The 104836-nt window shown below is 39.9% G+C and overlaps 3 protein-coding genes and 2 long non-coding RNA genes across 18 annotated transcripts; 3 read left to right on the forward strand and 2 right to left on the reverse strand.

Moving 5' to 3' along the window:
* Positions 1-1228: 1228 nt before the first annotated feature.
* Positions 1229-6508, reverse strand: macc1 (MET transcriptional regulator MACC1). Of its 2 annotated transcripts, XM_051407156.1 has the most exons (5): positions 6351-6508; positions 5114-5236; positions 2974-5027; positions 2673-2861; positions 1229-2573 (listed from the first exon to the last, which is right to left on the reverse strand). In XM_051407156.1, exons 2-5 carry the CDS (start codon positions 5226-5228, stop codon positions 2370-2372), a joined length of 2562 nt encoding a protein of 853 aa, XP_051263116.1. In that variant the 5' UTR covers positions 5229-5236; positions 6351-6508; the 3' UTR covers positions 1229-2369. The 2 variants fall into 2 exon arrangements, with proteins under 2 accessions (XP_051263116.1, XP_051263115.1); XM_051407155.1 differs by lacking the exon at positions 6351-6508 and having other exon boundaries at positions 5114-5246.
* A 4352-nt stretch (positions 6509-10860) lies between these two features.
* LOC127366963 (uncharacterized) lies at positions 10861-13148 on the forward strand. Its single transcript, XR_007885413.1, has 3 exons — positions 10861-11304; positions 12264-12357; positions 12458-13148. It is a non-coding gene; the product is annotated as an uncharacterized LOC127366963 (long non-coding RNA).
* Positions 13149-14180: 1032 nt separating this feature from the next.
* Positions 14181-19855, reverse strand: sp8b (sp8 transcription factor b). 3 transcript variants are annotated; one of them, XM_051406438.1, is made up of 2 exons: positions 19459-19855; positions 14181-16634 (listed from the first exon to the last, which is right to left on the reverse strand). In XM_051406438.1, exon 2 carries the CDS (start codon positions 16599-16601, stop codon positions 15297-15299), a length of 1305 nt encoding a protein of 434 aa, XP_051262398.1. In that variant the 5' UTR covers positions 16602-16634; positions 19459-19855; the 3' UTR covers positions 14181-15296. The 3 variants fall into 3 exon arrangements, with proteins under 3 accessions (XP_051262398.1, XP_051262396.1, XP_051262397.1); XM_051406436.1 differs by lacking the exon at positions 19459-19855 and adding an exon at positions 17120-17289; XM_051406437.1 differs by lacking the exon at positions 19459-19855 and adding an exon at positions 16843-17097.
* A 42-nt stretch (positions 19856-19897) lies between these two features.
* Positions 19898-49016, forward strand: LOC127366962 (uncharacterized). The gene is made up of 3 exons (XR_007885412.1): positions 19898-20451; positions 20822-21054; positions 47488-49016. It is a non-coding gene; the product is annotated as an uncharacterized LOC127366962 (long non-coding RNA).
* Positions 49017-63619: 14603 nt separating this feature from the next.
* On the forward strand, positions 63620-103842 carry LOC127367723 (dynein axonemal heavy chain 11). Of its 11 annotated transcripts, XM_051407792.1 has the most exons (83): positions 63620-63637; positions 63727-63976; positions 64174-64317; positions 64436-64629; positions 64715-64904; positions 65009-65108; positions 65257-65468; positions 65674-65895; positions 65991-66158; positions 66292-66408; positions 66498-66635; positions 66720-66835; positions 66997-67192; positions 67651-67755; positions 67853-68248; positions 68891-69223; positions 69838-70092; positions 70180-70349; positions 70443-70665; positions 70794-70910; positions 71020-71106; positions 71200-71358; positions 71572-71655; positions 71784-71942; positions 72039-72161; positions 73197-73319; positions 73892-74116; positions 74194-74285; positions 74372-74498; positions 75262-75414; positions 75503-75736; positions 76310-76441; positions 76703-76863; positions 76984-77140; positions 77249-77394; positions 77475-77591; positions 77677-77815; positions 78022-78114; positions 78200-78394; positions 78477-78554; positions 78636-78768; positions 78903-79030; positions 79339-79487; positions 79686-79836; positions 79932-80063; positions 80696-80869; positions 81474-81678; positions 81986-82151; positions 82253-82355; positions 83014-83253; positions 83339-83500; positions 83606-83799; positions 84137-84299; positions 84766-84889; positions 85020-85162; positions 86312-86473; positions 88380-88613; positions 88796-88942; positions 89059-89172; positions 89262-89405; positions 90069-90251; positions 90367-90468; positions 90565-90699; positions 92042-92215; positions 92372-92607; positions 92738-92860; positions 96513-96717; positions 96851-97015; positions 97232-97372; positions 97623-97793; positions 98220-98342; positions 98489-98682; positions 98760-98908; positions 98988-99115; positions 99457-99684; positions 99771-99962; positions 100977-101105; positions 101843-102085; positions 102183-102365; positions 102446-102561; positions 102814-102926; positions 103020-103160; positions 103281-103842. In XM_051407792.1, the coding sequence occupies exons 2-83, from the start codon at positions 63761-63763 to the stop codon at positions 103526-103528; spliced, it is 13386 nt and encodes a 4461-aa protein (XP_051263752.1). In that variant the 5' UTR covers positions 63620-63637; positions 63727-63760; the 3' UTR covers positions 103529-103842. The 11 variants fall into 11 exon arrangements, with proteins under 11 accessions (XP_051263752.1, XP_051263753.1, XP_051263754.1 ...); XM_051407793.1 differs by lacking the exons at positions 63620-63637; positions 63727-63976; positions 64174-64317; ... (1 more) ...; positions 64715-64904; positions 65009-65108 and having other exon boundaries at positions 65392-65468; positions 65696-65895; XM_051407794.1 differs by lacking the exons at positions 63620-63637; positions 63727-63976; positions 64174-64317; ... (23 more) ...; positions 73892-74116; positions 74194-74285 and having other exon boundaries at positions 74431-74498; positions 75350-75414.
* Positions 103843-104836: the final 994 nt, after the last annotated feature.

The raw sequence follows: 104836 nt of genomic DNA on the forward strand, positions 1-104836 counted from the left end.
TGAAATATTTTCCGTCTTACAAACTGTAAAGCCTCAGTCCATCAGCAATATTCACAATAATTAACTGCTATCTGCACTCGCACACTGCTGCTATAAAAAGCTCCCAAAAACAAAAGTGGTCACATTTCATTAGTCACAAATTTGAACGCCTCACTGCATCTGAAAAATGGGGACCTAAAAAAACAGTGTCCATCTTTAATTTGGATGCCTCACTCATGTTCAACTCTCACTCTCACAACCTTTGTCCTCTCTGTGTTCCCTAATAAAGGATGCAGTGAGAGCAGTGCAGGCAAGTGTTTTACATATTGGTCTTTACATCCAATAAAAAGTTTTATTCTTTGCTATAACTACTGTAGAATTATTTTGTTTTTTAGCAGAAAATGTCCAATTAGTCTTAGAGATTTTGCCATGTTTTTCCAAGTTTAACAGAAAATTATGAGGCACAGTTCGCTGATTTTTCTTTACTTGCTGCCAGAGAAGTGACATAATTCTGGCTGACCAGGAGGTAAAGGAGGTATTAAAGGGTAATACCAGGAAGAAGGATGTGGACTCTCTGTCTGATGCATGTTTATACAACATTTGTTATCAGAGTGAGAAAATCTCAAGAGTGTAATGTGCAAATAATTTCTTGTTTGGCGTCACACTGAACATCAAATTTAATGTTTCATATCGCTGATTTTGCTCTTGATGTTTCTGCAAAACCCCTTCATGCACAATTATCCTACGCTGTTTATCATTAACCTTTACAGGAAAAAAACCTCTTAAGTACAACTTTATACAATCGCTCTCAGCTTGGAGATTGAATCAGTTCACTCTGTTACCTGATACCATTTTCCTTATTTGATTTACTTTTCCTGAGGTGCATTCAATGAGCCAAAGTAAAGTCAGTTCAGCAGTCCGTGCTCTCTGTTTGATAGAGCACCAGCACACAATGCCCTCAGCTGAAACTAGCTTAAACAAACAGTGTAGGGAAATGCAAACAGTCGGAGAAAATGAGAGGAAAACTCTTCAGGGGAAAGTATTTGTATAGTATCGTGTAATTTAACCCTACTTAACTGGAAAAATGGCAGTAAGTAAAGTATTTGATTTAAATAACAAGTATAGTAGATTTTGTAATAGTCCCGCATGCAGTTTTACCAAGAGACTGCTTTCATGTCTGTTACATTAGCTATTATTATATTAGCTGTTAGCTTTTTCACCTGCACATTTATTAGTAAACAGATCATAGTTTTATGCAGTTTACATTTATTCGTATCTCATGCAACACATCTCAATTCAATATCAAAGTCATCATTTGTCTAACATTTCAGTGAGGGGAGGCACTGTGTACTGTATATGGCACCACTCTAAGCAATGAGTTTTCCATTTGGCAATAAAAACATGATCATACAAACGTCAATATGTAACAGTTACATTGCATGCCTCATCTAATACATTACATTATAGTATAAAAATAGCAAATGCACTAATATTTAAGACAACAATAGTTTATGACACTTTTATATTAGCATCTTCATGGTTTGTTTACTGGCATCAGGGAACTTTCACTTTGGTAAGAACATTCTCGTTTTCAGCACACAAACTTCAACATAGATTCATTTACTGCCAGCAGTGCAACCCTTGAGGTTGTTAGATCGCAACAGTGTTCACATTTATCGGTTTTCTGACTGTTCACTAACTAGTTACAGCATATTTCAGAAAACTAAAACCTAAAAGTCCTACTGATTCACAGGATCCATAAAGGTGATGTGGATCCTAATAAAAAAAAAAATGTAATACAGTCAGTGATTTAAGTTATGTAGTATAAGAAATCTAAATAGCTACATAATATTATTTATGTAGCTATTAACATAAGGTAATGTAGATTTTCAGAAAATGAGTATCTGAGTGGCGACATATTGGCTTACTATTAAAAGGCAAAGGTATCAATATACCAGTTGAGATTACTGATGCCCAGGATGGCGAAACAGCTAAACTACTGACCTCATAAACATTTGACAGAAAATGATCAACCAAAATGGCTTCATCACATTTGCACAAACATATATAGAGAAAAGTGACAAACTTCACTTCATTTTCTTCTAAAGTGACCTTCACAGCTCAAACAACATGTTTTACACTCACCAAGTGAGATCTAATAGCAAATAGTGCAAGTACCTGATTGAGTTTCAATAAAGTTGTTTCTAATGCTTTGTGTAAAAATGAGTATGAAATCAAAACAAACCTATACGGCAGCAGAAAAAGCCAAGTAACAGCAAAAACAACATCAAAACCCTACTGTTGTGTAACAAAACCTGTCTCTCTCTCTGTTTTGCCCAAGTGCATGGAGGTCGCTGTGATCACTAGACTAGAGTGCATTTGCATATGGTTTAGGAATTTGGGTACACGGAAGCTCGAAAGATATCGAGACAGTTCACTGTGATGAGGGCACCAGTAAGCTGCCTCCATTGTCTGGTGGCAGGGTTTTTCATTTTGTCCATGGCCAAGTGCAGATCCTGAATCATGTCCCTGTAGCTGTCCTCATAATGCAGACTCCAGGAGTACAGGTAGTCGTAGGCAGGCTTCCACATTGACTGAAATAGAACAGGAAATACAGAATTTGTAAAATAAAATACATACATATCTTCTATATATCCATTACTTTATGTGTCAATGTGTACAGTCAAACTGACCTGGGGGACGACTTCTCCGCTCTTCCCTCGGTGCGGCGCCTCATAGCCTGCTATCTGAGCACTGGAGAGTTTTCCCATCTTCTCAGCGAGCTCCCGCCAACGAACTCCCAGCTCCACAGCAGTGGACAGAATGACTGTGTTCTGAATCAGCTGGGCCACAATCTTCACACAGTCCATCTTCAACAGACCCTAAGGGTGATACACACAGAGAACAACTCTCACAAAACCATGGAAAACACAGGAAATCAGATAATACAATCTGTGAAACTGCTATAGCATGAGTGGTGGGTTATGTACTTACCACCATGAGCTCATGCAGAAACTTTTTTCTAGTCTTATCAGCATGGCAGTCTTCCTTCAGCTTTTCCAGTACACAGGCCACTTTATCGGCCTCAGTTTCGGCGTGCCTCCGTGTAATGGTGTCCAGCGACAAGTTAATGTACCCTAAAGCATTAGCAAAACCCTTCCAGCTGGTTATGTGCTCAGTGACCAGAGTCTGGATGGCAGAGTACATGTAAGTAAGCTTCTTGAAGGGCAGTGTCATGTTGTCCAAGAGGACCTCTGTGCTGATTTTAATTCCAGTGAAGTCGATCACTTGGTCTCTGGTTATGAGCTTGACGTTTTTGCAGTGAACCAAACCAGTTCTTCCTCGCAGGAATCCAATATACCACTCTTTTACTTTGGAGTTACCCACTGACCTAACAGTCTCTCTGGATAGGAGAGCTACAGTGTCCCCCTTGAAATACTCCAGAAGGTACTCTACACGCGGCTGGCGGAGAACTGACTTTAGGGCTACACCATACCACTGCAGGTTTACAGGTCTGTCTGTGAATTTGGGGAAATCTGGAACACTTTCCTCAGGAATAGGTGACGTTCTTGCCATTTCAATCCGCTTTTCTGTCTGCCTTGGCACTCGCTTTTCTGATCTGATGGGTGCTGTAGGAGGGGAAGGCACCTGGAAATGTTCAACCACACTTGCATCATTTGCTTCCTTCACTTGAAGATCTAATTTAAAAGGAGTCATTTCTGTATTACTGGAACAAGACAATGCAACTGGCAGATGCAAAACTGTCCCTATTTTGAGCTGACATTGTCTCACTTCTTTCACTTTGTCCTCAGGTTTGATTTTAAACACTGAGTCTTTCATGCTAATTCCAACATGCAGGTTGTTCACTTTGTCTGGTTTAAACCCATGCTTTCCCCAAAGCTGAAGCACAAGTGGAGGCAGGTTTTTGTTTCCTCTGCAGATAACTGAAAATGGAAGCTTTGGTGGGACATCCTCGTGACAGCACACAACCACTACAACCTTGAATGATGGATGGATGTACCTGGGACCATAAACTGCTACTGTAATTTGGCGGTCAAGGTAATCCCACACTGATGTAGCAGGGGACTGGATTGCAGAGGCCTCTGCGACTGCAATAACGTAAAAATGTGTCTTCAGGTCCTGGATCTTCATCTGCATCATGTTCTTGTGAATGTAACAGTCGTTCACTCTGAGATACGGTCCCTCTCTTTTGTTGGACACCAGCCCGACCACAGTAGTCATGACCTGACTTATCGGGTCACTCTTCACCTTCCCGGACAGTTTAATATCCAGGGAGATACTCTCCCTTGTGTTGATATTGCTGAGGACCACCTCTACAAGCGGACTCATGGTTGTCATATAGTTGTTATTGAGTCCGGGAGGAGGGTCTAGCATTGCTTTCAGTGTAACTTCCTGGACTACTCCAGGAGGAACATGGCCTTCTGGGATATGGATGGTAATTTGTGATTCTGGTAACTGTATTGAGCCTCCAGCGTGGCCGATCTTGCAGATGACCTGAAAGTCAGTGGCCTGGGTCTGAGCCCACCCTGGACTCTGGCTCATCAGATTTAAGTCCAGGCATGAGCGGGTCAGCTGCCTGTGGCTCAGCCAGGCCATCTTATAAGCTTCTCTGTCATTCTTTAGCCACTCAAAGTCTGGGTTTAGTACTGGCCCAGGCGGCCTGAAACTGTTCTCCCGTTTTGGCACTTTTCTCTCCAGATCATCCAGAATGTCAGAAGCACTTCTCCATCTCCCAGATCTGTTGCTGACTTTGTGTTTGTTTTCCAAAAAGTTCCCCACGTTGCCTTCATCTGAAGATGTGCTACTGGCGTCATCGTTGTTTCTGTCCAAATGCTTTTCATTGTCTTGTTTCACGTCTGATGTGTTGGAAATGTGTTTGTCTGTGCTGCTGTGTACAATGTCATCTAAGAAAGGATTTGATTCAGACAGTTTGTTCCAAAAGGGATTATTTGACTGAGATGAAAGTGCGACTTCTGGCTGTAAAAGTGGCCACTCGGAGTTCTGTGTTTTCCGTGTCACATACCCACCTGTGAAGATATTAGAGTTTGGTTAGGATGTCAACATTATCTGCAGGTTTTCAGAGACTGATTATGCTTCAAAGTGAGAATTTTACCATTCAGGTTGTCACTGGTTGAAACACTGTCGTCCAGATCAATCAGTGTCCCCTCAGATTTACTCCGCATGAGACTCCCAACCCGACGGAAGGACTTTGCTCTTCCAGCTGCCATATTTTCATCTGTAAACATAAAAACTTTATTGTTTTAATTTCTCTTTCTTTTCCCCTTTTACCTGCAGCATTTAATGGTCTGATGTGATGTAACAAAATCAATACCGAATATACTGAAAAACATCATATTTCATACTTAACTTAACTGTTAACATAACTCATCAAGAGTTGTAACAATTATTCAGTTCAATTAGTGGTTCGACAGAAAATAAATGGCATCTATGTTAATAATTCAAGTCAAATGGTCTGATTTGGGCTTCTGTTTGGACAAAACAAGCGATTAAAACTTGATATTTTTGGCCTTATTCATTATGTTCTTTCTACATATTACACATAGAGGCAATTGTTAGTTGCAAACATATATTTTGTGATGCTATGACACATGACAACAAACAATACCTACACAATAAAATACATGTGAGCAAAGTTATTGTTCTGTGTCTATGTTTCCTTCACCACAGTGAGCCCCAGGCTTCTTGTCTGTTACAGGAAACTGTTCCAAAACATGGAATAAAAGCCTGAACTCGTCGGTCTGTCACTTGTTTGCGTAAAAGGACACTACCCATTCATGACTTGTCACAGTGAGTCAGTCATTAATAATGTGGTTTCTTACACCAGTGCACAAAAACAGGTTGGTCTTGTCAAGCCTATGAGACAGTAGTCGGCTCACTCAGCGCTTCTCGCTCAGATCAAAGTACAATACCACTGTACTACTGACAGTAAAAATGGATATTCTGATGAAATACTGAATGACAGGCTTATGTACTGCGCACTGTACTGTGATTCCTGTCATACAGTAAACCTACTTAATATTTCTTTTAAATACATAATCAGCTGAAAACATTTCTCAAACAAATCTTACATTCATTATTAATCCCCAAAAAAAGAGCAAAACACACTCACACAGATTCAGACATGAAATCCCAGAGCTTCACCCTCACCAACCACAACTGCAACACTGACTGACAGACTGGAGTGTAGCGTCCGAACAGGTGTGTGTATACTCAGTAGTTACACATTAATAAAGCAGAGCCTATTTGGGCTACTTCCTATTGTGAAAAGACGTGAAAAAAAAAAGAACCTCAAATAGCCTACAAGAAAAGAAAAGAAAGTTTGATCTCACCGTCGGCATGAGATGGTTGTAGTTTTGCTTGAGCGCGTTGACAGGAAAAGAGGCCAATCCACTATCATTTACACTGCTTTTCTAGGGCGGATCTACGGAGCTCCCCTCCTCGCGTTACAGCTCTTCGCCTTGTTTGCGCTCAGGCACGTAGCATTTTGGGATTGGAAGTTTTTAAAATGATACAGGAACCCCGGCGGAGGAGTGGCCTCTCGTGGATAATAACTACAGCGCCCACAATGCACCTCTCTGTGTAAACAAGGCGACCTGACTTACAACACCTGAAACTGAGCGATACCTGTAGTTTAGTTTCGACGGGGAGTTTAGTGATAAGCAGGCATGCATCACCTCGCAGGTCGAAGGTTACTAATTCCAAGAGGAGATACACAAGAATCAAGGTTAATGCACCCAGAGAGCATCAATATTAATTATTATTTAAATATATTTATACAGCCTCTGCAGGCCACACAGCTTTGAGGGAATTTAACAACAAAAGCAGGTGCTTATATGATAGTTGTAGTGTATTAATAAGCCATATATAACAAAAGTGTCACAATTGTGTTTCTTATTCTCTATTTCAGTGAGAGAGGTTGTTGGCTTTTATTGATTTTACTGTGTGTCATTATCAGGATTTGAGTGACTGTAGATCAAAGTCAAAATGAACCAAACAGAGCTTAATCTCATCAAGCCATGTTATCTCACTGAACACACGTTTACTGTGATGAGTGCCTGAATTAGATCACAGTTCATCATTATAGGAATAATCAACAGTTTACAGCTTCTCATAAGTGGAACAGTTGCCTGCTGAAGGTGTATAAAACTTCAAATAGCCCCTTTTGGTAGAAGCTTGTTGTTTGTGTTGCAGCTGATGAATATCCATGCCAAAGTTGAAGTGTTCTGTCAGAACTGTTCTTTGGATGCAGGCCCTGGCATCCCAAGGGAAGTTAGTTCTCAAGGAATGCAACTAAGTACTCTTGAGCAGGATTATGAATTTTCATGTAGCAAATATGGTCAGCGCCTGGACTTCAGCATAACTAATTAACATCCCTGAAAGTGTTGTAAAATATGTAAATGAGCATTGCATGTTCAAATGTGACATGTTCTTTTAGGTACATATCCCACTGTTTTGCAGAATTCTTTCTGATATTGGTATCAACTATTTCATTATGGAAGAAAAACAGACCCGATATGCATCTCCCACATTCCACTACAACACAGTAGCAAATATTTTACTATCAGCTCTGAGTCAGACTGTTTTGTATTAAGTATCTGAAACAGAAGATATACGTGTGAGCAAGTTCTGCTCCCCTGTGGCTGTGTTGAGAACATCGATCAGATAAGGCTGGTCACATGCTCTATCTTTTATTTATTTTCTTCAACAATTCCCATGAAAAGACCAAAACCAAGTATTGCCTGTGTATCCAAAGCCTGATATAGCTTATACCTCTGTGCGGCACTGCTATTAAAAACACAGCAATGTTGCTATTTACTCCTGTCTGAATAGTGCTTGCTCTAACCCACAGTGCCCAGCTGTTTTTAGGAAATTGCTGAGTAAAGTAGAGAAGTCAAGACAGGCTAACACATTCTTAGTGTTTTCATGGGAACAATAAAAATACAGAAATGACCCCAGACTCCATTTTTAAAATAGACATTTTTCATCAAAGACATTTTGACATGTCACAATAGAAAAAGCAAGTAAATAAATAAAAGTAAATAATAAAAATGAATGAATTCCATTTAGCTTGCTTTGGTTTCAGGGTTGTGCATGATAACTCACTGACACACAGTCATGGCTTCCCATCATGAGCCATTGTCCTTGTTATTAGTAACACCTGTGCTTCTCCTACTCTGACAGGTCAAAATGTCTGCAGTGAAAAGAGCCCTCACCAGAGGTAAGATGTGTATTATAAGGTGCAGTTGTCCATGATAATGTTCATATTTTTTTGATTCATTGGTAGGCCTATGCTTGAAAGTAAGATAAACTTTTAAACTTGAATTGTGTTGAGTTTTTTAAATACTTTAATCTCTTCACAACAACACTTTTCATGTTGATACTGTTAATGAATCAAACTGAAATTGTTTACAATTTGAGGAACAAATTATTGTATAATATGGATACAAGACCTTTAATGCCACTTCCATACTGCTAATATAGTATGTACACTGCAGGTAATGATTTTTAGCAGAAAGTACATTTATGTATGGGTTCAGGTCACATTTAACTTCACTGATGACATACAGTCGAGTGACAATTTAAAGGACAAACCAGCATAAGTGTCTTAGTAAGGTGCCAGAACAGTTTCAATGTGCCTGGGCATTGATTCTACAAGTCTCTGGAACTCTACTTGAGGGATAAACACTTTTCTTCCAAAAGATATTCCCTCATTTGGAGTTTTGATAATGGTGGTGGAGGGCGCTGTCTAACACTTTTAATTTGGTTGAGATTTTTTGCTTCCGAGGGCCATATCACGTGATTCACATCATTTTCATACTCATCAAACCATTCAGTGACGACTCATGACAGCAAAGTGTCCCCCCACAGCATAACAGAGGCACTGGATCCCCTCACTGTAGGGGTCAAGCATTCAGGCCTGTACCGTCCTCTTGGTGTGCGACACACACTCGCCCACTTGTCGAGAATATGGTTGGATAAGGATGACTCATCTGACCATATAATTTTTTTCCACATCCTGTAGACCAGACCCTATGGTTTCTGCACCACTTAACTCTCAAATGTGCATTCATCTTTGTAATGAGGGGTTTATGCACTGCCACCCGACTATAATATCCCTCTGAAAAAAATCTGAATTAACTGGGCCTGCTCAGCATTTTTATACATGCCACAGAGTATGGTTGGAAGTTAATTGCTTAATTGTACCATCCAGCGGACCTGTGTGGAATCATCTGCATTCATTATGTTTCCACTCATTTATGGAGGTTTCCCTTTAATTTGTCACCTGTCTTTTTCCTGCAGCAAATTAGATTTGAAGATCATTTTGTGTGTTTGCTCAGAAAAAGAATAACTCTTCTGTTCTATTTCAAAGTTGACGTACAGCTAAAATTATGTTCTGTGTAATTCACAACTGTGGATTACATAACTGTCATTTCAAATTCAGGAAAAGATTTCACCAATCTCAGTTTTTGCATAGAAACTGATTTATAGCTTTGAATGTCTCAGATTTGGGCAACTTTTACATTTAACTGGAGTTGAACTGAGAAAGAAATTCCAACCTGCTATGCAAACCCCTTTTTACCCCCTGGATAATGAAATGCATTGTCATCAAGTTAAGAAGACTCAAATCTAGAAACGGTATCTGAAACTTACGTGTGTGCCACTTGGTGGAGCCATTTCTCTACCGTTCATTTGGTCAGACTTCAGCGTTTTCTTTCAATGTATTCTAAAACCAGAGATCAGGTTTCTGTTTAGAGTTTCACCAATCCAGCAAGTAACGAATTGTCTAGTTACAACAAAGCAAAGCAGTGATTCAGACAATTTTAAGGCTTCTCTTATTATTCAGCTGTAACATTAGGCTACAGTGTAACCCTGACATAGTGATTAGGGCTGCAATTGAGGATTATTTTCATTCAATCAATAACTGGATCTAAAAAACATTATAAAATGTTGATCACATTTGAGTTTGATAATTAAAATATCTTTTGTTCAGTCTGACTAACCAAATATATTTCATTTACTGCAATGTAAGACAAGGGAATGCATCAAATCCTCACATTTGAAAAGCTGGAACCATCAAACGTTTGGCAAATCGGCTTCATGAATCGATTATTAAAATAGCTGCTCATGAATTTTCTGTCCATCGGCTGATTGACTGTGATATTTGATGTCACATATCTTCAATATATTGCAATGTAGGGGTCCCTATTATTGTCATTGTAATAGGGAAGCTTTGATAAACCTGTTTGTGGAGGGGAGCTCTTTTTTTTAATAGCGAAGAAAACAGAATAAATAGCCGATGTGTGTATCACCTTCACCAAGATACTGGCTCAGGCCTCACCTGCTGCCAGAACCTTCATCAGTCTTTGGAGCAGTCTGTCACTGGGATGGGTTTCATAGAGAACCATGGCTGTATTTAAGTATTATTCTTAAGTATTATTCTGGTTCATGTGAGTTTCAGCAGCCTCAAGGATTTTGAATGGAAAAAAGTACATTATATATATGTTTTTATCTCTCTTTCATTGAAGATGTTCCCTCAGGAAGTTTGTTTTCAGGTAGAAAAGTTTGATCCTATTGTGAACTCACACTTATTTATTTTATAGACACTGTTGATGAGAATGTTGGGGTCTGAAAAAACCAGCAGAGCTTCTCTCAGTGAGGTTCAGTCCACTCACTAGGTATTCCACTCAGTGATCTGACAGGTGAAACACCACCTGGGACATGACTGAATCTAAATTGCTGAAAGGATTGTATAAGGGTCAGTGTTGCAGCAATTACTGTTAATTATTTTGACTAACCTTGTAACCTCGTCAAATTGCCTTTCCCAGGAGATTGGTTGGTTTGATGACAATGACAGTACAGTTGGTGGTTTTAACCACAAAATTGGCCACGGTTGCATCATCGGTGAGAGGTGTTACCACAACACTATGATTTGCTGGTAGAGCTAGAAAATCCAATATATCTCATCAAATCAATTGCAGCTGGCATTGCCATGAAGCCTCAGTCAAGACTGTGATTCAGTTTGAGTTTTATTAAGGAGAATACAACTTCAAAATCACTGATACATACAAATTCCTATTATATATCTATTATATTATTTCTCTTTCGTGTTCATGACTGGATCAAAGCTGGGTTTTGCTGCCAGTAAACTGTGCTCTGACTGTTACTGTGGCCTTCATCCACAGTTGGCAGCTCACCTTCCTCATCCTGGCATGTGTGCCCTTCCTCTCTGAGGCCAACTTGTTTCAAATGAGGGCAGTGGCAGGACATTCCTTTGAGGACCAGGTGATGCTGCAACAGTCTGGGAGGTTGTTAATGACATTACAACGCTGAGACATGCACTCTAAGACATTAGGCCAAAAATGACTCTGTTCATATTTAATTTTAGTCATCTGCTGAGGTAGTTGAAAACATCAAGACTGCTGGGTTTCTTTTGACAGAAATGTATCTTTGATCATTTTCTCAAATGTTCAAGGCCAGTTTAGGTGTAAAACATCAGCTAAATATATATCACTTCACACATTTTAATAGCAGTTTATGGCAATATTGTTTAGTCCTAAGTCCAGGTTAATGTCTGTTTTTGCTGATATGCATTTTCCATTTTTTAAAAACTGCCTACTACTTTACCAATAATAGCTACAGTCTTCTTTTATGCATTACGCATGGAATTTGAAAATGTTTTCCCTGGAGACTAAATCTTAAATAAACCAGTATGAAATAAACAAACAACGTAATATGTCAAACCTCATGCAAAAGACAAAACTTGATTATAACCAAGTATTCATGTTTAGTCCACAGTCCTTGTTTTGTGGGAGTATATTTGCTCCCTTGAGTGGTGAAATTGACAAAGACAAAATAGTACAGTACACATGGAGCCTAACAGCTAGCCTTTTGCTTAAACTCTGGCTGTAATTACCTTCTTTTTAGTGAATTTTAAAACATAAGTAATTCAAGGGATTTTTTTAAGTGTAACTGTGCTGCATGCCTTAAAAGCCTCTGCAACCCAGTCCCAAGTTTTTAGTTTTTTCTTGAACTTGGCTTGGTTTCACTTTTAACATTGACTATTGTCCCTGTTATTTCTGCTTCACTGAACCATTGCAGGAAAACAGGAGAGCAGGCAGGAAGTGCACTAGCTGCGCTTGTACATATTAGTTTGTGTAAAAAGATAAAAGTGAAAAAGGAAGAGAGAAAAGAAAGAAAACAGGCAACTAAATGTTCACTAAGTCCTTATGGACCTTTTTCAGGAATTTCGGAGAGTGTGTTGGTTTTGAACAGAAAGAATATCCGTCACTCTGATAAGATGTCCTAATGTACTGCAACAAAAAAAGTGACACATCTGTAAGTAATTTAACTTTGATTTCTGATTTGCTTAATATTTCAAACATTTTGAGAGTGTTATCAGTGAGTACATTTAGTTCTAATGTGCTTTCATCTCCAGATTGTGTGTCAACAATGAAAGACAAATATCTGAGCCAGACTCGCATCACCATTGTGATTCAAGGAAGGTGAGAAGGGTAAACCTAGGTACTGTGATCATCTTATGTTGTCCTCATCAAAGCATGTCTCATAGTGTGCAAAAATATGTCATAGATGGTCCCAAGTTTTCATCTCTGCAGGTGGATTTGTTGAAGGTTTAGCCTGAGAGTAATTTAACTTTGATTAACAAACAGTTAAAAGTGTAAAATTTGTTTAAAGCAGCAAGATTCAAAGTGAGCTTGCTTAAAACAAAACTCTGAATAAGCTTTCTCAGTTTCCTGAAACAACACCAGAATCCCAAGCCACAAATTTCTCTGGAGAAGTAGATCAAAGTTGGACTTTAAATTGCTGTTGGTTGGTTGAAGCGCTAGATGGCGCAACAAAGCTGTGCATAAAAAGCAGTCTTAAGTCTGAAGTTTGAAAGGTGCTGGCTTTAGTTTACCTCTCACGGGAAACCCAAAAGACAGTAAAAGCAACAATACTTAATAAAAATAATATAATGTAATAATAACAAGGGCTGACATTTTATTTTATTTGTAATTTTGGTTTAGTTTAGAGGATGATCTGAACGTCAGTGCGCACACTATCGAGGGATTTTATGTGCGTAAATTGAATGCGTAAAAAACACAGAAACAAGAAAAAAAGATTAAATAGGAAAAACTGGATTATCTCTGTTATCAGCTGTGACTGACAGAAAATACAAAACACAAGTTGCCTGCGCAAATGGAAAAATTACCCAATTGTGTGACCTCAGACAGGTATTTAAGTCCAAACATACATTATTACAGAAGATAAAATAAATAGCAAATGAAGATAAATAAATTGTGAATAAATAAATGAAATCACTGATCATTTTGAATTTGAGTGAATATGCAGAGGATTCAGTCTAACTTGGGATCAAGTCAAATTAAACCTGAAGGGGAACAAGACACAGGATGACCTTTTCTTAAATTGTTTTACACTATTTAAATATTTAGAGACCCTTGGAAATAATGTAAGCATTTACGTGTAAACAAACATACTGCGCATTTATTAACAACACAATTTGGAATCAATAAATGGTTTGCTTGTTTTGTAAGAAAGTCCGCTGATCAAGAAAGAAAAACCTCCTGAATTAACATTTTCGGAATTTGGGAAAAATATAAATAAAAACCCAAAGGAGAAATGACAGCATGTGTCTTTGTAAATACAGTAAATAACGTGATATTTATCAGACACTAATAAAGACGTGGGTTAACGTGATGAGGTGTGTGTTGACTCCGAGAAGTTTTCAGGTTTAGGTTTTTTTTTTCGCTCAACAGAAAAACCGACACAAACCGGGAATAATAGCATTTAGCCTGAATTTAAATTCCTACACAGTTTTTTTAACTTCATTTTTCAGCAGATGCTCCATTTAATTGTTTAATTTTATTATTGAAATTTAAATTAATTTCTGGGTGAGGCCTTGCTCTTGCTGCAGGCCATTTTCCCACCCTGCTTTGAAAAAACGTTCAGCGGCACGAAGATCATGAAACGCGTCCATACCTGTATTATTTCACATTCACGATTTAAAAATAAACACCTACAATATTGTAATATAAAATAATAAATTAGAGGCCCATCTCATAATTTCAGACTTTCTGTTCTGCCGTTCAAAAACAGATTTTATCGACTCAACAATCAAACAAACTGAGTCGATCAACTGCTTCTGAATTCATACTGACTTTATTGAGTGGCTTACATAAAAAGCCATTCTCGGAGGGAGAAAGAAAAATATCATTGTAAAATTAAAATCACTTTACAACATGCTTACTTAAATTAAATGAGTGGGTAAACAGTAAATGATTTCCAAACCTTACAAATAAATTCAAAGTGCGCCTAATGATAGACCCCTAAATACAAGAAAACTCGTGGTTAAATATAACTCCCCACAATACATTTCATATCATGTCAAAGAAAAATCAAAGTACATTTCCGTATATTTTCAAATATTTACTAGAGTCCATATACAACTAGAAATACCTATACAAAATCGTCTCCTGGACAAATACATTACTCACCTTTACATTGGGCTGTAATTATTCTAACCTACATTTCTCATTATATACAACACATTTTGCAGCGAAGTGAAAGTGTAAGTAACCTCATCTGGCCTACTTACAAACTTGGCGCACATACTGTAGGCTGTGGAGCGAATAGCAACATGAGATATAAACCTACAACTGCTCCTCCATTATCAAACGGTTGATGGGATAAAACAGATATAATGAAACCATCCCATCCCACGTCTTCGTATACTCTACAGGTTCCTACCGAGCAGTCCATCCACAGGGACAAAAAAAAGGAACAATATCTCCATAATAAAGTGCCACAGTTTGGTTTTAAACAATATGTATGACAACAGTGGCGCAACTTTTCAGGCCTACATTTTTTCACAGCAGTGTTTTCATCTCAGACCCTGCGTGGGGGAAATAAAACATCAAGGGGAAAATTCAGGACGAGGCTGCAGAGAAAAGTTTCAGTTGTGCCCTGCTCCCAGTGTGCCCACAATAACTTGATTACACTGTCACACCGCGGATGTATTAATGAGAAGTTTCTGATGGTACAGCTATGAAATGATGCAATTAGTAGTCTTAAACACTTGGGAAAAGTCAAAGAAACGTATAGGCCTATTTTCTCATCAAATGACGACATTCATGATGAAGCATTTCGCATACACCAAAGTATGTCCACTTTCATGTCCAGCTCGGACAATTCCATCACAACACTTTGTTGTTATACAGTTTGTTTGTTTTTGTTTTTTACTTCACTGAGGGGGAGTTTTAGAGGCCGTTCATGCCTACTCCCTGGGTCGACTCAGGTTGGTGCAACAGGTCTGGGGAATGGCACGGAGGGCTTCCCGGCGCGCTGTGCTCGCTGTCGGTATCACTCCCCCTCTTCCCTCCGCTGCCCCCGGAGCCAGAGCCGGCGGATCCTCCGGCGCTGTGAGTTTTTACATGTTTACTCAGGTGATCGCTACGCATAAATCTCTTGTTGCACACCGGACAAGCGAATCTTTTCTCCCCGGTGTGTGTGCGTAAATGTCGCTGGAGCTCGTCGGAGCGCGTGAACCTCTTCCCGCAAAAGAGCCAATTGCACACAAACGGCCTCTCGCCGGTGTGCCACCTCAAATGCGCCTTTAGGTGCGACGTTTTCCCGTAAACCTTCCCACAGCCGGGGATGTGACAGCTGTGGAGACCTTTTCTCCGGAGGCTGGCGCCCGCCGGTCCCAGTCTCTCCGCCTCCTGACAGTTTGGACAGTCGCAGGTGGCTCTGCCCGAGTACCGCCGGGCAGATGACCTCGGAGACCCAGCTAAAGACGCAGGTGGACCCCCGGAGAGCATAGTCCCCCCTGCCCCGGCTAACGGAGAGGGGCTTGTGTCCGGATAAGAGGATAACACCGGCTTGAAACCGTCCATCAGGTGCTGGCCGGTTGTCAACAGGTGTGGAGAGGGACTTGTACTGAAAGCAGAGTGACTTAAACTCGAGTAATCAGAATTATATCCGCCCAGAGGAGAGTGCAAGGAGGTCTGGAGTCCACCGGAATGTAAGGACGTTTGTAGTGCTGCTCCATTAGGGTTTTGAACATCAATCCATCCCGCTCCCACATCCCACCACGCAGAGGCTCCGGTGGTTCCAACCTCTCCTGTGGGAATACCGGGATGAGACGATTTGAACCAGGACTCGTAGGGATGCGCAACGCTCATCCTCGGATAGATGCCCTGCAAACTGTCCACTGAGGTGTGCACCTTGGAGATGAAAACCGGCTGGTGGCTGGACTCTTGGGAGCTGCTCGAAACCGACGCTTGGAAAACAGAATAATCGTTTCCAAAGTGCGGACTAGATGAGGTACCAGACGTGAGGGAAAAAGCACTGGATCCGGAGGAGTTGTTGGTGCCGAAAGAGTCCGAGATGCCGGATCCATTACGGGACACCCCGAAGCCGGACAGGCCGGTTCCGAGGCTGCAGCTGCTCGCAGCGGCTCTTTTCCACGGGTGGAAGCCTTTCCCAAATGACGAGGAATTATCCGAAATTGCGGACGGTGAAGGGCTCGGGCTCCCTATTTTGTTACATGTTGCAGCTAACATGGCTAAAGGAGTCGATCCTAACCTCGGCTCCTCCTGGAAGGGACAAGAAAAGATGTAAGTTACTCAGTCTAACAAGTTTAACAGGTTCATTACAGACAGTCTGATGCAGGATTTCAACTCTTACGAGAAGGATAAGTTAGTCAATTTGTTGTAACAACTTTGAGCAGATGTAGGCCTATAACAAGCTATTAGTTAAGTTTGAAATAACATTATACAGTAGATTATTATCATCGCCTCCTACCTGGACGAACAGAAAGTAGACAACTGAAACGCGACACACTGCGCTTACAAATGCATGCCAGACAGGAGACCAAGGAAAACATGCGTGTTTTTTGAGCACCAGAAACAAACTTATATCCCGACTAGAGAGCCTCGAGCTTTCTCATACGACCCGCTTGCTGAAAATATAACCGACGCACTGCCTTTGCTGCTACTTTGCGGCTGCTGTAAGTTTAATCCCCCTCCGCCGGACAATGACAAGAACTAATTAAACCAGTAAGAAAGTCCTTTCGACTCACCCCTAGAAGTGAAGTTGCCATCACACAAAAACACTGCCCTCCTCAGAGGATCTTTTTATATTTATGAATCAGAGCACTGTTTTTTTAGAGGTGTGCAATACAATGATGTGTTCCGCCCATTCTTCCACAATTGTAGGCTCCTCTCCGGCTTTGAAGTGCCGCTGTGACACGGGCGACCAATCAGCGGCTCCGTCCCGCCGCACTGCCACACACTACCGTGAGGTCATCAATAGAGCGCCTCAGACAGCTCTCCACCCTCCTCCACCCCACCCACCCCACCGCCCCCTCCATAATAAAAGACAGCGGAAGGAAGGTAAAGTTAAATGAGAGTGAATTAGGAAGGAGGAATTAGGGGGCCACTTATTGAAATTTTTACAGAACACCACGTTCCATAAATTTGAAGAAAGCGGGATGATGGCCCTGTGCTCGGCGATGTGGCTGGTGGTGGATTTAAAAAGAAAAGAAAAAAGAGAAATAGAAAAGGAGAGGTTGATGAATTATGAGCACGGCACCAGTGGAAATAAATACAAAAAAACAAAAAACAGCCTGCGTAATAGCCCACTGTAGGCTACATAAAATTAAACTCACATTTTCAAGTAACTTTAATGCTACCAATTACTGAGCTTGAATAACTTCTTATTGAAAAGTTTGCTGTAAACTCTATTCTCCAAATATAAACGTGAGTGAAAGTTTAAGTGGGTCAACTCCACTTCATGTTGCATGTAGGCCTGCGTGTGTGTTTGCAGATTTCAGTGCAGGACTCAGGCGTTTTTTAGTCCATAAAGCCTCCTCGTGTTTTCTTGAATCTTCCTCATATTAAAAAAACTTATTCTGGCTGGCTCTGGCAGAAATTACCCCGCGGGATTTTTGCATGTTTTAACTTCTTAAGAGTTAATATACACAAACTATTACACAAGATACAAAGGCAGCTTTGTTCTGGTCGTGGACCTATATTACACCGTCTCAAACTTTCACATTACTGTAATTGTGTTCAATTATCTAAACTGGTTTTTGATTAAAACTGCTAGATGGTGCATTCCGGTGGAGGATTATTCATTTTATTATGCTCTTAAAAACAACAGATGATGAAGAATATGATGAGGGGTCGACGTAGTTGACTTTGGAACATTTTCAGCCTTTAAAATTACGAAATTCAAAAAAAAAAGAAGAAAAAAAAGTCAAATTACTGGCAATTTAGAGCATGTTGGTGCCGGAGGTTAAGTGAGATTATTTATTAAAGTAAGTAATTTCACTGTGTGTCAGGCTGAAAATATAATGATAAGATGGTTATACTGAATAGGTTCATCACTTTGCCCACTGACATTTTGTTAAATCTATAGAGGAAGCTCCTGTTACATAATAAGAACTTGTAGGCAAAAGCGGTGTGTTGAACCCTGGGACTCTCTGTGGGCGCTATTAGCATGCAGTGTGCACTAGAAGCATAAATTTCATTTGAATTTCAAATTTAATAACGCAGGAGGTTTTTAATCATCCGCAGTTTTATTTGTTTGATATTAACATGCTTATTGACCGGGTCTGTTGACCAGCTTGGTCATTACAGGACAGGGAAAAGTTAATTAAAACGACCAGGGATTATTCATCACATCATCTGCCTAACCCATGTCGCTTCCTTTATTACACAGCGTGATAGATGGACTATCTGATTAATTCTTGTGTTTCTAGGATTGGACAACAGCTTTTTGGATTAATTTACACTGCTTTACCTTCACGTGTAAAAAATGAAGGAGCGGAGGTCTAAAACAGCCAAAATTATTCATAATGTTGCACAGTTAAAAATAAAAACCCCACCGAAAACAGACACAACAACATTGTACATGCACTTATCTTAATTATCATTCTTACAGCACATGTTATATTTATTGCCAATATCCACCGATATTTATAATTAATTCAAAAAATGCAATGACATTTATTAAATGGGTAATTCAATCACTATTTTAAGTGATTCTTTAAATGTGTGTGCGCTTGTTCTCAAACTAACGCACGAAGTGTCGACATTTAATTATTTTAGGGGAAATGAGAAATCACGATAAACCACATATATTTATATGAAGGCAAGGACAGATTTTTAGATAAGCGGAAGAAAAAAAGACAACAACAACACAAACACACACATTCACTTTGGCTTATTGACGTTGGAGATAAGAAAGAACTTGTATCGATCTGTTTTCTGCTCATTCATTCACTTTATTTCCGTCAAACTAACCAATCATACAAACTGTCGAAAAAAACATAGCAAAGCTGTGGACATTATGCAGCCGCGTTTAAAAGGCGAATAAAAATGTGACAAAGTAATGAGGAGAATAAAACCTACATACCGTGTTTCTCCGCTCCGCACTGCATTGATTGACCCTCGACGTTTGCTCTCAGCAGAGTAAAAAACACAACATCTCCTGCTGCCGATGTGACTGTGGACCATGGCAGATAAATGTTACACTGGCAATTCAATTAGGAATAACTTGGAAAATTTCCGCTGACCCCCTGATTCCCTCTGTTTGCACTCAAACACCTTTATAAAGATACCCACAAATATGTGCACAGATAATTCAAGTTTATATTTCAGCATGAGACTATTAAACCTGTGTGATCAAACTGCTTTTCCCCCTTTTGCCTTCTTCCTAAAGAGGGGATGGTCATTCAAAATATTGTGCGCAATAGGGATTTTTACGCATATGGAGAGCAAGGTATGGTCTACATGAGGTATGAGCTACAGGGGGGCATGTTGGCCTCTGGTGACAAATTACCAAGTGATCATACCAGCAAGACTGATGTCAGAGGTCAGTGTGATAACTCCTCGACAGGAAACGTCTCGCTGCTGAAGCCACAGAGGTGCACGAGATATTTAATCTACTTCAAAATCTGATCGTGTAATTTATTCTACCTCTCAAAAAAAAAAAAAAAAAAAAAAAAGGGCTTTTGTTGCCTGTTGCGTTCAGCATCTAGAGGGTCGGTCCTAGTTCATATGGTGTGCACAGGTTGTTCTTAACGCACGGCTGTAACTGTAAGCCGCATTGAACAGATGTCCCCATTGAAGGCTTTCTTCTCCTACACACATGGGCTATATTACCATCATGAAATCAAACTCAAAACCTGTCCCTTTCGCCACCATAATGACCGAGTTATTCTGGGCCGCTGAGCACGAACAAAGTGTGTTCAATATTGCGTGCTCCAGAATCACTCCGCTTAGAGAGCTGGGGAGAAAGGAGTCAAGGCAGAAATGCAGAAATATACTTTAATGTGGAGATTTACAAAACGGCGTTATAATCTCGAAGAACTGTCCTATCAAAGATTTTTCTGGAGGAAAACCGAAGGTAATCGCTTGTGGTTTTAACCAGCAATTAGGAGACCGCTTATGCTCAGGGTGCTTTATATTCAGAATTACTCACTCATTTTTTCAGCAAATATTTTTTAAAATACAAATATATGGGGTACATTATTTAAACTCATGGTATCAACTTATAACAATTACGAAACAGACAGTCCTTTATTAAATGTATTACACTGAGATAGATAGATAGATAGATAGATAGATAGATAGATAGATAGATAGATAGATAGATGTGACTCTTCCTGTTGCTGCATCAAAATAATGTCACTGTCCTAACAGACACTGTGGAGCTGTATGCCGAGCAGAGAGTAAGAGAGCAGGGTCTGTTGGTTGTTGTTTTCTCTGTTCACCAGGAGGTTGGAAAGAGCAGATGTCCGTCTGCACTGTGAGCTGCCAAGTGGGTCCGGAGCGGGGCAGCCACAGACACAAGGGCCCAAATGGTGTGACAAAAGATGTGCAGGAAGCCCCTCTTCGCCTGGGTGAGCCACAGAGAGGGTCTCTCCCCTCTCTGCCAGCCTGCAGGGACACTCACAACACGAGCCAGAGTGGTGGCAGCAAAGCCATGTGTTACCGGCTGGGATGCATGGTACACTGACACTCACATCCACACAAACATAAATACACATGCATATGCAGGAATGTGCAAATGTGAGCCAATCCCATCCTCCACTGTCACCGGTGGATGCTCACACCTGCACATGGCCCCCTCAGTGTAAAACATACACACATTAATGCATTTTTTTCCCCCTAAAACCTTCATACAGATAGCCAGTCAGCTATTTTCAGGGTCACTTTTATCTTTCAAATGAGCTGCTGACAATGATGCAAAAGGTGGTGACATGAATATTGATGATGTAAATAGAGCAGAAAAAGCTGTTTATATACACAAACAACCATATTTATCTATCTATCTTGTATTTTATCTAACTTGGAGATGGTGTGCCATTTTTATTTCGCCCATGAGGTCATGAAAAGTGGGTGAAGGGGCCCTGAAAGTGTTCCAAGCACAGGTGTGCAGCATGGCCTCTACTGAAGGGGTGCACTGAACCATAAACAATGATATAAATGTCTGGCAAATAAAATGGCTAGTTAACAATCTTTTGACTGCTCTAACCTCTGAGCCTTTGTCGGGTATCGATCAGCCAGCTGTTCCTGGCTTTGTCTGGCAGGATGGGAGCCTCTGGTTCCTCCTGGGATGAATGGAGAGCGCCGCCAAAAAAACTCTCTCTATGCTTTTCAAGTTGTGTGTCTGTCCGTGGCAAAAATCAAAACAAGACGCTGTTCATCACCTCCCACAGGTCAACATTTATATATTTATTACATTCACATAAAATAAAATCATAAAATGAGCTTGTCAGGCTCCTCAGGCTGTTTAAAAGCTCTAATTTAAAGTTGCTTATTATATTTAACAAGACAAGCCCCGGCACTGGCTTCTTTGTTCACAGTTGCCATGTTGTTGGTTTACATGGAAACCATGTGAATGGTAATTTGGATGGGCATAATTTGTCTCCCTATATTAAGATAATTGTATGTTAAATAACGAACATCCTCAGAATTGCAGTAGGTGTCATGTGATGGGTCTTGTCACGCAAATATGTCAAGACAGGGTGCTAATGATCCGTCTCAGCACCTGTCAGTCAAAGAACAGCAGCGGTGACATTCACTGGTCAGGACTTTATAGTGCAGGTTATATAGGGGCCTGCAGTGCTGCTACCTTAGTCTATCTCGATTGTTTGCTCACCAAAAGTCTTATTGTCAGAATAAAATTAGTTGAATAATTAATTTAGGCATTTGTTGGGTAGCATTGTTGGATGTTACGATGTGTATTTCCCAGGCCACTTTGTTTGCCTGGCTGAGGTGATAGATTACAGCGTTTCAAATAGAGGCTGTTTATGATAAACAGAGCTAACAGTGTATTTTGCCGCCATTTGGCTTGACTGCTACATCTGTGGGCCATGAGGTCTTCTTATTGACTTTCACTGAGCCCAACATCGCACTTTGTCAGTGTGAGCGGCAGTCTAAGAGACAGGCGGGCGAGGCAGTCATACAAAGTGAAGTACTTAGGATTAGCCCTGGCTCTTCAAGTTTCAGTAATTATCCTCCTGGAGGCATTCTTGCTGTGTTGGATAATAATGGAAGTCCGGGTGTACGCCTGTCACCTCTCAAGTGTGGGTGGAGGAAGCCAACGAGAGGCACAGGACAGAGAAATGTTTGCTTTTCTGTTATGTCATCGGAGGAGCACAACAGTAAGGCAAACTTGTGTTGTTCCCCGAGCGGAGATGAGGCTGCGCAACAACACTGATTTTCTTCTGCTTAACATGTGACGCACAACTTGGAATCTTTTCAGCTGTGGATGTGATAATGAAACGTGTTCGCCAAAGGTGATAATGTGTTCTGAGATCAAGTAATTACCAAGTGTCAGGCATGTGTTTTTGATAAACAAATCTGTTAAAACACACAGTTGCATTATTTGTTGAGAGTGAATATTATCTGATTGGTGTTGATTACATTTGCAAGCTGCACAAATATGTGATCCTTTTTCTTTCTCTCTTCCCTCTCACATCAGATATTCACACAGGAAGAACTATGTTGTTTTTTTCCCCCATTTCTGATGTGTTGCTTCAGTGTATCTATCACATTATCTTTAACGTTTTATTCAAGTGCATGTTGGAATGACAGAAAGGCCCTTATATCCAGCAGAAAAAACACAATGCTTTAATTAAGAGTCAGTCCGATTTCCCAGAGGGGAGATTGTCTTCTTCCATTAACTTAGTTTATCATATAATAAAGAGGTTGCCTTGTCCTTCCCTACCCAGACAATTGGTTTTAATCAGCCAGCAGGTCTTTCATGGCTGATAATTTATGCTAAATTGACAAGGGTGGAGGATATCACAGAAAATCATTATGACAGGGCTCAGGTCACTGCCTGTCACCATCTTGTTTTATCCTGTCCACGGAGCTCACGGACAACAACAAAATTCGTAAATAAATCTGATGGAAATATTAGCTCTGGAGACTGCTTACTTCATGTCTTCTGAGTGATTATTTAGTGCATCCTGTGAAAGTTTTGGGCACATTCATAGCTGCAGAAGCCATTGAGGTTATAGGAAATTTTAAAGTGAAGGGCTATGTTCATTATCTACAGACTAAACAACACACAGAAAGCAAGTTACAACTAAAAAAAGATATAAATACTAAACTTTTGCAATGTGGATGACTAAAAATCAGACATACCGAAAAAGAATCAACAGGTTATCCTTCTGATAAAAATGCATTAATATCATGTAAAAGTGGGTTGCTGCAAAGACAAATTAACGTCTGTGTCAAAAGAAAACCACAACAAACAGCAACAGATTATTCCGGTGATTGCGCAGCGGAGTCCAAACATGTCTGTTTTGACTTTGGTTTTTAAGTGCGGACTGTGCAAGTGTGAAAGTACAAATTGTGATTTGAAGTAAAAGGGGTGGTGGTGGAGGGGGAGTGAGTAGAGAGGGAGACGCAGGATGAGCACGAGGAGGAAGCCGGGACACACTTCTCGCCTTGCAATTTAATCACTGTATACCCAGGGAAGTATTGACAGTTGTCCTGTGGAAGCTATTAAAGTTGCTGTCCAAGGTTAAATGAAATTGCAGTTTATCAAGGCAGCATTGAGAAAATAAGGGAATCTGTTCATGGCTGTTGATTAATGTGGAGCGTGATCAACACAAGGGGTTCATTAAGCCATACATCACCAGGGTAATTTAACATGTCATCGCGCCTGCTGTCGCTCTCCTTCACACGTTTTGTGCGTTGTGTATGTTCGGTGTATATGTGTGAGTGTTTGTGTGTTCAAATCAAGGGCTCTGACCTCACATTTTGAGATGTGATTGTGCCTGTATGCCTTTGTGTTTGCACGATCGAAAACTTCAAAATCCCTCCTGTTAGCACTGTAAACTACACAGCATATCTCTCCAGAGACTGGCATCAAATGAATCACTTATGTGGTATGATGGCATAATATAAACATAATATAGTTCATGTGCCAGTATTCAGTCAGCCCAGAGACAAACTCCTCCAGAATCAGGATAGCTTCTTCCAAAAATGTTGTGATTTTAACTCAAGTCAAACAGTGTTTCTTATCCTGATCATCATCTCTTCTTATCCTTTTCTCACAATACTGTTCATCTCATCACATCACTGATTTGATCACTTGTAGTTGCACAGCAGCTGACGAGCATACATAGAGGTATGCTAATCAGGCTTGGGACCTAGAGCTGTTTTTTTTTTTTTTTTTTTTGCCTGGTGGATTTGTTTACTGGTGGATAATTGATGGTGCTTGAGGGACAGGCGTGAGTCGGACATGAATCACGGGCGACAGGGCTCATGATAAGGAGCTGAAAGTCGCCTGTAATTAAGCCGGGCACTAGAGACCAATTGTTTGTAGAATGATTTGGTCGGGGCTAATTGACACTAATTGTTTAATCAGATTTTCTTCCCCTCCATACTGCAAGCAAGAGTGCTCTACCAGCAACCTCATCCAACAATGCAGTGAAAGAAGCCCAAGCTTGTTATGGGATCCTTGAGGGGGGCTTGGTGATGGTTGGAAGTCTAGACATCTGTTTATGATATCTGCTCAAATGCTGTCGTGGTTAGTCATGTGACTATATGAAATGGACACATACATTTAACCTCAGTCTTGATATGGTATATGACACTTTTTATCTATCACTTAGGAATTTGACTTTAGAAGCAAGTAATTTTACTGGTATTGATATTAACTATTTTAGCAAATGAGAAAGCATGTGATTGACAGCTCTCTGATTTCTCTGTTTTCTGTTATGAATGGTGACATCACCAAAAAGTATTTTTGGATGAGGAGGAGTTTTACTGTTCTGTAACAGCAGCGGTGTTGCAGCAGATTTATGACATTTGGAGAAGACTCATAAATTAGCGCAGCAGTACCCATGATCCTCCCACACTCACTACAGGAACTGTCCTGTTTAGTGTACGATTGCACAACAGCTGGTTTTGCACTCTGTTGCAACTCCGACTAAATTACAATGCAGATCATTGCACTGGGAGGCCATTTTGGAAGAACTGCAGATATATATTTTTTTAATACCTGTAATACTTTATGAGTCTGGGTCAGCATCAAAGCCACAAAAAAAATATGGCTAATTTACCAAAACTCTTACAGTAAGATGACTTGTGATAGCTCCTACAGGAGTTTTTTTTTTTTTTTACTGAAAAACAAGGGATAATTGGAGTAATAATATACTCTGACACAAATGCTCTAAGATAAAACATGTTTTGAAGTTAGCTAACACCACTATTTTTTATAAAATCTAATAGCACTCACTCATTTTACATGATGCTGTGCCCCAAATGTGGTAGATTTGATGTTATATAATACAATCAAGCAGAGTAACATACAAATCATGTATGTATCATTTATGTATGCAACACACTAAAATGGTGAAATAAGAAATAAGCAGTGGGTCTGAATGCACACACAATAAAGTATATGTAAACAAATAATTACAGAATAATTGTCAGAACACATTATGTCAGTGTCTCATCATCAGCACTCATCTGAGCTAAGACATATAAGCTGAGGCCTCAGCACGTGTGGGGAGCTGTTTTAGTAAGATTAAATGATGAGACGGAGCAGATAATTAGAGACAAGTCTTCCTTCTCCATCTGATTAAATGCAGCAAGTCTGACTAATGAGCTAGTGATGGGTGGAGCTGAACACATGAACATGAGATCTAACATCATTACATTTAACGGCAATTAAACCTGTAGCTTTTTTAATTAACACAAACTATGATGGGAAATTAATGGTTATTACTCAGGGGCCAGCAGAGGGGAACATTGGATATTCCCTCACCTAATGTAAACCACACTGAGCAAGTGCAAAAAAACCCTGTACTGTCCTGTGAGGTTAACATACAGCTGGTCATGTCAAGCTAAAAGTGCCAATTTAACCAAATTACCAAATAACATATTTTATTCGTAAGCCCCAATACAGTTCATGAAATGACGAAGAAAACCCACATAGATTATTTCATCACATATGGAGGATGTGTACAAGATGCAGGGATGGATTATTAAAGGTTCAGTTCACCTAATTTACCAAAAACAACATATAATATAATCTACGCATTATGCTGTGCAAAATCAACATTGTTATTGGAAAGGCAAGACATTTCCAAGAAGCAATGGGAACCTCAAATATAATTCAGTTCACCTCCATTGTATCAGGGTGGAGGCAGAAATCTCAGAACCTTGGCAAATAAATAATGGGTTTATAATTCTACTTATGTTTGATTTATTTTGTGACTAGATACAACCAGAGCTATTATTCCACAAAAATGTATTTAACAGCTTTAGTTACTATGGAGAGTATATGAAGCAGTTATAGTTGGCTCCAACTACAAGACTGAAGTACTGCTCATATATTAATACAGCAACAGTGATCCAATAATATCTTAATATACACTGACAGGGGCCATTCCATTCATCATGTGTACTTTTACTTTAGTATATTTTTAGCTCAATTTAAATATATATATGTATATAGTGTGGTGTATGAATATATCTTCCCCCACTGAATTTGCATGGACTGAACCTTTAATAATCCATCCCTGCATCTTATCAGACCCTCCAAGAAGTTGTGATGTTGCGATTGTAACAGTTCCGCACGTCCTTGAAGTTTTGTCCAATCACTGCAACTTTTCTGCAAATTTGTACAATTGTAGTTTTCTGCGGGTTTCACCAATCCTAAAAATTGCAACATGCATTGAAACTTTCGCCGTGAAATCAGGAATTTTAGGCCACAAACAATTCCAAAAAAAAGCCAGTGAAATCCTGGAGGGATAGATCTTGTGTTCTTTTCTCGTATGTGTGAGCTCTGGCACTTGAACTGATGAACTGAACTGATGCTTAAAAACTGATGAACCTGAAATTAGCATTGCATTAAATCTCTGGTAGTTTAGATTAAGGCCCATATGGATCCTGATCATTCAGTGGTCCAGACTCACATCTAAGTGTTGTTTTCATCCAATGAAATGCAACCCAAGTTAGAAGCATCCTAGCTGATGGACTTAGAGACTGTTTTAATAGTATTGTTTTTAGTATTGCACATTATTCACATTCCAATTTGCATTTATCTTGTCTGTGTCGCTTTTCAATAAAGTTTTCTGATTTATCGTGGAAGGCTGCCTTTACTTTGTGCTAATAATTGGATGCTATTGAAAGGATGAGTTTCATTGATTTTGTGGATGACTGGGAGCATTACTGGCCCAGACCATAGATTGTCAGCAAGGTCTGTGTTGAGCTGGGATCGATGCCGGTGAATCTTCCCCTCTGGTTTTTATTTACTTCTGTCTCCATTGATTGAAACATGCAATAGTTCAGGGGCTATTATCACACTGACGCTAAGTTTCTCTGTCTCCCCACTGAAGTAGCTCCCTGTGTTCCTCTGCAATATCTCACTTCAGCAAGTGCTCCCATCTTTCCCTTTCTAACTAATGAGTTAAGAGTATTGCTATGACCTGTAAACATCAATCATGGAGAAAGAGGGAGACAGTGACTAACTGCACCAGCAGGAGAGGCACGAAATGAAATGAAAGTGTACAATAAAAGAAACATCCAGCTTGATGTTTGTTGGAGAATAAATAATACCCAAAATGAATTTAGATAATCATCAAATGATTGCTAGTTTGTCGATTCATGGTAAATCATCTCATATAAGTAGAAAAACTTGAATTAATGGAGGGTGACTAATAATACCCTGAGACTTAGCTGTAAATAGGAGACAAAGAAACTGAAACTTTTTGTGTTCACTCATTGTGAATTCAGCTGTGTGCTCTTAATCCAATTTATTGCTCTTCGAGTCTGAAAAAAAAGCAATGAATCTCTATTCAACTGGTAAAATTAAACTTCCCTCAAATGGATAACTTGTACAATCTGCCTTGTAGTGGCTGCCTGGCTAGATTGTTTCCACAATACAACATAGAGATGCTCCCGTGTAAGTGGCCCGTCCTGCGTTTACATATCTTATTTCCTGACAAGACAGCAGAAAGGTCAGCGTCCTATCCAACTGGGACTCTGATGATTGAATGTAATCAGTATGTACTTGTTATTCTGAGTGCCAGGCCTTTCTTTTATTTGCTGGCCCAGAAGTTAATTTCCCTGGTGACCTTTGTGTAATAAAACAGTATTATCTGTTTCTGGAGCCACAACAAGGAAGCAAATTAGCTTCCTCAGCAGTGTTTTGTCACCGAGGAGATCAGTTATAAGTTTATTTACTTTAATTAGATTAAGGGTGCAGTAAAGGCATGTGTCTGTGTAGGCATCGTCCCTTGTCCCCTTGCATTATCTGATTGTCCCAGCCAGTGAATTGGACAATGGTTATGCATTTTAATGATTGTTCATTCCATTCAGTCAATGGAAACACTTGCATATATTACATAGGTGTTTTTTTTTCTTTTTTTGCTGCACACAAGATCAATCTTTACACTTATCTTAAGAAGTATCTTAAGTTAACCTGAGCATATTTCCATTGCTTAGCTTGTGAGCGTTTAAAAGGACACAATCAAGCTGTTGATTTCTCACACTTCTGCACGAACATATGTCACCTGATACTTCGGAATTCTCTAATCCTTTCCCTACTTTTAGTGGGAGTTTCCTTTTAAACTGGATCCCTTTTTCTTAAGTGCACTCAAACAAGCTCCAATGAACACCTTACATTTCCTCTGAAATATATCATGTACAATTTGTACCAGTACAGCTTCTGCCACTACTGTTTATAACAATAGGAAAAAAATAACAGAAATAACATTAGCATTAGTTTTTTAAAACATATTTCTCTTTCCTCCATTCACAAAAGTGATAAATAATTATGTTAAAAGTATTTAAATGTTGATGATTTTTTTTTCTTGACAATAGAACAACACTTACGCTTCACAGATATATTTGCTGTTTTAAATATCTCCTATAGCTGTTGCAGTTTAGACTAAAGGTGAATGTGAGAGGAGAGGCTGTGAGCTGTGGAGGCCAAAGTGAATGCAATGCTTTACTGACCCGAGGAATCTCTTTTATTATGGGCTCTTTGTGCCTCTCCCTCCGCTGCTCTGTCAGGCCATTCAGACCCAGTGGCAGCCACCTACATTATATCCTGGATAGGCAGGACATTCATGCCTTTTTAACCCATTGTCCTTCCCCCTGGGGTGAGGGCCCAGAGCGGGATGTGAGAACCCCAGGCTGGGTATTGTGTCCCTCTGCGCTCTTCACACACCCGGCGGGGGACTTCCTTTCTGGTGTCACCGAAACCTGTGTGGTGTAATCCGCAGCTCCCTGCTGAGCAGGATGGGAAGGTTATTAAAAGTGCCTCTAATGTCTCGTTAATAAATCGCTTCCATTTTCCGCTTCATTTCTAAGTAATCGTGTTGGGAGTGTGGATGGGAAGGAATGTGTACCCGCTCCTGTGTTTTCAGTATCAAAGTAGCATAAAAATTAGCATGTCTTTTTATTGTCAGCTACACATATCACAGACGCACGAGTACAGATCCATTAGAGATGTGACCCCCACATTAAAGATCAAGTATCTGGACCGCTGTGTGACAGGGTCAACCTACAAGGTGTTGATGCTGCTGTGATTGCCGGAGGAGAGATTTTTAAACACACTGAGTCCAGCCTGGAGGTTTCGGGTTAATGGTGTCTTATACTGTGACCTGGTGGATGCTGCGTTTAGGTCTCCTCTGGGGGTAGCTCTATAAAGCAGCAGAGGTCACTGCAGTTAGAGTGCTGCTGTGTTAAGAGGTTAGAGAGCAGAGGTCCCCACAGCGTGGTATCGCAAGCACTCTCCATGATGCGTTAAGGATGCTGATGCCTCTGATTGCCACAGTGGGACCTGGAGGTGAGGTTAGGGATGGCTCAGGACTGCTGGGGTAATCCCATTAACTGTGACTCCTGTAGCCCTCTCTCACAGTGTGTGTGTGTGTGTGTGTGTGTGTGTGTGTGTGTGTGTGTGTGTGTGTGTGTGTGTGTGTGTGTGTGTGTGTTTCAGAGAGAGAGAGCGACGGAGAGCAGTGTCTGTCTGTGAATGTGCAGGGGGGTGACCCAAAAGACATTACCCTGCCCTCGAGGTCAGAGGACAGACGAAATTAAAATACATGGTGAATCATTCATCAAATATGAGCGCGTCTCCTGTTCACAGCGACCATTTCAGTGTGAGTAATTACCTGTCACAACTTGCAAACCATCAAGCTAAGTAAGTTTGTTACCGATGACCACATTCACTCTTACTTTTAATCTGTATTTTTCTTCTCTTTCTGATCTTTCAACCTTTATTTCAATGCAAATAAGCACATAATTGTTCATGACAACCTCTCAGGTGTCATGTATTGTACAGTGTATTTCTTTTACAAAGTATCTGTAGTTTGCTTGTAGCTTGTTTGACAGTTGGAAGTAAGAATGACTCAGTCTATATGCAGGAGACTGAAAGATCATCTCAGGAGAATCAGGTCTGTCAGTTTCATGTGGTGTTGCACATCTCAGTCATTAGTTAAGGCACCAATAATCTTACACTTATCTTTGGTTAATTAGTATCAATTACCAGGTGTCTTTCATTTTGGTGTACAAAATTAGCTTAAGTTCTGCCTCAACTAGCACAAAATATGTATTGACGTGCTTTACGGCTGCCAAGATGTCACCATTGAGCTAATTTTAACAGCATTGTTAAAGGCTAAAAGATGGTGGCTATTATGTGCTATACCCTGCTGGGCTATCTACATTGCTCACAGGCAGTCAGTCAGTGCAGGACTACGTCTGTGGAAATATAAGTGAGGCAGTTATGGCAAACAAAAAGCTATCAGTGATTCTGAATAGAGAAAAAAATACTGAGGGGGTCAAACGTCAATGGCAGGGAGTAGGAGAGTGTTTGGTGTTGTCAATAATGGATTCTCTGTTCGAGGGTGGGATATTCACAGCGAAAAAGCTTTTGGGGGGCGGGATGTGGTGGGCCAAAGTCATTCATGCAAGAACACTATATCATGTACATACTGATAAAGCAGAGCAAACACATGATTAAGATGGAGGATATAGCATCTTTCTTCCTTCTGTGAAATTAGGTGATGGAGAAGGAAAATATGAGCTTCTGTCTGTTTCTTTATAAAAATCAACTATCCACCATCAAGTACAAAAAAACCCCCTTCAATTTCAAGGGTTACTGAACAGCTAGACACAATCAGCCCTTTTCATTGTAAATGTAACTGGCTGTTGCACCTGAATCACTTTTTCTGTTTTGTTTTTTATAGTTTTCTTTAGGCAGTAAATGTAGGGTTAGGGTAAGGGTTACCAATGAAAATATATCCAGCCAAAAATGTACAATAGTCTTTTTGTTAGGAATGTTTTGATTAAATTGTTTATTATGGCATGATAAAAAAGTAATATTTTTTCGCATATGAGGATCTCTTCTTTATGTGAACCAAAAATAAATGTATTTATATACATTTGACACATAGGATCACCCATGTTTAAAGGGGCACATTTAATTATTTGACTGTAACTAATGCAGTTAAGATGGATATTCACAGTTATTGGTATTTGCAACAATATGGTGAGTGTGTGTATTGATCAGACTGGAGTCTTGTCGCGTCTGTCAATACCAGTAGATGAATCTAATTATGGTTCCTCTCTGTCTACTCAGTTAACTGTCAGCATGGGAGCCCTTAGCCTGTATGTCCAGTATGTGCTCACACACACACACACACACACACACACACACACACACACACACACACACACACACACACACACACACACACAGCTATCACAACATTAGGGCAGTTGGCTTAGGGTCCCACCTCCTTCCTAACATCCCACCATAAAGCCTTAACAGTGGTGCTAAAGTAAAATAAGCTATGATGGGTTATGGTACGACTCAGTCATACTTGGATACAAAGTATGAAGGATGTTTGGAGCCTATAGATTAAACACATCCGCTACACAGAGGCATAGAGGTGGGGTTTGTGTAACGCATATATGCAAATTAAAGAATGAAAGCACTTATTATTGACTGATAAAATGTGGCTCTTACAGAGAAAAGTTGGAGAGTATAGAGATACTGAGAAGAAAAAAAAAAGTGGATTGGAGGCTTTTGTTGTTTTATTTAGGCTAGAAGTTAGCAGGGCACAGCACTCTGAGAATGTTCAGCCCTTATTGGTAGTTCCTTTTTGTTTTTCTATTTTTTAACTTATTACATTTTTTAAAATTATTTTAATTTCTAAAAACACCTGACCTCTAAATCAGAGCATCATATCAGTGACATGTCAGTCTAATTTAACAGAGCAACAGTTTGAGTATTTGATAACACAGTGTATATATATTTCTGTGTACTATGTGAATGTTATGCAAAAGAGAAATGGTTATCATAAAGACTCTTTTTAAACAAAGGGAGGAAATCAACACTTTGGTCTTTTGTGTGGAGATATAATATAGAGTACCCAAATACAGAGTAACTTTGCACCTGCATGTAATAGCAACCTCAGATATTTCCTTTCTCACACGTAAAAAACCCCCCAAAACAAGCTTTACTCATCTTCCACAAACACACAAGGTTGTGTCTTTGTTTGTTCAGTCTGTCACTTCACTCAGCCGCGTGTGGCCGTTCAGGGACTCCCCTATCTTCACAGGTTTTTCGAGGGAAAGTCATTTGAGTTCGAAATCTTCTGTGGCAAGTGCAACACTTCATCAAGGGTGAAGACTCCCTGGCTATCAAAGATGTATCAGTTGGCCTGATAAAGCCCTTGCCCTGGTCCCCGCACAGCAACATCCCATCATAAATAAAAGCAGCAGAAAAGAGGCCTTTGTCACTGTTTATCTGGACTGCTTTTCTTCCTCGCCCTTGATTTCCTCTTCAGAAAATTGATGCACCCTTAGATTGAAGCGGAGGGCTTGACAGGTAATGGTTAGTGTGATAACTGCTCAGATTTCATCAGCCAGGGCTTTTTTTTTCTTTGTGTGCAATTGTTGGAACTTTCAGCTAGATTACCTGTCATCCAGTGCATCAGATAAAAATGCAGAGTTGAGGAGATATAGCCAATACTGGAGCAGATAGGAAGAAAAGGATCTGGATGGAGAATGTTGGATGTGAATGGAACAGTGAGGACACAAATTTACATTTATCTGATAGTGAGGCAAATAGAACATATTATTATCATCACAATCACAGACAGTTTCCTTTTGGCACAGAGATTTGTGATTTATATTATGTGGTTTAAATGGTGTACATGGTACACACGCATATAATTTAGCAGTTTGCAGGAAAAAAAATAAAACATGTTGCTGTCTGAAGTGGCCTTTATGGTTTGTCTCTATTCCTAAATTTCCACTGCCACTAAAATACAAAATATTATGAATCTATAAGATTTAAAATACTCCTGCAGTCTGGAATTTTAACAATGACTTAATTTATAAGATGTTATATCAAATTATTATTTTTTTAATGAATGTATAAAAGTATTTATTTTATCCACACAAACATTTTCTAATACATTTAGAATGGCAGTTGCTTTTTTGTGAGGAAGAGACAACCTATTCAAGTCTCAAAAAAGTCCAATCTGCATTTGGTCTTTTGCTCCATCGATGTTATGGTAACCAATAGAGCTGAAATCTTTGGCAGATGTGTGGCAGCAATTTTTTCTCAGCTATTATAGCATTATAAACACTCGGTTAGAGTTACATAAAACATGCATATTTTTGACTGGGAAATTTTCTGACGAGAGAAACAGCTGTGCTGGCCTTACAATGCATTAAGTATTTCATCCCTTTTAGATGGTTAAATTGTGCATGAAATGTTGCTGGCGCAGGGTTCTCCCGAGCTGGACTGATTAGGCAACATCTGTTACATTGGGAGAAATCCGTGTCGTTTCTAATTAGCTGTCAGGCTGCGGCTACGTTCTGCCTGATGGTGCCGAGGATCTGCCACAGGTTCCTCTCCTCGTACTGTCACCTGCTTGTGTGCCCCCCCCCCCCCCCACCCCTCCCCTACTCTGGTTCCCTTTTCCCTCCTCCTCTCCCCCTTACTCTCCCTCACTCACACACACACACTCATCAGCTGTAATTAGAGAGCAGGGTCCATACAAAGGAGCGAGCTGGGAGCCAGGCTCGAGCCCATCTGTGCAACCCCATCATCAGCAAGCTCACAACTCCTCCAACGCTGGGGGCCGCTCCCGAGCCGGGGCCCCCGCATGCTGATCAACTGAGCACAGAAACTTTCTTCCTCTGCCTCCCTCCTCCCTGCCTTTATCTTTCTTTTCTACTTTGCTCTCTTTCACTCTGTGTTGAAAGAAAATCTATCCCAACCGGGCTAATTCATCTTGCTTTAATAAGGCTCCGACTCTGGTAAATATTAAATACACCACTGTGAGGAACAGACAACACTGTGACCAGCTATTGACAAAATGCAGCATTAGTGGGATGGAATGAGCTGAAATCTATATGGACAAATTAACAAACACAGGAGCCTCAAAGAGACACTCACAACGGATGCCGCTTTCATTCAAACACACATCATGCTTTGTTGTTTTAAAACCAGATATCTTTAAAATTTTAAGCATCAATGTTCTTAAATCTTTGTTTATTTATTAGCAGAATGTTCAAAAAAATATATAAGATTTACCGTCATCATCTCATTCACCTTCTAAACTGTAGCAGTTTCATTTCATTCATTACTGTGTACACAATATGCCATTGCTATAGGTCATCTCCAGCACTAGTCATCACAACATCTGTCAGGTAATTCATTTCAGCAGCTAATCAATAATTCTTGTTTGCGAATCAATAAAAAGAAAAACACACACAGCAAGAGCCAATAGTTTTTTTCTCCATGTTTTATACATCAAATTATTTGAATCTTTTGTATGTTTTCTTTATTTAACCTGGTAAAGTCTTCTTAAAATGAAATGATCTTTTTCAAGAAAGACTAGAAGCAAGAGGGAAGCATTAAAACATTGTTACAATAATAAACGGAAACAACATAGAAAGGCTAAGATGACTGCCACATGCTACAAAATAATCAAAATATTTAGTCAAGATGAATAAACAGAGTGAGTTTTAAAAAGCTGATCTGAAATAAAATCTTCACAATATATTTAGAAGCCAACTTATTCCCCAAGACTGCTTTAAAACTGACAAATTCACCATCAGTCTTTGAAAGAAGTCCCATGGTGAAACTGCAAAACATGCCTTGTTTCTCTTGCACAGAAGAGGAGTTGCGTGAAAACCTCAATTTAATCTACTTTAAATCAATATTAATACTTTGTTTCATGTCAAATGAGAATAGTCTTTTTTATTGCAGATATCGGGATTGGTATAGCAGAAAAGGAAATGCAATTGCTGTACTTACTACCTTGACAAACATATGTACATCTGTGTATCTTATTATTAAATATATAAATACGACTTTTTTTTATTTTTATTATTTTTCATTGTGTATCAGAACAGTTCACTTCTAGTCAAATGCACAAAAGAGAGGAATCACTATAGCCCATAAACGCTTTCATCTTTTTGTCATCAACTTGCTAAAACACAGTAAAACTTCCTCTTTCCATTCCTTAACCTCTCAGTCTGGCTCTTACCCTGTCATGACATAGTCAGACAACATACACATCTGTCCCCCTTGGCAATCTTTGACAAGTTTAACTGAAGAGCCTGTGAGACGAGGGGAGGAGCAGCTGGCCAAAGCCAGAAGTTCTGCTTGAGTGGTGCCTTAAGGCAGCAGATGAGACACAAATATAATGTTGAGTAGTTATCATAGGCACTTAACCACAACTGAGAGATGTCCTGGAGTATTAGTAACTCATGTTCTTGCAGGTGTCAGAAACATCAGATGTGCTCTTAAACAAGGCACTTCACTGCTCAACTTCCCGTCAACGTTGAGACAATTTGTTGATTGACTAATCCAATCTGGATCATGTTCTGTCTGTTAGCTACATTGTATTGTGGGTAGGTGTAGATTAAATACAGGAAAAATGTGGCACAGATTGGTTTTAATTTAGTGGGTCATACATCTTTATATAGGCAGAATAAAGCTAAGTTTAAAATATGTAAACATTTCTGAATATGATTTATTTTGAAAAGGTCTGAGTGAGTAATTCATGTTTCCTGAAATGTGTTTTTTAGATGTATCATATATTTTTCTCAGGGTGGAATTTAAAATGTTCTTCATGCTGTGAGTATAAACCTTACACTGATAGAATTTTTTTTATTTTTGGTAACTTATTGATGTAGGAAAGCGTAGCATCTTTTTTGTAGCATTTTCCCCTCCTGGGTCCAGCACTGTTGTGAGAATATTATTCATATTTAGCAAAAACTGTGTCAGATGCACTGCATCTTTTCTCCCTTTACTTCCTTTCAGTTTCACATCATTTTATGTGAAAAATTAGTCAACCCACATATATTGTAGGGGTGTAAGAAAATATTGAGTGTCAGGATATTGTGTTTTGTGATATTGTATTGACTTTTAAAAACACTTTTCAGGTTTCTCATCAATAGTTTACATGTAAAAAGTCATTGGCAGTGGTTCATTTTGTGTTGTGTTTAAACTCCCAACTGCTAGATAGCAGTGTTGTAAACGTAAACTGAGGGCTATGATGTTGGATGTTACAGGAACTGGGATAAATACAAATGCAGAACCCACTGGTTGCATAAAAAAGTTAACTTTTTTTCAACTCAGATGTATGCATTTGGTGGTGTGTTCTTTATGACAGTTTTCCTAAAATTAGATATATCGCCTTGCTTACGGTGTCACAATACATCGCAATATATTGAATTGCAACCTCTCTATCATGATATGCATCGTATGGTCAGATTCTAGCTAATACACAGCCCTAATAAATTGAAATGGACAAATATCTAAACCTGGACCTGACCCGGAGATACATAATAGTCGTCTACTGAGTAGAGGAAAAATGATGAAGAAAAAGTTACAGGATAAAAAAAATTGTCTTTGAAGTAGACGCAAGGCTGTCACAATTCTGCTGCGAGCAAATCAAGGCAGAGAGGAAAAAACAGTCTGTGACCAAGAATGACAGGCCTGAGAGAATGTCACAGCAATTGTGGGGCCATCATTGGCAAGAGATGATGGGTGATTGCTTTGCGTTCCATGGCAAGTCCATCCTGGAGGACATTGCGCACCCTTGCTCATCTGTGGCCCAACCTTTGGCGCTGACATTTAAAGTGTTGATTTTGGAGCACTTATGCTAATTGTTGTAATTTTCCTGATGAAGCGCCATTCTGATACCTTGATGTGGCCAAGATAGTTTTACATTTTCTATGTGGTCCTCTTTGCCATTTGCACCGTGTAGTGTCAGCTCAGAGTGCTACTGAAAGCAGACAAAATTGCAAGCAAATTGCATCAGATTGCCAACATTGTGAAAAGGTAAATTGCTTGCAAATCTATTTAAACCACTGGCCTATTTTCATCAGCTATGGTACTTGGTATTCATGATTGCTTAATTGACGACCTTTTCTATTGTGTAGTGCTTTATGGTGCGATGGAAAACAATCTTTACCAAACCAATTACCCTTTTTTTTCCTCCACACTACTACATTAGAGCTGTGATTGCAACAGCTAGTCCTTTGTAAATGAACTTTCTGGTTTCAGAGAATAAAGTGTCATTTGTTTGATATGATGTTGTTGAGGGTTTTTTTTTTTTTTGTAAAAAGCACTGCTAAAAAGATGGACTGTTTTAGTTATACCCTGTCCATGTGTGACAGTAATACGTCTATAATAACCTTGTCCGTGTGAGAGACTTGTTAAATACAGAAATATTTTGTCACACTATCAATCACGAGCATTTACCTACAGCTTAGGCTTTATAAAGCTTTGGATGTGGCCATTTAGATTTAGACATTTGTGGCAGTTTTACGCATTATAGCAGTTGGCTGTGGAGTTAATAATGACATTTGACATTAAACAGAATTTCACCTTAGGTTCCTGATGCTGAGATTTCACTTACACACTTAAGACACACTTTTGTACTCTTTCTTATTCGCAACATAATTATTTCTACCCATGCAGTGTCTGATGGTATACAAAACAGTTCAGTAGAAGTCAGTGGAACTCTCCGAACTTTGATAATCTCCTGAATAGTGAGACATTAATTTTTATTCTGCTTCAATCAACGCATCTTTCATCTGTTCAGTTGTCAGCTACAAAATTCCATTTTCATTCATTACTGTCTCAAAAGCATGATGATGAGAAAGTGCTTCCCTCCCCAGACAGACTTAGTATTCCTGTATTGAATGTACTGAAGTACTGTCAGTCTGCTCACTTCTCTTCTGCCAGACAGGCCAATAGAATTAACCCTGGATTAACCCTCCAGGCCCGAGTGCAAGGTAATGGCCTTGGCTAATGGCTGTGTGTGCCCAATGCCAGGTACCATTGACTCTCGCTGGCACAGTTTGCTCCATCTGAGGGGCAGTATGACAGCATGGCCATCTCTGTACAGCTGGCGTCCGAGTGCGACTGCCAGGCAGGGATAATACTCAGCCATGCCATCCCTCCAGGATCATAAGGAGCACTGCTCTCTGGCCCTGTCTCAATCTTGACAAACATGGCAAAGGATCCTTTAGGAGAACACGAATATTATTTTTTTCCTATTCAGCTGACCAACAGACATCTTCACACATTATGTACTGTAAACCCAAACAGTTTGCCATTTATATTTCAGATTGATTCTACACTAACAGGACTTTGAGATATTAAAGTCAATCATCTAAAACAGGAAACTGGCACTTTTGAGGCTATGACAGGCTTTATTTGAGTCCAGTCATATTCCGTTTTGGCAGCTCCCTGCGTGTAGTCGCTCTCATATATAAACAGCTCTCATCCTCACTTCTTTTGTGCTCATGTCTTTGCCTGAGGTGAGGGAGTGTAATGCAGGCAGCGGGGGTAGTGGCGGGGGGGTTCAAATCAGTCTGAACAAGGAAGCGGTCTCCTCCTCTCTTGTAGATTAGCTTATTTTAACTGCGGTCAGGCTTTTACACAGACAGAGGATAGGTTTAGTGTGTGTATATGTGGGTGTGAGTGGGGGGGTTGTGTGGGATATAACCCCTCCTGCCATTTTAGCAGACCAGTGCTCACTGAATGTGGAGGTTGGGGAGGGGGCTGTAAATTTTCTCTGAGTCAGGGCAAAGCTGATTGATCTCTGAGTGTAAAATCGATAAGAAGACACTGTCATTTTTGTAAAGGATGAGTTGGGAAGAGAAAATAAATTAAGACTCCCAGATCTGGCTGGATGTGCACATACTGAAGCTTTGGTCTCATTAATTCAGTGCAGTCAGGTATTTTGGTAATGTTGTGTCCACAGCTTCAATCTCACAGGTGCCTAGCCGTGGCGGGCTGTGCTGGCAGCAGCAGGCCCTTTATTATACTATGTATATTTCATCCCAACCATGCAGAGAAATCAGACACTTGCCCTTGCACCCCCTCCATGTCTTGATTCCTGATTAATCTATTTTGTTATTTTCAGAAGTACATCATGCCAGAAGTTGATTAAATCAGGAATTGAAAGCCATTGTCTTTCTTGCATGCCCCTTATCAGAACTAATGTACCGGCTGTGGTCATTTGTCTTGAGTTGTTATAAGAAATAAAGACTGGTGCACTTTTCTTTTCTGCAAGATATTGCAGGAAGATTAATTTACTACTTCTCATCTCTTAGCTCCTCAGTTTACTGTCTGCAATGTCTCCTGTGATATTTTTCATGCTTAGATATGCTGTTTTCACTTATTCATTCCTGTTTCACCTTGATCCTCTCATCAATTATATTACACTTCTTTGGAGCACTGAGAGAATATAGTCCTCATGGCCTTATTAGATTGATGGTTACAGAAACCATTGCATAATATCAACTTTCAGTGGACCATTTTTCACCATGTGCCCACCTATGTTTCATTTGATCAGTGCTCATGATTCGCTCCATGCTCATATCTCCAGCTAGTGTCTTTGTTTATACCCTTGTACTTTGTGTCATGTAGGACATCGTCTGAGGCGGTGTATGCATGAGCAGTGTGTGCGTATGTGTGTGTGTGCACCTACCCAGAGGCTTTTATCAGCTGGTCTCTAATGTGTCAGTTGTTGCTGAGGATCCACTCATCACGCCGCTGTCTCTGCTGTTCAGTGGGGCCATTAAGGACACATCAAGCTATCAGGAGGCAGCTCTTGGGGACTGGCAGGCATAAAATACACCCTTTGGCCTCACTCTGAATAATCTTCAGGTCAGAGGGGCTTTGCGTAAGGCTGGGGGGCTGTAGAACAAGCGCTGTGGGACAGAAACCTGACAGATTGAAGGCTTAAACAGCCACACATCATATGTGTGGGTCAACTTTTTCGGTTTACGGACCTCAGGGATTTTTAAAGGCGTGACCTTGTGGACAGACCACATGTAGCGTTTGCTCTGAGTTTCATATTATCTCTTTACCACACTTGAGAGGAGCAAGACTAACTAGACCAGATTTATCTGGTTGTATAAAACAAAGCAAATCACAAATACCCAAGAGGTTCAGAGACATCTGTGTTTTGCAAACCAAAAGAGTAATTCTTTAAACCATGGAGGTGAAAGGAGATAATTTGTATGTGAAATACTCATTTGATTCACATTCACTAAGCAGGTTATCAAATTAAATCAGGGCTCTGTTAAGCCTGCCACTTGGGCTTTTGGGCCAGGCTTCATGTGTAAAATTGGCCAACAAGAGATTTGGGGGGGCGCTTTGCACGCCCCTGTCACGTCATCTCTTGGCTCCCCTCAGGAGGCCGATCCCAGGGTCAGTGCTTGTGGAGAGATGCCTCTATGGACTGCCACAGGGCGACAGGGCCACAACACCACCTCCAGCTGGGCAACTTATTACAGCCCCGGTCTTTCTCACCCCCTCCTCACCTGCCTCAGCCATTCACAACATCATCAAGCCATCACATATTCATGAAGCTGTGTGCTGGTGAAGTGTGTTTGTGAGGGATGGGTGGTGGTTGTGGTGGTGGTGGGGGGGTTACCAGTGCGGTGACACTGTGCGGTGGTTGTGGCAATGGTGCAGTGGTTGGGAGAGTGCATTCGGAGACTGTAGGGGGGTGAGTCTGCAGGTGGCTGTCACATCCGTAATTGCCTCATACTTCCCTCTGCAGCGTAAAATTGTTTTCATTATGTGTCATGCACACAGTGCCAGGCAAGGGCCCCTTGAGAGCATTCCCAAGAGCCAGAGGGAGGAGGCACTCCACTTAAACAGCCGCTTAGCTTCAAATAAGAAAGGAGAAAAGGAGCAGAGAGAGGAGGTGGAGGAGGAGGAGGACAGGAGAGAGGGAAGGGGTGTGGAAAAAACAGAGGAAGCTCATCATTAACTGTGTTCGAACAACAGCAGACAAGTGTGAGCTCATGCACAAAAACCAGGCAGAGCTTATCCTAAACATCTCAGTTACCAGGGGGGAGTTGTGTGGCTTCAACCACACTGTGAGCTCCTGGAGGGCTTCCGTGGTCAGAGGGGGGAGAAACACAAGGAGCGGGAAAAGAAAAGGAGAAAAAGTTTCCACCTGACTGGAGTTCCCATGGTTTGCCATGCAGGAGGGTAAGCAGGTTTCAGCAATAAACTCAGGCATTGTCAGGCAATAATGCTCAGTCAGGTCCCTCCATTGGGATTCAAGGGTGTCTTTTTCTCTGCTCCCTGCGCTGCACTAATCACAGGCCTACTTTGTTTAATTGCAGCAAAAGAGAGAAAATGTGTTCAAGAAGTCATCCTAATCCCTCCCCTTTACCCCCTGCTCCCTCACAACAGCCCCAGCTTTGCCTCTCCGTACCCTGTCCTTCTCTTCTGCTCCCCACCCCCTTTTCCTTTTTTAATGAATTGTGGAACTTTACAGAGACAACAAACAGCAGAACCGTGATAAATAAAGGATCGACCAGAGGGGGAGTGTGATAGGTAGGGGCCTGAGGTGTTGGCTGGTTATCTGTGAAAAAAACACTTCCGCTGGATTTAAGCGCTTGCAACAAGTGCCATTACACTAGTTTTTTGGATGCTGCTGATGCACAGGAGGTGGGGGGTAGGAGGATCAGATAGAAAACAAATCCTGCATGCAGCTAGCTGCTGGTAGCCCGCTGGGCATGCAGCCTCAGAATAATCATCGCTGCAAAAGCATGTCAAAGCTTCCTCAGTGGACACAAATTCGCTCCTTCTATTTTTCAATCGTAGATTTAGAAACTTAAGGTGCTGTGCATTGTACTTGATGACTCTGGGGTCACAGGCACCAGGGGGGCAAGGGAGGGGATTTATCAATCAGGACTCCTCGTCTTTCTAAAGCTGAATAAAAAGCGACCCATGAAGAGACAAACCAGTCCCCTTTTAACCAAAGGCTTTTCTTATTCATTAGATCCGGATTCTGGCTTCTCCCTTTACCTCCTTCTCTAGAGAACGAGGCATCTCAAGCATAGAAAACCACTCAGTGGAAGGAGAAAATTCAAAAAGTTCCCTAAACTCAAGTTTAGGATATGCCTTCTACCTCTTGATTGACTGACTGAGTGAAAATAATAATAATAATTATTGTTGTTAGATATTTTTAATCAGTTAACATCACTAAAAGTTTAAACTTTAAACACAAATTACACAAATGCTGATATGCGAGAATCGAACAAAAATATTGCCACTCTAGGTTTTCAAGGATTCATAGAAACATTTTTTTATTTATCTTTTTAGAAAATAGCCTGTCATCATTTGCTGTTCATTATTGCTTTGCTGTCAATCACTTTCCTTTTGTATTTGATTTTGACTGACACAAGGAATATTCAAATGTCATCAGTTTTGTTTAGCAAATAGAGAAAAGGTGTAAAGTAACAACATGAATATAGAAAATACATTGTGAAAACTTTTCCACCAACAACTGCAAGCACCACACAATATCATCCTTCATCATAACTGGCTAATGGTAATTTTCATCAGCGAAAAATAAAAAAATATGTTTTGAGCAATTAAATACACTTTGTAAGCTGTTTTAAACAGCACAAATGCAGTGAGTATTTAGTCATCTCCTGATGGTTTGTTGTGATTTCAAAAGTCCCATACCAGCGTTTATTCATGTTTTAGGGAAATCCAATCCCAAAGTTGTCCCAAACTGATGCAAATGAAAGCACACATCGTCCCCATAATTATCCAAAGATGTGATTTTGTAAAACATTTCAAAGTGTTATTTTCTGTTTCCTACAACCATTAAACACTTTTAGACTTCATAGTAAGACAAAAAAACATCAATAAACAGCACACGGATAAAAAATATATTTTTTAATGTCAACAAATCTAAGAATACAATAAGTGATCTTTGTAAAGTAATGTTAAAGAAACCCCTTTGGTCTAAGTGGACGAGGGTTTAGATGAGAAAATCCACCCTAAGTAAACGACTTCCCATGTGACCTGGGGCAAGTCACTTAACCTCTGTCTTCATGCCCACCACCCAAGTTTAAACAAGAGGATTGCTCAGTTCCATCCCCATACACTCCTCAAGTCCCTTTAGACCAAATCATTTTGCTCAGGGTGAAAAGCCCTCAACACAGAGCCTCAGAGTAAACAAATATACCATTTTTTATTACAATGTCCAACATTTGACGATACTTACAAGTCACGTTGAAAGCTAGCATAAGTGACCCTGCGGAACTTGTTGTGCATTATGATTCCCCTTTATAATCCGACTTAAGCACTTTAATAATTATGCAAACAAATGTCCTGTCTTGGTTTAATCTTTTGAACCAAGATTTTTGAAGTGATCGCTCACAAAATGAGAACCTAGTGCTGTGGTCCTGTTATACTATTCTTATCTATTATCTTAGTTTTGTGATTATTTCCCTGGTTTGTCCCCTAACTTTTGTGAATCTACTAGAGACTGTTGCAAGCCAATGAGCGCCACCGATGCCTGTGAATGTAGCATTATGGTCCAATCTCTTTCTCACTCCCTGAAAGACTGTTTAAATGGTTTGGTTTATTATTGGCCAAGGAAGGCTAAAGGCTTCTGTCAGCATTTGGGAGAGGGAATCACTGCCTCTTAACTGGACAGCTGTTCCGGCCTTACCCCACTTTTCATATGGATATGTATGTTAATGACAGGCAATGGACTGGAGATGAAGAGGCCTGAGCGCTAGGCCCTCTCTTCAGCGCACTTCTAAAGCTTCCACAAAAGGAGCAGTAAAAGAGGCTGCAATGGTGAAGCTCCCACTTTTGTGCCCTGAATTAGTTCTGCAAGCAATGAAAGTGATCTTTTCTGGACGACAGGGGAAGTCTGCCGATGGCTGGACCAGCTCATTAGCACAAAAGTCTGTTGGGACATATAATTGACTGATGCAGATCCCCCGCCTGTCACAACACAGGGAAGGCTGTGGGACAGAGTACAGAAAAATACCTTTCCTCTTCAAAACTCACCTAACAGTTTACATTAGAGCTGCCCTCCCCCTGTCTTTAGGTGCTGCTGTGTTTACTTCCTGCATGCAAATGTTGCATCCCAAGCCTGCTGACGGCTATGGAGCTCCGCTTCCTGTCGCTGTCAACACTGTTGATATCACATCTATTGACTTTACTCAGTGGGAAGAGAAAAATAGATACCACAGCCTGTGTGCTCCACCTTAAGTCCTCTACATTAAGGAATCCTAGAAAATGTATTGCAAAATTTCAATATTTCATTATCATTTAATTCAACCCAGATTACAATGCTATCGAACAGAGAACATAATTGTGAAGATTTTATTTGCAAGGATAGAGCCAGTTTTGCAACAAATGGTGTGAATTGTTTGATTTTATAATTATGTTTTGTGTAGATATTTACTAGTTGTTTTTTTTATTTAATTTAAATTTAAGGATGAAATAACTAACATGTTCAGCTACTGGAATATCAAACTCGCTTTCCTGATATGTAGCAGGGATCTCTCTCTCTTTTTGTTTCATTTATAGACTGGAGACTGGAGTAACAAACATGCTCAGCACACCAGAAGCCCCTAATGGCTGCATCATGGTTAAATTGACTGGAAAATGCTGTTTTAATTTCCATGTTAATTGAAATGGACTAATTGTTAATATATTCTGAGAGCAAAGTACCAAAATGGAATAATTTCCCCAAAATGTAATCCATTTAGAAATGGCTTTGGAGCTGATCGTGGTTTCAGAATGTTTGTCTGTCCATGCATTAAAAATGAATACCAAATAACTAAATAATTCAAGACGCAAGTTATTTTAACTTTTTTCACAGCAGACATTAAAAGATATTTTTCTAGATAAATTCAGAGACTTGGACAGTGTAAAGGAGTCCACTTGAAAACAATTGCCATTGTTTTTCCATTTTTAAGCAAAAGAATTTTGTCAAGCAGCTAAATAGGGTATTCTTCATGGTCTCCCTTCTTCACAGGCAACTATAGAAATTAGCCCTACGTTTCTCGGCTCTCACACATGGATACACACGCTTGCATGGACACAAGAAAAATTTCTTTTCTTCTGTCAGCATTCCTGGCCAACAATGGCTAGATTAGTGGACGTGAGGGCCCCCTCGGGGGCACGTATTGTGGCACAGAATACCCTCGGCAGGAACAGCTGGTAGGGGTTAATGGCTACTGAACCTCTCAGCCGGAGCTCTTTCTCTATTGTGTGTTCCGCTCATGGGAAGGAAGGGGGCCACTGACAGCTTCTGGGGTGTGAGGAACCCTCAGAACAGCACCCGGGTCACCCCAAATGGGGAGCAGGGCAGAGGGTGGGGGAAGGAGTAATGGGGAGGGGGACCTTGATGCTGAGGGTGGTAGGATGGTGGCAATAGGGAAGTCTCTGTGGACCAGGAACCAAAAGCTGCACATCAACACAGCCAACAGTAGAATTAGCATCAGTGTATATTCAGCAGATAACAATAAGGGCTGAACACTGGGAGGGGCAAACTGTACACAAGAAGGGGGGGTAAAGATGACAGTGGGGAGGTGGTGGTGGGGGAGTATCATCAACTCATCATGTGATTTGATGTTTACAGGGGGAAAAAAGCACAACCAGTATTGTCAGTTTAATTACCATCATGTTCCCTCCAGAATCTGTAATGCATGCTCCAAAGAAAAAATATTTTTTAGAAAACTATCACTATTACTGATTAAAAGTATTTTCTCTCTTAATAGGTAGTTGTGTTTTTTTTTTTTTTAAAGTAATCATCCTAAAACAGTCTAGCGTAATGAGCCTGACAATTTGTATGTAAATGTATACTGGAAAGAAAAAAACACCTTCAGAAAGCATTGTCAAAGCTCCCTCTCACACAAATGATGTCTGGTCCAGAGTCTCGTTGCATCTTAATGATCCCATTGCCTCATTTCGGTGATAGTGCTGATGTGATCTAGGGCTGGGGTCTCTCTCTGCCGGGGCTTCTGTCCTCTGTAATGGCCCCACACATTAGTATTCAAAGCTGAGGATACACAGGAGTAAGCAGTCCTCAGATGCTGCCTCTTGGCTGTCTGTGTGTTTCAGCCATGAGAGCAGCTCTCCGCTCCACTCCTCCTGATGTGTGCGTGTGTGGCCTGTGTCGCCTTGTCTCGTCAGCATCACAGGGCTCGAGCCTTGCCACCCAGAGGAGCCCCTCTGTCAGGGCCAGAGGGACTGCACTACCGATTTTAATCCCTCAGTCACTCACCCCCCGCTGGGCAGCGTGGAGAAGCCGTCTCCCTGATCCATCCAAGCCTCTCAGACCAGTGGCCACACTCATTAGACGGCTGATTATGATAGTGTGCTGGTGTAATGTTTAATCGAGTCTGACACCTGATTCGCCATGTTACAAATCCTGTCATGCAAATTGAGCCATTTGTGTTGTTTGATATGGAGAGATGGGCTATGAAATGAAAGATTAGCCCTGAAATGAGACACGGGGGACATGTGCCCTCTGCTCCTGCCGCTGTGATTACAAAGATGAGAACAAGCATCTTTTTCCGTGCTGGTGTATCAGATTGGGCCAGGACACCTTAAATTAACATGGTGTTTTTCTCCCCGCAGGAATCAGAAAGGCAGCCTATCACTGAGAAAATGTCTCATCTCCCCCTGCAAACAAGAGCAGGATAATGGGCCTCTGGGAGCATGTTCTTAGAAATCACAGCAGTCTGTGACAACTGATGTAAATAATTTAAATGTCCTCAGCCTCTCAGGTTTGGAGTCTTTTCATGATAGAAGCTATATAGCATTTTATGTGGCTCCAGTTAAATCTGTGTAGGCCTATACATGAAATAGTTCTACAGCAAAGCAAATGTAATTTCAATATTTTCGTCGTGGGAAAAGAATCATTGGCATGCTGTGGGAAAGTATTTCAATTTCATTGTAAAGACAAAACAAATTGCTGATGTGAGTGTTGTATTGAATTGAAATTGTAGGGGGCTGGTTGACATACAGATGGGGTAAATTAAATGGGGGAGTGCGCAACTTGCCATTTCTCACTGCCTTGTAATGACACCTGTTTTAAGAATGACCGCTCCTCATCTGTAGCAAAAAGTGACAGTCCGAACAAGTGCTCTCGAATGTCTTATGTGGCCTCACTTATCAGCCCCCGTACTGTAAACATTTCATTTCCTCACCCTGTCAGAAATGTCTTTGTTGCTGGTTGTTGCTCGGGCTTTAATCTGAAAGACAAAGTCAGCCAGATAGCTCCCCCGCTTTCTATTTGTCTTTTGCTTCCTCCTCTCTCATCTCTTGTGACAACCTTGTCTTTAGAGCTACTTAAGTTCGTGTTCCAGTATTTCTTGCCCTTTATTGAGAGTGTAAAGGTCCTTTAAAATGTGTTCTTTTAAGTGGCTCACTGTTTGTCTCTTTGTCAATCTGAGGTTACAGTGCTGATGTTTATCTCCCAGTCAACAATGGATTACATTACCACAAACATTGTCACATACCTTCAGTCAGACAGGGATTTTTTTTTTCATATTTTCTCCTGTGAGGATAGCTGTGCAAATTAAACACTGCTATGATTTCACCGTCTCTGGGCAGACGGCCAGAGCTCGGTCGTGAGTTATTGCAGCAGCAGAAGCCTTTTATGTGAGTCAATTCTCGTCTCTGTGGAAATCTACCTGTTTTTACAAGTCATCTCCTCTGAGAAACACCTGTACTGAGCAACAGGCTCATTGTTTTCCTCTCAGCTACATCGTAAAGATTGAGAGACGAGAGAGACAACACCAGGCAGGTTTGCTGAATCACTCATCCTTCCTGGCGCCACTCGGCTGACTGAAGAGTTCCTGTCAGAAACACTCCATCATGACTGATGTTGGACTAGAGATCTTGTAACCTGTTAGTACCATTATATTGGGCTGTTTTTGCCTCACAGGAAACATACGCTCATCTTTGGGAACCATTACAATATAAAGTCACTTTGATTGATGATTGCTAAATTACCATTTCTTTCATTAATCAATGGGTTATGTGGCAAAATACAAATGATTTATCTATCAATTGAACACTTTGGTAAATGGGAATTTAACAGATTGATAGGAGCGGGTAGATCTGTGCACACACTTTGAATAAATATATTAAAATTGCATATATATATATAGCATGTCTGGTCATTTCTGTTTGAAAACATTTTTTTTTTCAGGTCAGAATTTTTTTTTTGAAAGATATTGTGAATGACAACAATTTCTCTCCAGCAAGCAGTGAAAAACACAGTGTGACTTATTTTCAGCCTAAGTTACAGTCAAGCTCCTCTTATCTGTAGTTTTTTGAGTATAAAAGAGTGACTTGCTCTTTTCTGTGAAATATAAATGTTACTGTTTTCCCAAACTGCCCAGAATATTGTAAAGTTATTGATTAGTTGTCATGTTTGGCGGCTCTTATTGATGGCACAAGAATGTGAAAGTAGCTAGCAACCTGGATGTAAAGATCAGGATTTATTGCACAGAATCTCTTGAACAATTTTATCAAAAGCCCATTCCACTGTGACATTTTTTTTCTCCCATAAATCAGCGAGGGGAAATCTATCAGTGGACAGTAGTGAGAGATAGATGAGCAGAGGGATGAGAGGGTCAGCAGAGATTTTTCACTGGTCCTCCCGTCACAGCCGCAGCCTCACTTTTTCACCTTTATGAATTGGTCTTTTACTGACTGGCCGGGCTTTTAATTTGTTCCACACACTCGGGAAAAAAAACCTCTGAACATTTAGACTTTGCACATAAGATAATGTATTGATTGTTAAAGCACTGGTGCATTGGGTTTCTGGCTCATATCTAGATAGCACAAACTTTAGATAAATGGTTCTTGGGAGATGGATCAACCCCTATATTATTAATATCCTAGATATATTCCACTTTGGCAGCAAAAATATGAAGCATCAAGGGTCTTAATACATGTAATTTGTAAAATCCCCTCTGTGTAAATTCAAATAGGTTACATTAAGAAAAGAGCAAACAGACAGAGTTTGTATAGCTGTTAACATTTTACAGTAATGACAAGGTAGCAAGGTATGGCATTATTAGTCAGATATGCATCCTTGTCCTCAGGCACATGCAAGAAAGATTGCATTTCTCAATATGATGAAAAAGTACTTAGGGAGAGGCACTATCTGAGAAAATAAAGGCAATGCACGCACAAAACACTTATTTCAGATAAGGAAAACAAACCAAGCTCATTTTGTTTTAATTGTATCAGTATGAGTCTATACAAAGATATGTACCAGAATGTATTATGTAGCCTATTACTGGAATTCTCGTTTTGAATAGGAGCTTTTGGGGAATAAAAGCATGCCTATTTCTTTCATTACAATTAGTCAAACTTGGTATTATATTGTCTATGTGAAAAAAATATTGTGTTGACCCTTAAAGTTTTGGTAGTTTGCTTTTTTTCTCCCTTTTATTTGATGGATTTATTCCTTTGTCATTACTTTCAGTGCTGTGTGTTGGTGTACCTATAGTCAATCCACCCAATCTGACTTGATTGAAGGCCCACATTTGCTATGCGGCCATGTAAAGTAGAAGCCTTGAAATATCACACTGACCTTGGTGTTCCTTTCTGATTCATTTTTCCCTGACACCCTATCCTCAGATGGGATTTCTCAACAGTTAGACATCTGACAGATATACTTGCACTGTAACTCTTCCCGTAAAATATAATTCAGCAATGAGATACTGTAAAGTTGTGGTGTAGTATCACAATGTAATTTTGTCTTTGTTGGTGTAAAATACTGTAAAATGAATTTTGTGTATAGTAAATATAGGATTTTTAATGCAATGTTGATAGAATGACCCTAGTAAAAAAAAAGAATTCAGTGATTTTTACGCAGTGATACCTACTGGTGTTTTTTTACATGTCATGTGAAAAGAGAAAATAATTCCACTATGTGGACTTTGCAGACATTTGCTGGTATGAATGATCATGCAAATCCCTTTTAGTACAAACATGTTAAAAGATGACCAAGTTAGCTCAGAATTACCACTGCCAACAACTTTACCATCTGAATGTTCAAGTATAATTTACACAAAGTTTACACTATTTATATATAAATCTGCATTTTCTCATGCAGATTTTGAATTTTCTTATGTGTGAAAATCTAACCTTCGCTGTGTTTTGGAGAATTTCTTTCTGTGTAGGAACATAACATCACAAAACTCCTCCTCACGGCAGCCCTGTAAAATGGTTTTTGTGGTGAAGTGGCTCCATGGTGTTGTCAGGTGACATTGTTGGCATACTTGTTTCCTGTGCCCTCAGGGACAGAAGCAGTGAACACAAGGGATGAGTGAGCCGCCTAGTGTCGTCTACCTGTCTGATTTACTGTCCTGCTGCGTTTGAAGTAGGACAGGCGGAATTCACTTCACTCTGGTTCTCTGTGATCAGTCCTCCCAGATTACAGCCTAGGTGAGGCCCCTCGCCATCAACCACAGGATATAGGAAGTACATGTCTGTCATAGCCCCTGGACATTACCCATGAACTAGCTTTCCTAATGTCAGCATGTGTAACATCGCTGACATATATGTTTCTATGCACAAGAGACTTCTGCTTGTACATGATGACTTATACGGGGCATTGAATGACTTTTAAAGATTACAGTGTGGTCATTGCACAATCCACAAATGTTTAAAATATGCATGTAGCCTGAGAATAGCCTGGAGCTGTGGCACTGTGATGTTTTAACCTGTTGTGGACCCAGACAGCACAGCGTGAGTCTGGCGTCAACAATGTTTTTTGTCAGACCTGTTTAGCACATGGAAACACAAGCCAAAACTTGTGATGTGTTTGGCTGTAGTCCTTTTTGACAACAAGCTTTTTTGACAACAGCAACAGTTACTGATGCTGGCACCAAAATCCCCTTTGTTTAAACATTCGGCGTCAACTATTGCTGACAGAATGGAAGCAGTTTGAACCTAAACAGACCAGTTTATGATTTCAAAACACTACTTTATGGAAGTTCAATCATTATAGGACCTGCAGACTACATATAACTGTGAGCATCATGGCGTGCTAAATATTTATGTATTTCCAATTCCCCAGTCTTCCCACCTAATCAGCCACCAGTGTATATGGGCTTCAGGACAGAGTGATGTTGGCATAGTGTGGCTGATTAGAGTCAATCAGCAGGGGGTGAAACCAACATTTCCTTCAATACAACCACACAGAGGTCTGGAATTTCCCCTCTCGGCACATCAGCTAATGGCGCGGCCAAATTTTCGTAGACCAAATGACAGCTTGATTGTGAGCAGCATGTTCATGTGGAATTGGGATGCTGATTTGGTGCTGTTAGAGGGGATCCAGAGACGCAGAAGACAGAATTTAATCAGCACCTCTAAAAGTTAAACAGAACCCTGGCATCAAAGAAATTGATTGGGGGAGATATTGTAAGGGAGCTGATATATCCCAAGAACAAAATCAGCCGCCTTAAATCTGACATTTTGTTGCCCAGCACAATCAGACTGTTGAATCAACATTTTGTATGATCATTACATATATTTGACACACTGGTAGAAGTTGATATTCCGATTTGATTATGCCAAGTGCAGGCAGAGAATTCACTCTCATTTAATAGATCAGCAAGCTTGCAGAACCAATGAAAGCACTGTAACTTAAAGCACACTTTAAAGCAAAATGTTGTTGTTGTTATTATTATGTTGTGTGTATCACATGTTGCTAAAAATATAAAATTCTTAAAAAATCCTTTCTCCCACTGTCTAAATATCTAGAATATAACATTGAATACATAATATTAATACAAATAATAACTGTAATTTACTTATCTGACATTGACTTGTTTATGACGCCACATTTCTTTCTTTCTTATACTTTCTTACTTGCTCTTGCTAACACACATACACACACACACACACACACACACACACACACACACACCACGCACACACACACACACTGTGGACATTATTTGCAGAGCGTCAGATTGTGCAAAATGTATTTTTATTAGAGGACAAATTAGGCTGTCATATGAAGAGTGAAAACCAGTGATTTCCTTCCTCTGTAGCCGTTGCTGTTGGTGTGTGTTGTCTTGTCATGACCAAGTCTTCGTCTATGCCATGAATAGTTTAAAACATTTTTAGAACCCACATACTGATGTATTGAGACATATTTGCATGTCACTTACAGTTGATTTTTCTTATCAGTTTTATAGGAAAAACACTTCAGGTTCAGTCAGTTAATTTGCTTTTTCTCAAACCAAAGCTTTTGTATTTTTCTTTTAATTTAGCCACAGTATTTTAGCCAAAATAATTCAATTCTCAATAGCACAATGAAAACAAAAATATTGTCTCTCTGATTGAGATGAGGTCAACGGTCAAATTCACAATAATAAATGAGATTTCAGATGCAAAAACAGTCTTTCATTTGACAGTAAAGTGGATGACTGCTGTGAAATAAACATCACTACAGTGACTTGCATTACCATGTGTCAGATAAGAGACTTTCAAGTGTCTTTAAAGAACTAAATAACTGCTATTGATATTTTAGCATTTCAATGGCCACCTTAACTCTCAGAACTGTCATTGTTTTTATTTAAGGCTCAGGCCTTTGCTGCTGGTATCAGTTGAGTTTCCCATTGAAGAGGAAATCAGAAGAAACCAACATTTAAATGAGGGATAAGAAGCCTCTGTGTGTCAAGAGCTAAAAGGAGCTGTTTTTGTCTTGCATCTCTGTATTGCCATTTCAATGAATTACTTCAAGGGAAAACAAAGTAATAGTGACAGCACTCATTGTACAGCTAATGAATATTGTTTTCTCATGAAAAGAACTCACCTCTATTTATTTCTGTATAATTGATTTTTGTCCCTTGTTGATTGACAGGTGAAATGAAATGTGCACATGGAGTGTTTTTATTTTTTTCATTCAGGGAAATTCAAGACAAAGACTGACATTTGTACTTCGGGCAAAAATGGTTTCTTTATCTTCCCTTGAATTACCTTTCAAAACAAATGTGTTTTTTGTTTTTTTAATATAATAACAAAGGTTCACACTCTTTCAGAGACACAAAAAGTTAATTCACATGAGGTCACTGTCAGTCAGTTTTGTTTTGGTTATGAAGAATCATTCTGCTAATAGAAAATAGACATTTCCTATTCACTTTATGAAAATGTTTGTAGTTGTCTGTTTGATTTCCTATTGGTGACTGATGAATATTTTCACAACAGAACTGATCAAATAAATCTGCCTTATCAGACAATTTCATATTTTTTTTAAATCTGTATTAAGTAATGCATCCCAAGTATTGCAATCTTTTTAATAGACAGATCAAAGGGTGTCTCTTTAACTTTATTCTTTGAGATGATGAGATGATATTCTTAGCAGATCAGTGTGGTCAGCTTCATCAATATCAACTCTTCCAAGTGTGTATGAACTTACAGTGGATTGACAAATCTTTGTGTGGGGTTCTTGAGGCAGCAGTGAGTCCCAAATTGAATTACATGCACATTTCTCAGCCACAAAGGGGAGCCATCACTAATTAAAACCATGTGATTGATGACGCCGACGCTTCATGCCAAAGGAGGATAAATCACTCTCACAGTCACTTTGCTGCATTGGTTCCTGTCTCCACACCATAAGCTACTGTAAGTTCAACACTTCCTAAGCTGAGGGGAAAAACTGGAAAAACACAGCGCTGTTGCTGGTGGTTTGTTTTTAATGTTTTGTTGCGCATTATGTTCTTAAGACTCTAGTATCTTCGTCACATATGTGAAATAATCTTAGGAAACAATGTCACTTTTGAAGGCCAACATCGGTGTAGGAATCTCTGTCTAATGTATATGAATTTGTCCTTCTATGAACATACAGTACATGCTCTTCATTATCTTAAGCTGAGTGAAAGTTTGACCTATTAAAAGGGAAGCTGTCAACCTATCCATCCAGGGACAACACTTTGTGAGTAATCGCCGTCTAATGGCTTTCATACTGAGTCAGTGTATTATGTACGTAAACCTGCATGCACTTGCTTACACACACATTACTGATTCTTCTGACCTGCACGGTCAACTTGTAGTCCTATCATAGTTTTGCAGTTTTGCTTCTTTGTCCCACATAGAAGCAAGCTTTGCACAAGTTTAACTGAAGAAATGGAGATCAGAGACACTGTAAAAGATCAACCACACGTGTCTTTAACAGTAATTTAATGGATTTCAACATGTTCAAGATTTAAATACACTATCAGATATGTTGCATTTTAAAAATATGATGGGGAATCTGTGTAAAAGTAAAACATTTCCTTTTTAAATATATGCCAGTTATCAAGATCATTATGTTTTTGGCTCATCAAGGCCATTTTATAAAATGTGACACCACAAACAGGGCAGTCAGTTGGTCAGCACATACAGTATTATTCTGTTTGTGTACTTCATCTTATAATTTCACATATTTCCACCTAAAACAAAAAGTCATTGTTGGCTAATAAGCCCACCTGTTAAAATTTTAGTAAAACAATAATACTTGTACTCACAGAGCGTTGCCATTCTTTTTCCACGGTGGCTTACATAATATTATTAAAATTTTCAGCTCAGGTCTGACAGAAAATGTAAATCAGCCCAAGTCAGTACATTACAGTACAAGTAATTTTGAAAGAACCAAATGGTAAAAATAAATTTCTCTTCCTTTATAACTCCCTCTAAATATGATCACCCGTATGTTGACACTGTTCCAGAACAAGTCCATGCTGACTTCCTCTATAGGTGGACTATTACCGTGGTTTAAAACTGCTGTCTTTGGCCAGGAACAATTTTGCACTCTTAAGCTGCATACAAGTCAGATCCTGTCAGTGGGTTAGTTTTGTTCAAAGGACCAATTAGTGGGTCCTACCTTAGCCTGCAGCTAAAAGGCCTAATGGTGGGGGCATCCACCTGAGAGGTGCAGAGCTCTCCCCACTGGGCTTTAATTTGAGAGAGGGGTGGGTGGCAGCTTCTGAGGCTTTTACCATTACACAGGACTTCATTGTGGCTGCTGACCGTTTGATCTTAAAATAATTTACTTAATGATCTCACCACGGGAGCAATTGGTGCTGCTCGATTAGTCTGCAAGGTCTAATGGACATGGGAAAGAAAGAGGAGCATGAGGAGGAGGACGGGAAGGAGGGAGAGGGAGAAGGGGGATGGCACAGTAAGGACTAAATGAATCTGCTATGTAACCTTGGGGAGGTACATTTTTTAGCATAAATTCAGAGGTGAAATTCTGACAGTGCTACAGAAATTCAGAGGCTGTAACAGTTTGAGGCGTTGCAGCAGTTTAACAAGCTAAAATAACTAGGAAACATGTCACCCTTTATTTACAGCAATATTTTAGCATATAAAAGGCAAAAAAAAAAAGACCTTGTGACATACAAAGTCACAGTTTCAATGTATGTTAACTTACATTAATCTACATGGACCTTTGCATTGATCTATCCAGCTATGGCAAATGAGATGATTTAATATTGTGGGTAACTAAACTATTTAACCACAAAATCTGTGCATTTATGAACAGGATTTACATTTTCATTTTAATATCTATTCTATTCAGAGCAACCTTGACTGCAATGTGATTTGGATTTTTTTTTTTTTTTATTGAAAAGGTGAAATTTACCCTTAGATTGCAGAAACAATTGAATTATTACATTAACACTGATTTCTGTTTAATTCTAATAAAGAGCCAAAACCTAATAACATTTAAATTAAATAATTGTATATATAAATCCAGTTTGTAACACCAATTGGTATATAGATCATACAATATTCAGTCTCTTAATAACTTAATTAAAGTATTATCCAAAATACTGTATGAAAACTAACATGAGTGAAAGACAGCGCAAACCACAACAGCTTGAGGGATTCACAGTAAAAAGGAGTTGAAAAGGTCGCTCCACTTCCAGTAAACACTCGGCTACACAACTGAAAGGCCTTCCTGACCTCTGCGCCTAGATAACAAGTCAAAGAAAGGGGGGGATGGGATCTAATGCAACCATTAGAAGACAAGATAGTTGCAGTCAGGTAAGTTGGTGCAGTTTACAGCAATCCCTCTGGCTAAGTATGAAAAGCGGAAAAGGGAGGGTGGGTGATTAACACAGATCACTATTATTAAATCAAGCTGGAAGGTTGTTAGTGCACATGAAGTTGTCTGTGACATGTCATGACAAAATCTGGCTCATTGGCAGGAAGAACCCAAGTAAATCTCTGAATGGAATTTTTTTTGATGGGAAGATACAGCGTAATTAGTGTCATCACATTTAATGATGAACTACATCTGTTTCTCTTGTCAGCGATATAACCTTAGTCAGAAAAATGCTCGATTGTAGTTATAGTTAAATGATAGCTGCCAGAGCCTATGGAGATTGGCACTGATTGTAAGTTTATTTTCATAACACGCGCCAAAAGCCTAAAAGACACATATGAATGAAACGTAGCATATCTGGACTACTGCCGTGCAAATTGTCATACATGCAATCACACAATCATTAGTCTGGCAGCAAAGTCGGGGGGGAGCAAACTGCTTTCTCTTTATTTCTCAAACCTTATGGAATAGTGTCTAAGACTAGACCCTTTATTTCAATTAACTTTGCATGATAAAAAGGAGGATCTACCAAAGCTTTAATTAAAATATCAAGGAGATGCCCAATCATGTGGCGGCTACAGAGAGGGAAAACACTTGAGCTCTGAATGTTTGCACTCTTGATTTTATGCTTTATGAGACTTTTACTGTGACATGAGCAAAGGTCGACCTCTTCACTCTAAAGTGGGAATTAACTACACAGTCAACAATGCAGTAATTAACAGCCAGTATAACTGGTGCCAGTGCTTCTGCTGGTTTGTTTTATGTTTCAGATCTCAACATATTACTCCTTTTTCTGTTTTTTAAATTATCATTATTTTAAGAATAGTCAATTTGAAGAGACAAAATTTAAAAAAAATTTAAATCCAGTTTCCTTCAAACTGTGCAGTGAAATAAACCAGGTAACGGTGCTTATGGTTTAATGATCCAGTGAGATACTGTACATCTGCTGGAAAAAAACACACATGGATGTTTGTATAATCAGACTGTAAGGCCTCAGATGAATTTTAAACATTTATTGACCCATCCCCCCACTGAATGGCAGTAATCCTTGTGCTGGGCCCTGCTAGAGACCACGAGGTGTGCATATTAAAAGTTTTTACTGAGGCTCCACAACACCTGTGATCCTCTCAACATTGAGCCTTGCACCACGAGAACATAAATCATGGCTTGTGAGGGGAATATCTCATGGAGAGCCAGCATTCCACAGCTCGTGCTGGGATTAGGAAATCAAAAGGGCACACGCTCTGCAAATGCTACACAAGGCCCCAAGGAAGCCTGCATGTTGAGAAACAGCCAAGGAGGCTCACTCAGCTCTGTCATTTATAATGGTGCCGGACTGACAGAAGCCCCTGGGACATTACCGCTACGAACCCCAAACCACTGACTGTATGTGCCATCCAAACAAGTACAAATTATGGTCTAAACGAAGCGGAAGAGATACTGCAAATTGCAGGAAGCGTTTTCCTGTGTCTTCATTATCTTGTTAGCTTTTTAGATAAATGTATTTTCAGCAGCATCTGGCTCTGATGATCAGCCTAAGAAGAGTTATTTTCCCCACAAGGACAAGCAGAATTTGCCATTTTACTTAACATGATTTTAGACGATCTGGATGTTTTTGCTTGTCATAAGAAGAGCTATAATCTCATCTCAGCAGGTGTATGTGTGATTAACATTGCACAGAGGACATCCATGATGTGATCTTCTGTATAGGCCATTATGCTGTTTCCAGGAAGGGCCACTGTACTGTGAGAAATCCACGTATTTGATATGCAAAAACGCTCTCTATGTATCCGTGCCCTGTGTTAGTCAAAACATTGATGAGATCATTTGCATTTATGGAGTGAATGATTACACAAGTACACTATATGAGGAATAAAGGGCCCAGCTCAGGTTAAGGCTGATTGACAGCAGCATTGTCTGGTGAGGCTTCACTTCATTTTGAGGAGCCCACGGTGACCCCAGGCATTATGGCCATGGGGGCAGTGCCAGTCTCTCAGGATGCTGATTAAGTGGGATAAACCAGCCCCTCAGACACAAGTGGCCTGGCTGTCCTCAGGGGAGTCCTACCTAACAGGACCAGTTTCCTCCACAACACACCCCACCCCACCCAGCCTTGTAGCTACACACACATATGCACATGCACACACAGACACTAGCACAGGCATAAAACGTGTAAGATGACTTTATGTGCCATTTAATGCTATGGTGTTTAATTTAATGTTAGCAGAACGAAATCAAAAGTGCAAATCACATTTTTTTGAGTGTGATGCTCACACCAGAGGCCTATATTTGGAATTATCTGGCTATTAAGGATTGTGTATTCTCACTTTCTTTCATTCATTTAAGCCACTTAAAGCAGTAGGCTTAAACTTAAGCCTACTGCATGGCATATGCTCTAATACGTACGTATGTGAACTAACTAAACAATGGGGATCGTACAACAATTGTAAGGTAATGGGTGCCCTTAAAGCTTTTTGTTTCCAAGCAGAGGAGCACTTAAAACAAGCCTTTCAAGATAAGCGGCCGGCTGTTGCTACTGCGGCTTCCCCGGTCCCCCAGGACAACATATCCATCACCAGATGCCCCCGGGTGTGGGCTAACAAATTTGTTCATTCTGGGGCTTACATAACTCCCCCAGAGCTTTAGCACTATTTGGTCGGATTTTGAGTGATCGGCCAACAGAGATCCCACTGTCAGTTGGAGCGCACAGCACTCCTGTTTTTTAACATTTCATTACAGGGGCGTTAATTCACCGTAGGGCAAATCTTCCCATATGTATGCTATTATGGGCCAACGACACAATGAAACTAGGTTATCTTGGCTGTATTTCCGGAGACAGGTGGAGCGATGACTTATGACAGAAGGACTGACGAGATATTATTATTTAGTCAATGTGATCACTTATTATATGAACGGTGGCTCACCAAACAACAGACGCACGCAGCGCGCTCCCCAACCGACGTCCCTGCGTTTTAAATAAGACCTGCAATTTTTTTTTTCTGGACTTGTCAACCAGCTGCCATTTGTTTTCTATTAGGCCTATAATAAAAATAAGTAAAGGTTGGCTTAGGCGAAATAAGCTCTTTTTTTTATCTATCTATCTATCTATCTATCTAAAATAAACAGGTTTAGTAAACTGTCTGAAACTGTCTTATTTCCCCGCTGGATCTCCAAGTCCCCTGGACCTACATGAAGATCTGTCAAAAGAGAAAAGCCAGTGCCCTCTACAGGACGCCACTGATGGTGATGGCGCGCACGGGAGACGCGTAACAACTTTCCAAGTGCAAATACAATTAATGGAACATCTTCTCAGAGCTTCACTATATAGTTTCTATGATCTTTAACAAACAACAAAAAAGAATACAAATCAGAGAAGCAAATAACAATTTCCCTTTCCATATCAAATGAGAGAACATCTAAGGGTCTCTGAGACGAATCTGTGGTTTTGTGATGTAAAAATAAACCTGGACTTTATCATCTAAAGATATTCTTTTAAGAGATTGTACTGATTTATATTGAGATTATTAACCAAACTCAACCTAGTCCTGTAGAGGGCGGCCTTGTGGTATGGACCCTCTGACAGCCCGGGTTCAGATTGCTATATGCACACAGCAGGTGGCTGTTGGTAACAAGTATTATATATAATTTTTGCTGAAACACAGGGTTTAATCACGTCTATGTCTCCAGGCCCTAGACTAACAAAAAATAACATTTGCTAAAAAAGAAAAGAAAAGGGGGAGCGTTGCTCTCTGGATAAGTTAAGGTTGAAAAAACAGCTTGATAAATATTGTTATGGCAATGATCATTGAAAATTGAATTGGATTTAGTAAATGGGTGCACTGATTGGATTATTTTAAACCACAAACATCCTGTCTCTTGACTGGTACTTATTTAAAAAAAGATCACAGAGGTCAGAATATAAAAACTTTTTGTATAGATTTAATTTTCATCAGGATCCATTTGGTTTCTTCAACGTTATTGTTATACTTTTTAATGATAAAAATACATGATATGATTGCTGTTTTTATGTGTAATATAAAAAATTTAAGGCAGCAGTACGGAAGTAACTGTTCTGTCACCATATTGCAATCAATTAAATACTATATGTATCTACTGACTTTCAAATTGATCCTCAAAACAACTTAGTAAAATGAGTTAAAATGCTTGTCAGGTTATGTTGTTGCTTAGATGCAACAAACATGTAATTGTGGAGTGAACCCGAATTGTTTGCCTGCTGATACAGTTCAATACAAGCAATCATTTCACAAAAAACATATCTTATCTCTTGTTTAATTAGAAACAACGCATTTGATTATAGGGTACTTTGGGGAGGATCACCCAACCTGTCATGCACTGATATTTATAAACCCTTTGTTATTTCAGTATACAAAGACAGCTTGGTTCAGAATTAGAAACTGTACATTATCAAAAAAAACAAAAAACCCCCCCCCAAAAAAACAGAACAGATTTCAGGGAAAAAAAACACATTTGCTTGCTCACCACTGCTTGTTGAATTGACTGGGCTGTCATGATGGAGTGCTGTTTCGTGATTCAGTTTGGGAATCAATACGGCATCATCAACAAAACTGTGTTGACACTGCCAGTCATTGATGAGCTGCTTCATATTACAAATGTACCTAGTGTAATTTTGAAGGCCACAAGACAAAGTGAAACATGTACAATAAGAGTGCAGACCGGTACACATACACAATTTCAACTCGTTCTAAACTATCTAAGCTGCTGTATTATTAATTAACAGATTAGCCAGGCAAACAGATTATGCATTACAACACTGATTTGAATACCAATGACAATGACTACAGGTAATAAATTAACTTAAATATTTCCAGTCCGATTGCAGCACTCTCTTTGTTGTGGCAGACTGCACAACAAGCAGTGGATGGAGGCTAACTCAGCAGTGTAACAAGTCTTGGCAGGAAAATGGTCGAGATGGCAGGTACGGTGCCAGGTTTGAACAGCATTGTTTCCAAAGAAATAGTTTTTGGTTTCTTGGGAAGGCACGATTGGTGCAGTCTGTCTGCACTTTTGTGATGTTACAGCTCCTGGATCAGAGGCAGCCGGCTGAAAGTGATACTGGAAAAAGATATTTCTCTGTTTGTTTCTTTATTGAGACGGAGGACAAACTATGATAAAGGGATAGAAAGATGCATGCATAGTTACAAGTGTACATGAAGCGGATTGTGAGACGTTGACCTTTCCCTCGCTCTCCATATATTGTTTAGTTGTAATGATCTCAACCCCTTTGAGGCTGTAAGGGTTTTCTGGTCTTTAGCAAATTGAATGACTCATGTTCTCAACCATGTTAACATCTGTGCTGATTTCCAGAGTAAAATGAGCGTGTGGATTACCTCAGGAGCCATCTTCATCTTAACTGCTTGAATGCATTGCCTCCAACTTGTTATTAGCACCATAGCAACAGGCAGGCAATCTCTTCCCCGTAGGTGGTCTTGTCATTGTTAGTGATGAGGTCCAAAACGGTAGTGCCACCTGCAAACCTGAGGAGTTTGTCTCACTCTCCTCTCCTTTTTCCTGAGGTTTCATAACGTGAAAGAAGTGGGGAAAAAAATCACTCTACAGTAAGGAGTGCATTTTCCAGAAATTGTATAAACTCTTACAATACGTTTAGCAACACCCTGCACAGTTTTGTTAATAGCTATACTATAGAAAAATACTTCACTTTAAGCACAAATATATCAGGGTGACATTCAGCTGCTTAAATCTTCAAGCTACACCAAGGAATAATTTTGTTATTCATTTAAGGCAGTCAGACCCCTAGGCTGCTTTGAAATGAGGTGTAGTAAAGTGCCTTGTAAATGGCTGTTGCTGGGTACAGTGCTCTGCTGCTAAGACAACAGTCAAACTAGTCACACACACATAAATCATATACATTTTACTACAGTCTGTGGAGCTCCAATACATAGGCTCTTTCATGCCCAGTCCTGTCACAAAAGGGGCATATGTGTCATAAAAGGGGCCAATGAAATGACCAGGTCGTGGTTTGCACATGTCCATTAGTAGAACCCTCAACAGACATGTAGTTTCATATCTCTCAAACTTAAGTGTGAGCATTTTTTTCCCCAGACTATGAGGTCAATTATTATTTGAAATAGTGCACATACTTTATCTAAGTCATATTTGTAAAACTTAAATACACAAGCGAGTAAAAAAAAAAAAGCCCTTTATCATAGCCCAAAACATTTATCAGAACACATTCCAATGATAAGCCTACCTAGAGCTAACTCATTAACATTCAGCACAAAAGGACAGCTGGCTTACAAACTGTGGAAAGGCACAACTACACTCCATATGGGTTGTGGGATGCATATTAGAGCATCCACTGCAACCGTACATTTACTGTATTGTTGATTTTTACTCTAAGCAAAAGGCCTACAACCCACATGCTTGAAATTGTATTAATTTAAAAATAATGGTAAAATCAGTAAAATTGCAGTAGCAATTTATATATATAGGAATAGGCTGTCACAGGCTAAGTTGTACTTAAAATCTTACTTTCATTGAGAAAAGAGCTACTTCACGTTTTATATGTATCTGGCAGTGATTGAGGAGAGTGGCTGTTGCTAAGCAACGGAATGCTGAACCGCCCCCAGGACTGTACAGCTCAAGCCAGTATTCGTTCTTTGCAAAGAGGTAGTAATTTAAAACTCCTCTAACACGAAGTTAATAGTTAATTTACGGGAAGGGTTTCCGGAATACTGTCACAAATCTGTTTTTTTCAGCTTCCGGGAAGGGCTAAAGCATGTAAGAGCCATTATGTCCGACGACGAAAGTGTGCCTTCTTTTCTAGAGGACGTCAGAGTAAAGTTTGTCGAGGGAAAAGTTTGTGGGCTCCTGCGACTGCACCGCCAAACATGGGAGAAGAGTGCTGTCAACGAAGAGTTTCAAACACTCCTGAAAGACTTCTTGGAAAAGGAGTCTGTCATATTTTTCTCTTCATCACAAAAAGGTTGTCTGGTTGCTTCTAATAAGGTACAGTTGAATCCCCAAATAAGCTAACTTAGGTAGTAACCCTACATTGGTAGGTAAGTTACAAAAGCTAGCTTAGCTTGTGTACACTTGATTAACGTTAGTAAGCTAGCCAAGCTTAGGCTACTTAGAAAATGTTGAGAGGGGGTTGTAGCCGATTCCGTGTCATAGTAAAATCTTGTCTTTTATTTCAAATCCAGGTCGCACCTGTTGCTCTAAACAAGCAGATCTATATTCTTAAGAAGACAGTTGTTCCTATCAATGCTGAAAACTACAGGGAACTTCTGCTTTTTGGCCTCATGTCTCCCTCACCACTACTGCAGTTGTCAAGCACAGTTGAGCAGGTGATTGTTATACCCTCTATCATACACTTTTCTCATGTGCTGTCAGTTATTTTTGTTATGCAGATTTATAGTTTGCCTTTATGAGTCCTGGGTGATTCATTCTGTGTCTCTTTGCAAGGTATATGTTCCAGTGCTGTCAAACAACAAAAACCATCAGATGTGGCCAAATCTGATGTCTGAAGACATCGTTCGACATGTTGAGAGCATGTACAATAAGACATCAGTTGTACAGGGACAGGTTTTAGGGAAAACAGTCCTCCCTATCCCAGCTGTGACAGATTGGATGGAAAATTCTTACAGCACATTCAAAATGTAAGATGACACATTTTGCTTGTTCCAGAGACTGGGAGCTTTGTGTACTATACTGTAACTAACAAGCGTGCATTTTCACACTCAGGCACAATAACTATGACAGGGCATTAGCCCATGCCATAGAGACCCAGGTCATCAACTGGACCAATCTTATCCAGAAAATTTTAAAGGAGGATTCATCAGACCTACTTACGACAGGCTGTAATCCAGGGCCCAATACGGAGCTGAGGTTTTGGGATTCCAGGAGGAGCAATATACAGAACATTTATCATCAGGCATGACCCCTTTTCCTCCTGATCTTCACATAAATGATTATTTAATTTATTTTCATATCCTGACCTTCCACTCTCTGTTAAACTGTTTGGTATTTCTCTCATAGCTTCAGAGTCCCATTGTTCAGAAGATGGCCAATATGCTGGAGATGATGGATAGCAGCTATCATCCAACAATCAAGACTCTAATTGGAAATGTTTTTGATGGTAAGATTATCGAAAAACAAGACATACTGTAATTTGCACCTTGTCAAATGTCTGAGGCACAGCATAATGTCATTACCAAAACATATTATCTCAGATTATTATCTTGTTGTTTTAGTTCAAAACAGATTTCTTTTTTCTCAATCAAAAGCGCTTCAAGAGGCCGAGGACATTGACCTCCATCTACAGCCTCTACGTGTACAACTGTCTCAACTGGAAAAGGAGAGATTTCCTCACTTGGAAGCGCTCATCCCGCCACTTTTTCACACTCTCTTCCTTATCTGGACCAACTGCCGATCTTATCAAAGACCAGCACGCATTGTGGTGTTACTGCAGGAACTCTGCAATCTGTTCATTGAACAGGTGAACATTCTCATTTGAAACATGTGTATTGATGGCTGACATAGAGTGCCATGTGCCTGTGAAATTTTTGCAAATATAATTAAGACCCAGTGTGTATATGGAGTTTTGTCAGTTACGCTTTGCTAATGTTGGTCAATCAGAATTCAGTTTTTGGCTGTCTGTGTGAAATAAATTTACAGATTAAATAAAATGTTTCACCCTTTAGGCTTCTACATACCTCTCTGCAGATCTGCTTCTCAGAGAGGATCCAGAGGAAAGTCTACAAATGGTGAAGAGGGTGATAAAAATCTTTAGATGTTTCAGAGACAGTTACCAGACCCAGAGGGAGAGGTTGGCCAACCATGTGAAACATGCACCCTGGGATTTCCCATCTGCCATGATTTTTGCACGTTTCAACCAGTTCCTTAATCGTATGCTACAGCTGGAGGTGAGATCAGATTTCTGTTTTTGTATTCAGGTGTCACAGTGAGGTTGTATTTTTTATGTGGTTTTGTTTCTTATTATAATATGTTATCATCGCAGGGCTTGTTTGAAATTATGCTGGACTTTCAGAGGTTGGAAAAACTGGAATTTGGTGGACTTAATGGCAAACTCTACAGTGAGAATGCTGCTCAGATGTACAAAGAGTTCAGTAACCTCTGCCAAACATTGAAGCACAGTGAAAACAGCCCACTTGACTTAAGCTCCCAGGTGAAATAATTTTTATCAGTATTTATATTGCTAATTAAGATTTATGTGAACAGCTACTGCATAGATTCATAATGCACAGTTTTACAATGGTGTCTATAATTTAATACTGCTGAATTTTTAACTTTGTCATAAGGATTTTGAAAGGGAGTACAAGGATTTCAAAGTGAGGATTGGGGACTTTGAATGCCGCCTTGCCAGCCTTTTATGCTTGGCCTTTAAGGATTGCTCAGGACTGGAATCAGCATTTAAAGTAAGCCAGACCGGATAATAGGATGATGACATTATTGATAAAGGGAATAGTGAGTGACAGAGCTAATGTCTTGGTTTTGTGTCCTTTAGCTTCTAACTATTGCTGGGCCCTTCCTGGAGAGGAAACAAATCAGACAGATATTCAGTCCCAACTTCCTTCTACTGCAGCAACATTTCAGAGAAGAGCTGGAGAAATGTAAATGTCTGTTTAAATCTCAGCTCAATCAGGTACAGGAAGCAAAATGGCAATATGTGTTCAAAGTGCAATAGGTATTGTCAATACAACAACCTTTTTCCATTCTATCTTTACAGATGGAGAGTGGTCTGACTAAGAACATGGCTCATACATCTGGAGCTTTGAAATGGGCAAAAATGCTCAGAGAACGCATTCAAACACCATGGGAAAAAATGAGATTATTGTTTGACATGTGAGTAAAAACACCACAATTTCCAGTTAGTGAATGAAGTCTGATGTAGAGATAGATGAATACGTCAGTATAGTACATAGAACAACCAAGCGATGGCTGTTGTCTGCTATTTTTATGCCAGGCTTAAAAATGACAGTTGTCTCACAATTATATCTTTCCAGGCCCGCAGGAGGTGTAGAGATGGTGAAGGAGAACTACATGTACATGGAGATGTTGAGTGTCCTGGACCAATACGAGGAGGACATTTACTCTGACTGGTGTAATGGTTTGGAACAGTCTTGCCTGATCAACCTGAACCAGCCAATTCTCTCCAGAAATACCTCATCTGGCCTGATCTCGGTCAACTTCAATCCAGAGGTAATTGATGTAATGTCCTGCAAACTAGAAACCACGCATTGTGCAAACAACCTCCATGGTGTAGTAATGTCAGTCTCTTCAAAACGTTGTTAAATTGCTTCCCTCACACTGCTGACATGCCCTTGAGGTCCCTCAAAATTGGGATGTCTGTATTTATCTTTTATCTTTTGGGTTACTGCAAAACCCAGATGCAGGTCACCACTTAATTGGGGGCGGGGGGTTTCTTGGCTTAAATTGCATCTCTCTTTTAATTTTCCAAAAATATCTGTTCATTTTAACATACTGGAAAGACTTCGTAACACAAATGCAAAAACGTAACCATACTGGCAGAGGGAATATTTTTGTTTTTACATTACAGTTAATTTTCCATAGGTTTCTATTAGTTGAGACCAAACATTTTACCACCACCCACTGTCTTTATGTATATGAGTTAAACACTATTTTCTTTCATTCCTCAGCTGACTGAAGTCTTGAAAGATGTAAAATATATTCAAACTCTCAGTCAGACCAAGATCCCTGCAGCTGCAATGACTGTTTTTGAAAAGCGTTTCATGTTCACAAAGGTAAGAAACAAACAATTACTTACTCACTTACACTCATACACACCTGCAAGGAATATCTTGCTTATTATAATCTCTTCTCCCCACTTGCATTCTCCAGTATGTGAGCAGTCTTCAGCTATTAGTACAATGGTACAACAAGCTAAAGCAGACAGTGCTTGAGGTGGAACTTCCTCTCATCAGAGCTGAACTGGAATCCATAGACCTGCAGTTGACAAGAGCAGAGTGTGACCTGACATGGCAGGATCCGGACTGTTGGAGCTTCATCAGCACCACTAAAGACCTGGTCTACGACCTTGTATGTCGAGTCAGTAGAGCCAAGGAAAACTGTGAGGTGATCCAATTAATGATGAAGGGATGGAGCAAACAAAGCATGTTTTGCAGAAAGGACAACAAGAAAGGCTCCCTCATACAGCTGGAAGACAGGGAAGACCGTGTCAACAAGAAGTATAGCTCCATGAAGAAGGATGGAGACTCTATTCACAAGCTGGTTCAAGTGCGTATGGCTGGATTTATGATAATATTCACCCTTACTCCTCAGATATTTTTCATGGATACTTTTTACTGTAAGAAAACCACCAATATGAAATTATTGGCATGGTTCAAAAACCTTTTAGCATGTTGTAGAGATTCATCTTCATCAGATTACAGCACATTTAAAGGACAGTTCTGTTCACAGGCAGTTAAAAACCTTTTTTTTATTGATTTATGTTTTTATTAAGTTGTGCTTGCGGTTGACTTTGGATTTGGTATCCTTATGATAAGATTATGTAGATATGATAAGATAAATCTAACCTGTATCTGTCCTGTACCGTGTAACATAGCTGAATTTAAAGCCGATAAATATACACTTTTTGTATATAGTCAGTTTTGTTAGTTTCTGGCCCTTAGGTTCTACTCAGTCACATTACTTCTGACATCAAAAACTATTTTACTTGGTGCATTTTAACTTGGCCTAATTCTTGGGAAGCCATGTAGATAAATATACTCTAAAATATTAATTTATATTAATAAAACTAATTTATTAAATGAAATATGCACGAATCCTGCACTATCTCAAGAAATCAGTGAAACAAGTACTAGTAGACCATTGACAGTTTTTGAGTTCAACATCTCTTACATCCTGCAATTTCATCAGGAGAATATGGTCCTCTTCCACGCTGACCCTACATCAGAAGCATGGCAGTCCTATCTGGAGTATGTGGATGAGATGGTGGTGGAGGGGCTCTTCAGCTACATCAGCCACTCCCTTCAGTTCTTTGCAGACAACATGGAGTCATGGCCAAACCAGACACCTCTGTTTGAGGCTCAATTGATGCTGAGTAGCTCAGGAATGGTCTTCCTCCCCTCGCTGGAGCAAGATGCCGGAGATGGCCTCTATGAGCTGATAGAAGGACTGGTCGGAGACATATTCAAGACTTCAGTGAATATCAACAGAGTGGCTGCTCATCTTAGCATGGAGACCTACCAGGTACTCTGCTATTGATTTTGATGTTAAAATCAACTTTTTTTTTATTACTATACTGCAGTTTCAGTAGATAGGGATGTTTTTACATGTGTGTTTCTCTGGCCCCACTGTTGCAGACATGATGTCTGTCTTTCACACTCATATTTATGTTAAATCTATGCCATTATTACAGGTGTTTATACTTTATATTTATATCATATATGAGACTATATATATCTACTATATAAGAGTAGACTGGGTTGCAGGGTGGGAAATTAACTTTTTAAAATGTGAACATTTACCAGCCACTGACAGATAAAATGTTTAACTTCATCACTCACTCAGTAACTCAGTCACAGACTTTCCTGACAAAAATTGTCATAAAGGTTATCAATAATTATCGATATTGACTGAAACGAAACATGTTATTGTGATAAAATACGTTTTTTAGATTTATCACCCAGTCCTACCTCAAGGGATGGTATCAGGTACATTTTCAGTTTAAAATCATAAAGAAGCATTCTGTTATGACCAACAAAAAATGAAAAAGTGTACTGTCCTACTGTGCTAATCTTTCTAAACTTATTATAGTGTATTCTTCTACACATGATGAATTCTTTTGTTTATGTCTCTTACAGGATGTAATGGATGATATGGCAGATTTGTTGGACCTGAGACAGGAAATAATGGAGCGAGTGGAGAACGTCCTTAAGAAAGCAATGAAGTACCAGAGAAAGTTTGACTGCTACACCCACATCTGGCAAGATGACAGGGCTGAGTTTCTCAGCCAGTTTCTCCAATATGGACGTGTACTTACAGCTGAAGAGATGGAGGATTATGGAGCAGACACACTCCCAGAGAAACCGCCTACAATCAGTAACTTTAAAGAACAGGTAAAAAACTTTTTAAAATCATGAATCACATTTTTCCCATACATGGCAGGTTACTTGTAATGTCTGTTGTGGTCTTACTTTTAACAGATAGATTATTATGAGGATCTGTATGCTGAAATCTCCATGCTTGAAGACTTTGGAGTGTTCAGTGGATGGTTTCGGGTGGATATCAAGTTCTTTAAAGTGAGCCTCCTTAACACTTTAAAGAAGTGGAGTTGGCTTTTTAAAGAACACCTCTTGACATATGTCATTAACAGGTAAAGCTAATTTCTGCATGGCTATTGAATGCAGACCAAACTGTAACATAGTTGCACTTTGGTAGTTCTGACTTTGCTTGCTTTCCTACTCAGTCTTGATGAGCTGCAGAAGTTTGTCCGAGCCACTGTTGAAGGTCTAGACCAGCCTGTGACTAAAGGAAACCACCATGGCTTGGTGGAAGTGATGAGTCACCTGTTGGCGGTCAGAGACAGACAAGCAGCCACAGACAAGATGTTTGAACCTCTTAGAGACACAATAATCGTCCTGGAACAATATGGAGTGACCATACCAGACCAGGTCTATTCTCAGTTGGAGGTAAGGATAGGATTGAGTTAATGTTGCTATTTTCTTGCCACTTTCATGTACAAACTAAAACAATATCAGAACAAATTATAATTTATTCACATTCAGCCTTTGAGACATCAAAATAATTCTCTCTACAGGAACTTCCTGAGAAATGGAGTGGGGCAAAAAAACTGGCCTTAAAAGTGAGGCATGAGGTGGCACCCATGCAGAATGCAGAAGTTATGGTTTTACGAAGACGATGCATGGCATTTGAGGTGACAAGTCACTTTTAGCTCTTACTTCCAGAGAAATTATATATGCATTGAAGCTATTTTATTGTTTACCCCAGTGTGATGACCATTAAAGTTGTACTCCTCATTCCAGGAGAAGCAAAGCAAATTCAGAGAGATGTTCAGAGCAACGGCACCCTTAAGTTACAATGCTTTGCATCCCTACATCAGTCTGGAAAAAGTAGGAGTTTATCCATTGCATGATTATGGGATTAAAATAAAATTGTATTATACTGTACACTTTGGATAACAATTGCCATGTGCTGTTTTCTAGTCTGAAAAAGAAATCCGAGACATGGAGAAAGAGGTAGCAGAGCTACAAGAGTCCACAAATCTGTTTGATGTTACTATTCCTGACTACAGAGGCATCAAGATCTGCAGACGAGAGATCAAGGTCCTCAAAGAGCTGTGGGACATAGTTGCATTTGTGCAGGTAAGTAGCTTAATGTATTGTGTATGTTTAAACGTCAATGGAAATACAACTTGAGTCCTCATCACGCCACTACAATACCCCAATAACTCAATAACTTGACCAGCACTGTCGTCTTGGAGGCCATTGATTCTTTGAATACCTCTTAGCCTCTAAGTGTCCCCATTAAGCACCCTCAGCTCGTTGACCCCTCTGTATTCGTCTTTATCTATACAGAGCAGTGTGGAAAACTGGACAATGACCAAATGGAGGCAGATAATCGTGGACCAGATGGATGCAGAATTGAGGAGGTTTGCCAAGGTGAGGTCACCAACAGTGCTACATCACACCAGCGTATCTCTCCTGCTGTCTTGCTGTCATGCACCATTGCTGTTTGTAACAGATGCCCCTAATAACTAATTATGTTTACCTACCTTCTGTTTGTGTAGGACATACGAAAGCTTGACAAAGAGGCTCGCGTGTGGGATGTGTATTCTGGGTTAGACCTTTATGTAAAGAACCTGTTGACGTCACTGCGGGCCGTGAGTCAGCTACAGAACCTGGCAATACGAGAGCGCCACTGGGTGCAGCTAATTAGAACAACACAGGTGCGTAAATGCACACAGCGGAGGTGTCACTATGTTTTTTTCTTTCATGGTAGAAATCTAAGACTTTGCATCATGACAATAATTCTTTCAAAATAGATGGACTTCATTGTGACTGACAGTACCACCTTGGGAGACCTCTTGGGGCTGCAGCTCCATTCGCTGGAAGACGAAGTTCGGAACATAGTGGATAAGGCAGTGAAAGAAATGGCCATAGAGAAGGTTCTTTTTCAATTATTTATAGATTGTGGTCAAACACATCAATATCAAAAGTATTTTAGTCATAATGACCAATTGTATATTGTAACATAATGTACCGCACAGCGTTTCTGGTAAGGTGTTATCAGTTTACTATTGATGATGAAGTATGAATAGAGGAAGAGTTATTCTAACTATGCAGCTTCCTTTCTTAGCCATTTGGCTATTGCAGGACTCCTGATAGTACTATGCATTATGAATAGAGGTCTAGATAAACTCTTGTTGAGGACTAGATCTAGAAGTGTCACAGTGGTAGCATACAAAAAGAGTAATGACATCAAACTAGGAGCCAGCCTCATGAACATGGCCCATTACAATGTTGTCCTGTGAAAACCACGGATCTCCAAAACATTAGCTTTTCATGAGTTGATTCAGTTCACCATCATCAGGTCAATTATTATCTTTGTGATCATTTCTCAGATAATCCAGTGGGTTTTAAATGATTTATTTAGCATAAAATTAATACATTTTTTCTTAATCCTTAAAGAAACAACTAAGGGACCAGTGTGTAGAATTTAGTGGCATCTAAAGGTGTAGTTGCAGATTACAATTCCCCCACCTCACCCTCCTGTTCCAATCGAAACAACAGTGGACACGAAACTCGCAAAAAACGTGGAAGGCCCTGTTTAGAGCCAGTGTTCAGTTTGTCCGGTCTGGGCTACTGTAGAAACATGGTGGTTCAACCTGGCAGACTCCGCTGAAAAGGACCCAGTCCCTCTGTAGCGTTACCATAGCCTCATTCTAAGGTACTGAGAAAACAACAGTTTTTAAGGTGAGTATACACTAAGAAAGACATACCTTTTAAATATTCCATTTCTGCCAATAGATCCTCCTAAATGTTACACACTGTACCTTTAATCTAAAATGACTAAAATCCCCTAATTTGGAGATAAATGGTTTTCATTAGACAGCTATAGTTACAAATATAGTTTTAAATATAGTAAGACAAATTGTACTCAATCATATTACCATTATGTTGTTCATTATTTTTAATTTCAGGTTGTGACACAAATAGGTCAAACATGGGCATCAATGGAGCTTTCATATGAAGAGCACTACCAAACCTCTGTGCCACTGCTTAAATGTGGCGAGGAACTCATTGAAACTCTCGAGGATCATCAGGTGAATATCTAAGTTACTGATTTTGATACAAAGACTTTATGTGTGACCTTATAGGGTAGAAAATGCATAATGGCTGTAAAGCACAAGAACAAGTTCTCAAAATCAGTTGTCTGTGAGAAGCACTGATAGTTAAGTGCTGAATAGAGATGAGAGTGCAGAAAGGGGCCGCCCCGTCTGACTGTCTAACAGCACAACTGAGAGTAGAGAGGTCTCTATTGAGTCCTTAGATTTATAGCTGCTCTAGGACACAGGCCATTGTTGCACCGTGGCGGTCTTTGTACATGTACACCAGATGTATTGGGGGTTATAGCCAGCAATTAGAAGTCTTGCCACTTTAATGCCTCCATCTTTGTGTAAACTGTTTCCCTCCCCCACTTTTTTATGGCATTGCATGCTGATGAGGTTGAATATGCATTGAAATTAAACTGACGTGTTATGAGGTGAAGGTTATCAAGATATGACTTCCTCTTGTCACAAATTGGGTGGCAGTTTGGTGTATTTAGCAAATCAAATTAAATTAACAAAATCCTTTTGATAGACTATACTCATGTCCCCATTTCCTCATCCTCAAGGTTCAGCTCCAGGGCATCTTTCAGAGCAAGCACGTAGATCACTTCCTGTTCCAGGTAGTGGAACTACAGAAACAGCTGACTGTGGCTGACTCTGTGCTGATGGTCTGGATGGAAGTCCAAAGGACATGGGCCTACCTAGAAAGCATCTTCAAAGGCTGCGATGACATCTGCCAACAGTTGCCTGCAGATGCACACAGATTCCAAGCTATAGATGCTGAATTTCAGGTCTGCACTAATATGCCAGTCATGTAGTTATGGAAACTGCATTTTTCTCATCTTTGTTAACATTTTGGTTCTTTCAGGAGTTAATGTTGGACAGTGCTAAGACTAAAAATGTCATCGAGGCCACCAACAAACCTCATCTGTTTGAGAAGTTAGAGGATCTACAAAAAAGGTTCATGTTTATTTCATTCCACTTTTATTATACTGTTCACAGCAGATGTTTTTTGCTCATTATTCTCATACTGTCTCTTTTAACAGGCTGGCATTGTGTGAAAAAGCTCTTGCTGAATACCTAGAGACAAAGAGACTTGCCTTTCCACGATTCTACTTTATTTCATCTGCAGACTTGTTGGACATTCTCTCTAAAGGGAGTCGTCCCAGAGAGGTACATTTATGTATAATTTCCTTTCAGTTTTTGTTTTAAAGTTCAGGTGAAACAGAAATCAGAGAGCTATTTGCCTCCCCTCATCTACGTATTTCCTGTTAGAACAGGCAGCTAGGGAGGGGCTTGTCACAATAGGCAATACCACTGTGTGTTACGTAATAAAGTTCAGTCTTTGCGGTTCTCCTTTCCTAAGTCGTTATGAATTCTCCATCTTTCCTTGACCTCATGACATTTTTCCCTCGAGGTCAAGGAAAGGTTTTTAGGAAAGGACATAGGACCTTCTTTTGACAATTCGACCAGACCCTGGGACTGAATGCAGCATCCAATGCCGACATATCTGTCTCAGAGGTTGTGTTCATTGGATTAGTGGTGTTGAGGCAGAGCCGCTAGAGGACGTCAGATGGAAAGAAATATTTTCTCCATTAAATATCCAGTTTCACCCAAATCACTGATAAAGTTGTTTTTTTGTACAATAATCAATGAGACCCGGTCCCCCACTTCTGCTCTGGTAGCTAGCCATGCTGTTGCTAGCTAGCTAACTCTGTATTGCCAATAGTTGAATATTGATTGACTGCCATGATATTGTTGATTGAAATTAGTTAGTTCATGCTTACGTAAACATGCATCATATTGGGTTTTCCAGGAAGAAAAAAAACATTGAAATTGTTTGGCCTACATTTTTTACCTGGACTTTAATATTTGTCCACTGTTACTATTTCACTACTGTATCTGTCATTGAAAAATGTAATGATGTCTTTTGCAGGTAACTATCCACCTCTCAAAATTATTTGACAACATGTCAGATCTTGAGTTTGCCAAAAATGAACAGTTGGATAATCCTAAACTTGCAGTGGGCATGTACAGCAAAGAGAGGGAATATGTCCCATTCCAGACTGAATGTTGTTGTTATGGGCCGGTAAGATCACATTCACTATCAAAGAATCTGAATTAGCTATCACGTCTTATAATATAACTTAACTAATGATAAGACTCCTTTACATTAGGTGGAGGCATGGCTTACTTGTCTGGAGGGGTCTATGAAGGAATGTGTCAGGGGTCACCTGTTTGAGGCTGTGTCTGTGTACGAGGACAGGCCCAGAGAGCAGTGGATTCTCGACTTCCCTGCCCAAGTGGCTCTCACTGCGTCTCAGATCTGGTGGAACAATGATATGGAGCTTGTTTTTAAAAGACTCGAGGAAGGATTTGAGTCTGCACTAAAAGACTACAACAAGAAACAGGTAAATTTTATGAAGAGTTAACACTTAATAGATTTCAATTAAATGCGGCTGACTAAGTTGCAATATTTTGTATATATTAGCTTAATGGGGACCTTTGGCAATAGACAGTGTTTCAGACACCTCATCTTGAGGTTTGTAGAGCCTTGTTGTGGGCTATGCTCACAGTTGTAATATCACTCTTGTCAGTTTCATCAGCACTATTTAAGGTTAGCATGTCCTTGGTTGCTGTTTGAATAATCTCTCTCTCCCTTGACTGTACTGCACTGATTGGATCTGCTGTCATACAGGACCAGTGACAAATGCAACACATCTAGTAATGTTTTTGTCAAAACAAGTACACAAGACTACTTTTGATTGTCTTATAGGTCCTTGATTTGTGTTTGGTGGTGTTTCTATCAAATCTTCCACATGGTCAGCATTCATATACCCACTGTGTGTGTCGTTTTCCATGGGTTGAAGATTTAATGATTTTGAGTGCTTATCAATAAAAGTGAGACAAGACATTTGAACCAAACAATAAGAAGTTATATCAGATTTTTGCTAATTCAGTCTCATGTATAATCTCTCCTCCAGATTTCTCAGCTCAACTTGTTGATCGGCTTGCTGCTGGGAGAGCTCAGCTCAGGTGACAGACAGAAGATCATGACTATATGCACTATTGATGTCCATGCTAGAGACATTGTTGCCAGCCTCATTACCCAAAAGGTACTGACAATTGAATCGTGAGCATTTCATTTTAGTCAGATTGAGCTTATTTCGGCAGTAAAAATAATTCTACTCATCATATACGTGTGTAAGAGAACATATTACTAAAACAGATAATAGACTATAGGCTTAGACTAAAACAAGACAATATTATATATAACTAGTTATCATCATCATATTAGCTGCTGGTCATTTGCACCATATTCCTTGTGACACTTGCTCTCTTTGATGTAGTTTAATACCAACCACCTGTGTTCACAGGTCACCAACTCACAGGCTTTCCAGTGGCTTTCCCAGCTCCGACATTGCTGGTATGAGCAGCAGCATCACTGCTTCATTAACATCTGTGATGCTCAGTTCCTTTACTCATATGAGTATCTTGGAAATACACCGCGTCTAGTCATCACTCCACTCACAGACCGGTAACCCTTCTGCTTATCAGTTTTCAGTCTATGCATGTAATGTTTCAGTACATTCAGCATGGCTAAACAGCACATTTGTGTTTTATTGTGTGCTGTGCAAATCCAAATGGGTATGTTTAGGTGCTACATCACCTTAACTCAGTCACTCCACCTGACAATGAGTGGAGCCCCAGCAGGCCCTGCTGGAACAGGGAAGACTGAGACCACTAAGGATCTTGGCAGAGCCATGGGAGTCATGGTGTACATTTTCAACTGTTCTGAACAGATGGACTACAAGGTGTGAAATTCAGCAGACAATTGATCATTTTTCCCTTTGGTCGGTTTATGTCTTGATTAGACTTTTCAGTTAACATGCATGTTTAAATTATTTTTTGGCTATGTTCAGTCAATTGGAAATATCTACAAGGGTCTGGCCCAGACTGGAGCATGGGGCTGCTTTGATGAGTTCAATCGTATCGCTGTGGATGTTCTGTCAGTTGTAGCAGTGCAGGTCAAAACAATACAAGACGCCATTCGCTCGAAAAAGAAAAGGTAAGCAACTGAAGCTGAATATATAAACTCTGTCTATGCTGTAAGAGTGTAATGAATTAACTCTCTATGCAACCTCACAGATTCTTTTTCTTGGATAAAGACATTGTCCTAAAGCCATCTGTGGGGATTTTTATCACAATGAACCCAGGCTATGCAGGCAGGACAGAGCTACCCGAGAACCTCAAGGCTCTTTTCAGGTGGGAGTGATACTGTCACTATGTTTATACTGTGCCTTTACTCAGCATGAAATTCATTGTCTGCATTGTCTATATCCTGCTGTAGACCCTGTGCCATGGTGGTGCCCGACACTGAGCTTATTTGTGAGATAATGTTGGTGGCAGAGGGCTTCCGTGGTGCTAAGCTTTTAGCCAGGAAGTTTATCACTCTGTACACTCTCAGCAAAGAACTACTCTCCAAGCAGGTAGGAGAAAAGCACCTTATAGCACTATATATTTCATAATGTTGGATTATAACAGAGAGTGTCAATAATAAATCTTTTCAGCTATACCACAGTAGCACAGCGATGCATAAAACCATTCAATAAATCTTACTACTTTATATGATACAATTTATGGTAAGCATACACACAGGAATACACATCTTTATTATCACTTGTTTGTCTATTAGGACCACTATGATTGGGGTTTGCGTGCTGTCAAGTCTGTTCTGGTTGTGGCGGGAGCACTGAGAAGAAGAGACAAGAGTAGACCGGAGGATCAGGTGACTTATATGTGTGTGTCATCTCATAGCCACTAGAGGAAGACGCATGGTCTTATGTAAAATATACGTGTACTGTGCTTCCAAGGTGCTGATGCGTGCACTGAGGGATTTCAACATGCCTAAAATTGTGACTGAGGATGTGTCTATCTTCTTGGGCCTGCTCGGAGACCTGTTCCCAGGCCTGGAGGTGGAGAGAGAGAGACACTGTGAATTTGAGAAGGCAATCCGAAAGACCACAGTGGAGCTCCGACTCCAGCCCGAGGAGACATTCATCCTTAAGGTTTGACATGATATGATGTTTATGTGATCAGTGCTTAAAAAAAAGAATGAAGGAATCTTTCTCTAAACATTTATTTTGTCAGGTGGTGCAGTTGGAGGAACTCATGGCAGTGCGTCATTCTGTCTTTGTTCTTGGAAATGCAGGGACAGGGAAAAGCCAGGTTTGATTTTGCTTTAATAATTGTGAAACTAATTTAATTTTGTAACGTACATCAAATGTCAGGTATTTATCTTTTCCATAGATATTGAGAGTTCTCCACAAAACCTATGTAAACTTGAAGAGGAAGCCTGTGTGGAATGACCTCAATCCAAAGGCAGTGGACAGAGATGAATTGTTCGGCTTTATCCATCCCTCAACACGAGAGTGGAAAGATGGTAAACGGAGCTGGTTTTGAATGAGAGTAACAACATTTAGAACACACAGACCAGTGCTAATTTATACCAGGTGTAATCAGTGCTTGTACATTATAATCTCAGTTATTGTTTGTGTTCTTCAATCTCTGTGTAAGGTTTGTTTTCATCACTGATGCGAGAGCAAGCAAACATCTCCCACATAGGACCTAAGTGGATTGTGTTGGATGGAGACATTGATCCGATGTGGATTGAATCACTCAACACAGTGATGGATGACAACAAGGTACCTCCCTCCTGTTTGCTCATACACTATTGTACAACACATAGCAACCAAGGTGGTATGGATAGAAAAAGATGTTTCTTTCCCCCTCCTTCAGCAATCACTTCCTGGAGTGTGAGTATTTGGAGGTCTTTTTCCACAACGATGAATCATGTCACAGTGATCTTGTCCCCATATTCTAAAGCAAGTCTGTCAAACCTGATGAGATATGAAGGTGTTTTCCTTATCGTTTTGGTAGTGTCTTGTCCGTCATATTGACCATTCAGACGTTATGATATTTGGAAACCATAATGCTTCATAACATCTTTCAGGTCTTGACTCTGGCCAGTAATGAACGTGTGCCACTTGCTTCTTCCATGAGACTGGTGTTTGAAATCAGTCACCTAAGAACGGCCACTCCTGCGACTGTGTCCCGAGCAGGAATTCTCTATGTTAACCATCAGGACCTAGGCTGGAACCCGTGAGTCACACAGTTTGTATTCAAATAATATCAAACCATTTTTTAACCAAAACGCAATGCTGTTTTTGTATATCTTCTGTATCATTTGTTGTGCTTACACCTTAGTGACTGTCTAAATTTGTGTAAATGCATTGCACTTTAAAAACAAGGGACACTGACTGCACTGCAATATAGATGATATCTTGGATTGTTGTTCAGGTACGTTGCCAGCTGGATTGACCAACGAGAACGCCAGACAGAAAGAGCCCACCTCACCATACTGTTTGAAAAATATGTTCCTCGTTGTCTAGAACAGATGAGAAACACCTTCAAAACCATCACTCCTATCCCAGAAAACTCCATGGTCCAGGTACACAACGCACAAGCACGTACAGTGAATTTATTTCTTCTTATGTATATAAAGTCACTAAATCATGATAAAATAATTGTTTTCTTCTTGTTCAGACACTCTGCACTTTGCTTGACTGCCTTCTAACACCAGAAAATATTCCATCTGATTCTCCACGTGAGCTCTATGAGACCTACTTCACCTTTGCCTGCATATGGGCTTTTGGTGGGGCCCTGTATCAAGACCAGGTATAACGTTGGTTTTAATCAAGTTGAAGAAACTGAGGTGATCAGATGATAGTGTAACAATTCTTAATTAATTTTCTTTTAAACTTAGATAGCCCTTTTAAGCACACAAGTGTGCAAACTGGATTAAGGCGTCCAAATGCCTCAATAAATGTAATTTTAAGTGAGGTGATATATAGCAACTCTAAGGACAATTTGGGTGCATGAGTTTTGACATGACGTACTCAACAGAAATGTTTATGTCCTCATAAAGCTAATGTAGCTTAGGCTTTATTTTTTGGGGTGCTCAGTTGGTCTGCAGGAGAAATTAGGTATTTTCCATAGAAAATGGTATAACTGGCCATTAGTGTTGCAACTGTTGGAAAATTTTATTGGATACTTTGTCAATACTTCTGGTAATAGTCCACTTAGTTATCACTCCTCTCACTCCTGGCTTTGTCTTTGTTCTTCTGTCATAAAGGTATAAATATAGTCTGAGGTGTGACATAGGGCCTATTGTTGTGAGACATGTCAAGCGTGTCAAGTGACCAAGAATAAGATACGCTTAACTGTCAATCATTTGGTCTAATGGTGGGGTTGTCTGTTGAAATGATATGAATTAATGCATGATATTATATCTTCCATGATTTTCCCAGCTCTATGATTACCGGGTAGAGTTCAGTCAGTGGTGGACCAAAGAAATGAAGACCGTGAAGCTCCCAGCACAGGGGACTGTGTTTGACTACTACCTTGACCCTCAAACCAGACGGTTCCTGCCCTGGAGTGATACTGTTCCTCCATTTGAGATGGAAACTTGTACACCATTGCAAGTAAGAACATATAAGCTATTATAAATATGGAAGAGTAGGACCCTTCATGTAACTCCAGAGACTTTTCAAAGCAGTTTGACAAATAATCACATACATACATACATAATCACAAGAAGAAACCTTCTTAAAGAAAAATAACCAAAAATGAACAATAGTCATATTAAAAATGTAAGTATGCCTCAGTGAACATAATAAGAGAGGGTAAAGTCACATCATGAGGTTATGGCAGGGGTGCTACAATGGATGATAGGCTTTCCACTGTGTCTGATTACCATCTACTACACCCCATACCAGACTGTGTGGGGGTGAAGGCATGAGCAACAAGGCTTGAGCTATCACCCACGCTCTATTGTCTTTCTTTATGCTCCTGCGTACAGCTGTGAATGCTCCAAAGGCTCTTGCTGAGCCGTAATTAGTAGGGTTTTGTTCTGAGCAAATGATGCTATTATGACAGAATAGTTGTGGTGTACTGGGGAAATACAAGAAATTATAAATCACGTACAATTCACTGAACACATGTCTGTCAATAAATCACACTCAAAGAAAGCCATAATAACTATGTATGTTTCTGTTCTCTATATTCCTGCTGTTTCTATGATTGCAGGCTGTTCTGGTACACACAGCAGAGACTGTGCGTCTTCGGTACTTCATGGACTTGTTGCTGGAGAGGAGACAGCCAGTGATGCTTGTGGGGAATGCTGGAGTGGGAAAGACTGCACTTGTCAGGAACAAGTTAGACTGTCTGCCAGAGAGTTACATGACTACAAAAGTACCCTTCAACTACTACACTACCTCCCTCATGCTGCAGGGTGAGTGGGTTTTTTTTTATTGTTCTGTGGACAGACTAGCACATCAAGTAAACTGTAGCACCATCTGCTGGTAATATTTAGATTCAAAAAGGGTGGAGGGGGGAGAAAACTTTACCCTTAAGCATTATTTGAATCATTAACTGAGTCATATGACATCTTCCCATTTCCAAAATTGATTTGATTAGGGTAAGATTATTCTAGCTCTTTTAAAAAAGTAATTGTTTGTGTTGTATGTGTTAGATAACTGTAGCTTGGTTGAGGTTTTTTGTTGTTAATTTGTTAAGAAAAATCACTCTTTTTCTGGTAGTGATTCTGGAGCGACAGTTAGAGAAAAGAGCAGGTAGAAGCTACTCCCCTGTAGGCAACAGAAGGATGGTGTACTTTATAGACGATATGAACATGCCAGCTGTCGACAGTTATGGAACAGTGCAACCACACACACTGATACGCCAGCATCTGGATTATGGGCACTGGTGAGAAGACCCCACACACCAGTTTTTCAGTTCACATTTTGCCAGACTAATATGTGTTCTTTTTATCAAGCAAGCATTCTTTTCTTTCTTGCTCTCTGTAGGTATGACAGACAGAAACTGACCCTAAAAGAAATACACAATACCCAGTATGTTGCCTGTATGAATCCAACTGCTGGGAGCTTCAGTATCAACCCCAGACTGCAGGTCTGTTTCCCAATTAAATTGCCCTTAATCCTATTTTCTGATGTTGGATTAAAAGAAGAATATTGTTACTGAATATTTAATTTTTTCATTGCAAATTGCATTTACATTTCTATAAACTTTCAAGGTTTTAAGTATGGTATAGTTTCAAGTATAGATTAAATTATGTGTGAATTAGTGCACAGATGCTCCCTTTGACTTAGGGACTGTTTATCCATCCAGTCAATGTGTTCTTACAGTGAATATTCATCATCATCTGCAGAAATTCATTTCACTGACTTGTTTGCAGAGAAAAGGATTAGCGTGGAAAAGAAGAATTTTCAGCAATTACAGTGCCACAAGGAAAACTGATCTTAAATCTCCTGTGTGGTTTGGAGCATGAATAAAACATGTAACAGATCTCAACACAATATTTTATACTCAAGTGACAGCATGGTGAGGATGTATTTTAATGATGTAGCAACTATACAAAAACAAGCCTGTGACATGTTGTTTAAATACATATTTCCAGATAAATTTAAAATTTAATTCAAAATGCCTGGCAAGAATGTATTTGAAGTTTTTGGCATTACATTGAAGTCATCACTAGCATATTTGAATAATTAAGATTCTACACTGCTATATATTTTCTGAAATTTGTTTGTCCCTTTTTTTTCTACAGAGACATTTCTCAGTGTTCACAGTGAGCTTTCCTTCATCTGAGGCTCAGCTATCAATCTTCAGTCAGATCCTGTGTGGCCACCTGAAGCAGCAGCTCTTCAGTGCGATGGTTCAGAGGAGTGCTGCAGCTGTGGTCCAAGCTGCCATAACTCTTCATCACAAGATGGTTCACAGCTTTCTGCCCACAGCCATCAAATTTCACTACACATTTAACCTACGAGACTTGTTCAATGTCTTTCAGGTAGTGCTGAAAGCAAGGAAAAATTATGCACATTGGACTTTGGAATGTAAAGTTAAATATTTATATTATTATCTGTGTTATTCAGGGGATCCTTTTGGCTGGGCCTGAGAGTGTGAAAGAGAGCACTGACCTGGCACTGCTGTGGCTCCATGAGTCCTGCAGAGTGTACTCAGACAGACTGGTAGATGTCAAGGACCTGCAGTTCTTCCGGAAGCTCCAGATGGAGACTGTGCATGAATGCTTTGAGGTGAAATACACATTCTGATAAACAGTATGAATTGCTGTTCTTCACCTTCAGATAACAACATTGACAGAAATATTTAAATGATTTATTATTCTTGTCCTCTTCCAGGGACTGGAGGACATTAAGGTGACAAATCAGCCCCTCCTCTATTGCCACTTTGCCCAAGTGGGCGATGAAGCTGCCTATACTCCTGTTACAGACTGGTCTACGCTCAGGTCCATTCTCACAGATGCCCTGGAGAGCTACAATGAGCTCAATGCAGCAATGAATCTGGTGCTCTTTGAAGATGCCATCCAACATGTGTAAGTATAACTAGTTCCCTTCACATATTACAAAAATAATTATAAGGATCAGTAATAAGTAAGTAAGTTAATAAAATATTTTCCTTTGATAATGTTCCTGAAGTGTGAGACTAAACATACATCAACTAAAGAAAGAGCTTATAAACATAACATAAAAGTAGTAAGAAAATGATAAAAGCAATTCTATCAAATATAAAGATGGCTGTTAAATGCAGGCAGGGAAGTTAATATGATGTGGAGACTACATATTAAGACTTGTAAGACAGTCTGTATAGATTTATATAATTTGGTAGGATAGAGATGTTTCATGGAATAACAAAGATTGTGTTGTTACCAGCTGTCGAATTAGTCGTATTCTGGAGTCTCCGAGGGGTCATGGCTTACTGGTTGGGGTCGGGGGCAGTGGGAAGCAGAGCCTGACTCGTCTGGCTGCCTACATATCCTCTGTGGAAATCTTCCAAATCACTCTGAGTAAGGGTTATAGCAGCCAGGACCTCAAGGTAAATGCTAATGTTGTTAATTGATTATAGCCAAACAGGAAATCAAGCACAGTATAACCTCATAAAATATGCTCTTGTGAAATTGTATAACCTTTAAGTGACTTGCTTGTAGTTATAATCGTTCAGTCTTCTCAATTAACTGAAATCAAGGTTTCTTTAAAAAAAATCTCCTGATCAATTTTACTTCTAGCTGCATGCAGGATATTGATGTAATTCAGTTGTGTTCCCCACTGACGCGGGAAATTCTTGTCAGATACTATTTAAACCCAGTGGGACATCAATATCACATTGATGAAGCAAGTTTGTCGATTTAATCATTTAATAGCCTCTTAAGAAATCAAGGCATTATCATGGGACTTGTGCTGCCCCATTGATTATTGTTAGACAATTTGAAATTCTTTAATGGACTCCATATCAGTCCATTATACAATATGTGTTCATTCACAGCATGCATTCTTTTATCTAGATGGATCTGGCAGACTTGTTCCTCAAGACTGGAGTGAAGAACCAGCGTGTGGCTCTGCTTATGACTGATGCACAGATACCTGATGAGCGGTTTCTGGTCCTTATTAATGACTTACTGGCATCAGGTCAGATCCAAAATCTATAATAATCATACTGTGTTTCAGCTGTATCTGCCTGAGAGAACATAACTGTTATCATATCATAGCTGATCCCTAGCATGTCAGTCTGTTATAATGGCTGTGCTTCTTCCTCCAGGAGAAATTCCTGAGCTCTTCAGCGAGGAGGAGATTGAAGGTGTTGTGTCAGGTGTGAGAGATGATGTCCGAGCCCTCGGACTGCTGGACAACAGAGAGAACTGCTGGAGATTCTTTACTGACCGAGTTCGACTACAGCTCACGGTCTAGTCGCGTTTTCTTTTCTGAAGACATCATTATTCACCAGTGCTTGTAGCCTTACCAGTCTGAAGAATGAAAAGGAAAATTACTGCTTTTAATTAATACTGATATATAATTGCTCTTTCCCTTGAGCAGATTTTATCTTAATATTTTGTTAAATTATCTGTCTACACTATTCTGTGATGATATCTAGGTGAGCTGCATTATGTCAAGACCTTATAGTTTTTTCTTAAGGTATTGTCACTTTTAGGATAGACCCTTTATAACTACAAAATGCTTCAGTTTTGGAGACTAAAAGCAATAGTTCTGTTCAGTTTGACCGTTAAAATAATGAGTCTGGCAAAAGTCGGCTTTGAAGGATTTCTGAGACCAAGGTTGGTAGAATTTTTGTAAAATGCAGTTAATTTTCACATGACAGCAGCAACATGTTACTCATATCACTGTAATGATGGACTTTGTAATTATAGACTAGAATATGAAAATTATATATTTTTCTTTTAGCAACATCCAGCTGTCCTTACTAGTTATGGCATTTCGGCTGAAGCCTCAGCTCTTCTCTTGGCTGCTTGGTTTTTGACTAACCTACCAGCAATGATAATTTAGATTCTACTTATTGAAGTGGAGGACACATAAAATGACCAACACAAATTGAAAACACAAATCGGATCAATCTTGTACTAGATGTTTTTTGATAACACTTGAACGTGCCTTCACAGCCGACATTCATGAAATCAATAAAAAAATCGTACACGTACTCTAGCACGTTTGAGCTTCAAAAAGCACAGCTGCTGTGTAGTGTTGTTAAATATGTTTGACAAGCTGAATTAACAGCCAGACAAACTGGGGGGGTTAAATTCTTGTCTCAGTATACATGTATGCCATCCAGCTAGTCTTTGCGCCAGGGCCTCTGGTAGCGTCACCGTCTGCTCCAACCAACTGGGAATGTGGCTGCCTGTCCACATGCCAAGTTGATGAAAGTGGGGGCACAGAAGGCTGCCAGTTATCGTTTCCCTTTTGGATGCATCTCTGATATCTATGACCTGTGCTGATTTTCCTATGTGCACTTGACTGCATAGCTTGTCATGCTCGTTTGTACAAAGCTGTTTGTGTATGTGTGCTTGGCTGACTGTCTCCCTGCTTCCTTCTTCGTAGGTGGTACTGTGTTTGTCTCCCATGGGCAATGTCCTTCGTGTTAGGGCGTGTCGATTCCCTGCTCTTGTCCAATGCACCACCATTGACTGGTTCCATCCTTGGACCTCAGAAGCTCTGCAGTCGGTCAGCCACAGGTTCATCCAAGAGATCAAAGGCATTGAGGTCAGGCTTTTGGACACATGTATCTCACCATTGCTCTCATCCTAATGTCAAATTCCACCATATGTGTGAACTATAAAATATATCGGCAAATAACAGCTGTCAGAGATACATCTGTGTGTGGGATATACAGTACAGTATCTTCTGTAGGTTTGCCATGTACCCCCTTATTCCAGACTGAGTTAGACTTTAATGAACACCTTCTAATTACTACAGACCAGCTGGATTAACGTCTCCATAGATCCCTCATCATTAGTTCTCTGCTGAGTTACTGACAAATTGCTGAACACATGCCTGGAGACTCACAGTGAGTGCAGGCATATCATTGTTTTCCATCATAGCAGTGGAACGATCACAACCCAGAATCATTTATGTTAATGAGAGAAGAGTGATTAAGCACATAACGACCCTCTAAGGAGGCACAGCTGTCACAACCAGGAAGTGTCATCACATATGTGAACATGTGCCAGACTATTACTTTCAACTGTTTGTGTGCGTACATCTGTCCATGTGCCGATGTTCATGTGCAAAAAATTGTGTCCTAATAGTAGCTGTAGTACTTAATAAGAAGCTGTGGTATTATGAGAGTATTAGTCCTTAAGTTAAGCAGAGGCAACTTCAGCACTAATATTATTAGAGGTAGGAGTTGAGTAATGGTTGTAGCAGCAGCTATAGTAGACCAGTATTTCAGCATAGGGGTAGTAGTAAAAGCTGCAACGATTAATTGATGAATCAATTAGTTGATCGAGAGAGAAATTAACTGGTAACTGTTTTAATAATCAAATACTTGTTTTGGTCATATTTAAAGCAAAAAAAACAGCTGGCTTCAGCCTATAGATGTGAGAATTTGATTCTTCTTGTTTGTCATACATGATTGTAAACTGAATATATTTGGGCTTTTGTACCGTTCACCTAAAAATATATGAGGACACTACCTTCGCCTGTGGGAAATAACAGGCATTTTTTATAATCTTTGGACATTTTACAATTAATAAAGAAAATAATTGGCAGATGAATTAATAATTTAAATAATCATTAGTTGCAGTCCTAGTAGCAGTAAAGTTATGTTAATAGAAAGGTATTCAGAGTAGGGCGTGTGGACTAAATAATACAATTGTTGTGGATGCAGAACGACTTTGTGTTAGTTTAACTTAATGTGCATTAATAATAGTATTTTAAAAAGTTTAAACAAAACAATATGTGGGACATTAATGCATATTTAAAGTAATTAATGATTGTTTATGTTTTTAAAGAGGCAGGGAAACAAGAAATGAAATGATCATTTATTTAAAGTTAGAAACGCACAACCCACTAATAGTTGTTACACAATCAATGAGAACTTCTTTCGCATCTCAACTGAACATAGCATGCTTTGTCAAAAAGCATTATGTCAGATCTTAATTAATAATGATTTTTTTCCTACTGGCTCCATGATCATTAACAATGGCTTTTTGTGAGTTATGGTTAGGTTTGATCCCTGTATTCTCTGCTCATTTGTTTTTGCTTTAATTGATCGCTAACTGTGTGATTAATAGAAGGCCTGTGTCATTGAGCACCATATGATGAATACTTAGTTGGAATGTTGTACAACAGCCGTTATGGACAGTGTTTAGAAAGTTGGAGGACATCAGAGATAATGTAAACAGTGTGCATGTTTTACAAGCGGCACGTCAGTGGTCTAAACACATTATTTTCACAGAGGTTTCAAAGCCTAATCATTCCTGCTAGCTGCACCTAAATTTCAGATTGAGTAAGTCAGGGCCAGCCAAGTGAGATGGCAAAACTTGTAGATGAATTCAAAATTTATGAAGATAATATTTCAGACCCCATCAGGTTGGGGATGTTAAACTCTACTCAATCCAGCTCGCCCTGTTCTCCCCTCTCCCCCCTTGTCTGCTTATTTTTACAGCCTGCCGTCCAGGAATCCATCAGTCTTTTCATGGCCTACGTTCACACCAGTGTCAACCAGGCAAGTGAAAAATACCAGCAGAATGAGAAGAGGTACAATTACACCACCCCCAAGAGCTTTCTCCAGCAAATCACTCTGTACAGGAACCTTCTGGAGAAGAGTCGGGCTGAGCTCCAGCACAAGATGAACCGGCTTGACAGCGGCCTTCAAAAGCTCCAAACCACTGCCACTCAGGTAAATGTCTTTATTACATACTGTAGGGGGCTAATGTTAGGGATTGAGGTACAAGGTTGAGGTAGGAAAATGAGGAATAGTATTAGTGTTGGATTTAAATTGTGTGGTTTAAACAGTTTTCCCTGACATTAAGTATATTACACATAGTAGTAGTACGTGTAATCATTTTTTCTCTGTTTTAGGTCGAGGATCTAAAAGCTAAATTGGCATCCCAAGAAGCTGAGCTGACCTTTAAAAAACAGAATATTGAGGCTCTAATTACAAAGATTGGTCTGCAGACGGAGAGGGTTAGCAGCAAGAGAGAGGCTGCGGATGTTGAGGCACAAAAGGTGAGATAACCACAATCACATATTGGTTTTCATGCCACGTGAACTTATACCACACCATCACATGATTCACTACATACAATTTTTGTGATTTAGTTCATTATGGTTGCTTTGTGCAGGTTGCTGTCATCCAGGCAGAAGTCTCACTCAAACAGAAAGACTGTGAAAATGACCTAGCCAAGGCAGAGCCGTCACTGACAGCTGCCACAGCAGCACTGCACACGCTCAACAAGGTGCTTCATTTGATCAGCCTTGATGAAAGTCCATCAAATCTTCTCGTCGTTCTAAAGATTATATTTAATTTTTTTAATTGTTTTTTTAGGTGAATCTTACTGAGCTGAAGGCCTTTCCAAACCCTCCAGCTGCAGTGATCAATGTAGCAGCAGCTGTGATGGTTCTGCTTGCTCAACGCGGTCGAGTGCCTAAGGATCGGAGCTGGAAGGCGGCGCGGGCCTTCATGGGCAAGGTTAAGCTGTCATCATGTCAATCACATCTGCCTGATTAATGCCAATCTAATTTGTGTTTGGGCCTTGACCCTGGCCCTGCCCAGCATCTCTCCAATGCTCACATTACAGCTGGATGGCTCTATGAATATGCTCACTCAGCAGAGGAGCAAGTGTGTCAGGCCACTCTCAACCTCTAGCCGTTATTAATGCTAGTGTGGCCATAAAAGCATGTATGTGGTTTTTAAAAAGCCAGTAGAATTAAGCAAATGGGGATCAGTTCTTTCTGTCCCAAAAGCATATTTTTAGCATTAAAATGTAGTTATTTTTTCTAAATGAATTTGCATCTGATACTTGCCTCTTATATACATGATTTGAATAATGAAATCATGATGAAAAAATAAAGGACAACATAAGACAAAAAAAAAACAGCAGTTCCATTAAAAAATGTCACATAACAACAAAGATAGATTTAATTGAGAAACAAAATATAGTCATTGTTGTGTGAGACTGTTCCTTTTAAGCATTGCATAAAGTTGTATCAAGTTGTATGTTGTGTATTTGTCTCATTTTCAGGTTTTATTAATAGAAATTCTTTGTAACAACACCTAATTTCTGACTTATATCAGCCCAAAAGGCCTGTGCAACCATTAATATATCCCCTGTTTTATGGTTATGTCTGTCAGGTGGATGATTTCCTCCAGGCCTTGGTATCATATGACAAGGAGCACATCCCTGAGTCCTGTTTGACTGTGGTGAAACAAGAGTATCTGAGAAACCCAGAGTTCCACCCTGACCTAGTTCGGACCAAATCTACAGCAGCTGCTGGTCTCTGTGCCTGGATTATTAACATTGTCAGATACTATGAGGTCAGGCAATGCCTTCAGATAGTTTGAAATTATAATAAATGTCAATAAATGTTCTGCAAGAAGGCTTGTTTGTTAATGTGGAGGTTTTTTCATTAAGTTTACTTACTTTTTTCAGATTTATTGTGAGGTCATTCCGAAGAGGCATGCATTATCACAAGCTAATGCAGAACTCGAAACAGCAACAGCCAAACTGTTAGCAGTTCAGAAGAAATTGGTGGTGAGTGCAATGTTATTATGCTACTTAATTAAGTAGTCTGAAAGACTTTCTTCATGTTTTCTAATTCCAATGGCTTCCTTTGGTTTGTTTCTTCAGGATCTTGATGCCAGCCTCCAGAGCCTAACAGCTCAGTATGAAATGGCTATAGCTGAGAAAATCAGTTGTCAGGAGGAGGTGACACTCACCAACCAGACCATAGAGCTGGCCAACCGACTAGTCAAGGGCTTAGAGGTAAACAAGGAGAGATAGAGGAGTTTGGCGGTGTCACTGGGGCCAACCTGGCATAAAGTAAACTGTCAATTTGCCGGAGGCATGCATGGAGAGGCGCTGATAATCGAATTGCATCAGTAATCTGGACTAGAAGTTGTTATGTCCTGGCAAGATAGTCTGACAGTTGTGTGAGTAGATCAGGCAGAGGGAGATTTTACAGCCTGGCCCAGCAGCATACTGGGGACTTGTGAGACAGGTAGAGAGGGCTGGACCACAGAAAACGCATGGCTGAACTGGGCAACTGGCTGCCTGAATGGTTTCCAAATGGAGTAAAGAAGAGAGATGACAAGAGCGCTACACTAACACTGCTCTCACTCAGAGTTGTGTGGGTGAGGATTGTGTGGGTACAGAAATTGTGTGTATTTAGTGTATATACTGTATAAACAGTGTGTGTGTGTGTGTGTGTGTGTGTGAGTGTATGCACACATTTCTATAGTTATTAATTCTCAAGAATATTTTAACAAATTAAAAAGTATTAAGGGGAAGTTGTGGAATATTAATATATGGAATATATAAATATATAAATATTGAATGTTGCATATTTGTATAATTTGTTGAATATTATATTCAACTCTTTTGCGTCCCTGTGCATGTTTTTTTTCGGGCTACGTTATCTATTATCTTTATGGATGCTAATATGAAATAAAAAATGGCCATATTAGTGGCCATTTTGTAAGTTCGACTTTCTTATTCCAGAAAATAAATGTGGTTTGCATGGAACAGCTTGGCTTTTAAGCATATCAAGATAAATGTTTTGTCTTTATGGCATTGACCTGGAAGCAATAGTGTTCAGACTAATAAATCAGCCCGTCTATATTTAATCATTAACTTACCTCAAAGCCTCAACAGCTGTTGGAAATTAACAATGTCTCACCCCAGACTGAGTGATATTACAGGCAATCCATAATACATTAGAGTAAAATTATAGTGATTTTTAACTGTCTGAGAATTTATTATGTGACATATTCTAGATCCACAGCCCCTTGTAAGAAAATGCCATGCATGATTTATTGTTGTACTGCTGTCACAGTCATAGTATTGAAGGTTTAAATTAATGCTAAATTGATGCTGAGTGAATCTACAGCCAAACTTCAAAAGCTATTTTAAGGGAATTGCAGTTGTATGCTTTACTGCTTACATCTTCTTAGTTTGTACAGTAAATGGAGTGGGAAGCTGCCCTATATGTGCATTCCCCTGCAAATGTAGAGCAAAACTGTCTTCAGGTGCACTAGACAAATTTTCCTTGTGTGTCTCCTGCATATTTTTAAAATTAAATTGAAGCCTGGTCTTTTCTGTCTTTCAGTCAGAGAAAGAGCGCTGGTCTCATGCAATTGTTCAATATCAAAAGCAACAGAAAACCCTGTGCGGTGACGTCCTCATCACTTCAGCATTCGTCTCCTACATGGGTTACTTTACCCGGCCATATCGAGTGGAGCTCCTTAACAACGCATGGATCCCTTTCCTTCAGTCTCAGGAGGTAAGGCCAATTTTGCAAAAGACCTTGTGCTATTTAGACTGCAGTTGTTTAGAGAGTAAACAACAAACATCCACAGTGGAGTCTGTGAACTGGAGCTCATCGTACTGCTACCAGCGCTCCAACTAGAGTGACATCATTCCTCTGTTTCTGTTCCAGGTCTCTGTACCCCTGACAGACGGCCTGGATCCAATCCTCATGCTTACAGATGATGCCACTGTGGCTGCCTGGCATAACCAGTGCCTGCCAAATGATAGGATGTCCACTGAGAACGCTGCCATCCTGACCACCAGTGAGCGTTGGCCACTCATCATTGACCCACAGCAGCAGGGCATCAAGTGGATCCGAAACCGGCTAGGTTCAGAGCTGAGGGTGGTGCAGCTGGGACAAGAAGGGTGAGGGGGCTATCTATCGTCTGTTTGCAAACACAGTGTCATGTTTTAATATGTCCGAGATTGCTTATATACCATAAAAATATGTTTTTAAAGTTATTTTTATTCAGTTGCTTTTTTTATTTTTGAGCAGGTATCTAGATGTTATTGAACAAGCCCTTGCCAGTGGTGAAACACTTCTGATAGAAAATCTGCCAGAAAAGGTAGACCCAGTCCTGGAGCCTCTACTAGGCAGAAACACTATCAAAAGAGGAAGGTTGGTACTGAAACTGTAACATTACATTTACATTGTTGTACTTGTACTTATCAAGGATTAAAAAAATCTGATTTGAAGCATTTTAGCAGCCGATAATGTAATAAGTAGCATTAATGTAATAACTGCTAATAATGTAATATTTTTCAAATCTTAATGTAATAAAAGTCTGTAATACAACAACGATAATTCAATTTTTTTAGGATGTTTTTTAGGTAATAATGTAATAACCAGTCAATAATGTAATAGCTTATTACATAATGCGCGGAAAGTTATTATGTTATTGTTTCACACATTTTATTACATTATTGATCAATTATTACATTATTAACTTTTATTACATTAAGAACAGGAAAACTATTACGTTATCGGCAGTTATTACATTCAGGGTAGCTATTGCATTGTTTGCTTCTACAAGCATCAAACCAGCTCACCAATAGTTAAATCTTTGTATTGTAGAAGCTGTTTAGCATGAGGCTGTTGCACACCAAAAACATTTTAAATCAATGTATGGTTTTTGTATCCCTGTTGATACACAAGTCAATATGCCCGCAACTCGTTCCAATGCGTCTGTGTTGTGAGACAATAGGAGCAGATTTGCCAGATGGTTGACTCTCACTGAGCATTGAAACACCAGTAAGACATGACTGAATGCATTATTATTGCCCACTCTTTAGATTATAAATGAATTTGCGGCGCGTGTTCAGAATCCCTGAGGCCAACATATTGATTGGCCCCTCAAGACGTGTGATAGATGTATATTTGTGTGTTCATATTCTTTAGGTGTGATGAATATTGAACAGCTGAGCCTAAGTGTAAAAGCTGAATTGAGGGCAGTCATGGTTATGTATAAGGACCCTTGTCACCCACAAAAAGATGGCATGTAACACACTAAATTCAGTGATTCTCCATCATTTTGGTAAACTCAGTTTAGCTTCACTAATTTCCTAACACTGTGTTTCTGGCATTTGTCTGGATTTATTTGTACAAAACATCACCGGATCAGCTTTATGCTCACTAAGATTACTCAGAATTACCTTAAACCATAAGATGATGTTAATTTTCAATTAGATAGGGCTTATGTGGGTATAGTGGGCTACTTGACTGACAATACTTTCTTATCTATTATTAAGTTATACATGCTTTTCAAAGTGGCACTTGTTTGAAACACCCTGTATTTGGTAAATCTGTCTGACTTTCAAACATGACTACTGCGGCCCACTGCAATCCACTTCACAAATATAACAGTGCCACCAAAATAGCTGCTCTGTAATTACCTTTGTTGAGTTACCAATTACCCTCAACAGGCAAAATCCAGCAAATTTCCTAAACGTGACAACCAACAGCAGAATAAATAGAAAATACCACATATTGACATCCTGCTTTGACTTCCCCCCTCAAAAATGTTTACATCTTTCTTGCTATGATCTATGTATGACCATGAATATTGAGTGTCTTGACGCATGTTCATTGAACTTCCTCTGAAGTCCTGTCTGTCCAGACGTAACAATTCATCAAAGTAAATCTGATTATAAGTTTATCCCTTGTAGATGACCCACACACTTGTTTCTGTCGATGATTAATATAACCTGCTGGGGCAGCCATGATGGATCTGGTAGGGATCCACAGCTGAAGTTCATTAATAATTGGAATGTTGTAGAGTGTGAAGTAATGAATACTAATTATTCCTTTCATGGCTGACGGAAGACTACAAGCCAATCCATCAGCAAGGACTTTAATTTGGTGGAGTAATGGTTCTATCAATAGTACATTAATTCTGGCTTGTGAAGATATAGAGTTGAACCAGACCCAGGCCATGAGGAACCTGTGCCGTAAAATAGGGGCCTTGCCTGACATCCAAGGGGTAATTAGAGAAAAATGAAAAGCCACCAGGTTCGTCAAGCCAGTACTAATTTAATTGAAATGCAGGAACAGATAAATATTGGCTGCTGTGGTTATAATATTTCATATTTTTTTAAGATTATTTGTCTACGGTCTGAGTGACATTTGGAGCCAGAGTGAAGTTCTTTCCTCTGTTGAAGTCGCAATGCAATGAAAGTGAGAGGTTGATGGGCTCAGATGCGTAAGGACAAAAATAGATTTCAGGATACAGAGGGTTTGCACTGCCACAGTTCAAATGTTCTGTTGGATCATTATCATCATCATCATTATGATTTTTATTGTCCAAAGTGGTACTTTTAATCATAGAGTCATCATCATCTAATGCTCATTAATGTTTCAGTTTCTCACTTTGAAAGTTAATATTAACTCAACTAACTCTTGATGGGAAGACAAACTACAGCAGGTTTAACTCTGCTGTCATTTTTGCCAGTAGATTCTTTGTTCTTGCCAAGCAAAATAAGATAATTACAATTGTGTTTTTATCAAAGTGGTAATTTGTAAACAATGAATATAAACAGAAAAGTTTGCTCTTGATCTTAAAAATTGTAGTCTGACAAAACAATCAAAGTGCAAATTCCTCCGACTACGCTTTTCTGAAGATGGATCTGTAAACATGCAAGCTCAGTAGAAGTAGATATTAAGATTTCTTCCACTGGGGCACCCTGGTAGCTCACCTGGTAGAGCATGCACACCATGTATTGTGGTTCAATGCCAGCCCAGGCCTTTTGCTGCATGTCATTCCCCCCCCCCCTCTCTCTCTCTCTCTCTCTCTCTCTCAAATTCAAATTCAAATTCAATTCAAAATGGGCTTTATTGGCATGAAAGTTTAAAAAAAAAACAATATTGCCAAAGCAAAGTATTCAAATACAATACAATAAATCAAAGATATATACATTATTATTATATGAACATTATATCAGTTATATACAGTGTGTGTGTGTCTGTGTGTGTGTGTGTGTGTGTGTGTGTGTGTGTGTGTGTGTGTGTGTGTGTGTGTGTGTGTGCCTCGATCACTCACTGTCCCTCAGGTTGTGGCATGTTAATACATACTGGGCAGCAAGGTGTGCCCGCTCTCCTTCTCCGAGGAGTATTTTTAAATTGGAGAGGTCGTTCAGCTCTTTGAAATCTGGTATCAAAGAGCTGAACTTGTTCAAATACATTTTTCTTGTATTATTTATTTTGTACATTGTAGGAGAAAGTGCATCTCTGGCTCAACCTCACCTGTCGAACAGTGACCACATTTTCTGTTTTCTTTTGGTTGCCATGATTTTTTGTGTCTTCCTGTTTCGATTGCCAATTTGTGGTCACTGAGCCTGTACTTGGTTAGGATCCGTCTCTGCTTTCTATCTCTGACAGTAGAGAGATATTCTGCTAATTCATAATCTCTTTTAAGGGCAAGATAACATTCCAATCTACTTTGGCTTTTAGTTGTTTCTTCCCAATGGTCCAGATAGCTTTCTTTACATTGTGCTATAATCAATAGTGACAGCTAAAGGGTGACAGGAAAGGAGGGAAACATAGGTCACGTAGATATATAATAAAGTTTCACTCATTAATTGTCTAGAGCGTTATACCAAGTGTGTTTTAAAGTACGCTTCCTATACTGTGACAGCTTAATAAGAAAATTGGATAATGTGCCTATTGTTCCTTGATCATCAGTCTGCATCTGTCCTTAAGGAACATACCAACACAGCAGTTAAGTTGTTGTTGGGCTTCACCTAATTTCTTTAAACTGCACTCTCCTGTTATCCAGGTACATTCAAATTAGGGGCAAGGATTGTGAATACAACAGTAACTTTCAACTCATTATCCACACCAAGTTGGCCAATCCCCATTTCCCTCCTGAGCTCCAGGCCCAGACCACCCTCATCAACTTCACAGTGACTCCTGTGGGCCTGGAGGAGCAGCTGCTAGGACAAGTAGTGTCCCGGGAAAGGCCCGACCTGGAGTCCCTGAAGGTAAATCCTTATGCATTTGATGAAAGACTGTTAAACCTACAGTAAAGCATTTTTATTAGGGGTTTTACATCTAAGACATCAGTTCATAATACCAAATAGAAAAGGTTAAATTGTTCTGTGCATATTTCCCAAGATGGAGCTGACAACACAGCAGAATCACTTTAAGATTGAGCTCAAGAGGTTGGAGGACGACCTGTTGAATCGCCTCTCTGCAGCCCATGGTAATTTTCTGGGTGATATTTCTCTGGTGGAGCAACTCGAAAGCACCAAGACCACAGCTTGTCACATTCAGTGTAAGGTGAGGTTATTACACCAACAGGGTCCTCTCAGTTGTCCCACTGTAGTCACGTGCATGTGGTTTTTTTTTTGAATGTGTTTTTGAATGTCACACAGCAAGCGCCTCATTTTATTGCATTAGCTGCAAATGATGTGTAGTTAGGAATATGTCTAATGAGAGGGTTGTGGAGCATGACTGAGAGCCTAATAGCTCATTTTGTGCAATTGGAACACACAGGTGGTGGAGGCCAGAGAAAACGAGACAAAGATCAACGAGGCTCGAGAAGTATACCGCCCAGCAGCTGAGAGAGCGTCACTCCTCTTCTTCATCATCAATGACCTTAGCAAGATTAACCTCATGTACCAGTTTTCTCTCAAGGTGAAACCTTTACCCCCTGAAGTGCTCTCAGGGGACACACATTGCTTTTAGTGTTTCAAACACTTTGACCAGTATTCTGTTGGAATCCAGTGCTGTTAATTTATTTTTTTCTCTTGGTGGTTAAAATATTGGGCACAGCCCTGCCTGTACACAACAGCTTAAGTGTGTGCTTCTCTGTCTTGCTCAATCCATTGCCGAACCTTATCCTTATCCTTATCAGAGCACTGTCCTCCTTTTGGTTGTGTTCCAGACCTTTAACTCAGTGTTTAACAAAGCAATGGAGCGTGCAGAATGGGACGAGGATGTGAGGACCCGAGTGCGCACCCTCACAGAGGCCATCACCTATTCTGTATTCCTGTACACCAGCCAGGGCCTGTTTGAGAGAGACAAGTTAACCTTCTTGTCACACACTGCCTTCCAGGTGAGGGACTCTGGGCCGCCTCAAAGGTGGGGCGTCCTGTCATCCTCATCAATCAAAGTACTTTTCTGCCCCCACATTAACTTCAATTAAAAGCAGTCAGCAGGACCATACGCTGCTATTGATTACCTCTCACACCTTCCCCCGTGGCTGCTGTTCAGACAGTTGGTTCTGACAAGGGGGTTGGTTCTGATGGCATAATGCAATTATCTGTCATTGCGCCAACTGTTTTCATCTTAGAAATTGTGCTGCTCTGAAGGCTGTCCTTCATATGGCTATTTCATATTCAGAGGCACTGATTCAGCCTATATGAGTTTACTCAATCCATTTACTGGAGTTTTCTTGCAGTTTTCAATTATTGTTGAAATGATTGAAAAGAGATCAATGAAACATAGATCATTACTAACTGCTCTTGGTTCTTCCCCTCAGATTCTGCTCAAGCAGGGGCTGATTGATGCTCAGGAATTTGACTTCCTACTGCGTTTCCCTGTGGAGGCTAGCAAAGTTAGTCCTGTGTCATTCCTTTCTGCACAAGCCTGGGGAGCCATTAAGGTACAGTCGGGACTGTAAACATGTGTGATATAACATGTTAAAGGGTCACATTTCCATTGTTGTTATCCTGCCGGTCATCACTATAAGTACATACCATTCCCACTGTTTAGAGAGAAAGTCTTACAATATGTGTTATTTGGATACAGACAGTTTCTACAATGGAGGACTTCAATGGACTTGACAGAGACGTGGAGAGTTCACCGAAGCGCTGGAGGAAGATTGTTGAGTCCAGTTGTCCTGAAAAGGAAAGACTTCCACAGGACTGGAAGAATAAAAGTTCCCTCCAGAAGCTCATTATCCTGAGAGCACTTCGCCCTGATAGGATGACCTATACACTAAGGTAAATAAATGACCAATGTTTAGTCATATTTGTAAGTACTGTATATGACTACGTTTTTTGACAATTTTTTCTGGCAGAAATTTTGTTGAAGAAAGCATGGGGACAAAATATGTGGAGGCTGCCAGGCTGGAATTTGTCAAGTTGTATGAGGATAGTTGCCCATCAACCCCTGTGTTCTTCATCCTTTCACCTGGAGTGGATCCACTCAAAGATGTAGAGAAACTAGGTACTACATGTATTTTTGTTATTTACACAGCATGTATCGCTGGATAGGGATAAATATTCGAAATATTTTGTCTGTGCAGGATTGAAGCTGGGATTTTCCATTGACCAGGGCACTTTGCACAACGTTTCACTGGGCCAGGGGCAGGAGGAAGTTGCTGAGAGGGTTGTAAAGAATGCCTCTAAGTTGGGACACTGGGTCATTCTGCAGGTAGGAAGCATTTAGATTCAGTAATTAGGCTGCTGTAGCGACTTCAGGCTGCTCTTCCAGCCAGCCTGTAATGCACCTAATGATATTATCTCACCCCATCCGCAAGAGAAACAAACTCAATTTGGTTCAATAAAAACCATAATTGGCTAGATCAGCTCCATAAATGCCTCCTTTAAAGGGAGAAGCCTGCAGCCAAGTGAGTCACTGAAGGTTTTCTTACTAATTCAGAACGTAGTAAGACATTTTCACAAATAAAACTAATAGAAAAAATCATTTATTTTTTCAGCCCATAACATTAGGCCTAATCTTTTTGTAATCTTTTTGTAATGTTATTCCTTCAGAATGTGCACCTGGTGGCTCGCTGGCTGCCCTCTCTAGATGCTCTTCTGGAAACAGCAGCGGTGGACAGTCACCCAAACTACAGGGTGTTCATCACTGGGGAACCAGCACCGAGCCCTGAGCAGCATGTTATCCCCAGAGGCATACTGGAAAATGCCATCAAAATCACAAATGAGCCCCACACTGGCATGAATGCCAGTTTGCATGCAGCTCTCAACAACTTCAGTCAAGTGTGTTGAAAAAAAGTAATTTCTAAAATAGCATGATTTAGCATACACTGTAATCTGTATTTATTACTCTTGCTCTGCCTTTTCAGGACACTCTGGATATGTGTTCCAGAGAACAGGAGTTCAACTCCATGTTCTTCTCCCTCTGCTTCTTTCATGCCTGTGTTATGGAGCGCCGTAAATTTGGTCCCCAAGGGTGGAACCATTACTATCCCTTCAGCACCGGAGACCTCACCATCTCAGCCAGTGTCTTGTACAACTACTTAGAGGCCAACACCAAAGTATTTTTACCACTATTTTTGTATTTATATTTTGTTCATATTTTTGTTGATATTGGTAAAACTTTTAATTTGTTTTTTTATTCCTACTTTCTTAAGCTGCGTACATTTATAATGATAATGGTGTTTGCAGAGGAATTATTGTCAGACAGGGATGTTGAATTACAGTACAGTGTATCAAATTACTTATTGAAATCTTTTGTTCCACTGTTATTTGTAAAAAATGTTCATTCTTGTCTTTTTTCCCCCACATTTCTTCTTTAATAAGTATGAACACGCAACCTATAATTTAGCTTTATTTCATGAAGACAAAAAATCCATTCTTGGGGTGCTGCACCCCTCACAACTCCTAATGCATTTCTCTTAGAACTCCTATTACTCTGGTCACAACCAATTATGTCTCCTAGGTATTCTGCCCTCCAAAAACGAATGTCCTTCATTATGTTAACCAAACAGTAACCTGTATGTGCGTATACAGAGAATTCATTAGGAGGGCAATGAAGCGTAATCCTAAATGTAATTACAGGCAGCCAGTGTGACAGTTCACAACGCTACATAAGTGATCACTGCAATTAGAGCTGATGAAGGAAGCAATTTGCAAAACAATACAGGTACAAATGATTGTGAACCTCCAGCTTTTGTAATTTGTTATGAATCACAGGTTCTTTTCTTCCTCCTTCACCCTTACGGATCATAATCTCCCGCTGAGGAAAAGACTCTTCTGTCATACATTAGATCAGTGTGTGTAAAGAAACATAATTTTGTTACATTTCCCTACCTTTATCATTATCATAAGAGCTCATTTGGGAAGAGACCATATAGTTACTGCTTCAAGTTCCAAAGGAGGAATGGAATAATAGAGAAAGAATAATCCCTTTTTTAATGTGCTGTGAAGTATTTGTGAGATGATTCTGAAATATTCTTGATATCCTTGAAATAATTTTGATAACTTTTGTCTTTCAAAATATGATCCTATTATTTCAATACTAGATTTGTTCTTATATGTGCATTGTTTAGTCCATGCAGGTGCCCTGGGAGGACTTGTGTTATCTTTTTGGGGAGATCATGTATGGAGGACACATCACTGATGACTGGGATAGAAGACTGTGTAAAACCTATCTGCAAGAGTTCATGCATCTAAAAATGGTAAATCAGTGGAATACATTCCCTTGATTCTTTTTTATGTTTCAGTTAAACTAGGAGTTAATTTTAACTGGTTTAATTGTATAATTTTAAAGATTTCAAAGGTCACAACTACAGGTTGGATATCTCAAGTTGGATATTTACTCAAAGTCTGGTTACATCCTATGTTACTGTGCCAAATCCAAAAGAAAATCTTCAAAGCAGTTTTGAATGTCTTGGTGTTATTGTTAAGGTAAAGGGTGCCCTCTTGGGATGTAAACCTAAACTGCACATAAAGTCCTTGCCGTTGTTGATATTTCCACCCTCACTTTGGTAGTTACCTCTTTGTGCATTGTGCCAAATTTGGCAGCCAGCTGCTGCTTGACACTCCGCTACAAGCATTATTAGGTGATTATTTGGTACTTCGCTCTTTTGCTTGTGTTTAGCTGATAGATGTTTCAACTTGACTCCCCAGAGGAGGGATTAGGCCTCTGCCAGTTCACCTTTACTAACAAACTAACAACCACTGTTTCTCCAGCGATGCAATTTGGACAATCCGACATCAACCAGTGCGTTTTGCTGTAGGTGCAGCAGCAGGCTTGTGATGCTGTCCATCATATTGAATTCTAAAACACACAGGCTTTTTGTTTATGAGGGCGGTTTAGTTTGACTGTTCATTGTCACCTTTTTGCTGTATATTAAATAGTGTGCTGTACTGTGTGTGTTTTCATCTCTTGATTCACAAAATTTCAATTTCTTAGTTTGAAGGCGAGCTGTTTCTGTGTCCTGGGTTCCTGGCCCCACCATTCCTGGACTACAGTGGTTACCACAGTTATATCGACGAACATCTCCCATCCGAGAACCCCACTCTGTATGGTCTACATCCAAATGCTGAGCTCGAGTGTCTCACTGTTACCTCAGACAACCTCTTAAGGACTCTGCTGGAACTGCAGCCACAGGACTCCTCCAGAGGAGAGGGGGCAGCTCCGAGCATGGAGGAGAAGGTGTGAAGGCAGAAAGAACCATCTTTGGGGAATCGCAGCTGATAATACAATCATCTACCTACATGAATATCCTAACCACGTATATTCTATTTGTCAGGTCAAGTCTGTCATTGAAGATATCCTCGACAAGCTTCCCGAGGAGTATAACATGGCGGAGATAATGTCAAAGACAACAAAGAGAAGCCCCTACATTTTAGTCTGTTTCCAGGAGTGTGAGCGCATGAATCTTCTGCTAGCAGAAATAAGGAAGTCTCTTAATGAGCTGGATCTTGGCCTGAAGGTACAGTCTACTGTGACGTATACTGAATAAAAAACACAATCAACATCCTGTCGCATTAATGAGGATTTGTTTGTCCACAGGGAGAACTCACAATCTCCTCCAGAATGGAGACTCTGCAGTCAGCCCTGTTCACTGACTCTGTTCCAGATTCCTGGGCCAGACTGGCTTATCCCACCACTAATACACTGGCACAATGGTAACTGCTCCTTCCTAATAATACTGTATTTTCTTTATTCAACATGGCCCTTATTATCTTCTTTTTATACTGCCCTTTATTAGTTCCCCTGTGACACACTTAGTGTTTGACTGTAGTAGAACTTCTATAAATATATTTTGAAAAAATGTCTTCAAACATAAAGCCAATATATGGGCGACCGTTGCAGACACATTGTACAGGTTTCCAATCAATGATATACCATGTTTTTATTTATTTATTTTTTTGTTACAGGTTTAATGATCTAATGTGTAGCTGTCGAGAGCTGGACAGCTGGACTCAAGACTTGGTTCTTCCTGCCGTTGTTTGGCTCTCGGGGCTCTTCAACCCACAGTCTTTCCTCACTGGTGAGGTCACAAACTCAACAAGACAGATGATTTAGATGACGTGCACCTGAAGCACCAGAAATATTAACACACATGACTTTGTTTTTTCTCCAGCTGTGCTGCAGAGTATTGCTCGTAAGAATCAGTGGCCCCTGGACAAGATGACTCTGATTGTGGACGTAACAAAGAAGACAAAAGACGACTTCGGACACCCACCACGGGAGGGGGCCTATATTCACGGCCTCTTCGTGGAAGGTCAGAATAAACATAACATTCCTCCAGCACACCCTGCCGTACTTAAATTATGTCTTTGTAAATATCTCTTTAAGTCTCCCTAGGCAAACCCACAGTACACCATGTCATGTGTCCTCTTAGGAGCACGCTGGGACACTCAAACTGGAGTCCTCTCCGAGGCGGTTTTGAGGGATCTGACTCCAGCGATGCCGGTGTTGTACGTTAGAGCTGTGCCTGCAGAGGAGCAGGAGCTCAAGAGTACTTACGAGTGTCCAGTGTACCGCACCAAGCAGCGTGGGCCCACATATGTGTGGACCCTCCACCTCCGAACAAAACAGCCTCCTGCCAAGTGGATTGTAGCTGGAGTGGCACTGCTGCTGTCTGTGTGAGACACATTTTATAGTATCTACTGACAGTATTCTACAAAGAGTGTTAAAAAACGATATTTTTTTAGTATTCTTCCCCTATTGAGACAGTATTTAATCATTTATTGCCATAATTTAGCTTTTTATCATGTTTTTTTTATAATTACTAACACAACATACACAATTATAACACAATTATATCTTTTAATCTTGCATATTATTATTGTATCCAGTTCAGTTCATATGTGACAATACTGACATTGTAGTGTATGAATGTGTGTTAGATTTAAAGATAATGGGAATAAAGAAGTGGCGATACATGGTTAGCCAGTGCTGAACCTGTTGTGTCTGTGTCCGACACAGTTGAACATCTCCCTTGAGATGGTTCAGTCTGGGCATGATTTGTTGGGAGCTTATGTCTCCATTTTAGACCATGTAATTCTGGATAGGGAGCATATTTTATTGGAAGGTCAAGATTAAAAAAGCTCTCCGGCTGCCCTCTACTAACTGAATGATACACAATGCCGTCTGGAGGGTTCCCGGACAGAATTCCCAGGAGATGATGTGCATGGTTGCTATTGACTTTTAAATGAGGTGCATTTGACATTGACCTTTTGTACGGCAGAGGCAGAATACTAACAGACTAGTGTAATTCATTCAGCCAGGGCCTGTTGGAGAAACCTATTCAAAGACACTGATAGGTTTCTATGAGAAAGCAACACATTAGATTACCCATCCTTTATCTGTCTGCACTCTCTGTTAGCATCTGATTAACTTAATACGAACCAAATAAAAACCTTTAACTTTGAATGAGTCTAAAGAAACGCAGTCATCTTATCTTAAATGTTATCTTTTTTAAAATATTTAATTGAGGTTAATTGAAAACAGAGAAGATTTTCAGATTAAAGTGTGATTATTTAAATATACTGAAAGAGTAGTGCTATACAGATACATTCAAATATTGCAGGAGGTCCAGGGTCAAGGTTGAGATCATACAGCGCTGTAATACTATTTTATTAATCAACACACAGAAAAAAGGTGCTCAGAGGGAATTTTGTACATCCACAAAAAGGTGATATAAGTCCTGAACAAATAATCAGCTGCATTTATTATTCAAAACAAGCTGATTTGACTGTCAGCTGGAGCTATATGATATGAACCAGCTCATGATGAAACAGGACAGGTGCAATATTATCTGCTAAGATTAACATAGATAAACATTATGATGTACAAATTACAGCCACTGAATCACTGAATTTTTTTTTTTTTTTGGGGGGGGATAGAAATCCACACTCTTATCTTCTCAAATGAGATTTTCTCCAACGCTAATAA

This window comes from Dicentrarchus labrax, unplaced genomic scaffold (assembly GCF_905237075.1).
Source record: "Dicentrarchus labrax unplaced genomic scaffold, dlabrax2021, whole genome shotgun sequence".
In the NCBI taxonomy this organism is placed as follows: Eukaryota; Metazoa; Chordata; class Actinopteri; family Moronidae; genus Dicentrarchus; species Dicentrarchus labrax.

Coding starts and splice junctions, on each gene's coding strand:
- macc1 (XM_051407155.1), bottom strand. CDS start 5,246: ATGTTTACAGATGAAAATATGGCAGCTGGAAGAGCAAAGTCCTTCCGT. Junction 5,028..5,113: donor AACCAGTGACAACCTGAATG/GTAAAATTCTCA, acceptor ATATCTTCACAG/GTGGGTATGTGACACGGAAA. Junction 2,862..2,973: donor TTCTGCATGAGCTCATGGTG/GTAAGTACATAA, acceptor TATCACCCTTAG/GGTCTGTTGAAGATGGACTG.
- LOC127367723 (XM_051407792.1), top strand. CDS start 63,761: ATGTCCGACGACGAAAGTGTGCCTTCTTTTCTAGAGGACGTCAGAGTA. Junction 80,870..81,473: donor AAACTTGTACACCATTGCAA/GTAAGAACATAT, acceptor CTATGATTGCAG/GCTGTTCTGGTACACACAGC. Junction 92,861..96,512: donor AACACTATCAAAAGAGGAAG/GTTGGTACTGAA, acceptor CCTGTTATCCAG/GTACATTCAAATTAGGGGCA.
- sp8b (XM_051406436.1), bottom strand. CDS start 17,140: ATGGCAACTTCACTTCTAGGG. Junction 16,635..17,119: donor TGGCAACTTCACTTCTAGGG/GTGAGTCGAAAG, acceptor TGTCCCTTCCAG/GAGGAGCCGAGGTTAGGATC.